Source organism: Molothrus ater, chromosome 6, assembly GCF_012460135.2.
Source record: "Molothrus ater isolate BHLD 08-10-18 breed brown headed cowbird chromosome 6, BPBGC_Mater_1.1, whole genome shotgun sequence".
In the NCBI taxonomy this organism is placed as follows: Eukaryota; Metazoa; Chordata; class Aves; order Passeriformes; family Icteridae; genus Molothrus; species Molothrus ater.
The window spans coordinates 53180485-53324663 of NC_050483.2; the positions used below are offsets into that span (position 1 = coordinate 53180485).

A 144179-nucleotide genomic window follows, 5' to 3' on the forward strand; every position below is an offset into this window, starting at 1 on the left:
GCAGTCTGCAAGGGCTGAAGTTTCCCTTGATGGTCTCGGCTGCCCGTCCCGCGGATCAATTAAACCCAGAGCCGGCCTGATCAACATAAAGGGGAGGCCACACCAGCAAACAAACAAACCAACCCAAAACAAACGGGCGCCCCCGCGGCTCCCAGGGCCCCCCCCGGGCAGCCCGCGGTGGAGAGCGTCGGGAACGCCCCGAAACCTGCAGCGCCCCGCGGGGAAACAGCTCCCCTTTAGCCGCAGGGAGCGGGTCCGGACACCCCCGGCTGCCCCCCGGGATCCCCGAGACGGACGGGGCCGGGGGAAGCCGCCTCCGGGGCGGAGGGGAAGGGGGTCCCCGAGGGGTCCTGCTGCCCCCTCCAAATTCCCGCTTGGTTTGCCTCGGGGCCGGCTTTGAATCGGGCTGTGCCCGCCTCCCCTGGCCACCGTCCCAGCCCGCTTCGCCATCGCTCTCTTTAAAGAACCACTCATTTATCGCGTTTTCCTAATTATGTTTTATTTAGCTATTCATGAGCTATTTGGTGTTACACTGACTAGGGTTATTCCTGCTCTGCTTTCCTTTCTCTCCCTCCTCCTCTTCCCTCGCTTTGATGTCCTCTTGCATATTATACAAACAAGATCAAAAGGTACTTTTACCACCTCCGCCCACCTCATACAATATTTGTTACGGGAGAAAGTGTGTTTCGGGTCAGAACGCTGGCTTGCTAGAGAGAGGTACTACCCGGCTGAAACCCGGGGAGGGAGGGGAGAACGGGAAGGGGGGGGCCAAAACATCAAGTACATGAACTTTAAAGTGAGCCCTATTACCACGTTATTTAAAGGTCTGATCGTGTCAGGTATAATACTGAAGAAAAATGTTATGTTGGACAAAATGCTCATATTTTCCTGCTGTATTAATGAGAAGCTTGCCCTGGGCTATTTCCCCATCTCAGAGGGCAGCAGATGCAGAAAGTCCTTGGGGAGTAGATCTTTGAAATTTCATCAGCATTCATGGGTGACCTAGCCTTTTCAAGCACAATGATAGACATGATAAATCATCTTTGCAAGGAATTCTAATTATCCTTTATATGGCCAGGTTGCCTCTCAAAAAGCAGATCTCTAACATTTTTCCATATTGCTTCCAGATTTCAGTGAGGGTGTCAAAAGTCTTGTGCCATCCTTCTCCCCTGCTGCTGACCATGTTATGTGACATCAGCCCTAAACCCCAGAGTGTGCTGGAGTCAAACTACTCTATTAAGTTACACGCTTGCCTGTATTGAACTAAATTTAATTCCTTTCCTCTCTTACCCAATGAAATTATGTGGTGCAGTGTAAGATAGGATTAGAAGTATATCATTATAGCAATTAATACTATAATGCCTCCATGATTAGTGTGCTACATTGAATTTCATGGATTTTTGCTCACTCTTGCCTAGATTTCCCTTGGGTCCTCTAGCCCAAACCATTGTATTCTTAGTAAATTAAATGTGAAATCACAGCAATATACTTAATAAATCCACTATCACCTGTATGGTGTATTAATAAAGGGCTCCAGTGCAACCTGTACAGCATCACCTTGCAGCCTGGGATGCACACACTGGGAAGGCAGTTTCCCTGGAGATGGGAGCTGCCTGCCACATCCCTCCTCTCCTGCCCAGCTTTCTCTCTGCTTGCAGAGCAGGCCCAGGGGAGCAGAACTGTGGGAGCCCAGCACTGCTCACCCCAAAGCAGGGCACAAGGCAGATGGATTTAGGCTCGTGGCTAACAGGCAGAATGCCTTGCTCCATGGTTATTTGTGGAAGGGAATGCATTGCAATGCAGTAACCCCACACTGTGCTTGGGGACTTGGATGAAATTCCCCACCCAGGGAGGTTCAAGCCTTTTCCCACCTCCCCTGGGGGAAAAGGAGGGGGTCTTTAAAGAGAAGCCTGTTTGAAGTGGCCCTGATGGAAATGGGGTTATTTCAGAGGTACAGTAATGGCTGTCTGGTTATCTGCAGCCAGGGCTCTGTGGCAGGGAGATAAGATATTTATTAAGAGACCCGTTTTAATGCTCAGGGATCGCTTTCAGAGGGCCCAAGAAAAATGGACTTTATCTAGTATATTATTATGTACAGTCACCCTGTTGATGTTTTACTTTAGTTTAGACACCATGAATAAAAGGTAATAACTTTCCCTTCAGCTTGTTTATCGGCAAGACACCTGAGGGCAGTGAGGTGGGCAGATATTTGCTTTAATAGGGGTGATTAAAGGGAGACTCTCCAGGATTAGGGGAGAGGTTGGGGTTGCACAGGGACCCTCAGTGCCTGACATTCAGGGCATGTTTTAGACCCAGACCTTCCTAGGAACTTTGCCAAGAATCAGGGAAGAGGGATAAACTGTGTTGGGGAAGGAAGTCATGGTGGGCTGTAGGTGGCATGAGGACAGGGAAGGCCTGGGCTGCCTTTGAGCATGGTGTGAGTGCTTAAATTTGGTTGGTCTGAAAACATGGGGGATGGAGACAGTTACCTCAGGCCTTCACCAGAGCAGGCAACAAGCCTTCCTGACCTGAGTTTTTCTCTGCTGTTGAATGTTTCCAAGCCAAGGTGGGAAAGACTCCAGTGACTGGGAAATGACATTTCATGGTTCTGGGGATGGGCACTGTTCTACCTCATGCTGAACACCTGCACTGAGTGCCTGGGTGGGGACACTTTTTACCTGGGCTGTTGATGTCCATACCACCATTTTGCTTGAATAGTTTTTTCCTCCTGGACTGCTCTGCACCCACTTATTCCTACTCCCTTGGCAATATGAGACCTTCCACTTGTGCAGGGGAGGGAGTGGAAGACTGAATGCATAGTGGTGCACAGCAAGACAGGAGGCTGAGACAGAGGGTGAGAGGATGAGTCTGGGCAAGGTGGCCCAGGGATTGAGTCCCTGCGGACACCATTCCCAGATGGATTCAGGCTCCAGCTAACACATTGGCATGAGTCTGGTCTGATAGCTGGATATCAGGAAGGAATGCAGTGAGGAGTCAAACAAATCCTTGCACCTTTCCTGTAAGCATCTCACCACCCCCACCCTCCTTTCTCCCTCCCAGCACTGCTTTAGTGCCTGCCTGTTACATCTGTACACCTCCATCCTACAGAGACACCCATTAACCCACTTTCTTCATCTAACACACAGAATCATCATGAGCTGGGAAGCCCAGAACAGACAACTGAGCAAATTCAGAATAAACTACGGTGTCCTTTCATGGCCATAGAGACTTAAGACTTCTCTCTTTTGTCTCTTCTCTTCCTCTATTTCCTCATTCTCCCTCCCTCCCCCCCTCCTCCCTTCCCTTTCTTAATTTCTATCCCTCCCTTCCTCCTTCCCTCCTCGCTCCCCAGCAGCCGCCACGTCCCGTAGCTCCCTCCCGCCGTGCGGGGCTCCGGCCGGGGCCAGGTTGCGGGGCAGGAGCTCAGCCCTGCCCCGGCCGGAGCCGCGGTGGGAGCCGGGCCCGGCTGCCCCCCGCCCCCGCGCAGCAGCAGCCGGTGTCCGGGCGGGGCGGGCGGCGCGGAGCCGGGATAAATGGATTATTCACCTCCCTTTCACTGCAGGCATATGAAGCGGGATAATGCTTTTGTCAGGGGGGGATTATTTGTTTAGCGGGAAAGTACGCGGGAAGGGATTAGCGCTTTGCCCGGAGCCCCCTCCCCGCTTCCATCCATCCATCCATCCCGCCCGCCCGCCGGGATGGGCCGCGCCTCGGCGGGGACCCCCGAGCCCTGCCCGGCCCCCAGGCTGGGAGAGGCGGCCTGCAGGGAGGGCTGCCCGATCCGGGAGCAGCCATCGGGCACCTGTGTTCGGCCCCTCGATGAGGAGGAGCTCGCTCCCCCCTGCCGTCCGCACCCACCGCAAATACAATTAAGCAGCGGGGAGAAGAGGGGGAAGCTTTTTGGAGGAAAGACCGCGTCCCTTCTGCAAAGTGCTTTACTCTGCTCCCTCAGGCTTTCTTTTTTTACCTTTCCTTATTTTTTTCCTTTATTTTTGTGCGTGTCTTTCTTCCCTCCTAAACTGACTTTCACTGGCAGCTTTTCCCTCCTTGCGCTCACCCCGGAGGAGGAGGAGGAGAAGGAGGAGGGAAAAAACAACCCACCAACCCAGCCACTAAACCCACCCAGCAGTGGATGGGGGGAGGCAGGAGGCCCGCAGCGCGGGTTCCTGGCCAGCGGGCGGTGGGAGCCCCCTCGCTGGGCGAGCTGATGGCCGGCGGCGGGGGAGCAGCGCGCTGCCGGCCCCGCGCACCCCGCGCACCCCGCGCAGCGGCGGCCCCGGCCGCGGCCCCGGCGCCTGCGGGGCGCTGAGGGCTCCGCGCCCGCGCTCGCTCGTCAGGCAAGGTGCGCTGAGAGGGGGATAAGACGGGAGGAGGGAGAGCGGCGGAGAGCAGCAGAGCGGCAGGGAGAGTGGCGGGTCTGCCCGGCTGCTGGCTACCGGCTACCTCACCCCGGCGGCGCATCCTGGCAGATGACGGAGTAACTCATCCGCGCCTGGCTTTTTTTTTCTTTTTTTTTTCCTTTTTTTTTTTTTAAAGGGGTGGGAGGTGTTTGCTATTTTATCCTTTTTTTTTTTTCTTTCCCTCTGTGTGCGTGTGTGTATACAAATACATCGCCTCCGCTCAGGGAGCAGGAATATTTCAAACCCCAAACTATGGCTTTTCAAAAATCGCCCGATGCCTCCAACGCCACGAGGAAAAATCCCAGCCTCTTGGAGATAGGAGCCTTGTGCTTGGACTCGGAGATCATCTTCGGCTTCACCAGCCACCTCCTGCGGAGGAAAGCCAGGGTAAGGGCATCTTGCCGCGGTCCGGGGCAGCTGGGGCCCGGGAGGGGGTCGAGGGCCGGCTCACGGGAAGGGGGTGTCAAACTTGGCGGTGCGAAGTTGCGGGCGGCGGTGTCGGGCAGGTTTCAGCACCACGAACAGTCCTGGCGGCTCCGCGGAGCGGCGCGGAGGGGCGCGGGGGAACCGCGCTGCCGGACCCCTCCCTGGGCTTCCCCGTGGGGACCGCGGCACCTTATGTGACCCCGGTTTCAGATGGCGAGTGGTGGCACCGCGTCCCGCTATTTTTGGGAGGGTTTTGTACTTACTAAGAAAAGGAAATTGCTCAGCCCCGTAGCGCGGCTCAGCCCAGCGTCGGCCGGGGAGCCCACCCCTTTACCCCCCGCCCCGTCCAACCCGAGCCTTGGAGCCGCGGGAGGGTTTTGCAGACGTTGTTTGGGCACAGGAAATTTCGGAGCAACTTCCCGGAGAGCAGCAGCATTACCCCGAGCAGGCGGGAGAAGGGAGCTGGGGCGCGGCGCCCTGGTGCGTGTGTCTGTGCCAGCCCCAGGTCCCCGCCAGCCCCAAGAGGGGCACACGGCAGCCCCCGGGCACCAGCCCGTGTCCCCCGTGTCTCCGCTTTACTCCCGCACCCCAACTTTTCCCGGGCTGCCGGCGGGCGGTCCGGGCGGGCGGGGGCAGCGATCACAGTGCAGGGGGCTCTCTCTGCCCGCGGTGCGGGGCTGTGCTTGTCGCCCACGGCCCCAGGGCATGCACCCTTACGGGTGGGGCCGGTGGGGCGCTTCACACGCCTGCCGGGAGAAGCCAGAAAAGTTTAAGCGGCGGCGGAAAGATGCCTCCTGGGGCGGGATTATTTTTCCCCCCCCCATGTATTTGTTTCCCCACTCTTTGTGCTCGGCGATGCCCACTTCACCACAGACCCCACCCCACGCGCCACCAGCACCCACTCGGGCGGTGGCGGGGAAGGGGCCCAGGAGCCGCGTTGGCATCTCCGGGGAAGCGGCGGCCGTCACCCGGCGCGGCCCCGCGGGGCTCGGGCTCGGCTCGGGCCGCTCCGTCCCGGCGGGACCGCGGCGCCGGCAGGGGGCGCTCTGGTCACAGGGACGGCGGCGGCGCCGAGCCCGGGCCCGGCCCGGCCCGCGCGGGCCCGGCCCCTGACAGAGAGCGGGGCGCACTCCGCTCTCGGGGGGGAAAACTAAAAAAAGGAGAAAAGTGCTAAATATACGAGCCGGAGCGGCAGCTAAGTAGACAATTAGCTGCGAACGTTAATTTCTCCATCTGCCAGGTCAATTTTCGCGTGTAGGAGCATCCCGTCGCGCCCGCCGAGCGGCGGGAGACTCGGCCCCGGGGGCCCGTGCCCCGCGGCACCGCGCATCTGCCCGCGGAGCGGGGGCACCGCATCCCAGCCCGCGCAGGAGAGCGGAGCCGCGGGGCGGAGCGAGGGGAGCGGACCCGGCCGGACCCCTGAGCCCCGCTGGCAGCTGATCCGCAGCCCCAGCGCCGCTCCTCTGACTCCGCGCCCTGCGGCGGGACCGCACCCCGCGCCCAGCCCTTTTTTCCCGACTCCCGAGGAACTTGGGTCTTAGAGTGTGAAGGAAGCAACGACTTAAGTCACACTGATTTTGGCACTGTCCCGTAGGGTCACTATAAAATGGCATGTTTCTTCCCCCGCCGCTATCCCAAATCTAAACCCGAACCCCAGCCCGCTCCGGCCGAGGCTCCCCCGCCCCGCTTACCCCACCCCACCCGCCCCCAGCCCAGCCCAGCCCAGCCCAGTCCCTCCTCCCCTGCCCTCAGAGCACTTTTCCAGCTTTTTTTGCCGGCGTGCTCCCGTGCTCTGGGTCCTTCCCCGTGCCGCCGTGGGGAGCTCACTCCTCCCTCTCCCATCCCAAACTTCGTTCCCGTCTCAATATGGGAGGCAACATCACCTAGCGCGGCAGCCCGGGCGGCGGGGACCCGGCGCGATCACTGTTGGCACCGCTGACCCCCGCCCCGCGATGGGCGCCCCGGGCCGGCCGCGCCGCCGGGCCCCGCGCCGCCCGCACTAACGGAGCGGGGCAGGGGAGCATCCCCCGCTACCATGATCGCGGCCGCCGGCAGGAAGGCTCTGGGACTTGATCCCCGGGAGCCGGGGGTAAGTTCCTACAACACTCACTCACACTCATCTCCTCCCCGCGGTTGAGCTTTTCCTTAGTTTTTCCCTTGGTTTTTTTTTTTTTTTTTTTAAACCTCCACTGTTTTTGTTTTTTTTTTTCCTCGCGAGGAGGGTGGGAGCAGCGTTGCCTCCGCGTCCTCCCGCGTTGCTGAGCTGTGCTGTCTCCGCAGGTGGCGGAGGGGAGCGGGGTGCGGGAGCTCTCCCCGCGGAAGAGGCCGCCGGCCGCCGCCGAGGAGGAGCGCTGCGCCAGCCGCCCGCCGCCCGAGGGAGCGGGAGCCGCCGCGGGGGCCGAGCCGCGGCCGCTGGAGCGGGCGGCGGCCGGGGGCTGGTGCCGGAGCTGCCAGGCGCAGCTGGCCGAGCTGAGGAGGCAGGCGGCCCGGCTGGCTGCCGGCGGCTGCCCGCCCAACGCCCCGCCGGTAAGTGCCGGTGCAGCGCCCAGCACCGCCGGGGGGCCGGGGGGAGAGGGCGGGGGGCTGCTGGAGCCTGGCCCCGGCCCGCGCGGGGTCACAGGTACATCCCCGAAGGATTTGGGAGGGGAGCGTGACGGCAAAGCCGGAGATTTCCAACCCGGGAGGGTTCTTCAAAAGTTCAAGGATTTTCCGTCCCGGACTTTTTATCAAAAAGCGAAACTGTGCGGCTGGACGGTCACCCGCTGCTACAGCCACCAGGAACAGTGAAAAATGAAATAGGGACTTTGGGAAGAGGAGGTTCTTCTTTCGGAAGAGGCGGCTGTGCAGGTGCCGTCCGGTTCGCACCCAGAGCCGGGTGCCGGGGGCGCTCCCCGTGTCGGTCCGCAGGACCCGCGGCAGCCCAGCCCTGCTGACACCGCCCCGGGGATGCCGGCTCGCTGTTGCGGCTGGGATTTGGCTCCATCCTTAGTAAGAGAAGCTGCCGGTGGCAGGCGTTCAGCTCCTCCTTCCGAGAAGCCCACAAAGTGCAGCTGAGAATCAAACAGTTGTGTCTGTGGCGCTGGAGCAAACTTTGAGTGGGATGGATGATTTTTGAGTGGGCTGTGCTTTTGCCCTCTGGGTGCCTGAAAGTGCCTGCCTGGCTGATGGGCTTACTCCTGTCCTTAATGTCCCCCGGGCAAGCACCGGCTGTGTCATTTTCCTCCAGTTTGTGCTGCACGATGGCACTTAATGCCTGGTAGGGAATGGAGAAAGTGCATGAGGATGCCAAGAGTTTCCCTCTTACACAGGTACAGCTTTATTAGCATGTATTGTAATTGTCTGCACGGTTTTTCCTTTCTGTGTTTGTTTTTTTTTCTTTTCTATCAAAGGCCTTTATTACCCTTGTTGCTTTTCCTTTGTCAGAGCAGGCAGACCAAAGATTTTGAAAGGTGAAAACAGACAGTCTTGATACAGACATCTGAAGAGATCCTGAGAATTAGCTGATAGGGCAAAATGCAACAGAAAGCCCTGAGATTCTGTTTCAGGACACACAAAACCTGTGTTGGGGTTTTGATAACATTTGGAAGTAATGTATTGTTTTCTAAACAATGCTTATCTGGATGTTTGCAAGAATGGGGGGGAGGGTCTGAAGAGGAAGCCAAACCCTACTGACCTTCGTTTTCATTCAAAGAGTTCCTGTATGATCTACAGAATTCCCATTGAATCTAAATATAGTTTTGTTTGGAAGTGCATTGTGGAGCAGTGTCCAAATGTACAGTGAGGTTTGCATTTTCAGGCCAGATCCAAAGCCTTTTGAAATCGACAGGAGTCTCTCTGTTGGCTTGCTGGGCTATAGGAGTAGGCTCTTATTTCTGTGGTGTAAAAGGTCACATATCTTATCTCATTGGATTCAGGACTGTTGGACCTTTTGTTTTCTGGATTGCTGCAGATGGTAGAAAGAAGTTGAATTTCCCTTGTGAAGTGCCTGAGATAGGTTGTTTCAGTGAGGGGCACAGAAACCCCTGTTCCTGTCTTGGGGTGGGCCTCTGCCATAAAGAATTGGGTCCTATCTGTGAGCGGACCTCTGCCATGGGAAAAAAAAATTCCCAGTGTAGGAGAGTGAGGGGCCTCAGCCAGGTGTTCAGGTGAGGAGAGCTGTGAGCAAAGGCCTGTTTGTGTGGTCTCCTTCCTGCAGGTCTCAGGGGACTTCCTTGATAAGCACTTGATGATGGCTAAATGAATCCTCCTTTTCTGCAGGGTTTCAAAGCATGCCCAGGAACGTAATAAAATAGGAATCATCACAGTGGCAGACCCTCAGCAGACCTGAGCACAGTTACAGATACCTGGAGTTTACTCACTGTGCAGCATGCAGTAAGGCTTGGTGGTTGAAATCTCTTAAAAAACTGCATTCTCTGGCACTTGTGAGACCTGGAGCCTAATTGCGAGCTCAGATTGCCTCTAATGCTGGTGTGGTGAGCAGCTCCTCAGGAAGGAAGATGCAATAAACAGTTGTCCTTACTGCCTTGTGAGTGTGAAGTAGCTTAGGGGGAGATAATAGGCAGGGGTTCGGCTACTCAGCTGCTGTGAATTGGCCTTGCAGTGGGAATCTGATGCAATATGCTGGCAGGGTGAGCACTGTGTAATGTTTGTGCCAAAAAGGCAGCTTGCTCGATCCCCCCCCTCCCCCTTCTTGTTTAATTATACAACAAGACATCTGAAAAAGCAGCTCCTCTCTGTAAGAGTTTCATGCCCATACAATGCAAGTCCCAAAGTTTCCTACAGGCTCTTCTAATGCACTGTCAAACTAAGCAACTAGTGGATGAGTAAACAGCAGAAGGCTACTGCTTGGAGCATGCTGTTCTCAAAGGATTTGCCTCCTTTGCCATAATAATTAGGAGATCTTTCAGCACAGATTCAGAAAGGCTTCCACACCTGGTTGAAAACCCTTTGGAAAGGTGGGTGGGTGCCTCTGAGATGAAAGAAGGGCTAGTTTCCTCCTGTTGATATCTTTCCTGATGAAAGAGTGGAGGTGTATTCTCATGCGTGGGGCAGCTGACAAGGGATTGAATTCACATTAGAATAGAAAACCAACGTACTGTTTGCAGTCTGCAGGGATAACAAATCTAATTACTTGAGAGGGCTATGATTCATACAGTTTGTGTTGCTATCCTTTCAATTAGACGTATTTAAAATAAATAAATAATTTAAAGTTTCAGTGCTCAGATGATGTGCATTGATTACAGAATACTGTTAGTTGTTTGTGTCTCTTCAAAGTCCTCCACATCTCTGTGGACAGCTGATAAAAAGATACACCTCTTTGCTTATGTTAAAACTCTTGAAACAGTCTCCCAAGCAAAAGATTTACTGCGTCCTACACTCTCAATTCCCTTCAGTTTACTGCTGCTGCCTTTACAGCTTTCTGCCACAGTGAGGCCTGTGTGTGAATCAAAATGTGATTTTCATTAAGTGTGGATGGGGCCAAGTGAAGTTTAATTTGAAATTATCCCAGATTAACATTTTGGTATTGCAGTGTTGGCATCAGTTACTGGGTCATGTACTGAACTAATGTAGGAGGGAAAAACAAGGTGTCTTGGTTTATCCCTAATTGAAAGTTTTGCAGGCTGTGCCCTTGGAGACTTGGTAATGGGATACAGCATCTCCTGCTGCCAGAGTTCTGGCTGGAGTGGAGAGCAGGTTGCTGTGCCTGGAAGTTGTTGCTGTTGGCAGCTGTGGGACAATCCATGGGAAATGAGTTGGTGGTCTGTGTTTCACTCCCAGTTGGCAAATAGCCTTGTCACAAACCACAATTACCACTAATTGGCATAATTGTTGGCAGTTTCAGGGAGACACTGAGGGCTGAATGGGATGTAAATTAAATTAGTAATAATATTTCTTAGCACCTAAATTCTTCAGTTGTGTTTCACAAATGCTAATTAATCAATTTGTGTGATTGCCCCTGTTAGGTAAAAGCCAGACATGCTGTCATTTCTGCAGAGGTGTATGTCAGACTGAGGTGTGTGTCTCCACAAGGAAGTGGAGAGGCAGGGACTGTTCAATATGAGAGATGTGCTCCTGTAGCTGCATTTCTGGAGGTAAACTCTTTATGCCTCTGGCACAGGCAATAGCCTTAAGGATATACAGCTACTGTAAAATGGTTTTAGCTAATCCCTTATGAGTAGAGGAAAAAAGCTCTCCTGGTGTTAGGAATACACACATGGATGCAACTACACCCACAGAAGGGATTTATACTGGTGTAAATATTTTGGTTGTAGAAAAGTAATGCTTGTGCCCAGGTATACTGTATTGGAATAATTTTTTATTGGTATTGAAAGGAGGCCAAGACCAGCAGAAGTTCACTTTGAAAGGGGTTGGCTTTGATCATGTTTCTCCCAGCTCAGGGATTCAGACACCACATTTCACTTGTCCCCATCCACTCCCACCCCCAGTCTGAGCAGTTTATGCTGTACCTACTGCTAGGGCAGGCAGGTGCTTCTAGAGGCAACATTAAACAGGGCAGAAACATTAATTTTGTGTTATAGCTTGAGTTCAGGAAGTTCTTGCTGTCTTAGTTTTTAGGAGCTTCTTTTCTTCCCTGTTCTATTTTGTTTTAAATTTTTACCCCCACTGCATTATCTGCACTGTGTGTTATGTGGGGCACACCAGTGAACAGCTTCCAAGGGCCTGAAGGACAAAGAAGAGAGAGTGTGGCTCTATTTGTGGCTCTATTGCTGGTGGAATTGGCAATTTTTTGCTCCTCAATACCTCAAAAGTCCTGTATTCCCAGCTGCCCAGGTAAATGCAGTTGGGTACAAAGGATCTGCCAGCTCTGGTGTGCAGGGAGCCTCAGTGACCAGGACAGGTTATGCCTTTGTTGCTGATGAACCATGAATCATTGGAGGGAGCTAAGCAAGTCCTAGCCTGCTGTATCCATGTCAGGGCTCAGTGTTACACCAGCCAGAGTTGGAGGAAGAGCTTTTCCAAGAGCTGGGGTTCTTGGAAAAAAGGGAAGATGGCAGTGGCTTTAGACATGCTGTTTGCATGGATGTGTGCAAATGTGTGCAGGCTGCTGGACTCAACTCCCATCACTCCTTCTGTCAAAGTGATGGTCTCTTGGTGGCACACCTGTGTGTGCTGCTGATTGCCTCACATGAAGGGGGGATGAAGAACAGAGTTTTGGGATGGGCAGGCTCTTTGTTATGGGTTTCTCCTGTGTGCTAAATAACTCCCCCCTGTTCCCACCAGCAGCAGAATAGGGAAGGAGGGTGTGGTAGGATGATGTTGACTGTATTTGTTCTCCCCATCCTTCTGCATTAATCCCAGCTGTTCCCTCCTTGTCCCAGCTGACTCCATAAGAGGCAGCATCTTCTCTGTAGCTGCACACACTGTTTGGTTGGCAGTAAGCTGGTGCTTGGACATCTGGCTTCTGCCAAGCTACCAATAACACATGGATACTGCCCAATTTCTCTCATAGTTTGTGGAAGTTGTAGGAACTTGTTCTGAGCCTTCTACCTCAACTTTAGATCATTTGACAGGTTCAAAAGCTGTTAAGAAAGGCTGTAAGTAAGAAGGATGGAAAGAAGGACTGTGCAGTAGTTCTTAGTGCTTTGGAAAACCAGGCTGAGAGGACAGGCATGGGATTGAGGGCTGTAGTCTTGATGTGTGTCAGGGATGCTTTGTAATTCCACCATGGCCACTCTGATGGCCTGCTACCAGCAGGAATTGAGGCAAGGAGAGCTCATGTGATCCCTGGCTGCTCCTCACTGTGCAAGGTTGGCTGCTCCAGGAGCCTGTGCTGCATGTGGAAGACCCTGGGAGAGGGCTCTGTGTCCTCAGTGTTTGCCTGCAGGGTTGTGCTTCCCTGAAAGAACAAGGATTCAGAGCATATGGGGGCTTCTTGCAACACTTGAGGTACATGTGGAATTGGTCTAAGCTTTTAGGAGCTTTCCCTGCTGAGTTTTCCTGCCTGTGCCCATTGTTTTCTGTTAGTGTGTCAACCCTTACTACTGTTACTACTGGGGTAGCCCTTACTGCCTGCAATTTGGGAGTCACAATGGTGACACAGCTGAGTCTTGGCTAAATTTGGGGTCCTCTGTTACTTAGGGGCTCTTTTATTTTCATGAGGACGTCTCTCTCCACCTGGGTTAGGTATGGATAAGGGGAATTGAGTGGGAGAGCTGTCTTTTAAAGATTGCTCTCTAGAGGAATCCACTTTTCATGGCTCTTCACGAGCACTAAATGCGCCTTAAAATGTTCTATATTTAACATTTCAAAAATGTGGAAGTGGAAGAGCGATGTCTTAGCTAATAAATATGAAACTATGGGGCATTTTTTTAAGATGCACATTTAATATTTAATTTTGTGCGAGAGACTCTTGCAGAGACTTGGCCGTGGAGTGCTCCAGGCAATGAGCTCAGATGTGGATTTCAGGTAGGTGTGCAGTCTAATAACAGGGTTAGTGACAGCCCTGTGTCAGATGTGTTGACACGAGCAGTTCCCTCTCTGGCTGGGCGCAGGCGCTCCCGGTGTGACAGCACAGGCTGAGGAAACCAATTGCAATCAGTTTGCTTTAGACACTTAGGATTTTCAAGCATGCCCTTTTAAAATACAGGTGAGAGGGATTATCTTGCAGTTTGGATGCTGGAGGCAAGAGACCTTCTCTCTGGGGGATCTGAAGTGGGGGAGTGGGGATTGCACAATTAGCTGAGGGTGCTGTGGTCTCCCCGGGAGCTGAGGGTAATTAGTGTTTCTCTGGCTCTCTCTCTGGCTAATTCCTTCAGCACCCTGCCCTATTAGGGGAAAGGGAGGAAATACATAAACCATTTCAAAATCCCAGGGGGTGGAAAAGAGCATCTGCTGCTAACATCTGAGGTTACTTTGAACCTGTTGAAATATGTAGTAGCTGCTTTATTGTTTTTGCCAAGAGTTTCCACCTACAGTGATCCCAACCTCTGACTTGTTAACAATGAGGTTGTTGGAGGCAGTAGTCATCCTCCTCCTCATCCCTGGCTCACAGCAGCTGATAGTGGCTGCTGCTGTGGACCTGGCACTGCAGGGTGTAGGAGTGGGGATGACTGAAACCACCAGGATTTTCTTTCTTTTTTTCTCCCTCCATGACCAGGATTACCCACAATGTTCACAGCTGCTGCATGTGTCTCCTGCTGCTCAGGTGCCCCAAAATAGGTGCACCCTTTGGGCCTGAGTTGTCCTTGCCACAGTGAAGATGCTGATGTAGGGAACAGCCAGTTAGTCCCTGGGTTTTCAGGTGGCAGATGAACATTTTGTCATGAAAAGTGAGCAGAGATTTTGCTTCACCTTGCTTAGACAGGGAGAACCTCTCTGAAAGCATCTGCATGTCTTATGGAATATTTTTCCATGCCAATGCTGTTTCCTTTCTCAGCATTGGATTACCTTCAGGAACTAGATATATTTGGATATTGGTCACACTGAGTACAGACAGCTGTCCAGTTGGAAGTACTGTATCTGCTCTTTATTATTTACTGGAAATCAGTGGAATTTAACTTGTCTGGATTTGCCTCCTTGTCCTCTGCCCGCAAACCTGCAGCATTGGAATAGTTATTTTGTATTTACGTGTCCAGTCCATCCCCAAGGGGAAGGCATCATTGGGAAGTGGAAATCTTGTCTATTGCTGGCTGTGCTTGTGACTGGGACCTGCCTGGCTTCTTTTACAAGTGTCTACTAATTTTCTATAGTGGCTTATGGGAGAAAACTTGGGCCTTATTTCAAGGAGAATCATACCTGCTGCTGCCTCTGTTAACAGGAATTGTCCCACTGCAGGGATGCAAAATCTGAATTAATCCCTGGATCTGTCACTGAGTTTGTGAATTTGGGCAAGCAGTTTAAGGGGCTTAATTTCTCCTTTGCTCAGCAATGAGAAAATACTTCCATCTTTTGTTCATTTGCAGTAAAAACTTTTTTGTGGTGGGGACTCTCTCTTGCTTGTATGGCATTAAGTATCATCAACTGCTGTTAGTAGAGCTGACTGCTCCTGTAATGTACATAATAAGAATATAGAGCACAGGGACACAGAAAATAGTGGACTCTGTGGCTTCCAACTGAACTTTGAGGTCAGGTGTCAGGGAAGGGTTTCTGGAATTGGGGTCACTGCAACAGCAGAAAGAGCTAAAAAATCTGGGGACTTCAGGTAAACTGTAAAGGCAGTAACAGGTAGTCCTGAAAATCTGCTAGTTCACCAGGAGGGGAGTGGTGAGGCTGTGGAAGGAGACTGAAGGTCTGTGATGTGTGTTCAGTTCAAGTGGAGCTTCAGTAAGGAGCAGGTGTCAGATCAGCTCAGGGAGCAGGGGTAAGAGCTGTGCTGATAGTACCTCAAAAGGTTTTTTTCTGCATGATGCCTCCCTGTGATGGAACTGGAAAGCTGCCTTGAGGAAATGTGATGTGGCCTTGTAAACTGGGGGCTCTCAGTGGCTTCAGTCCCTCCTACTGCTGTTGAAGTTTATGCCAAGGTGTATTAATTATTAGTTTTTCATTAAATATGTTTTATTTTAAATGGAAAAAAAAGCTAAATTTTATAGAGGAACTTAAGAGCAAAGCTTCAAATTATTATTGCTCTCATTTGGAATATGGTGGGAATATGTCACTTAGCAGGAGTAATGTATTCTTCTCTAGGATAGGCTAAAGGGAATGTACATCTTTGGCATATAGCTCTTTGGACTGACTTTGCTTTGAAGCTGCTTGAGCCTTTAAGACATAGCTGGCAGATGTTCATTCTCATGTTGGACAAAAAATGTTTAGTATAAATATATCCACCTATTTTAGGCAGCATAATGCCATTGTTGTGCACCAAGAGTTTGAGTGCTGTATAGTGAATCAGATAAGTCTCAGCTCTTGCTCACAAAAAGAAGCTTAGGTGAGTACAACCTCCTTCTTTGAGTCAAGCCTTACAATTTGTCCTTGGTCAGCATTCCTGGAGCTTGCAAGCTGCTCAGAGTTTTGGCTGAGGCTGGGCTGCTCTTACCAAACATCAATACCTGGGCAGGATTGACTGGAACACTGGACAGCTGTGGGAAGATGATAAATTTCCATTTTGCTCTTAGCAAATCTTCCCCCTGATGTTGCTGAGGGATTTTAGAATGCTGGGTGAATGGGATAGGAGGCCTTCTGTGCAAAACTGAAATGTGATACTTCTGGCTAGGCTGGGCATTGAGTTGGCTTTCAGCATGAAAGGTGAAAGAGAAGCATTAGTCCTGGTTCTCACAGCATTCAAAAGGTTATGTTTAAATGTGTTTCCTGTTTTATTGCAACACATAATTTGTTACAATGCAGTTTGTGTTGCTGTCTGTGTGTATAAATTGATCAGTGCTGATTGTACTGTAAGCAGGCAGCGTTTGGCTTTGTGTTTGAACTCATTTGGGATGTTAAATCTACTCAGTTTGTATTGTATTCTGGTTTTATTGCCTTATGTTGTTCTCACTGTATTGTATGTTGTAGCATGCATTTACTCCTTTTGGCATTGCTGCTTTTCTCCTAGGTCCCAGACTGGAGCAGTTTCCTACAGCTTGCATATGGCTTTATCAAGTAAAAATTTTGTTTTAGGGGTTGCCTGTTGCTTTTGCATGGCTTTTATGTGGCTCCTGAGGAGTTCAGGAATGGTGTCTATGCCCAGGGTACATCACATGGCCTTAAGCAGAGTGCTGCTGAGTGTTTTGGAGGAGGTGACACTGCTGAGTGTTTTGGAGGAGGTGACACTGCTGAAGTGGTTGAGATCAATGGCACTATGCCAGCCTGGTGGCACATGTCCAATTCCCACCCCAAAACAGGGCAGCAGGAGCTGTCTCCAGAGACTCTGTAATGTGACAGTCTCTACAGTTGTCAGGAACTTGAGGACTAACACGTGGCTTGTAGGATCAGGAAATGTGGCCATCCTTGTTTCAATCACTCTGCTCCTTTTGGTCACCCATGGTGTTCCCATAGTGCTGCCCTGGGAAACCTGGTTCCAAGGAAACTCATTAAATACAAGAGACAAATTTGCTCTACAAAATTTGGCCTTTGAAGGATGGAGGTGAGGGAAAAATGTCTTTGCCACTGTCATTTCTGGGCAATACTTCGTGCTGCTTCTCTGGTCAGTGAGCAGAAGATGGAAGGGCTGGTTTGTCCCAAATACCCTTTCTAGAAGATGTTCCTTAGACCTAGTATGATCTGCAGGCACTGCAGAGCTTTTCTAAGATATCTTGAAAACTGTGCTGTGGGCCAAACATGGGGCAGGATTTGACCTATAACTATTTTGCCTGTAGCTTGAAATTCAAAGTTGAACCCAGAATCTGCAGTTAAAATGTTCAGGTGTTAGTGTAACTTGTGTAACTGCAAGCTGTGAACTATTTGTCTTTCTCTGAAGATTTTGTTGCAAAGGCAGGCAAATACATTTGACATTCCTCCAACAAGCTCTCACAAGGGTAATTTTGTGTGGATGATTAAGTGGCATGGAAACAGTGTAAGATACCATCCTTTTGTGGATTTTGTAAAGAGGAGATACAGCTGAAATAATTCATAATATGCACAGAATCTGAGCAGACTGCTGAGAGAGCTTCTTTCAGCAATTACCTGTAAGAATAAAGTAAAAAACATTTATTATTGATACTCGCTTTTTACATATTAAGAAATATTTCTTCTGATACTTTTAATTTTTTATTTGTAGGCTCCAAATGAGTATAGAATAAGACAAATGTGTTCAAGGAAGAAAAATATATGAGTTAATACATTAAGTTTACATATTTTTTGTTTGATGGATTTATGGTTTTTAATTACATCTTCATGTCTTGCATTGGGATCCCTGGGGGCCCTTTCTGAATTTCATACTTGTGCTCTTGTACACATGAGATGCTTTAAACCTTCCACCTCGTGCAGCCCTACTGCTGCTTGACTGACCTCTGCTGAAGTGGCTTGTTATTCAAGTTTAAAATCTGAGACATCCACAAAGAGCTAAATGATTAGAAGAATAATTTGTGTGCTGGAGAGAGTTTCTCATGCTGACATGTTGTGAAACACAGGCTGTGAATGGGTTTCTCTGATTTTTGTGTGGAAGGTGGAGTTTGTGCTCAGCATTTGCTCAGTTGGTCATGAGGAGCAACACCCTGGCTGAGTCTCACTGGCTTCCTGAGGGCAGTTTGGCAGTGGGAAGTAGTCATGTCTTTGGTAACAACCCTTTGGGGAGCCATAGCTGGTTTTAGGGAAGAGTATTTCCAGCAATACATCATCCTGAATGTACATCTCCCTACTTCTGTCTCTGGTTGCGTGCGACACTGGATTTTCATTTCATAGCAGTTTGCATCGTGGTTCTTTTATTGACAGTGGAATCAATAACCTGTGTTAACAGGTGGAAAATGAAGCCTGTTTTCTCTGTGCAGTTCCAGTTGATTTAGATGGGTGAATTGCAGAGGAAGCCAGACTGCAGAACTGGTCAATGCCTGTGTTCCAAATCCATCTCTCTGTGTTGGTATCATTACCTCCGTCTGCTTTCCTCCAGCACGTCCCCTTCATTTTTCTGTTCAGTGGGAACATAATTACCTGTTTATGTGTATGTGTGTGGAAGTAGTGCCAGGATCTATTTGTTGTAACTAAGATATAGCTTACTGAAGAGGCAAAAAACCCTGGCTGACAATATTCAGGCTTTCCAAAAGAAACTTGCTTTTGGGACTGACAGGGAGTGTGAACATTCAGGCACAACTTGAACTCCTGTTCTCAGATTTGTGCTGTGTGTTCTTTTATTATTCTGGTCATGGCTGATCATAAGCACATGCAGCTCAAAAGCAAAATAGCTCTGTTTGTGCTGTAAGAATTTAGTTGGGTTTAAGCTTCTTATTGCCAAGTCTTTTGATGACATGGAAGATGTGTTATATACAGGGTTGGCTTTCCTGACTCACCCTGAGTTCTTCACTCAGTGTTTTATTCCTTTGGGAGGGTTTGGCTCTTGGAGGATTGGGTGAGAAGTGTGGAGTAGATAGTTAAAGAACTGAAATGCAGAACACTTAACCCTGGGAAGTGAACACAAGTGAGAACACAAAGACATTGTCCTCTGAGGTGATTCATTGGAAGTCTCTACTTTTTTGTTTTATTTTTACAATTTTTATTTTAATTTCTCTTGCTAGGATCATAGAATATCCTGAGTTGGAAAGGACCCACAAGTCCCAACTCCTGGCCCTGGACAGGACCATTCCAAGAATCATACCACACTGGTCTAGGCTCAATCTGATTTTACCTTCTTGTGACTGGAGCAACAGTCCTGTTTTCTAGTGTTAAAAAATTGTCCATGGCATTCTGTCCTTCCAAGAGGTTGTGCTTGTGCTTTCTTTGGGAAAGCTGTGTCACTGAGCATAATGGTAAGAAATGGTCCCCCTGCTGCTAAGGAAGTGAGCTGAAAAATGTCTGGTTATTCAACAAGAAAAAACACAGATTCACTGAGTGCAAAACATACTTAACATACTTCTTTCTGTACCTGAAGAGGATTTCTGAAGTCTGTGCAACAACTGGGAGTTAAGGTAATCCTGATCTTACAGAGCGAGTTAACCCAGGAGTGATTCTTGGAGTGGTCAGTCCAGTGAGTTAACCCAGGAGTTTTGTAGCTCAGCTGAGTACAATGCAGGAGTGACATCAGTGAGGGATTAGAATAAGCTTTGTTATCTTCAAAGGCTGTTTACTCAGTGGCTGGGGAATCGCTGTGTTTGTAGGCAGAGGTAGGGAATGTCCTGGGGCAGGTGGGAGCTGACAGCATTGCAGAGAGCCGGTGGTGTTTCTCCTCCTGCATCCCTGCATTGCCTCCTAACCTGCTGGCTGCCACTGCTTCTGTGTGCTCCATCCACACAGAGGCTTTTAAGAGATTGCCAAGGTTATTTTGGGTGCTAAACACTGAACCCAAGCAGTATCCTTAATTTCTATGAATCCTGGAACAGTATCGTTTGTATTTTTCTTACACGTATACCTCTCTAAGTTTTCCTTAAAATAATGGTTATAGTTATGTTAAAAACCTCAGAGTTGAGTTCTGAGGATAGTTACCTACCCTTAGGTATTTCAGCTATTGCTTGTTATCATATGGAAGACAATTTGGATTTGGGGTTTTGGAGGATTCTTGTGCAGCTCTTGGGTCTTTTCTGCAGAATTCCTTTCAACAGCAGTTAAATTACATCTGATCTCCAGAAAGAGGACAACCTGATTTGCAGATTTATGTATAAAAACTGCTATAAACTTAATTTGGAGCCCACTGGGATACACGTCCCACATGCAAGTGTTCTGCAAGTCCTTTTTTTCTCAGGAAGACGTCCCTGTAAAAGTGGTCTTGAAAGCGAATTTTCGCCTCATTGGCATTTTTCAAAAGACAAAACACACATGCAGTGTTCCAGGCAGATATATTTTTGTTCCCAGCTGTTTTCAATGCTCATTTGATGTTAAGTCTTTGTTCAATCCAGTCCTATGTCATTAATGACTCTGGAGTAAGTAGGTATGCAGAGCTGGAGGAAATCCTGTTTTATGCGTTCCTATTCTAGGAGAGCCCCAGAAAGACTAACAATAATGCAGCTCAGTGAGGTCATGGGTAAACATAGCAAGAAATAAAACGTGCTTGTTCCTTACTGAAGCAGAAAAATAGCTTATGAAGCATAATGCTGTCTTTGATAAGTGTAGATAATGTGACCTGCCTCAGTCTGTGGATTAAGACATTAACTGGGGAAGGTGAAATGGCTCCTCATAAAGAACCTGTCCCTCTGGTTGTGAAGGAGGTGTCAGCAAATGTTCAGGAGGAATAAGAAGGAGCAGGAGCTCAGTCATGACCCAGCAGAGTCACAGGAAAGGCTCGCCCTGCCCTTGGTGGTCAGTGGGCTCCTACCCGAGGTCGAGGTTGTGTTGTGCATTCAGCCTTACCCTGACTCCCAGGTGGGCTCTGCTTCCAGGCAAGGGGTGAGTGGTGCAGAGCAGAGATCTGGTGGAACTTGGGTCTGTAGGTGTCCTCTTCATGGTCCTCCTAAGATGCTGTGGGAAGGAGAAACCATCCCCCAGCATCTCCCAGCTTTTCCTTCCCTTTGCTGAGTGAAGTTTAGGAGAAATGTTTGTTTTCAAGAGGAACCAGGGTTCTTATAGGAATTTCTTCATCAAGTTCTTGAGGAAGTTAAGGCTGGATTTAGAGCTTCTGATCCTGGTCAGTGGATGGATGCAGGTTTTAAAAAAACAGGATGAAATTTTGCGGACTGGGTTTTTTTGAGAAGAAAATGTGAAATTGTGTCATTTTTCTATCATCCAGCTTCCACAGGAGCATGTGTGAATACAGCAAAACATCTGAGCTCCAGCCCACTCACACTGTGCTGCAAGCCTCCCTAGGGGCCCAGGGCAATTCAGCTAGCATAACATTTTTAGATAAGCTTACCCCATTTAGCACATGCATTTTGATCAGCCTGAGATTACAGACTGGTGGCTTGCATGCATTTGTACCAGAGCCCTGGTGTTGGTGTTCCTTAGACATGCACTGGTTTTATTAGCATTAATCTGGTGTGTGCACTTCAAGCCTATTTTGAGTCCCTCTCTATCTTTATCTTTTTGGCTGCAAAACAGCAGAGATCCCTTTTCTTTGAGTGAGTAGGCAGAATCATACTTGTGACATATTTTAAGACTGCTTAGAAGATATAAACTTATTTAAGTGCTTGTGATTTATCTGGTTTCGCTTTAGTTGATTCCTTAAATGTCAGCCACTCTGAACAGTTCTAGGATTTTCCCCCTTTATTTGGGAAGTGTCAGTTGATGAGAAGGCAGCTGATGTGCTGAAAGCATCACTCCCTTAGGAATTTGGTGTGTGAAGTGTTTAGCTGGGAAGAAAGCCCTGTGACAATTACCCTTTTGTTTTTGTTTTCTTTGCTTTCCCCCAACCCCTAAAAAGCTTCGGTTTTGCCCTGCTGGTTTAATGGTTAAAGAATGCTGCAACTCAGCTGTGCAGTGCCTTTCAGGTAGTGAGAGGTATCTGAGGAATGAGAGGGATCCCATGGGAATGCCTGACTGGCTTTGGTTGACCTAATCTGGTCTATACATAGCCCCAGTTCCTGCCAAGGGAGCATCTGGTGCAGCAGCAGGAGCAGCTGCTGGGGGTGTGACCCCTTCTGCTGCGTGGGCATGAGCTCCCTACCTGCCTGGTGGGTGAGGCTGCCTCCAGCACTTCTGCTCTCCTCTGCTCCTGGAGAAGGCAGCTCCTTCAGGACACCTTGGCCTAGGTGGAAGGAGCTGCTGGAGCCCCGATGGCAGGAGGGAACTGGGGTACCTGAGCCCATCTTCTGTAGGGGAGCAGCTGCTCTGGCTCCCTTATGCACACAGTGCTCCTGTGCAGTGTTTAGGGGAAGGGAGGGAAGAAGGGCTGGGAATGCATTTGGCTCTCAGGACTCTGGTTGGTCAGAGTGAGCCTGAGATAAGTTAGAAAGTCTCTTTTCCCAGCCCGGCGCTTGAAGAAGGAGTCAGAGCTCTTCATTTCTTGGTCTCAAGGTTGTTTATTGTATCTTATCTATAAAATTTTTTCTCCTGGCCTGCCAAGGTCTGCTCAGCACGACAGTCGGAGCCAGAGGCACTCTGGCCACCCCCAGGGAAGTGTTATCTTTTTATACTAAAAACTACGTGTACAATATTTACAGTTACTTCCCAATACTAATCACCTATGTTAGACAGTGAGCTTCTACTCTAAACCAATCTAAAAGTGCCAACATCACAGCAGAAGATGGAAGCCAAAAAGAGGAAGGAGAAAGGCTGGACATGCCCAGATTCCTCTATTTAGCCCCCTGAACCCCTTTCTAAAAACCCCAAAAATCTATTTTTCATATAAGGTTGGTAATTTGCTCCATGGGTCATAATCAAAACCACAGGTGTCTTGGGCTCTGTGCCAGGGTCTCTGAGCCCCCTGGCAGGAGTCCTGGCAATCCAGGACAGCCAGAGGGTTGTCCTGAATTCTGACATTTGGCATCATGAGCTTGGTGGAAATGCCTGGTGGAATGCGGGAGGGGGCTTGAAGCATCTCCCTCTCCTAGACCCCACTGGCTGTGGACTGGCTCCAAGAGGGGCTACAGGAAGGATGGAAACCATCCAACTGCTGCTGCTTTCCAGAAACACTCGAGATCAGAGTCTTCTGAGTGTGTATCACCTCTCATGTATCTTGCTTGTTTCAGGTTATGTTGTGATGGCAGTCCTGATCATTATCTCATTTTAATTTTCAAGAGCATGATGTATGTGGATACACCTACTGTGCTCAGAGATTTCGCTGTGAGATTAGAGACATGTTTAGGAAATTAGTAATGAGAGAAAAACACGTAATTAAAAATGATATCAGTTTGGAAGCTCATCCATCTTCAGCCAGCTTGCTGGAAGAGAAAGGAGTCTTACACAATACCTAGTGGTGGGAAAATGCATTTGGCTCTCAACATTTTAAACAGGAAGGAACTATTTAAGTGACAGACTTACAATAGTAATTGGGGCATTTACTTGAGAACACTGGATAACATATTGTAGCTGAATAATATTGCAGTAATTCTGTATAAAGTTAAAGTAGCTCTTGTTATATTTGTTTACATTGAATGATGCCTCCACACAATTTTTTAAAACTTATTTGGAGCCTTTCTAAAACAATTGGATAATTGTACTGAAAATAGTGTTCATATTTTGAGGTAGTCATATTTGCATATGCCAAATATTGTCTGCAACATTATGAGGATGCACACTTAACAATTAATTTGTTTCCTGAGATATGCAATTTTATGTGAAATGTCTTAAATTCAAAATCTGCAACAGAATTCTAGCTCTTCATCCCCGATGAGCATTATAAAGTTGCCATATGTCTTAAAATGTGCTCAGCACAACTGCAATTGTTCAGACTGTGAATTTCCTCTCATTTTATGATGAAAGCCTTAGTTTAGAATAATTTTATTCTTTAGTAGGAGAAACACCATTTGGTCATATATGGTTCATTATAAAATGTGGTAACTTTTGAGCACTTCAAACACTACATGTGCTTCATTTGAGTTTTTTATGCCATTTTTCATGAACAATTAGCAGTACCTTGTTGTCATTTTTGTCATGAAATGCCCATAAACTCAATTATCTTCCTGTTTGGTCCCACTTACAAACACACAGAAAACCTAAGCAGATGTCAGAGCAATAACCAGGTGTACGTTGTAGTACTTTGCAAACTTTTAATTGCTGCAGGGATGTTTCCTAGTTAATGGCTGTGTTTATTAAGTGCTCCTATCTGTTGTGCCTTGTTCAGGAGTGTACCTTACATGTGGTGTGCTCAGGCTGGTTTATCCAGTGACAGCCTTGGAGTAACCTTGCAGAGGGATGTGCTTTTTCAGTTGTGTTGTTTGTAGTGTAGTTAGCAAAAGTGCTGAATTGCTGGTGGTGTAGAATCCTGTGTAATCAGGTACTCTGTGATCTCTGGGTGGGTGCTGGTGGTGGCTGATGAGTGTCCACCTCTCCAGAGGTGGTGAGTGTTATCTGGGAGGACGGACAAGGAGGATGAGGATGGTGTGGTCAAAATGACTCACCAAAGGTCAGCAGTTCTTGATGGTTCTTGGAGCAGAGAGCCCTTAGTTGGTGGCTGAGGGACCCTTTGGGTCTCAGAGCTGGAGGTCAGCAACTGACCTGAAACAGCCACCACTAGCACCCACCCAAAGATCACAGAGTACTTGATTACACAGGACCCTACACCAGCAACTGTGGTGGAGAGGGTGGGCAGCTCCTTGGCGTTCCCTGTTGTGCTTACCCATGGAGAACTGGCCTTGCTGGAGGGCTGTGAGGGGAAGCAGAGTCTTTCTTTCTTTACAGCCTCCTTGGGGTCTGTGCTGTTGTGCATGAATGGGGAGATAGAGATTTGGAATGAGGATATCTCCAGTTGCTCTGTGTTCACTGCCCAGAAGCAATGGCAGTGCAGGAAAAGGAGACCCTTGATTCATGACCCTGTGCAGTCCTGCAGATTTGTACCCAGACCAGGCCAGAGTGCCAGGATTGGTTCAGAGGTATATTATGTATTGATGAAAGAATGAGAGAGATCATCTTTTCCCAGGAATTAAATAATTGCTTCCTGGATGAAAGGACCCAACATCTGGCTCTTGGGTTTCATGTATTTGATCATGTAGATGTAACTGTTTGCTTTGTTCCTGCAGTAATGTTAACCTACTAATGTATGAAGCTGTTTCAGGTCAGTGAAAACCTGCATATAAATCTTTATTACATGTACTTGATTGTCTTTAACTCTTTATAAGATATAATTAGCACCCAGTAATCATATTGTGGTGCTGTTTCTGTGATAACCCTGGCAGTTAGTGTGCAGTGCAATCCTGGTTTTATAGACTGGAGCTAATGCTAACTTGATTGGAATAAAGGACAAACAGAGGCCTGTGTGGTTGGCCAGGTAGTTTTCTCACCTTTCTGCTGCCCAGTTCCATTGCCTCCTGCAGTTCTGAGATGTGGCTTCTGACTCAAAAGCTGTGATCTTCAAAATGTGGTGCTTTAGGTTGAAGTGAGGCCACTTTCAGCAGTGGTGTCTGTGATGGAAGGGAGGAGGAGGAGGATTGTGGCAGGTCTTCAAGGCTGGTAACTTGGCAAAGCGCTAGTGCCTAGAAATGTTTTGATCCTATTGTAATGAGTAGCTGCTAGTTCCTGTTGTTGTTTCTGTTTTGATTGAGTGCCCAGCTGGTGTGTGGTGCAGATAGGATGTTGGGGCAGGGAAAGGAAGTAACTGTCAAAAGTGCATCTCCCTCAGGAAAGCAAGAATGTGGAGGCATGGTAGAATTGGGGTTTAAATAGCACTTATTTTTCCTTGGTTTTCATAGTGCACTGACCATATGCAATTTTCCACATGCTGGGTAATGGAAAATTGGCCCCAGAGGAAGTCACTTTGTAAGTCAAGTTTGGGATTATAAAATCAATCACTCTTGGGTCACTAATTGATGTGGAAGATAGGAATTTCCTATACAGTATGACAAGTTCATTGGTTCTCTGGCAGGGTGTGTACAGTGCACTGTTTAGCCAACGATATTCTTTCCTGATTCTGTTGTTAACTCAGGAAAAGCATCAGGTCATTTACAGCTACACCCAAATTGTGGGTTTGTTTCTGAGTAGTAAGGGGAGGGTGGAGGGAGTTTCTCATGTAGGATCTACATGTGCTTTATGAAGTTTGTTTTCATCTCTTTGTGGCATAATAGCAAAGCTTGGGAGCTGTGTGGGAATTATCAAGATTGATTGCTCTTGGTGTTAAGCATCTCGTATCTCTGAGTTTATATCAACACTACCCCTCTTCCAGCAGCAGCAGCAGCATCTGGCTCATTGGCAAGCTCTGTGGACAGTTGTTTTGACCACTCTGGAGATGCCTCTGGCTGTTGTGTGGCTGCTGTCTTGGCTGAGCTGCTTTGTTATTCTAGCTGGTCCCATTTTCATTTATTTGGTTTTTGGCTTACCTTCGATTCTGATCAACTGCTCCGGAGACTGTAGTCTTGAATAAATCTTGCCTAACACTCTCGTGCAGGTACTTCTATGAGATGCTGATGTTAATTTATTTCAGTGACTGTTTGCTGATGGAGCTTGGAGCAGTAACATCCCAGCCTGTGCCTTCTGTGCAGGTTTTCCCTGTGAATCACAGCATCAGGCATGTGGAGTAAAATACACATCTTTGAGCATATCCTGCATAATGGCTTTCTCTGAGACTGGAGCTGAAAGCATACATCAAATATTAACAGTGCACAGGCGGTGCCTGGAATAGTGCTGAGGGTCCTGGAATCAGCCACTTGGATTTTTCAAGTTGACCATTGGGAGCAGGGTTTCTGGCCTGGCTGATATAAACTGTCACAGGAGCAAAGAGTAGTGTGTGTCAGTTCTGGATTTATATCCTCAATTGCTGTTCCCACCTGCTTGATTGTGTTTTTTATTCATATACCATGTACTTTAAAAACATTATTTTTTTTCAGAAGTACTGTGGGTCTGGAAGACACATGGGTTTAAATAAAAGTGAATGTTTCTTAAAATATTAAAGCATCTATTTTCATTAAAGAAGCCTGTCAGGTTCACTGCTTCTCATGATGGAAATTAGCAGAGCTGTGATGGGCAGGAGGTGGGACAAGGTACTCTTCTTCACTGCCCTTTAACTCTGATGATCTCTAGAACTGCTTCAGTGCTGTCCACAATGGGGGCTATTTGACAAACTGTAAGATCTTATAAGGATGTTAGCAAGGATTACACAACTGGTTTTAAATGCGTCTTTACATCTGTAATGATAATACTAAGGCAACTTGGGTGGCAGAGTTTTTTTTAATGATTCATTGCAAATTTGCCACATAATGCTGGAAATCCTTGTTTTAAAAAGAATGGGGGAGTTTTCACACCAAGATTTAACTGAAGTCATCACCCATCAACTATAAACATGTATTTCATGGGCATTTTATGAAATAGAGATGCAAAATGGTGAAAGAGTTTGCTGCTAATTTGAAATTAGGAACAGGAATGTTTCAATTTAGAGGGGGATTTAATGACTTTGCATTCAGTATGAATGTTGCCATGGTTTTCTTTAGGGCTCAGGTCTCACTCTGGGGCTGTAATTTCTATTCTTAAAAGAACCCTTTCTTCCTCTGTACTTGGCCTTTTCCAGCAGGTGATGAGGCAGCTCCTTTTCCAAGGTCCCAGAACACAAATTAAAATAAAAACATCCTTTTATGTTGTACCTTCAATTGAACGGAAACATAAATGTATCCTATGATGTTAGGCATTGTCTGCAGTTGTGGAATTTCTATAGAGGTAATGTAAGATACAGTAAATGTTTAAGAGCCTTGTTAAGTGTGACTGGTAGGAGAGCTAGAGCCTTTCATCTCTTAGCTGCTAGTTTTAATAGGATCTGGCTTGAAGGGTTTTGAAAGTTGTTGCCAGGTATTTGATTGCTTTTGTGTCTCAGGAGACAAGGCTTGTTTTGTGTGTGTGTGTGAGGAGCCTGAGAGAGTTTGCAGAGGTATTTTTGCCAATCATCTGTGGGCATGTCTACGTGTGCATGTGTTATAGGCAGACATAAGCTCACTTTGCCCTTGGGTTTAATATGTTTATATCCCGTGCCTTAGCAGAGTTTATAAATGGGCAGAGTGGGTTTTTGTCTGCCTGCAGGCGTAGCCCCATGGATTTATGTTTGTAGAATACAGACCTTGGGCAAAGGGAGCTGCTCCTCTTTGATTACACCAGTCCTTTGTATGGTGAGAGGTTGCACATCTTGCAGTTTTCACAGGACCACTGCAGGTTTTCCTAACAAGAGGGTTACAGGTGGATATTGATCACCTGACTGTTGTCATTCCACTCACGTGAGTGTGATTTTTTGGGCTGGTAAAGGCAATTCTTACCCAAGCCCTTCTGAGAGCTGCTCTCAGTCTGTTCATCCCCAGCCTGGATTGGTACTGGGGCTTGTCCTGACCCAGGTGCAGCACCAGCACTTGGTCTTGTAAAATCTCATGAGATTCACATTGAATTGAGCTTGTCCAGCTCTCTCTAGATGGCATCCCATCCTTCAGATGTGTCAGCTGCACCACTCAGCTTGATGTCATCTGCAAATATGCTGAGGCTGCCCTCCACCAGCCGTAATGAAGATGTTAAATAACACTGGTCCCAATACAGACCCTGAGGGGCACCACTTGTACCTGGTGTCCATTGAGATGGACAGATGGGAGTAGCTGGACTTGAACCTTCTAATTTAGGCATCTCATTTGGATTCCTGAAGAGCTGGTCCCTGAAATTTTAGGGAACAAAATGTAGCAATTCTATACATTGTATCTGTAAAGAAAGATTGAAAGTTGGATATAAAATGTAGCCTAACTAATGATAAAAGATAGTTTTGGGTATGGTGTATTCGACAGAAGTATTTTTCAAAGTGTATAGAGGGTCACAACTAGGACAAGAGGTATGAAATTAATGTAGGAATGATGCAAATTGGAAAACTTGCTGTGAGCAAGATACACTGTAGGTTACTAATAGTAACTAGTAGTCATCTAAGTAGAGCAGTAGTGTGAAGTCTGTGGCACTTGGACCCAAGCAGGAAATCTGTGCACAGATATGTTACCCATCTTTCCAAAACTAGTGTCATAGGGCTGGGGAATGATCTTCAGATCTTTAAAAAGTAATCCAGCTTTCTCCACTGGAATGGGCTCATCTATCTCTTGATCACCTCCCACAGATGTTTTTCACCTGCTCTTCAGAAATTCGCAGAAGAAGAAGCTTTCTCAACACCATTCTGTAGCAATTGCCAGTGCTCACTCACCTTTGATAATTTTTGAGTTACCTTTGCTTAAAAGTAGAATGATTTCCTGTTTTCCTTACCCAAGTGGATCTAGAAGGCAATTTTTTACCAATGAAGCTGGATGAACAGCTTGGACAGGGAGTGGGTGTCTCATCCATGCTACCTAGTAAGCAAAGGAACTGAAGCAGACTCTTCAGGCAGAGTGTGGCAGCTTGTGGTTGAGGAGTTACAGATGCTCTTCTTCATTCCTTGACTATTCATCCCTGTTAGGTTTTTTTTTCCTTTTTTTTTCCCTTGCTTAATTCCAGTCAAGGAGAAAAAGTTAAAACCCAACTCCATTACAGTACTTCCTAAATTCAGATGTAAACCCAAAATTTTTCAGCCAACAAGATTTTTTTTTGTGAAGCAAACTGAGGCAGTGAAACTTAATTAAGATGAAGAATAAGTGCAATCCACTTTTGTAATAATAAAAACTGCCTGGTGTGCTAACTGTGCACTGTATGCAGTAATTTGTAGCTTGCAAGGAGTACACAATGGGGCAGCCTTTTGGTTGTGAAGGCTAAATCGTTTCTGTATGGTCTTCAAGTATTCATTTACCAAATAATTGATAAAATGAGCAAGTGAATGAGACACTAAGAGAGTGTGATCCAATGCCAAGTGCTGGTTTCCATAGTTGATTTTAAATCTACATTATGCTAATGATGTTCATTTGGAAAATGTGTCCACTCCCTAACTTCTGCCGCTCAGTGCTCTGTTAATTGGATTCAGATGGTTGGGCTGAAGCAGTGGTAGGGTTCGTACACAGAGGGGTGTTCCAAGCAATTTTTTTTCTTTTTCCTATGCAGTCTTTCTAAGTTAGAGTTGCTTTCACTGTGGCTGGTGTCCAGCTGTTTTTGACCTCCCTCCTCAGAGGTCTGTCTGATACAAATGGGCACGGTTCTTCTGGGACAAATGAAGTTATGATCATTTAGAGATGCTGAAGATCTCATCTGGGGCGTGACTCCTCTCCCAATGCATTGGGCTGGCTGGACTGGGTTGCTGGTCAGAGTTCATCAGTGAGGGAGTCCTTTTCACCAGGCACACAGTGCAATTTGTAATTCTGGAAATACAGAATGTGTTGACTGAATTCTAACAGTAGGAAGAGCCTTTTGTTTCCCATAAAATGATATTAAGAGGTGGTGTTTCTGAGGCATTTTGACAAGGCAGCATGTTTCTGTGAAGTGGTGCTCTGCTCTGATTTTCATCCTTATGCTGAAATTCAGAGCTATTCTATTATCTGGGCAGCCTCACTGAGCTCAAACTGTATGTGGGGTTGGTGGCATTCAGTGTGATGAAATCAGCATCAATTTCCCAAATAGCTGTTCTAACCCATGAGCCCTTGGTTGCTTTGAAGAGGAAAGAGAAATTGTGACTTTTTATGCAGTTGTGACTCTAACAGGCAGAGTTTTTATAATCTGGTTTACTGTGCTCATAGGCTAACGAAAATTTATTCCCTGGTTTCAAAGAAAAAATAATTAGGGATGGAAACCTCTATCTTTTAAACAAAAGTGTCTAATTTCTGTAAGAGGATTTTGTCTGAATTTCTGAAAGTCAGCTTCATCCAAGTGGTTATTTCTGAAAGTAGAATCAAACAAAGGCCTTTAGACACCAAGTATTGTGTGGTGATAGATATGCAACTGTTTCTACACATACTTGCTGCTGTTCCAAGTGATAATACTTTTCTGAAGGTTTATAAAAGAAATAAGAGGGAAATTAAAAAAGACACAACGTGTGCTGGAAGATGGTGTTTTCACATGAACAAAATTAGTACTGAATTTACATTGTGAAGTTATAGTAAGCCTCAGAGCCAAGAGGGAAAATTAAAAGATTACTTAAAACCAACAATAAACATGCAAATTAAAAGTCATAAATTTTAAATGAAGTCATACACTATTAAAAATAAGCATAAAATTGCATACTAGTTTGGATGTGTAGTTTATAGAACACACCAAATGTTAAAATTGGATGAAATTAAGAAAAACATTTTGCAAAGGCAAGTAAAATATCTGTTTAATTAGATTGTAAAGAAAGAAGATTAAAAGTAATATTTTGTGAAGAAGTAATTACTGTTTTTCAGAAGTAGTCAGGTTCCTGTGTGTTGATCTGAATTTACCGGTGATAGCAGATCTCTTTGGGGTCTTTTGTTTTGCTTGTGTCTTTTAATTAATTTAAATGGCAACCACTACCTTTATGTTGTTTTCTTTGCACTGAACACACTGCATGGCTGTTTGCTCCACTACTCTGCCAGCTCATGAAAGCAAATCTGGTAGATCAGCTCATCCCCTCTGGTTCTGAGAGGTTAAAAGCCAACTCATTGCAGGGGACTATACAGCAAGATAACAGGAAAGGCAGCTGAGGCCATTGGGAGGTGGGCTGAGGTGCTGATGGGAGCCTGAGATGTAAATAAACCAGATTGCTCTCATTTCCTCTTTCCACTGTATTATGCATTCCAATAGCACCATTCATCTTTATGACAGACACCTATTGCTTTAACTTTACTGCAGGCCACTGAAGTACATTAAAGTGGGCAGGAAATGGAAATAAATAGAGTTCAGTGGAGCTGCCCAATAACTGAACACGGCGCAGTCGTTTTTAGTGCGGGGTCACGCGGTTCTGAGCAGATTTATCCTATTGCCTGGCTTTTGTTAGAAAGATGGGCCCTGTTTAAAAGAGATACCCTGTGATTTTTTTATATAAGTAAGAAGATGTGCTTGGATTTTTATTTTTTTTTCCAAACTCTTTGGGATGCCAGAGATGAAAAGAAATTGGGTTGAGTCTCAGCTGGGTAGAGTCAGGGGGATATGTCTGTGTGCACTACCTCAGGTTGTGGCTGGAAACAGAATAATGGGATTGAGATTTAAAGAAATCCTGCTAGGAGATAGAATGGGAGGATGGCCACAGCCCACTGGCTTAAATTAACCTTCCACCTAAAGGTAGTGAGACATTTCTGTAAGGAGGCTGAATGGAATTAGGCCTTAAATGTATCTACTTTTTTCCTAATTCCTGCACATATTGCTCACTTTGGAAATGTGGATTGCTTTCCTGCTTGTTCAGAGGAATGTTTTCAAGGACAGTGAAGTTACACTGCAGGTTCCAGATACCCTTAACTCCCAGGAGTTGGGACTTCAGGTGAATTCTGTTTTTGTGAAAGCTTCATGTGTTTGTTTTTCCTTGGTTGTTTATATTCTGATAAGATGAGGTCAGTGACTGAATGAATTAACAACACGGGTTATTTGAAGACTTAAAGCTCATATTTTCACTCCCTTGAGATTAGTCAGATAGTTGGAAACTTCTCTAAAAAAAATCATTAGAATTGTTTTTTTTCCCCCTTGATTGCATTGAACACTCTCCGGGTTTGCTGAATGTAGTGCTTGCTTTTTTTGTTTGTTTGTTTTCACAATGACTGCTATATAGTTGAAAGCAGGCATCAGCCTTCAAGGTATTTGTCAATATAGAAGATACAAGGGAATATTTCACAATGTCTTGTAAGATAAAAACTAATTTGTAAGCAGCATGGCAGAGATCTGGAAGGACAATTAAGACAAAAAATCATTAACATTGATTCTTGTGCACTGGGATAGTACATTCCTTTCTCCAAAAGCATCTTTTTAAAATGTTTTTCACCTCAATCTGTATTTAATTATATATTTCAATATGACATTCAATGATTCTTCTTTCTCTTAAATTATATTTATATCAAGACTTTAATTCTATTCAGAATACTGCTCTGGATACACTCTCACTGCAGAAAGCAGTGCCAGGCAAAATTGTGGGTAATTACTGAGGATGGTTGTTGGCAATTTGACTTTTCATCATTTGTTCGTCATCGTTTGTTCACACTCTGTGCATAGTTCCTCTCTGAAAGGATTAGGTTACAGATGGGTGGGTATTACTTCAGGGACTTCTTAAGTGAGAATCCAGATGCTGTGCTGCCTCCTCTTCTCTTGCTTAGTTGGGGAGTTAGAAGTCAGTAGCTGCAGGTAAGATTCAAAGCTTGTATCTTTGTTTCTCTTTTTCAGTGGGAAAAACCTCTCCATTCTTGTTAGTTGAACAGAAAATGTAACTGCTAACTCTAAGTACATGGGAAATTACAGATTGAACTACGATTTCAAAGTAATTTAAGTGCAGTTTTCACTTACAAACTGCTTCAAGTTCTCAGAATAGTTCAGGTCCAGGAAGGTTATTTGATGTTTCGTACTTTGAAAACCTGGCTGTGACTTTGGTGTCTAAGCTGTAGCAGGGATTTTTGGTGATATTGGCCTCTGGCCACGTCCCAGTTGCTGTGAGTTATGTCTGTAGTTTCAAGGGCAGTGGTCTGGGCATGTGGTATTTTGCAGTTGTGAAATGTGGGTTTTGTTTGTGTGCCCCACATGCTTCCCGTGGTGTTACCCCACAGCTGAGACCCTGCTGGGTCCTCCTTGCTTTCATGTGGAGGCAGCAGAGCTGAGCTCTTACATCAGAGAGGGAAACCTCCATCACAGAGACTGTTTCCTTCTCGCTGTTGCAAGTAGCAGCTTCTGATGTGCTTTCAAGTCTGTGCTCCTTTTCCCTTCTCCTGGTTTCAGAGTAAAGCCCGAAGGCAGGCTTTGGGCTAAATGCTCCAGTGCTGAAGGAAATGAGTATTTTGCCAGTGTTCTAGTGGGAGCATAGTCCTGGTTTTCCAAGTTTGCCATGCTGAACTTGCAGACCATTTCTGTGAGCCCCTCTCCTGTGGGCAGTTTGCATGTGTGTCTCTAAGCTCCCTGCAGCAGTTGGCAGCTGGCTTGTGTCTGTAAGAACTGCTTGCTGAAAAGCAGTGGTAAATTCAAGCATTCAGGAAATTTGTCCTCATATAAGGACATGCAATTATCTCATGCCCTGACCTTGCTGGGGGCTGCTGGGCTCCTCAGTTCCTAGTGGGACCATTTATTTTACTATTCTAACAGTCTGATGTTTGAATATCTAAAATTTGTAGGCAAAAGTTAAAAGCTGAGTCTGAAATTAGGGTTTTGGTTTCTGCAGTGGGAGGGGAAGCTGTGAATGTTACAGCATCACAGTATTCTGCTTATCCTGCTTGTTCAGGAGGAAAGAAGGGCATTTGGAAAGTAGGTGTGACAAAGACAGCATAGTTTATTTATGCTGTGGAGGAACAAAAGAGTCATGTTCTTTGTAGCACAGCAGACTAAAGAGGTTTTGGAGCAGTGTTTGGAACAGAGGCTTGTGTTTTGTATGTTTAATTTTTGTGCCATTGCCCTCAGCAATTTGCACGCCCCCTTTGTTTGGCTGGCCTGTCTGCTGGTGGAGCTGTAGCAAGGATGCCTTTGGCTGCTTCACCCCTCCCACGTGTGTGTCACACATTTGGTCACTCAGGTTTTATTTCTTCCCTCTGTTAAACATGAGAGTGTAACTCCCAGCCCAGCCTTGTTAGGGTGTGAGCTGCTGAAGCAGGGGCTCCCCAGCACCAGGCATTGTCACTGGGCAGGAAAACCTCTTTAATGGGGCTGGCTAAACTTTTAAGTTATGGTTAATGTTTTTAACAGTAACTTGTGTTTCCTCTGGCCTTCACGCCCAACCATTAGCCAGGTGTTTTTGTCTCTCAGAGTGGAAAAATAAAAGTAATCTAACTATCCAGCTGGGCCCTTACTGAGGTGGAGAAGGTTCTCCACAACTGGAGAAGGTTGGCCACAATGCCAGCTGCGGGTCACAGAGGCTGGATGTGTGGGTTAAGAGGCTCCTTGTAAAGCTTGGCAAAACATAAGCATTGGAAATGAGATGCCTTTTTCTTTTACTATAAATAACCTATGAGGTTTAAATTTGGCATGCTCTGTGCCTATAAGCTTTGCTCTGTGCAATTTTCTAAATATATATATTTTTAAAATTTATTTTTGTTCCCCCCTTTAATATGACATCAACTTGATTTCTTTGTAACTGCGAGACAGGCCCGACTCTGATCTGCCTTATGCTGTAAACTGTGTTTATGGAGCTAGAATTGGGGTCATTAATTTTCTTTACATCAAAAGAAGTAATTTCTTTTAAATGAGAAGCCTGTTTCACCTAGTAATTCGCTTTAATTGCTTATTTGAAACTTTTGACATTTGATAGCAATTTAAACATTGCCAGATGAGGCTCATGCAGTGGGGACGTGCAGGTGCTTCCTTGTGTGCCCAGCTTGGTTCAAAGGAGCGAGCCCAGGGATGTGCCTGGTGCAGATGGGGCACCCAGTGCTGGAAGGTGTTGTATTTTGGGGCTCTGTGAATAGAAGCTGTGTGTCAGCCTCAGCAAGTATTTGCTCAGAGGGCTCTCTTCCCTTGGAGAAGTTTCTGAGGAGCACTGAGCACGGTGCTGTTTGTTTTTCTTGGGAGATAGACTGCATGGCCTTTGTTTTACCCGAGGCTAAATAAAGCTTGCAGAACTGAGTCTCTGTGGTTTTTTTTTTTTAAGTCTAACCAATAGCACTTTCTGCTGAAAGGATAGAAAAAAGTTTCTAAAATATTAATTACTTTTTTTTTCATGACTAATATCTCTTAATTTAGTATTACCATCTTCTGGGAGGTTTGGTGGGAAAGAATTTTCTTCCTCATGAGGGTAAGCAAATGGTGCAACTTCAAAGGCATTTTTAGCAGGATCTAAACCTCAATAAAGAGAAGAGACAAAAATGAAACAGTGTCTTTCACTTAACTTTTTATGCTGATTCACTATTGTGAATCAATTTATTGTTCAGCCACTGCCAGGAGAAGCTTTTCTTAGCCTCAGAATTATTTTTAATTTTAAGTCAATAAAAATAATTTAGATTATTGCAGAAAGACCAACTTTGATTAATGGCTTTTGGCTGTGGAATAATGTGACGCTAGATATACTTACAGTGGTTTCTATCCACACTGTACTGTGTCTCGTGAGATCATTGAAACTATTGCAGGAGTAGTCCAACAGCTGAACATGAGATAAATTCTGTGCTGCTGCTGCAGAAGTTAAGCAGTGTTTTAGTACTTTCTGAATTCAGAGCAAAGCCAAAGTACCAGTGCCAAGACTTCTTTAAAGAGTTTTATTGATGTGCATTGTAATTAAAACCAGAATGAGTTTTCTAATAGCACATTCATTTCCTAGAGAGCAATTGCAGCTTGGCATAAAGTAATACATTTTTAAAAACAAGTGCCAATCTGGGGATATCCCCAGCATATGTTGGATGGCTGATTTACCAGCTATGTGTGTCCTACTTATTAACAAGAAAATTAAATATTTTCATTTAAAATAATTATACAAATAAACCTTTGGCTGTGCTGTGATTTCATTAAAACCTTAATTGTTTAGAGAGCTCTATGAGGGTGTGTGAAGTTGGGTCAGTTTTACTGCCTGGTGTTAGGCTCGATAGCAGATTTACGACAGGGCTGGATTTAATCTCTTGGCTAATCTTTTCAGTAGCAGGCCTGGGATGGGAGGGCGTTTGTGTGTTGCAGGAGATAGGTAACTCTATCTCTGAAGTGGAAACACAGTGCTGGGTTTTAAAATGTCTTGCAGCCTTAAAATGAACTAGCCAAGAGCTGGTGGGGAATTGCTCTGTGGAAACAAAATAGGTGTTGCTTTTAAATCAGCGTCTTAGTGTGCACATTGTCACACCTTCACACATGGCTGTAGGCTCAAATCTATTTCTCATTAAAGCAACTGTAGCAGAAGGGAATATTGCAACGATCTGGGTTGCAAAGATCAGAAGTAACAGTCCTGTGGGCAGCACCATGTAAACTGGCTCTTATGCCCCTTGATTCATCATTTCTGAGGGTAAGGGCAGCACGACATTTACCAAGTCATGAATTAATTTTTCAAAATACTTTCAGTCTAATTTTCCTTGGTTTCTGATGGTGGTATGCCTTTGAATCAAGTTATGATATTTGTAGGTTCAGCATCTCAACTAACATTGCTCCTGAGCATGGGAAACACGGGTGCTGTAGATGTCTCCAAAGGAGAGTTAATTAGAAGAATGAGCAGTTATCAAGAACACCACAGCTCCACTGTTTAATTCTGATGATAATTTTCATGCTGGGTCTAATACAAATGAATTCACTTTTGGTTTATTAATCCACTGTGGGCCTGTTAGGGTATTCATCAGGAAAAATGCTGAGAGTTACAGAACAGATTTAAAGTACTTCCGTGAGTGGAGAGCAAATCAGAGAACTTTCTTTTTTCCTCTTGTTTTTATCTTTCTGCATCACTTTAACTGACTATGTTTTCCCCCTTTCTCCCCTTCTTTAGGACCCACGATTATCAGCTTTAATTTTTGACAAGCTTCAAGTGCCTGACTACTTACAGAAAAACAGGAATGAAGGAGAGAGCAGATGTGAAACCTGTGCCACTCACTTGAATCAGCTGAAGCAGGAAGCCATTCAGATGATGCACACCCTCAGCCAAACCAGCTACCCAGAGATGCCTGACCTCCCGCCCGGCGCCGGGGCAGTGACCAGCATGGTACCCAGGATGGTCACTGTCTCTTCCCAGAGGGACCTGCCCCTCCTTGCTGGGCAGGTGGGCAGGCAGCCTGGGAAGTCTCCCAATCTCTTCTCTGCGGCAGAGAAGAAGAAAGGACTGGGATGGTCTCAAGGCGTGGGCGGTTTTCCCAACTCCAGCGTTCAAGTGACGGTGGCCCCCAGCGGCCTCAGTGGTGCCCTGAGCTCTGTCACCATCCAAGCTCAGCAGTACCTCGAGGGCATGTGGAGTATCTCCAGAGTGAACAGCTTCCTGCCTCAGGCTTGTCTAGTAAGTAGTGATAATTCAGCTGCCTTGGTTTTGTTTGCATGTGTGTGGACATACAGAGGGATACAGATAAAATTTGAGATCTATACATGTTTATCTTTGTGGGGATCAGCTAATGGTATTCTAAGCCATGTTTCAAGAGCTGAAGAGTTAAAGAGCTTTGGAAGATGTTCTATCAGATGTCATGAGGAATTTGCTTTCTTATCTCACATGGTGAAATCCTTTCCTCAGATGTTTTTGCACCTATTTTAGCTTCATGTATGCAGGTGATGCTATTTGTCTGTCACATACCTGGTAACTCCTTTAGAAAAACACAAAAGGCCAAGTTTGTCACGCATGAAGCTCTGGGAGTTTCATGGGATTATATCAAAGGTGAACTTGACCCTCAAGTCTAGTGCAGAGCTTCCAACACTGTGTGCAGTTCAGCAGTTGCTGTTGATGGACTGTGATGCACAGCATTAATCTGCAGCTTAGATGTGTTGCAGAACAGTTTGCTGCTGAGGAAGGGGCTCAGGAGGTTGCTTCAGAGCCACATGCCTGTAAATGTCACTGCACTTGGATTTTCAGCCTTGATGTTGTTTCCCTGTATTCTCTGCGCATTGTAAGAACTCTTGTGGGAAATGGGAAAGCTTTGTAGAGGTGCACATTACCTTTAGAAGCAAATTCATGATGTGCCTATCTATGGGACTGTGCTAAGAAGTAGGATACAGTACATGGCTGGTTTTGACTGAGATTTATTCCTGACGAGTTTTCAGGTAGTGAATGGGGGAGTGTGTCTAATAATGAAATGTGTACAATTTGAAGTAAAGGTTTTCACTTAAAGATGACCTAACAGATCTTGTGAGATCAGATATTTTGGTGCCAAGCAGCTTTAAATTTTACATGATGCCTTATGTGCTGTTGTATGTAAACACTACCTAATATTGCTTGGTAGCTTCAGCTGGTTGAGCTCCAAGATCATCAGAGATAAATATTTGAGTGCTGCTGTATAACAACATTACTTTTTCAGGCTGACTTGTGCTTCCTTCCAGAAAAGGCTTGGAGACTTGATTCCTGCCTCCCATACTTTTCTCTCTTAAGGAAACGTGTGAATTCACATAAATTCCACCTCTGAGGGATTTAAATCCAGTGAATCTCTACTGACATCAGGTCACTCACTAAGAAAAGGGAAAATGGCCCGTTCAGCTCTTCATGGTTTATAAGGAACTTCTGCTATAAGAGCTTTTCTCTAAAATGCTGCTCCATGCATTAGGGATCAATTTGGCCATGTATGGTATCTGATGTTACCTTTAAATTGCCTTCTAAGTTCATTGTATATCACAGAAATAGAGAAGGAAAAATGGGAAAGCTGCTAGGCTAAGAAGCCTGCACTCTGAAAGCAGAAGTATTTCCATTTGTCTGCTCATTCTTTGTCTGCCCTTATTCTTGTCCTAAATAATTCAGTAACAGCCAGCTACAGATTTCTTCCTGCTTAACCATGCTGACTGATAGATGTGGTCTTCCCTAACCACTATGCTATTCTAAGATAAAACTGTTGCCTCATTTAACCCCTGTGAAGGAAAAATGTGTATAATGCAGCAGAGCTTAAGTGTGATTTAGAAATGTGCAAAGAAACTCAGTAGCCTGGAAAACAGTGACCTTTAACGAAAGGACAAACACTGTGAGTGTTGGAGGCAGCTTGGATGTGATCCAGTCATCTGCAAGGATCATTTAGATTTATAAGCAGTTTTTGGATAGAAGCTAGTCTTCAGTTGTTTTATCTCTCCTCTCTCTTTATTTATTTTATCCATTTAAACCCAAATGTAGTTACTGAAGACTGTGAGTGCATCTCATTCCAGATGGTGCTTCTTGTGTCTGTCGGAATTCTTCCACTGCCTTGTGTATTGTTAAGAGCCTGGTGTCTGATGAAGTTGTTTGGGTGGGTGAGGCAGAAAGTGCTTCCCCTACGCTCTTCCCCTGAGAAATCACAGGTGTTGAAGGAAACGGGACTGGAGAGATTTCAGGAAACAGCTAGTCTGGCCCTTGTCTAGGATAGTATCCACTGCAGGACATTCTTGTCCAACGCTTATCTTACATAATTTCGCAATTTTTCAAAGACTGGGATTTTCCCAGTTCTATTAATTCTCACATCTGAACTTCCTTCCCTATTAGAAAAGTTTATTTGGTTTATTTACTTTTTTTTTTTTTTTACTGGTTAGAGAGATAATTTTGTCTTTTCTTTTCTGAAGTTAGAGACAGAGTTTGGGTTTCAGATTAACCCAGAAGAGAACTGTTCTTATACATACTTTTAGTGATGTCTGTCTTTAGTAATGCTTCCTGTCTTGTGGGGCAAAGCTGGTCTGGCTAGAGAAATTCTGGAGCAGGACTACTGCAGTAGAAAGAACAGCACTGAATGTACTATTTATTAAGTGTGACTGGATTTTGAAGACTTCAGCCCCCATTTAGGCAACATACTGCACAAATGCAGAAGTAAAAGATGGCTCTTTTCTCGGGGAGTTTCCACTCTTGGTTGGGACACCAGTAATTTTGACCACCCTGTAAATACTCCATGGGAATCTGTATTTACTTACACCTTTTTTCCTTACCAAAGGGTACTTGAAACAACAGGTGCTGAACTCCCTGGTGGGAGGCTTCTACCCAATGCCCGTCCTCCCTGTGATTTAATTCACTGCTGCATATGAAGTGGGCATGATTAATTTTGCAAATCTGGGAAGACAAAAGTAAAGGCTTGAGTTCATCTCAAGTATTTTTAATTGTCAAAACCCCAGGTATTTATTATAACATAATTACTGAGGCTTCCTTTGGGGCTGTGGAAGACCAACAGGCACTTCAAAGAGATGCTTTGTCCTTCTCTTCTTGGATGTCTCTCTTGGCCTGCCTTGTCCACCAAGGGCTCCTGTGGCTTCCAGGTGGTGCTGGTGGAGCCCAGGTAGGTCATGTGGAGTGAATCCTATTTTGGATGCAGCCTACTGTGTGCCCAGTGCCTTCTAGGTGTGAAAATACACCCCAGTGTACATCTGCCAAACCTCAGGGGACCTTGCAGCCGCACACATTTCTCCAGGATCTGTATTTTTTATTCATGGTTAGTTCTAATAGTGGCAGTAGGGAAATTGTCTGTGGAGAGAAAAAAAAAGATTTTATTTCTGCTCCTCTCATCTCCCTCCCCAAACTCGCATGTATTACCTTGTTATGTCACTTACAGTTGTGAAAACACTTCTGGGCTGAACGTTGGGGGTCAGAAGTGCAGGACATCGTAAATTTTTAATATGTGTTTGGAGTTCAAGTGTGAAAAATCCATTATATAGATTATAAATTTTTTGAACAGGAACGTGTGTTTGAAGCGTAGTGTGGGTGCTGCTCAAATGAAAATAATAACCATGGGCTTTGGGAGCTGTAAAGAGGAACAGTAATTAAGGATCTGGAGGAAGGTTCAGGGAGGGGAAGACTAGGATTGCAACCAAGGTGCAAAAGGTGAAGATGTAATCAGCTGCTTTACCCAAGTGGCCCGTTGTGAAAAATTACAAAAAATAATCACCAGTAGCAGTGATAAGTTGTCTGAGCAGACAGTGAACACAGTGGAGGGGAGGGAGCTGGTGTAACTCTGGGTAAAGCAGCTGATTTGTGCTGGACGCCTGACAACTGTAATTAATAAATAGTTTGTATTGATGTTTTCAGTTCTTGACCTGACAAGCAACTGTAAGGTTACTACTCAAATCAAAAAAACCCATTAGCAGTGCTAAGCACTGACACCCAGTTTAATGCAAAAGGAGAGGACTGAGGGGAGTTTGAGCTTCCCAGAAAGCCCAAACTGTTGTTGGGCTTCAACTGTTGTTGAAATTTGGCTGAGAGGTAGAACATTAAAACCACTGAAAATACCTTGTACGCTTATTAGAAATATCTGCATTTATTGGGTATTGTAGAAAGAAAGAGGTCTTACTGTACATTTTAAATTGAGTGTGTTATTATTATGCAGTGTTATATGCTGCATAAAAGTGCTAAAGTAGCCATGCCATGTGCTATAAAGACTTCTCAGTGAAATAGGGCTTATTTGCAAATTGCATTTTCTTTCATCTTACACAAAATGAGATCCTCGTCATACTGTATTTCTTACTTGAATATGTACAGTTGGCACTGGTTATAAGGCAAAGCATTGTGGCTCCTTGAACACTTAACAATTTGTAAGTGGATTTAAAAATATATTAAAAACGCACTATTAAGAAATTGAAAAAGTTGGAGCACTAAAAAATTTGAAGAGCCTTAAGTAAAACTTCTAAAGCCTATATATGCAAAATTGTAAAATTATCAAATGTATGTTCCTGAGAGTATTCACAAATTTAAATTTAGGTATGAGCTTATTGCTTGGGTCTGTGAAGTTCAGAGAGGGAGGATTCACCCACAGCACAGCACATGTAAATGGGTGCACAGACTCTGAAGTTAAAGAAGTTGTGTTTATTTGTCTTATGTGAAAAACCTCCGAGTTATTTTAGTCACAATTCAAACTTCCCTGTAGTTTGAGTAAGTCTTCTGCTTACCCTAATCTAAACCAGATGGTTTTGTCTGAGAGTAGTTCAGCCTCTGTTGACTTTCCTTAAAGCCTCTTTGTTTGTTTATAGCAAGGGTGACTTACATTTTGTTTAAAAGATGCAATAAAAAGCTGACTGTGGAAAACAGAACAATGACAAGATTTACTTTCCAGCATTTACTTTTTTTACTTTGATAAATGTCATGCCAAATGGATTTTTAAATTAATTTTTAAAACCCTACTTGATAGCTTTCTCAGTGACCTTTTATTAATACAATGTGGGAAATATATTTTGTAATGAAACAATTAAAATACAGTGCATTGACCATAAATCTTGTCCGTGAGACATATGGATGTCTTTGAGCTTTGGGACATTCCTCGGACTCCACGTATAACATCTTGATCCTCAAGAAGTCAATGTTAGACAGATGGTGAGGCAGGGACTGCACAGAGGCTCTTCTGTTTTCTCTTTAGCTCCAGTAGTGTTGGTGTCACTGCTTTTGTAGAGGAAGTAAATAAATAAAGGAAAAGGGGGTGGCAAAAAATACTACCTTTCAAAGTTAGTGTTGGTCACTCTCCATAACAAGTCTCAGCAGCAGAAGGAAACCTTTCGGTCCAGGTTACTAAATGCTTTCTCATACTAACCCAATTTATGTTCCCATGGAAAAGACCTTTGCTGTGGCTGCTGCATGTCAGCTGGGCAGTCATGCCTTGCCTTGGGCTTTGCTGCCTTGGCACATGCAGAGGAGGGAGGGGTGTGATGTGGGATTACAACACTGCCACTGCCAGTGAGACCCTGCCCCAGCGGCCAGGGAGCAGACTGCCTTGGGAACAGTGGGTTGGGAATTCAGCCTTAAACGTGCAGCGGGAAGCATAACCCTCTGCTTTGTGTAGTTATTGGGACCTTTGTGCTCTCCCATTCTAGACTGTCCCCAGTGTAGAGTGATAAGGTGAAAATGAGGTTACTTTTTAACGTATTTCCAGGTATCAGAGTGATACAGGAAAAATACTAAGAGTTAACAGAAAGGCTCATTTCCACCTTGTAGCCAATAACCTTTCTTGGGTGAGGGTGTGGATTGCATTTCTTTTTATTGTGTTTGACACTTCCACCATAGTGTTGGTTTTACAGTTGTGGGACAGGGTAGCTATTTGAGGACTCAGACCCTCTTGTGGCTCACATTACCACCTGAAAGCAGTTCTTTTGATCTTTCACCCCTCCAGGTGAAGCAGTTGTTATTACAACTCTCATGAGGAAACAAGTCCATACTTGCCTCAGTTGACAACTGAAGTCAGCAGGCAATAATAAGGAATGTTTGCCCAGACTTCACCTGTAACTCTTCAGAGATAGATTTAAGACAAGCAGATTTTAGAGATTATGTGGAAATGATAATCCACTGGATTTACCTTTGGCCCACAGTGCATTCTCTCATCTGGCAAATGTATCATAAGCTACACTAAATACCCCAAATACTTAAATTTTCTACTCTTGCCTTTCAACTTGTTTCTTTGGCCTTTTCTGTTTACTTTGCTCCCTTCAGCTTCTCTTGCCTCATTCTAGTCCATTTATGCTCTAAATTTGCTCCACTATAAATTCTCTGGTGAACTGATAATCAGTGCATCCCATGCCACCCCAGCACTAGAAGTTGCCATGCAGGGAAGGTTCATGCTTTTTGGCCGAAGCTCGGAAGTGGTGTCATCCAAGATTTCAGAAAGAACAGCTTGAACAGCTTTTACAAGGCTACTGTTGCATGGGCTACATGGGTTAAGGGTGGGCTGCAGATGAATAATGCCCTCTGGCTTCAGAAGTTAATGCAGCAGAGAAACCAAATAAATTCAGGCTGAGCTCAGACCTTAGTTGTGTGCAGGGGGGGTGGAGGGGAAAGTCTTGCAGTGGTGTCTCTATAGTACATGAAAGGAGCTGATTTGTACGGATGAATGCAGGTAGGATTGCCCAGTTGTCCTGCTTGTGTAGAATAGTATTTGAACATCATCTATTTTTTTGTTTTTGGAAAGTGCTTTGAATTTGACCTTTTCTCAGCAGGCTGTTTACTGGAATGATGGCATGTTGAGGGTGTGGGCCTTCAGATGGTTGAGAGATGTGCACAGTACAAGCTTTGGTGAAAGCATCTCCTGTTGTTTTGTGGCTGAGCGTGGGGCAAAAATTGGTGCTCTTTGTTACTTGCAGCTAGAGTCACTGAAGGGCCCTGCCTGGCAGCTTCTGACAGGAGGTTTGAAAAGCATAAATAGAAAATGATGTATCTATTTTTGTGTTTCAGCACTTAGGAGAGAATTTATGATGTATGGATAGAGTTCATAGATATTTCAGGCATTTCATATGTGTGTGTTTAATGGAATGGATTGCCACTTTAGTGAACATAGCATCAAATCAGCTCTGTTAATTGAAAAAGATTTTTCACATTATTGCTAATGATGTGACACAGTTTTGTTAGAGATGGTGCATAAAATAGCACTACTTCAAGTGACATTAATGTATGCATTTAAATTCCTTTTTTCCCATTTACGTGCATTATTGATTTTATTTCATTGTTGAGCAGCTAATGGATTTATAATTTGAATACAGTCACTGTAATCAATGATGGGATTACTAGACTTATAAATAGAACTTTAAAACTACGATGAGATAATTTCACAGTGACATTATAGAGAGTGAGCTGCCCAACCAGGAAGTCTGAGTGGGTGAGGTCCTCCAAAGACAGGCAGGAACAACCTCATGTTCAGAAGTCCTGGTCCTTGTGAGGGACAACACAGCAGGGCATAAGCAATGTAGGAGGTTCCTGGAATGTGTTAATGATAATTTTCTTCTCCAAATGACAGAAGAGCCAATGAGGAGAGGTGCTGTGCTGGGCCTTGGTTGTAATCAGTGATGCAGAGTACCTGGAACCCTGGAGCCAGTGGTGTTCCCCAGGGATCTGTGCTGATTCCAGTTTATTTCATCATATTCATCAATGCCCTGGATGGAGGGACAGTGCTCAGCCTTGGGAAGCTTGCTGAGGAGGAATGGCTGCTACCACAAAGTGCCAGCTGTGCCATCCAGCAAGACCTGGACAGGCTGGAAATGTGGATAGAGAGGAACATAATGAAACTCAACCAAAGCAAGTGCAGGGTTCTGCAGCTGGGGAGGTTTCACCCCATGTACCAGTACAGACTGGAGGCTGACCCACAGAAAGCAGCTCTGGGAGTCCTGGTAGACAACAAGCTAACCACGAGCCAGCACTGCCCTTGTGAACAAGAAGGCCAATGGTATTGAGGACTGCATCAGGAGGAGCATTGCCAGCAGATCAAGGGGGGTGACCTCTGCTCAGCCCTGGGTGAGACCACATCTGGAGTGCTGTGTCCAGTTCTGGGCTCCTCTGTTCCAGAAAGACACAGTGCTCCTGGAGAGGGTCCCATGGAGGGGCTGTGAAGATGGTGAGGGGATTGGAGCATCTCTCTTAAGAGACAAGGCTGAGGGAGCTGGGCCTGTTAGCCTGGAAAAGAGACAACTGAGTTAACTCCTCTGAATTTGCATGGCTGCTTCTATTTCAAATCTGGATGAGTTTGTTCTTTTGTGATACCTTATGCAAAGGAAGAATTTGAAAGATGCTATAGGCATGAGTCTGTTGCTGTGGTTTTTGGTGTTGTTAGATAATGGATCTGCCATTCAGAACTGTCTCTTGTGTTTCTTAAAAAAGAAGGTGATGAAGTTGTACAAGGTGAAGAAGTTGTACAAGGCTGTTTTAGGTGTCAGGTGGCAGTGGAAGGATAAAGAAGGGGAGAGTGGCCCTTTAGATGCCTTGAGAAAGGTCTAGGTTTAGGTTGTTAATGCAAGGTGCTGTATGGACATCCCCTTGAGGCCTGTCAGCCTCTCCCTATGACTCTGAAGTACTGATAGGGGATGTGGGAATAGCACAACCTCCTGTTGCTAGTTATGCTAAGATTCTCTTGAAAAGATTGAATGGGAATGATAAGAACATTAGTAATATCCTGCTGGGTCTCAGCTGCAGCCTGTCTAGCCCAGGGCTGTCTCCAGCAGTGAAGCTGGAAATGGTATTTAGGGAGAGCTGTGGAGCCTTGGCTGCTTTCTGCAGTCTGCTCACACTCCCCAGCATGCCCAGTTGGAGAATTCACAGGGACACATACCTGTCTGATCTGTTTAGGGACCTGCTGTTCAGGAATTTATCCAAACCCTCTCTGACCCTGAAACACCCTCTAGCTCCACAGCCTTCTGTATGCCAGCAGGTTCCATGGGTTCACTACCCCAGTACAGAGTATTTGCTTTCATTCCATTTATTCAGTACCTCCAAGACTTTGTAAACCTCAGTCAGGCTGTCCTCAATCTTCCCTTCTCCAAGCAAGAGAAGGCTCCCAGCCTCTTTTATCTCTCCTCTTGGGACAGCTGCTTTGCACAGTCACACTTGGGAATTTCTTCTGGAATTCCTTCTTATTGGCATTTTGTTACTTGAAAGAGCTCTGGGACATCTGCAGGCTTGCAGATTTCGCTCTAGTCGTGGTGAATCATGTCTGGGTTACATGGCCCCAACACTGGGAGCAAACAGTGGGGTCAGCAGAAACAGCCACATGGAGAGTGTCATCTGCACAGCTCTATCCCTAATTTGGGACCTTGGTGTCCTTCAACAATGATCCCAATGATCACAGCTGTCCTTGTCTTTGCAAACTTAATGCTGCTTCATGAGCTTGCCTGTAACTGAGCCTTGGTCTCTAAATATGGGTGTAATTAAGAGCCAGTTTTCCCTTCAGATAATGAGGGCTTGTACCTCTTCAAGAGAGCTGCAAGTCAGTGGGTGCCTTCCATGTGGTAGCTGTCAGGCAAATTGATCCCAAGGGATGTTCTTTTTAAAGCAGCTACATCTAAAATATAAGCAGCTCAACTGTGATTGAGATAGAAATTACGTATGACAATCTCCGTCCACCTTTGCTTTATTTGATGACATTGTATGTCAATCATTATAACAATACAGTGATTTTAATGAAATTGGGAACATGGTAATTTCTTTTGCTGAATAGAGAGTGATCAAGATATGGTGACATTTTTGTTGAGTTGCCCAGATCATTGAGAAATGCTGTTGTGGAGTCAGGAAGGTGAAACAAGTTCTCCCATTTCAAAGCTCTGCATGTCTCCTGTGTTTAGTGGCTGTTAGAAACACATCTGGCCCATGGAAGTCAGTCCTAATGGAAAAGCCTTTGTCTTGTTGTAGGCAACCCAATCATAAAATGACAGAAATTTGCATTATTATGAACCTGTTAATGAATTCTTTTGCTTGCTCTTATCAACCTTTGACAAAAAGCAGAGATTTTAACTGTATATCTGTCCATTTGAAATAATACTCGGGAAGTACACAGCTAGATTTTTTGGCTTTGGAGGCTGTAGCTATTGTAATAGAAGTCAACAGGGAGGGCTCTGGGCAGCACTTTCTGATGCTTGCCTAGAGGCATTAGAAGAAACAGTTCCCTCTAGCCTGGCTGTTTTAAATGCACTGCACGTGAAAAGTCCTGATTTGAGAGTGTTAATATGCAGCAGGATCCATGTCCTTGTTGGTAGCTCATTTCATGCCCTCCTGACTTTGCAGGCAGTGGGTTTACATGTGCAGATAGGAGGATGTTGTTCATGTGACTGGTGGTCAGGTTGCTGTGAAAAGGGAAAGAAAAAAGAGCATTTCTTGCTGTGTCTTTGGTATGGGTATCCTGAATGGCTGCAATGTGAAGGAATTGGTCTGTCACTGCCTCCTGACATCTTTGCACTACCAGAGCCCTGCCTGCAGGGATTGCCCACATTCTCAATCTGAAGGAAGGAAAGAAAGAATTGCGTTTCATTTTGTAGATTGAGGCCCGCCCAGAACCCCAATCCATTTTTCAAGGACCAAGTAGCATAGTTTAGGAGAGATCTGGGTCAGATTGAAATCAAAAGCCATTTGTCAGAAGGGAGAAGCTGCTGATTCTCCATCCTGGTACCGCCAAGGACGCCCATGCTGGATGTAGCTGGGTGTGTGCCCTGCCCAAAAGGTTGAGGTCCTTTCTGCATGGAGCACAGACTGCTACTGATTTTTGGTGGTAAAGATCCAAACCTTAAACCTGCTTTAATCATTTCAAAAAGCAAGTGCTCTGAGGTTTCCTTTGGATTGCGTATATTACTTTCCAGTCTGTGACAGCAGATGGGCCTCCTCTTTCTATTTAATTCTACTTCTCTTTAATTTTTCTCCTTCTGCCTCATCTTCCGAGATTGATCATAAGCCAGGCATTAGCAACTCTTGTAGCTGAAAAACCTTCTTTGAGAGAAGGGACATCATGCTCTGCAGTTGATTTACTTTGAACACGAGATGCATATAAAAGTCTGAAACTACAGGTTTAGGCATTCCTGTTGCCACATCCCAGCTGCAGGTTATAAATGACTACAGCAGTGTATTGTAGTTATAAAATGCTCTGCTTATTTTATAATGAGCCCTGGCAGAAACAATGCCAAGTGGCAGTAAAAAGTTTATCCAGAACACGTTTCAGTTCAGCCTGGCATATGCTGCCCTGTTAACTTTATGGGGTGCTCGTCAGTCAGGAGGAGACTTTTCTCACAGGAGATGCATGCAGGACTTGCCCACGCTTATGGGAAAGAAGGGTTTATAATGTGAGCATTATCCAGCTCCAGATTTACGTCACATTTGTTCCAGTCAGTGCTAGTAGGTCATAAGAGCCTTTTTTTGCATGAATCATTTAGGTGGAAAATTATTGTTTTATCATATATAAACAGTAGGTTTAATATTTTGCAAAATCGTTGCATGAAGCAGTTTTTACAGTTTAATTGACTGTGACGTTCTAGTCAGAAAGGGGAAAATAGAAAGTTAGAGCAAATTCTCAAAATCCTCTGTCTGCCTGCTAGTCAGAAAGGGGTAAAAAAAGTTAGAAAAAATTAGTTAGGGGGAAAAAAATCACCAGTACAGACTCAGGCTGTCCCAGGGCACTTAGTGCTTCACCTGCACTACCCTGTTAAGTGCTTTCATTATGGGACCAATTTTTTGAATTAAAATAAATTACATTCAGTTGTGATTCTGATCAACAGATGTGTGTCAGATTCATAGAGGCTCTTGTAATTTTCTTCATTCCCTCATTAGTGATTCTGTTCTCAATACTCTTTTGCAGCTCTATCCAACCTTCTGGTTTTCTTCAGCCATGACAGTATTATCCTGGGACTGATCTATTTTTATAGGTTTTTATAGTCCTGTGTTTTTATTTCCTGTCACCAGACACATATTTTGCATGCATTTCAGAGACCTCGTTTGGCTTTTTTGGATTCCTGGACATTCTCTGAACAAAGGTCAATGTCCAGAGAATGGAAATATTCAGAAAACTGGAAACAGTATGGCTTAGTTTCTGGCTCTGCACTTCAAATGTGTAAAGAGCTTGTTAGAATTGTAATTGTCCTTTGGATGGTAATGGCCAGACAAAGTCCTGTGGATCTGGAAATTTCATCTAGGGCCAACTTCTTTATAGTGTAATTTTGGACTAGTCTGACTTGCTTAAGCCTGGGCAGATGTTTCCTGCCATCTAGTCACAACAGTGAGCTCGTGTGCTGGGATTCAGGGATGGGACAGGGGGTGCCCTGTTCTGCCCAGGACACTTCCACCTCCTCAGCCTGAGGATTTCAGGTCACCTCCATCTATCCTGCCCTTGCCCCCAGCCTTTGGCCCTCCCAGCTGGGAACAACTCCTGCTGTAACTGCTTCTTGTGGCCCTGCCAGCTTCAGCTGTGTGTGTGGATGCTGCCAGCTGGGCATGCAATGTGGCTGACTTGCCCCCACGTCCTCAGGATGGGTCCTGGGACCTGGTCCCAAAGCCCTCCTGTCCATGGCACAGCAGTGACATGAAGCACCAAGACATTGCTCGTTCCTGCACGTGCAAAATGCCTGGTGTGACATTTTCAAATGTCATCCTTGCTGTGCTCTTACTGGTGCCAGTTTTCATGTGGCTTTGGAGAGAGTAGAGGGAAGGGGTCCTATAGAGCAGTTTTGGAAAGCCTTCCTTTGAGGTTTAGCATCTTTCCAAAGGGTTTTTGGTTTTTTCCAATGGCTTTTGTCCAGCAAATATTTTCTTAGAAAATTGAAACAAACATCGCTCTTGGATGTGGAGCCCTATGACATTTTAAATATTCAGTGCAGTCAGTAACATTTTATAGTGACAAGGTTGTACTTTCTGCATTTGATCATCAATGATTTATGAAAATTCATTAAATGGAGAAGCACAGTTCCCTCTCAGCTGCCGTCTGGAGCCTTCTCTCTGTGCTGACTTGAATACTTGGGAAAGCCAAAGTTGCTCAAATTCCTCTAAAAAATTCTGTTTTCCACACACAGTCCTCAGAAAAATATTTGTTGAGATGAGGGAGGTGCATTTAGTTTAAAAAAAAATGCACCTTTCTTTTTTTTGTGGTGAGGCACACTGGAGTGTCCAGGCCCAGGAGGGTCCCATTACTTGCCTTTAGTTTTCTTGCCTCAGGGTAAATGACCTGGACCTGACAAATTTCCTCATACCTGAGCCTTCCTCATCACCTGAGAGATGTAACTTCTAAGGGAGAACTGCATGTGGCTGTGCTGGAAAATCCTGTCACCTTTGGATGGTGCAAACAGTCCTTGAAACGAATCCTAAACTTGGAAGAACTTTTGATGTTTTTCAGCTTCTCATCCTGCAGCAAAACTGAGTTTGCTGTTACCTCTGAGTTTAATATTAATTGGGTAGTTGAAAACCATAAATATTAAATGGGTTGTCTTCTGCAGTAGTCTCCTGATGATTTTATCTTGTATATCTTCACTTCTTGTTCCTTTACAAGAATCAATGCCATCTTATTGGCTTCCCCTCATCCTCTTTTTATGTTCACACAAAACTGAGAATAAAACTTACAGAAAAAGAAATTACAGTTTGAGTTTTCAAATGTGTTTAATGTGGGAATAGCAATTTATCCAACTTAGATACATTGATTTGGAAAGCATATTAACCATCTGCCATCTGAAATATCAGGTTTGATTTGGCTATTTCAAGTTACATGCCTGATATGTCCATAATCATCAGTCTCTTAGAAATGTAGGCTTTTAACTTCTCATAGAAATAAAAAGTGGTGTAAAAGGAATGTGTGTTACACATGGCTTATATTTTTAAATGTGAATAGCTTTTACAGGAATTGATCTATTAACAGATTCCAGTCAGTTCCTACAAGTCTGTTACACTTTGCTGTAAAATGCAATGAAGTTTTGTGCTAACTCTAAAGATTTCATATTTGGATTTAGATCCTGCCATCATTTAGATTATACATTAGTTAGTGTGATTGGTTAGAAACATGTTGCTGTTCCTGTCTTTTTTTCAAAATGTTACTTGAACCCAATTTTCTTTATATCAAGGTCTCTTGTCTAGTATAGCCCCTGTTCAAAGTGAATGAAAAAATTTGTCTTGGGAATTTGACTTGAGCCTGTAATTTTGAATCTGAGACAGCACCTTCTGTGGCAGAGGGTTATGGTTGTCTCCCTGACTTTTCAGACACAGATGTTATCCTGCAGGGGTTGCAGTTTGGGTCCTCCTCTTGCTGGCCACCATGCCACTGCTGCTGAGCTTGGCAGTCCCTGCTGTGCCACTCTCTGGGCTCCATGTGCTGCCTCCAGAGGTTGTGGTGTAGATTTTTTTAGTTTGCAAATTGCTGAATCCATATAAGCTCGTCTTGCTGTCAGCACTTGGTGTCAGTTCACGTAACTCTGAATTTCAGATGTCACGCTGGATTTTACCCACCTGCATGTTGTTCCACGTGCCATATTCTTTCTGTGACTGGTACGGGTCAAGACCACACATTTGTTGCTTCAGTGCATTAATGATCAAATACCTTCTTTATTGACCCCCTCAAGGTTCATTACTCCATCACTTAGTTATAAGCAATTAACCACATGAGTGGATCTGATCCTTTTCCAAGCTTCTCTGTTCCTGGCTGTCATTGCCAGTAGATCATGGATAGGATGGACAGACAAACTCCCTTTTTAAAATAATTTTTCCTTCCACATAATTTCTTTTGTGCCTGTCTTGATCTCTAGCAGTGCTTGGTCTTTCTGTTTTCATCACAGAGAAATCTGATCTTGTGAGATTCCTGTATTACAAAGTGAAGGGTTTTGCAGAGGGCTGTTCAAAGTTTCCAGGTTGGCTTCTAGCATGAGTAGCTTCACTAGGATTAAGTTAATCTGCATGAATGAATTTTGTGTCTCAGCCTCAGATCTCTTTGGTCAGCTCTATAAAAGTACTTTTTTTGTGTGGCACTCTATGCTAAAGCATTACTCAGCCACTCCATAATACTGATAATAGTACTAATCTTGAAAGAACAGACCTTCAAAAGAGCTGGGTGCACTTTTTTCTTGTTGACTTTGTTGGGAACTGGCAATACAGCACTCAGCCTATAGGAATGAGTCCAGATGAAACTCCAGACATGCACCAGTTGAGCACTACTTGGTTGGCAAAGTTTTTTTCCTTGGTACCTAATAACTGGGTTGCCTCAGTTCTCATGAGAAAATCTCTATTTGTATTGTCAGTGTATGAGAAAATTGAGGGTGTGTATGTAACTGGGAGTGCCCTATTGCCATGTCTGCATATCTATAGTTGTAAAACATGATCTATGGCAGCTCAAAATTTAAAATTTGGTGGCATCCTAGGAAGTACCTAATTGTGCTTGCGCTTCATTACAAGGCTGTCTCCTTTCCTGGAATCTATTTTAGCTAATTAGCTGGAAATGTCAAAGTAGTATTTCAGATGACAGAAACATCATATATTATCATACATGAAGCAATTAACTCTTTTGACAAATATTTATTGTGGTGTCATCTTTAATTAAATCTTCAGGACTTGCAGACAGAGAGCAGGTTCTTCCGAAAAGGAGCCTTCCCAGCACTGTCAATGAGCATTTGACTGATGGGGCTTAATTGAACTCAGTACTTGAAAGAGTTGGAGGCCTAAACATAAAGATATAAACCTGACCAATTTCACAATACAGATGTCTGAAATTTTGGCAAAATCTCAAAACAATTACCTCCTTCCAAACTGTGTCTCAGACACTGCAAATCCTCTATGGTGGAGAAGATGCATCTCCAGTCTCTCCTGTTCTTCCACTGGAATGGTTTGCAGGAGAAAAGTGCTGTACACTTGTGTTGCTAAGAAAAATAATACCGAAAAAGAGGACTGTATATATTTTTCTAAAAAAATCAATTTTCTTTTATTTAGTTCTTGGGGTTATTCATGTGGAAACATATTACAAGTGTGACTGTTTGGTTAGTTCCTCTTAAACAGATAGGTCTTGTAGGTGATGTGCCGCTGAGAAATAATTCTTGACAGTCATAACTGAACCAGATAAACAGTTCTGCTAGCTCCCAAATAGCACTGTAAAACAAAAGGGTTCTGCTTATCGTTTTCCATTTCTTCATGCCTGTCAAACTGTTTAACTGTGCATTACTCCTCACAAAGGTTCTCTGTGTTTTTCTGCTCCTCCTCTGTGGTCATGGTTTTTACTTTCTCTGTTGCTGAACCTCCTGTAGTACACTTGTGCACCTGTATCACTCCTCACCTGCTGCTGATCTTCACCTTCACCCTTGCAAAGAGTCGCTTTGGAAGTGCTGTGTGAAATTTTTCCCTGTCATGGCCATGGATTAAAGTGTACTAACCTGTACATATGTTTTTATTTTTATCAGGGAGAAGCAGCAGCAGAAAGTGGCCGAGATGTTCCCAGTGCTCAGCTCAGCCCAGGGCAGCCCAGCTCCGACCCCGTGGGCGCAGCAGCGCCCCAGAGCGCGGTGGCTCCGGCCGGGGTCTCGGCAGGTACCTCGGCTGCTGCTTCCTTCTTCATAAGGTAGTTCCTCTTTTCCTGCTTTCCATAACTGCCCGTGGGTCTTCAGACAGCTGGGAAATGTTATTCAGTCTTTGCCAAGGTGCTGGTTGCTGAGGGGTGGAGTTGGTCCCCTGGTCATGGCTGTGGCTTTCTACTGCCGCCGGAGAGCAGAGATGGGATGGGGATGCCCCGATTCTCTCTCTGGGGACCTGGAACCAAAACCCAAAAAGTCACTTGACCAAAAACCCAGGGAAACCTTTGTTGGGCTTTGTCCAGTCCTCAATGGCCATCTTCACCACAAGTCTGCTATTCTATAGGTTTCCTTGGAGCAAAAGCTGAAGTAACAAGTCTTTTTCTCTCAGATCTAGATTAAGAAAAGGTATTTATTATGCAGTAGTATGGCCTATGTGTCCAAATAAGTTTTTCCACGGTTGGTAGAAACAGTTAAAACAGTTTGACATTCTTCTTTTAGCAATAGCCCACAACAATCTTTTTTTTTTTCTGTTCTGGTGTCTTATAACAAAAATATGTTAGTTTTGTTTGGATGTTTGTTGTAATTAGCAATGTTGATTAAATGTAATACACTGTCAAGCAGATGGTACTTAAAACAACAAAACTCAGGGCTTTGTACTTGCATTCCAACTCCTTTTTTAATTCTGAGCTGAACATATTTTGAGACAATATTGAAAAGCGTATGCCTGTGAATGGCACTAAAGTAAAATTTATGCACTGGGAATCCCTTGCAGAATGTAATCACAATGGTAATTGTGTTGTTTCCTTTTCATTGGTCTTTAAGATGTTTTATACCATTAAATAAATGATGTTTACTATAAATTGCAATCTGACCTCAGAAAGAGCTTGACTTTCCAAGTTCTGCTTTTTTAAAAGAACATGGTACAATGATTTGAAATGTCAAATGCCTGAGTGTCACAGTCTGTCTGTACACTGGAGGTTGGGAAATGACTGCCCCAAGAGCACTGTGTGTAAGTTAGGGGATTGTCTCTGTGCTGAGGGTTTAAATCAACACAGAGGAATGGTGGCCTGCAGAGGATGATTTGTTTCATTCAAAGATAGGTATCTGAAATAATCAGTGGGAATGGATAAGAAAGGTACAGGGAGAAGCTCAGACATCTCTTTTCTTGTTTAGTTACCTAAGCAAGGACAGATGCATCCTTTCCAAGTATTTAGATGGGATGCAGCACAGCTTTTGTTACTGCATTTCATATTGTGGGTATGATTTTAGCTTAATCTACTTTTGGATTTATTTCAGTGTTAATTTGTATGTCATAAGAAAATGCAAAGATTTTTCCCTTTCACTGGGGAAGCCAGAAAATAAAATACCTTCCTTGAAACTGAGAGAAAGAAATCAGTGCCTAATAGTACAAAAGAAGACCCAAAATATTTTCTCTCAGTGATGCTTTTGTCACTGGTCAGCAAAACTCAGTTCTGTTTTTATTCTGAAGTGAGTGTCATTGACTTAATTCAAAGATTCTTGAAGTCAGCAGCAAGACTGCAAATGACATCATTGTATGTTGGATCAGGCCCTAATTGCTTTTCATGAATCTGTCTGTGCCTTGAGTGAATCAGAATTTTATAGCTTTAGCAGCTCTGTGCTAGCTAAAACATTTTAAAACCCCATTAGTACGTTGCTTATTCCCTACCCATGTTTCCTGTATTCAAAATTGATTCTCTTGAATTTTTTAACTGATGGACAGAGCTGATGGAAATTTTTGTGCACAAAGCACTTTTGTTTCTTATTCTGTTGTTGTTGAAATACAAGAAAAAGAATATCTCACAATGATTTTGTGGGGGAGAGAGATCCATCATTGATCTCTGGCATTTGTAAATAGGTTGAGCAGATTCTCAGAAGGGTGCACAGGGCATGGCCAGGCTGCTCCCCCAGCTTTGGCAATAACCTCAGGAGACGTTCCCATTGCTCCTTCTTTTTTGACTCTTCTGCCATTGGGACCTTAATGGATTAAAGTCTCCATGCTGAGTCCTCCACCCTCAAGCCATGCAGTCCTCTCAGCAGGAGGGGAAAGGAAGAGGTGGAAATCCTTAAGGATGAGTGAGAGATGACACAGATACTGGCAGAAATGCCTTATCCAGGAACCACAGATGCTAGGATATCCCACTTTGGGGGGTTTTGTTCAGTAAATGGGCTCTCAGGCTTCTTTGCTTCAACCCTCCCACTCCTGTCTCCTTCCCCTTGCACCATCCAGCCTTGAACTTGCTGAGGAAGAAGATCATCCCTGCCTTGACTCTTTTGCAGCAGCATTCACTTGTCTCTCCTTCATCTCTGTTCAGCTAATCCTCTCTCAAGAAGCACCTGGAGATGAAAGAAGAGTCATGGCTGTAGTGTCATGCTGTAGTCCCCATTCATTGTATTTGATGGGGTTTTTTTGCCGTACTGAAACTCCTCAGCCACTTGAAATCTGAACTTCATAGCAAGGCCAGTGTGTTACTCACATTATGCAGAGCCTGGCAGATTTTGTTCTTGTTCTCTACTGGAATAAATGCAGTTAATATATTGACAATCACACAGACACACATATATTTAATTTTTGGAAATCATTGGCCTCTCTTTGACCAAGTCTTCTGAGGATCTTCAACTGTTTGTAAGAGGAGCTGTGGTTGAAACTTTGGCTTGTTAAAAGGGCTGATTTGCCTTGGGAATAAAGTCTCTAGGCAAAAATATGCTTATATTTTAATGTTCAGTGTATTTGGTGCAGGGTAAGATACTTAGGAAGACAAAGACTTCATAGGCTGCTTGTGGAAACTGCATCTGTGATTTCCTGGGCCCCAGCAACACTAGAAACGGGTTTTTTTTCCACATGAATAAAGTATTCCAATCTTACTTTTCATAAAACAGCATTCACTGTGTTTGTACAGGTCTTAGCACATCTAGCTTTTGGGTTGTGACATGGTTTCCTGGCCACATATAAATGCCTTTTTCACATTAAAACTGGAGTTTCTGTTTGCTGAAATAACACCCTTACACTCTGGCTTGTGGACTGTTTTGTGCCTGGGAAGGGAGATCCATGCTGGATTTTTTTTTTGTTAGTTCTTTTTTCTTTTACTTCAGTTTGTTCCTTGATGAGAATCAGTTTTGTGTTTGCAAGGTCACAAACTCTGAAGACAGGACATGAGAGTTCATGTCCTCACCTGGAAAACAACAGCTAAGAGATGCAAGAAAAAGGATACCTGGTCATAAGAGGTCCCCATGGTTAAAATGAGTATCTTTAAGATATTCTTTGCAGGGAATGCACTGATTTTTTTAAGCATGTGTGCAGCCCAAATCTACATATTCATCCAAAGCTCTTTCTCATTTGAATGTCATATTTAATTTCTTCAAGCTTAATTATGTTCTGCTTTAAAAAAAAAAGTATTTTATTCATTACCAAGAAATGCAGAGAATCACTAAGTATTCGAAATCAAAGCCAAATATTAAAGACAGCAGACAGAAGCGTATTAAGAAATTAAATCAGTTTTAAGCTTTTTTCCTCACTGTGATCTGTCACAGAAGGAGGAAAGCTTTGATTAACATCTGACTCTGTCACGTAAGCAAATTGCCAGACATTACTCAGTGGTTGTGTTACCAGAGGATTTAGCAGAAAATGGAGCTTCTCAGTAGGTCACTGGCAGAACGAGAAAGCCAGGGCAAAAAGCACAGCTTATATTCATGGATGGCTGTGAAGAAACTCCCAGTTCACCCTTACATTTAAAAAAAAAGTTTATTCTTGCATTCTTCAGATTTAAGAAGAATGCAGCTGGCTTTGTCCCTTGGTGGGGCATGAACTGTACCTTGCCTAGTGCTCCACACTTTACACCTGTTTCCAGGTGGGTTTTTTGTATAAGGAACCTGAACAAACTTTATATTACTAAGGGAAAATATGTGAGATAGTTGTAGGACCCTTCTGTGGGCTATGCTTGCAGCTAAGTAAATATTGGCATATTTTGTTATAAAGCTGTAATAAGCTTTATAGCAAAGTTGGGTTTTCTTGTCACGCGAACAGTGGGGGAAGACAGGAAATGGTGTAAAAGATCAGGCAGGAGAAGGGCAGCAAGGAGGAGAATGGGCATGCACTTGGGAAGAGGTTAATGGGCTCTCTGACAAAAAAGAAAATACCACTCCCTTGGGAGAAGAATCCAGACCCCCAATAAATCGAAGCTGTCACCATTAACGTGCCATTTCCGTGCTGGTGGCCGGTGACAGCAGTGGCTGTGCAGCTGGGTGGGGTGTGGTGTTTGTGGTGTTTTTACCTGCCCTCAGTGCACAAGCTGCAAGGAAGATTTGAGCAGTGACAGGACAGCGAGGAGGAATCAAAACTGGTTAGAAGAAAATAAGTATCTAACCTAGCAACCCAGAGCAGCACTGAGCAGAAGACAAACTGCATTAAGTCCCTCTTCGAAAATTCTCACCTTGTTTGATGTTGATCTTTTCAAACTGGTTTGCTGACAGGGTTGCATTTGCTGCTGTGGGACTGCTGCCTTTGAAGTGGGGAAATAACTGTATAGTTACGACTCCTTTCCCTTGTATCCACCTGCTTTGGTTTGAAAAATTAATCTTCCAAACATAGCACTCACTGGTTTTCAGGTTTCTAAATTATTTGTGATGTTGCTGGGCTTTGCAGAATTAGAACCATTTAAGATAATAAATCAGAGAAGCACAGTGGTGAATCACACCCATTATCTTTCCTCTCGTCATCCTCCTGCATGTTTGGGAAAGCTGTGTCAATTTAGGCATGATATAAAACATTGCACATGATATGCTTTTTGAGAGCAGATTTTCTTAACAAAATATACAATCTCTGAGTAATGTAATTGAACATCTGAAGAGTTAAAATAAGCGTAGTTGTCTTTTACTGGAGTCAGGATATTCCATCATATTTTAATGCCTGTGAATTTGGATTAAAGAATCTAATTATTCACTAATGAGCAGTAATGGTACATATAAACTAAGGGTCACTATCCTATTACAGGCACCTGATGGTTCACTGATAAGCATTTGGTCATTAGATTGACCATAAAATACAGTCAATAATTGAGGTTACTCATAGAGCAGACACCTTATCAGCTTTAGGCATGGTGGGACAGCTTGTCAGTACTCAGTGTCCTGATTGTGCTGTGACTGAGCATATGATTAGGGTATTGAAGCAGTTTGTATCTAATGAAACTGCAGGAAAGGCACAGCAATATTAGCACAACCACTAAATGACTAATGTATTTTTGTTCCAAGCCTTAGACACGTCAATTAGTTCCAATAAACTCTGATCTAGTGTAGTGGTAGGCAGAGAATTCAGATATTTTATGTACAAGCTTTCATTATAATAGTCAAAATTTGTAACATTTAGGGGACAGATGAAATCTGTGTGGCTTTGAATAAGAAATGGTGGAAATAATAAAGCTTGTCATTACTGGTTTTACTTCATTTTTTTCAGTTTTATTTTTGCATCTTTTAAATGTAGTATACTGAGACAATGTCTCAGTGCCTGATTTAAAAGATGAAGCTGCTGGCAGCAAATCAGATGTCCACATTTTGCTTTGAAGTCCATTCGTGCAGTTCATGTAGGCTTTTGCCTATAGATCTAAACTTAGAATGTGTTCTTTAGCATTTTGTACCATATGGAACATTAGTCAAATAGTCCCATCTTGAAAGCTTTTGTAGAGATATTGATTTTGCTGTGCTTCAAACTGTTGCAAAGAAAATAACCTCAGAACCTATTCTTTTATGATTTTTTTTTCCTTGAGGATGCCTTAACTTTCATAAATTATTTAATATGGGGAAAGATGCAAAATGCCTTTTGTCTTTCTGAGCTGCTGTTCAGGCTTCTCTGATGCGACCTTGGAAAGTAACCATAGAAACATGTTAAAAGCATCAACTGAAAATCAGTAGTTCAGTTTGACAGTGATGCAAATTCTGTGAAAGAAGATTATGATGTATTAGGAACATTTGAGGCATATATTACTGCTAACCTGTTAAACCTGATTATTCCATGACTATCAGTACTTTCAGAATTTAATGCAGGGGAAAAAAGCAAAAAAAAGATGAACATTTTTTTTTTAATAAGTTGCCATGTTTAAGGTGTTTCTAGGTAAATCACTTCAGCCTGTCATTCTCTGTCCTGTTAAAAGCAAGAATTATATTTCTTCTAAGCTCATAATGTAGTTCACAATTCCCTGGATTTAATAGCTGTATACTTCTGCTCAGTACCCTGCTGGGGTGTACAGGTATGCTGGCTTTGTGCAGAGCTGGCACAAATTAAACCTCTTTGACAGATAATATGAATAACTGGGTTATGAATAAGTAGTAGTTCATCAAAAGGTGAAGAAAATCTGTGATTCATTGGATCCTGAGTTAGAGATTTTTGTGCTGACCTGTGGTAGTTAAGCTAGTCTGTGAGGCTGAAACAGGAATCCCTGCTGTAGTTGCAGGTAACCACAGTAAATTCTTGATGAATCATGGGTCAAAGAAGAAGCAGAGTTACTTCTTAAAGCTGCCTCAATAACCATAACCCCCGCCCAAGAAATCCTGTGTTGATGTGATGTGGGAAAATTTAATTTGAACTAGTGACCTTAGAAAGTGGGGTACAAGCCCTTCCTGATGAGGGCTGCTTTGCTGGCAGATTCACTCACACCTTGTGCATGGTTTGTCCCTGTTTCACAGTGCCATAGCAGTATGGTGGGAGCTGCAGGGCTCCTCAGGGATGTGATGGCATTAATGCAGCCCAGCAGCCCCTCAGTGCACCATCCCTTCCTTGTGCCCCAAAAGCCCCACTTTCTCTTGCTACCATTTGGTCACTGCTCAGGAATGGTGGCTGAGAAATTTGCAGCTTGAGGGAGAGCTGTAGATGTGCAGATGAAGTGGAGCATCCAGATGTTTCAGGGGCAGCCAGATACATAATTAATGTTTCCTTCTTAATGAGTCCTTACTCTGGATTTAGAGTGGAGGACTGGAGCAGCCTGATCCCTGCAGGGGGATATGTGGGGCTGGAGAGGCAATGCCCTCCTGTCCCCCTTTTCCTCTCTGCATGGAGCCAGGGAGAGCAAGATGTGCAGATGGAGAGGGAGCAGGTGTCACAGGGGCTGGCCTTGTCTCGCCTGTGCCGTGCCACGCTGCTGGAATGTGGCTGCTCCCTGTCCCCAGAGAGCAAATGTGACCCACAGGTCTCACAGTGTGCTGTGGGGACAGGGGATGGGGCAGGGTGTGAGGCTTTGTGCAGTATCTTGTATCACTTAGGGCAGCTTAAGCTTTCCTAGTTGCTGTGGCAGCATAATACTGCCTATAATTAAGGACAAACAAAGAGTGTGTGCTTTAGGTATATCCCATTTCACGTTAGCCCGTGAGGAGGATAAATTAGGAGATAAGCCTGAATTTATTAGGCTTTGTTCTTGGAAGCACAAATGACTCTCAGGACAGCGTGTTTAACAGCAGAACATCATTACTGGTATCACTGCTAATGCAGCATCATGCATTTACACACTGCACTGTTGGTGTGTGGTGAGCCAGGCTCCCTGCTAGAAACAGCTCATCTGTGATACTGTGAGCTGAGACACTGAGCTGGGCTTCAGCAAAGGGACAGGTGAGGAACCTGGAGTAGCTGAGAGAAGAGGGAAAGTGGAGTTTGGACATGGTGAGTTAGAACGCTGTGCAAAGCATGAAAAGGTCCCCAAGGCCAGCAGATCTGGGGTCAGGGTATCCCTGTTGGTTTAGAGAGGGGAGGCACTGAAGATCAGCCAAGGTGGAGAGCCCAGGGTGAGGGTTTGAGAGAGTCTCAGAGGGAACTGGATGGTGAAGCAGGACTGGGCATCTGTGAGTCATTGCCTTGGAAGACAAAGCTCCTGTATGGAGTGTTAGAGATCATGGTATGGGAGAGATATGCAAGACAGCAGTGTTAAGGAGATGTTTGGAAGGAGAAGCCTCTGTTGGATGGCACAGGCTCTAGGACTTGTGTGGGAGCAGGGTTGGACTGTGCAGGAGGTGGCAGAATAAAGCAAGGAGGGAACCTGGTGCCAACCAGATTGGCAAGAAATATGAAAAGGAAGAAGCAGAAAAGAGGGGGAAAAGAAGAGAAAAGAGAGGGAAAAATGGATCTAGTAATGTGGGGATCATGTAACGAGGTCAGGATTTTGGAGAGGATGTTCTAGGTCTTAACTTCAGCTTGAGAGCAGAAGCAGAATTGGGGCACAGCAAAGCACTTCCAGTGTTTTCTGCTGACCAAATACCTTAAAGATCTTTATAATTTGAGGCCACACCTAAGGAAGCCTGATTTTTGTCAGCCCTGAGTGCCTTGATGAATGACAATACAAGAGGTTCTGGAGCAGTAGAGGCAGCCCTCCCAGGAGATGTGGTGACTTTTTGAGCTGCTGTAGATGGTTCAGTGCAGACAGTGGTTGCAGTGGTTGGGTCTTAGATTAACTCTATATACTGAGGCATTCTTGATGCCCATGAGGAAGAGAAAAGAAGAATAATTTAAAACAGATGTGCCCACAAGTAGGGGAGAATCTATGCCTTTAGAGCTACCAAGGTTTACATTTATTTATGAGCATAAATGGTGGTCAGTGGATTTTGAACTAGGAAAAGATCTGAAGTACTTGACTGGAGTCATACAGATATTTCTTCTTATTTTGTCCTCTCTTGGATCTTCTGCTCATCTTGCTCATCTAATATTTTCTCCCTTAATTTTAGTTGGTTTTTTTTTTTTCCATTTTTTTTCTATATGACCCTTTATTTTCTCCTTCCTCCCTAGCTGAATGCACTTGATTATTCTGTTTTCCTGAGTGTATGGAATCTCACCGCTGCCTAGCTACCAGCATCTCTCTTTCCCCTTGGATTTTTTCCTTTCTTTCTGCCCTTCCTAGCTTGTCAAGAGGAGCACTTCTCCTGCCTCCCCCTCAGCCCAGCCCTCCCAGTCTGCCTGCTTTTTTGGCTCCTGGACTCCTGACCAGCAGCGCTTGCTCTGACTCCGTTATTTGGGGCTCCTCAGCCTGGCAGCAGTGGCAGCTGCACTGGTGGTTTTTCTGCAGTGGGAACGGAGCATTCCATAGGTAAAATGATAATGGTGACTTTCCTGTGGGGATGTAATTTGACAGTTTGCACCTGTTTTTACAACTTTATTAGTGACTTTCAGACTCTTCCAATAGCATATTTAACTATTTTAATACCATTGTTAAGACAGGGAGACTTAGCAGGTGAAATAGTTTTAAATCAGACTGATAGTTAATTGTATATTTCGTTTTTGTGGCTAACTTGGAGTCACTCTAACATTCAGTTTATGGTGTGCAGGATGTGGTTTGCAGGGCAGATGGACTTTGAAGTGTCACTGTCTCTTTTCAGAGCTAAACTGCTTTGCCTGCTTGTGCTTGTCGCAAATCAAGACATCCCACATTATCATTTATTACAAAAATAAAATGTCAAGCCAAAACAATGCACCAGCACTATAGCTGCAGTGCTTGATCAACTGCAGGATTACTCTGATGCTACTTTGTAATTCTCTATGAAATACTAAATTTTGGCTTTCTAAAACTCCCTTCATCCTTCCTGCTGGAGTATGGAAGATATTTTTTTTGGCAGAACATTTTAAAAAGCTTAGCCGGTGTCTCGCTCATCATTAGTTAGTGCTGCTATTGTGTTTGCTTTCTGCTTTGTTTGGCTTTTTGTGTCCTCAGTGTTGGAGCTCACTTATTAAGAAACACTTGGCCTCTGGAGGAAAGGACTCAGTGGATGTTAATCAGCATATAATAAATCTAATCTAAATGTTATTAGTGAAGCTTTCTGGACTTCCGGGCAAGCTTCAGAATATCATTTGATAATGTGTCTCAAGCAGGTCTTCAGGAGTTGCTCATTTTTACTGAAATTTGAAGTTACCATCTTTGGGTCAGAAATATTCAGATCTCTCCATCTGCAGTGATGGAAAAATATGCATCTCAAATTTTCCTGCTAAGTGCTATTTTAAAGGGCACTGCAGTATCAGCCTGTTACACCTCTGAGAAGTATCACTTCAGAACTGATGTCAGTTAAATAAATCATAGTAACCCTGGGTTTAGAAGCCCATGTGTCCCTCCTCTGTTTAAAAATACTCATTGTGTAGGCATACCACTTCTGTACTTGGATGATTTCCACTGCATCATTTAGTGCTGTCAGTGACCATTTAACTCACTAAGAGTAGGAATAAGTAAATGCCCCCCTGAGAAGTTATTTGCTTGGCAGTATAGGTGTCAAGCCTTTGACTAAGCATCTGAAATAAAACCCAGCTGAAGTGGGAATGGATCCTCTGTGGATTTTTTAGATGTGCAGTAAAATATGGAACTGAGGGATCTGGAATTGATGAGAAGGGTATATCTGTGGGGATGGTGTGTTGGGTCAAAGGAAGGTAACAGGAAAATGGAACCCACCTCAGAGGTTTTATTGTAAAGAAGGCATTGTATTCACAGATGGTAACTTGTATTCAGACTGCCATATGCAATCAGGAACATGGAGATACTGAATTTCCCCTCTTTTGGTTCTCCTCTTTCCTGTCAGATATTTGTCTGAATCTGGTGTTTCAGATGAGCCCTTGTTAGCCATGTCATGTATTTAATCTCTCATCTTTTCCACTTGCAAATACATCTACCTCTTCCCTGGAGCAGCCTGAATGAGCAGAATGATTTTTGTACACCAGGAGCTGATACTGCAAAGCAAAATTTTAAGTAATCGATTTCAGTGTTATTTCAGTAGTTAACACCATTGTTTCAGGTGCATTACTTTGTAGTTTTAAAAATGTCTTTCTTACTTTTTCTTGACAGAATACAAATGAGACTAGAATTCTATTTTACTCAACCTGACTATTTCATGCATCTGTGTCTTGCTGGCAAATAAGTCCAACTTTTTTTTTTTTTTGCCTAAGGAGTGAGCTTAGATTGATGTGGCTCTGCCTGCTTTAGCTCAGTTAGCTCACGAAACAGAGTGGGGAAATATTGCTGACATTCAGGTAGTTGTATTTTCAGTGCACAGCTATCCATGCAGTGTGCAGCCCAGGAACCGACATATTTCTGTATTAAGTGTTGACAGTCTTGCTTACTTAAAGATTAACCTCCCCAGGTTTTCAGCAGTCTGTCATATGGTACAGTTGTAAACAGCAAGTGTGGAAGTGCAGCAATATGTTCATCTGCTCTTGCTTTGTTTAACATCCTTAGTGAACAGAGCTGGAAATGGTATGTGGCAGGCTGCTGTGACTAGCTGTTATTCTGATATATCTAGATACATATATATATATATATAAGTCAGTTCCTGAACACTGATTCTGGCTGCTGAAGCAATGTTCTTTGGCCAGAAAAATGTCTTAAATCTACAAGCTGAAGTGACAATTTCGTAGCAGCAACTTCAGAAGCCACTGGTTTGGGAGAGCAGGCAAAATGGTTGGAGTGCAATTGTCAGTGCTTGTGAAGATCTGCCCTTTGGTGTTTCTTAAACTTGGGGGAAAATTACAGAGAAGTGTGGTGAAAATTTCTTCTTGGATACCTGTATGCAAATTGCTTGAATGCTTGAAGATGGGCTAGATTAGCTGCTTCTGTTAAATTAAAAAACAGCTGAGTGGAGGGAGCACCTCTTGGGTCTCTACAGCATGAGGGAGCTCTTCTGATGTCAGGAATACCTTGCAGATTTGTTTTAGCTTCTCATCTTCTGGAGATTTTGAGTTTATCCCCAGGTGGCTTTGCTTGGTCTGTATTGTGCCTGAACTCAGGTGAGCCTTGATTATTGCTCACTGATGCACAATTAGTGCTCAATTTATTCCATACTTCATGAAGTTGTGAATAGAGCTGGGGAGAGGCAACAAGGATGGTCAGAAATCAAGGAAACCTGACCTGTGAGGAGAGGTTGGAAGGACTGGGACTTCTTAATTTGAAAAGAGAAGACTAACTATGGTGTGGTGGTGGTTTTCATCCAGGTAACAGCTGCTGCAGGAGATGGAAATAAGCTCTTCTACATGCCTGCTGGTGAGGTGGAGGGGGAAATAAGAATTGAGAGACACAAGATGTGAATTTTCTAAGAGTAAGAGTAGTTAAAAACTGTCTAGTAAAAAACTGTGAGACGGTGATGTTCCTAATATGTCAACACTGCTGATTTCTATTTCTGCCTTGCTGATTTTAATAAGAGATAGTAAGAGAAAATTGCAAGGTCAAAGTGAGAGGCTGAAATTCAAGTCTGAATTGCAAGATTATGCTATGTGCATGAGGCAAGGCATGAACTTTGTCTCGAATTGGAGATACTTGCTCTCACAGTGTTGGTGAGGTAACATCCTCGAAATATTAAATATGGTTTGACATTTTGGAATGTTTCAGAATAATGGGTTTCTATTGAAATTTTATTACCCTCACCCATTATAAAAATGCCATTGTTTGAGGCTGTGCATTGTGATCCAGATGAACTAATTATTTATTGAGGAAGTCAAAACACAGAAATAAGGAATATTAATTGTTTGTTCTTCCTGGCAGTGCTTCTCAGCAACATTGCTGGGACAGCTAAGCAAACAAAGGTTTGGTGCAGAACTTGTGTAATGGTATGGAGTGGGGAAAGTGTTATGTCCTCCAGAAATTGGACAACCATCACAGGAACCTGGTAAGCTTGGGGGAGGAAGAGACCATACCCTCAAAGTTTATCATATCCTTTATAAATGGCTTCTTGGACAAAATTTACTCTAGAAATACAGATGGTGCCTGTCCTTCCCAAACCTTCATGATGTATTTAGACATTCCTGGTTTTCTCTTTAAAATTATGTTTTTTAGCTCTCATTATGTTTTCCAAGGTGAATGCTGTTAGTGGAAACAGATACCTTGTTGGCTTTTTTTAATTTTGCTTGTGGGTTTGGGTAGCAACTGCATTTTTTTTTTTCATTGTGCTATCTTTCTAATTTCTGAACTGCAAATCAAAGAGCAATAGCAATAATAAAAATAATAATACCAACCAAGTTTATCCTGTGAGTTGTGGAAGGCTTGGGACAGGGTGCTGGAGGATGTATTGTAGGACATCCGTCTATTTGTTGCCTGTTTTGATGAGTGATAAGGAAACAATAACTGGAACTGCAGATAGGATGACAGGCTGTGACTTTCCCACTGCTTCCTTTGGAGCTGGTTGGCAGCAGGAAAAGATTGGGATATGGGTTATGTGGGGGGATTTATGCCTTGTTGAGCTGAGAACTGGGAAAGTTCGGGAAAGATTTGCTTTAAAGTCGGCTGGTTCTCAGCCTGCATCCATAATTTTCCAAACTTAGGAGATGGCTCAGAATCAGGATAAAAATCACTTCCATGATGTCTGTCAAGGTCAAACCAAAAGTCTTGAGTAAGCATACTCTTGTGTAAAGTCCAGAGTTCAGGATATTTAAGGCTTGGACTTTGCACTTGTTTGGCCTTGACCCTTTCAGTGAAGCCCTTCAGCATTTTCACAATGTGAATAATGATAGTGATCTCTGAAAGATAAGACTGGCCAAGAACACTAAAACTGTTAATATTTAATGAGTCATGTTGAAATGAATGTGTAGAAGTTTTCTTTTATTATTCTTGTCAGTGGAGCTTAATAATGGGAAGCAGGAGTGGCAGTTCTATTTCTGACTTGTGGCAGTTTGTCCATAAATGCACTGTGTCCATAAAGTCCTCAGCCTTTATCTCAATTGACTGATTTGTAGTATGTCCCAAAGTATATTTCATAGCTCTGTTCCTTCTGAAGGTTAATAAAATTCACAAAGTTTGAAGAAAAAAAAATTATAACTTTGCATAGTTATAAAATTTTCAAATCTAATTTTCTTTTTTTTTTTTTTTTGTGGAGAAATTATGCTAGAAGGAGCGCTTTAGGGATTTAAATTTTGCTGTTTACTTTCACAGCTATAATGTGCAGAATGTGTGCAGGGAGTGTAAGCTAGAAGCAGCTTTCTGTACATCAGAATATCTGAAATGTCATGCTAAGAACAGAGGCAGAATTTAAAATTAAAAATGGCATGGCTCTTTCAACAAGCAGGCTTTGTAGCTACTGTTGTTGCACAGCCTTGTTCCCTAGGTGCTGAGCATTATGTAATTGATCTGGCTGTGGTTTTCCTCACTGGTCTCATCCATGCATGGCAGAAAACCTAGTAATCTGTAAATCGTGTGGGGGAAAGAGCAGGTTAGAGACTGTCCCTTGTCATTTGATATTTGAGTGCCCCTGCATGTGCCATATATTAGTTTTATTTTCTACCATGACGCCTAGCTATGAGGAAAGAACTCTCCAGAGTGTCTTAAAAGACATCTTCTATTAAAGAGGGAAAGAGTTAAGCAAAATGCAGACTGTAGATCTCACAGCTGGAGGCAAAAGCAATATCCATGGATGTCTCTCATGCTTTAATTGGAAGAAAAACATGAGAGTATGGGGTTTGGTTTCCCTTGTAAGAGTGTTTTGTAGAAGAGTGGTTGTGAAGGCTGAATGGGGAGAGAGAAGATAGGTGGAAAGTGTAAAACTCTTAACAGAGCTATGACAAATGTTTGGCACATGCCCGGAGAAACAAATGACTGTAATGCATATGTTTTGTGCAGAATTCCCTAAAGGTCATAATTTTCCCTGACGAAACAGAAGTTGATAGTGAACAAGGTCAGGCAGCCCATTGTGGTGCTGAAAGTGTGTGTGAGGGCCTCCTGTGCAAGATTAAATTTGAGAAAAAGAAGGTCAGGCAATGGACATGGCACCAAATTAGGCTCCCTACAGAAAGTGATCTGGTATGAGCTTGAGTTCTTTCTGGTGCTAGGCAAAAAGGGCCCAGTTTAGGAGAGCTTTTACAGCCTCTCCATGGAACAAATTCCCCCTGAGAAAAGGAATTCTGGAGAAAAGACACAACTGAAAACTTAAGTGTAAATTCAGAAATGTGTTGTTGGATAAGGACTGCAGAAGGTCTGGCACTCTGGAGTGTCTCAGGACTGGCTCCATGTAAATGCATCCTCTCATGAATTTTACTGAAGTAAAGTGGTTTCTGAATTTTGCTTGATTTATTTGGGCCCATGTCCAGACCAGCTTGGCCTATATTTTGGCCTAATGAGTAAGGTGGCTGGCATGCCACCAAGTGTATTGTTTGTTCTGCAAGAGGCACGTAGGGATTGATGAGTGTTTCTGTTGTGCTCTTTGCCTGGACCTGTCCAGGAGCCCAAGCAGAGCATGTGAAAGGGGCTGCCCAACTGGCTTTCTGTAAAGAACTGACTGTGCTTTTTATAGGAGCTGAGGATGACTATTACTTGAATTCATATTCATAGTCGACAGTTTGATAGCGATGTTTTGTTTTCCTAAATTGCTCTATGCTTTCAATTAGATCCTTACCCTTTCCCTTTTAGAAAAAAACCCTAAACAACAAACAAAATCAAACCCAGCAAGCTGTTTGCTACTGCATTTGCAAGTTGTCTGTGGTGTTCCAACTCCAGAAATAACCTTGTTTTAATGTCAGGCAAAGCCATTCTTGCATTCAAGCACAGAGAGGTTGTAATTAAGCTTTGTGCACTGTTACCTGACAAGAGATGCTTTTTAAGTGTGAACCACACACATCATTATTAGTGCAGTTGGGTGGTTGCCCATCAAAGCACTGATTATTTTCTACAACAGCTACTCCAGTTCCTCTGCTTTCAGTTTCCTGTTATCTCACACGGACATCAACAGTCCCTTTGCCAAATTTCTTAGTAGAATCATCGCCCTCCAGACTCACAGGAAGAGGATTTATCAGCACTACAGCAGTTAATTGCTTTAGGTAGCATATGCCACTGTCCTTTGAACAGTGGAGGTGCAGTAAGGTTGCACACACTGTCAAAGTGAACCAGTTTGAAAGTGGCTCTGTCTTGGTGCAGAAGTTAAGGCAATTAGTAACAGATTCAGTATCTTGGATCTGTTTATCAAAATGTTCCACAAATGTGCTACTGAGGTATTTTGAGAAATGCTATACTTCTAAAAAGTGGCATTTTCTGTTCATTTTTTATATGCCTTGCTTAGCTTGGCCTTTTTGGGTGCAGTTACTCATTGAGTGTAGTGCTCAACAGCAGTTAGCTGCTTGAACACACAATTCCTGAGTAAATTTGTCCTTTGTATCTCATTCTCTTTCATGTATGTTTCCCACAGGAGCTCCTTCAGCCAGATCTGTTGCAGGAGTAATTATTTCATCAGGATTTAATGTATATCTTGATTGCACTTTGAAGACATTCTCTTGAGGAGTTTTTATAATTTCAACAAGGGATCATAGCATGTAAACAAGAAAATAAACATTATCTTTCATATTAATCAACAAGACAATTAAATAATAAGCAGGATTGTTAATTGGTACTTGGAGATAGATGCTAATGACTGTCTTGAGTTCCACAATGACAGTGCCAACAGGTAGAGACTCTTTTCTGCACAGTAAAGCTGCCTATAATTTAGGAGGCATTACAGCTTTAATGTGCAGCTGCAACCACAGTGAAGCTGTGCAACTGTGTTCCTGGTGTCCTCTTTCAGCATATGTTTTCCGACTGAATGAAGTATTAGCAAGGGGATTTGAGATTTAAGCACTTAAATCAGTTCTCATTGCCACCAAACTCTTGAGGTTCTGTATAAACCCATGCTTGTGGTGTTTTCCTTCACTGTGGGATGCAGTTCCTGCTGGTTTCAGGATGCAGTGGGAGTCAAAAGCTGCTTCTTTCCTCAAACGCAAAAGTCCAACTTGTTCCTCAAAAGCCAGTGGCTTTGGGCTCCCTCTGAGTTTGGAACTAGAGCCTCATTTTTTCATCACATGAATCTTTGTCTTTTTCTAAATAGTGTAGTGTTTATATAGGGAGAAGGAAGCATGTAGGGGGGTCTGCATCTGCAGAAGTTGAAATACAAAGGTTCAGGAGTTTAACACACACACAGGTTTTGGAATATAGAGAAAAGGACTGGGAATTTTGGAGACCTGTATTGAGGGTCCTGCTGTTGTAACTAGCTGTGTAATTTTAACTCAAGGACTCAAGTGTCCAGTTTTGCTCCTCAGACACAGCCAGTTTTTTGTACTGTTCCTCACTTGAAGCCAATAGTGCATCTGGAAGAAACTGTGCAGCCCTTCTGTTCTTGGTATTAATATTTTCATTTAATCTTGGTATTAATTTCTCACCTACAATGAATACAAGCAAAGGAGCAGTTTCCCTCTCTGATCAGTTTACTAAGCTGACTAAGCCTGAGGCTGCCTGACAATGATGACAAGATGCATGGCAAGGTTGGGATTCTAGATTTATCCTTAATTCATTATGACAGCAAAACACTGCCTTGGTTTCTCCATGGGTCTGTGCTTAGAATACTTCACAGATGCTAGTGCCAGTTTGATCTCACTGAAAAGTACTTGGAGATCCTGGGCTGAAAGACCTGATGAAAATATAAAGTAGTCATTTTATCAAGATACTTACTAATTTGTTCAAAGTGACAAGCCCTTACACTGCAAGTATGGAGCAGAATAGTGGTTTGTCCCCAAAAGACCTGCTGGCATCAGCAGTGTGGTCTCAGCAGGTCCCCAGATGCTGGCAGTGGGACACCCTGTGCTTTTGCTGCCCTAACAGTCATTCAAAGTAATGGTATAAGGTAACAATTTGGATGCTTTTATGATATTTCTCTGTGGAGGGACTGTCTACTGACAGTCTCAGGGTCAGATCACAAGTGTCTTTTCAGGTGGTAAAGCTCTCCTTGATTTTGAGAGAACTGAGATTTCACCCTCATTGCCATCCCCAGCTGCCCAGCATGTGCTTGCCAACATATATATTTTATTCTGCTTAAAATAATCACTCTGCAGGGTGAATTTTATTTTCTCATGTGGGTTTTGATGTAGGGAAGAGTTTCTGTTTTGGTTTCTTGCTGTATTGTTTGGTGCTGCTGATGGGGAATAGCAGAAAAAACAGATTATGTTCCTATTTTTACTCACAAGGAAGAATATTACAATTTTAATTGTATGTTCTAATTTTTGCTCCTTCTTCATCTTTTATGTTTTGAAATTCTACATTTCAAAAGCAGGATCATTATCATTCAGCACATTAAAGCGTGTCTTTTTAATAGCTTTCCATTTTAATGCAAAAGAATGGAATTGGGGAGGCAAAACCAATCTGTCTTGAAGGAAATTTCCTGTTATCCAAGGATTTTCTGTGCAGCCAACAGGAGAGGATCTTGAGCTTGACTGATTTGGAGTGCTATCCTCTGCCTTGAGTAACTTGTAGAGTACAAAGAACCACTTTCATAATGTTATTACCAGCAAAGTCCATCTGGTTCTGCCAGTGACAAGGGGATTTTTTCAGTTTTTTATTACATCAGTGAGATGTTAGATTTTTTAGGATTCAGATGTCAGGCTGTTGCGGGAAAGAAAGACAAGTTAGATTATAATTGACATTTTTTTGGTGGAGAAATTAACTGAATATTTTGCCAGTAATTTTTCTACCCATATTTCCTTTATTAGTGTCCTGATGGCTTGTCCTTCTGAAATCAGATTAGAATGCAATGACTTGATTTGTTAAGCAGACAGTGATGACAATGAGCATCTGTTTGTCTGGTTCAGTTTGCTGTTAACACCTAAGTAACACTGTCCTTTCTTGCTATTACTTTTATACAGAGCAGCACAGAAGCTCAACCTGTCTTCGAAGAGAAAGAAATACCATCCACCCCTGCCACACACACACGACTTCTCTATTTATGCTACTAACTTTAGTGGCATCCTGCAGCTCTGTCCTCCCCCAGCACCACCTTGCCTTCTGAGAGCTGTGTCCAAAATCAAGGACAACCCTGGCATTGGAAAGGTAACTTTGGATTTCAGTATTTTAAAATATTTATCTGGAAAAATTTTAACTGGGGTGGAAGCTTCCAGCCCAGAACAGAGCTGGATCGACTCAAGAAAAGGGTCTTGTGATAGAGAGACAATGTGCTGAGTGCTGTTACCTCCTGTGGACTTTGAAAGAGTAAGAGACAAAATTTCCTTTGGCATCCAAAGCCAGTGGTCTGAATCCACTGGGTGCCCACACAGGCTTCAGCTGTGGAAGAAGTCTCTGTGTTGCCATCAGGACTCAGGCACTGGTGCTGTCTCTCTGCTGAAGTTAAGGGGATATGCTAAGAGGGCTTTGTTTCCCTCTGCTTCACATGTCATTGTAAGAGTATGGAAATGGAGTAGCAGTCTCACCAACTTAGGAAATGCAGCACCTTTGAAATGAAAAATTTGGGCTAAGTTTATCTAAAATTAATTAAAATACAACCCAATTACTTGGAGCTTTATTCATATTTATAGCTGTTTAATCACTCACACAACAGAGTCCGAATACTTATTTACATAGGGTACAAGAGATTAGTGTTTGAAGATAGAATTGAAGTATGTAGTGTGCACAGGAGAGCTAAAATATGCACCTAGAGTGACTATACAAATCAGCATTAACATAAAGAGTTTGTCAGCTTAAATACCTGGAGCTGACACCTGCTCACAGAGAATACTCTGTATTTCCTAACTGAATTTGTGCTTAATGGAAAATAAAGGAGAAATCTGGGCTATTTTAAGAGGTGAAAACTCACAGAGGAAAATGGATTGGTTTTTTTTTTCTCCTGCTTTTCCAGTGTCTTAGAAAAGAGAATGTAATGATGGAATACAGTAAACCTGGCATAGTAATTTAGACATGCCCACGTAGAGGAGGGTTTTGCAAAGGAATGTCCTTTCTATGTATGAGTTTCAACAAAATCCATTTTTTGTCCCTGTTTTTTTTTATTTTTATTCTGTGTGACTCAGTACTTGGCACCAGGAATAACAGGGAGCATTGGCATTTCTGAGGGACTTTGCCTTAGGAAGACCTTTAAAGTATGATTGTATTTCCTTGTGCCTACAGGTCAATAAAACTGTCTCTGCACTTGTGTGCCTGCAGCTGTGTGAAGCCAAGAGACCACAGCCTTTTTCCTGTGCTTTGAGGGCAACTGGGGGAACTTCCCAGCATGACTTGTACCTCATGGAAAGCACTGGTTTATCTGGTGTCTTCAAACAGATTAACAAAGTCTGTGATCAAGTGCCTGATTCCAGAGGACAGGAGATGATATGCCTTGGGTCATGTGCTCTGCCTACTGTTTTCATTAGTGAGTAGAGTGGAGAACTTTCCAAGGGAAAAGCTCCATCAGAATTCCAAGGATATGGCAGGAGCCTGATCAGCTCAGCTGTGGGAGCTTCTCCTCCAGCACAGGATGTGTCTGTCTGTTACCCTCAAAATGTGTTATTTAGCTCTTGGCTGAAAACATGAAAAACACAGAATCACAGAATATCCTGAGTTGGAAGGAACCTACAAGGATCATAGAGTATTGAAGATTCTGTTTGTTGTGATTCTTGGGGATGGTCCCCTGCCGGGCCAGCAGCTGGACTCAATGATCCTTGTGGGTCCCTTCCAACTCAGCATAATCTGTGAGGGTTCCAGCTGGTCCTTCTCATCAAGTACTTGTTGACCACAATTTGGAAGAATCCTGTGCTTTGCTGGAGAGGATAAGAGCTCTCTGTTAATTGAATTAGCCCTTTTGCTCTTGAGTTGAGATTTAGAGCATCCAAATGGTGATGGGGTATGCCAGTTACCAGTTTTAAGGCTCCTCAAAACCCAAAGTAGCCATCTCTGAAACACAGTGTAGTGCTAAATGTCTCTTAAACCATTCCTCTTTTACAACTTTATAAATATCAGTGTATGCCTTAAAAAACCCTCCAGCAATACAGCTTTTTCTAAAAATTGAGTCAGCACAGATGAAATTTCATGTGTCTTGTCAATTCTTAGAACTTGTGATCCAAGAAGTGTCACTCCTCTATAGGTGTTCTTTAGTACTAAAAATTCACAGTTTCACTTTTTCTGAGCAATGCCAAACAGTTTTTGGTGGCATTTAGCTCACTATGCATTAGCACTCTCCATTATTTTCTACTCATTGGCTTCTGCTGATCAAGATTTACTCAGCTGGTGTCTCATGATGAGGGGTGACAGGAATAAAGCAATTACTTTTCTTCTTCACTGCTTTAAGTATCACAGCAATGGAGAGGACAATCAGTAAACACTGGCAGTTGTGCTGTGGTCCTCTGTTAACATCAGTCTCTCTTCTAACAGCTTTTTACTTTAAATTCCTCCTGGTTGTCATTTTCCTCACCTTCTTCCTGCAGCCTGTCCAATAATGAATATAAGATACACATATGGAACAGAATCAGTGATGAATTCTGGAGTCACTTTTTCCTACCCCAGCATCTGTGGCTGTGGTTGGTACTCTGTTGTGGTTTGGGTGATCATTCCCCTGTCAGCAATGTCCCTCACTATCACTGTGTGGTTACAGTGGGTTAAACAGCTGGTGGGGCAGCCTTTTCCTCCCTCACCTCTGAGGAGAAGTTGTTGTGTGAGAATGAAAAATACAAGCAACAAACCCTTGCAGTGTTCAGGATGTTTCAATGAGAGGAATGTGCCTCCCCTTATGAAAAAAATGAGGAGATGAATGATATGCCAACTGTGCCAAAATACTATTTATTCTACATAAGTAGTGCCTGAATACTACAGTGACTAATTATTGTTTGTACTGACACATTCTGTGCAGTCCCATTTCTCATATATACACTGGAAGCTTAGAGTAAAATACATGTTGAAGCATTTACAATGGCAAATATGACTGGCTTTCTGTATTGTCTCTGCAATGGTAATTCTTAACATTTTTTCCATTCAGCGATACTCAGGGTTGGTTCAATACATTTCAAGAGATGCAGAAACAACGTGGAAAATGTGATATAATTTTTGGGGCCAACAGAGAATTAAAAGTTATTCTGAAGTGGGTGATGGGACAGTTGAATCTAAGGAACTGATTGAAAGTAGCATCTGGACTGTCTTGTGTTCTGCTGTGGTGTCAAGAACTGAACAGGTCTTGCCAATGGTTGTGAGACTTTGTCTTGAACCTCTGAGCACACATCTGGGGAAAGGAAGAGGCTTGAGCTCTTGCTTTTCATAAGCCTCATGGCTGCAGCAAGTGCAGTTACTGTGCATTGTGAGTGCTGCTGGGCGAGGCAGGAATGTGGAGAGATTGTGATGGCCAGTTCTTGCACTTGCACTCAGTTATTGATTATTTGAGCCCAAGATCTAAATTTATTCTTAATTTCCCATCATCATCTCCATGCTTATCATCCAGTTCTTCTGTGGTGAAATTGCTATACAGCTTTTATGGTTGAATACATTTGTTATTAGAGACTTACTGCAGCAGAGAGCCCTTAAATATCTTTTGCAATTTGTATTTATAATTTCTTACTGTTTCAAGTAGTCTTCTGGATGGTGGAAAATAAATGTCTTATTAATTTCTTTTACATTTCAGAAATACCAATTTTTCTGCTTATAATAATTTCAGCAGCAGTGTGTGGACTTGTCCTGTGATACAAATCTTTAATTAAGCCTTTTGCTTAATTTTCTTTAGTAGGATTGCAAAATGTTATACACTCTCACAGGTGCTTGCTGGGGTTGTCAACACACAGGAATACCAAGCAGGGAAAAGTTGAAAAAAAGCAACAATTTAGAACAGCAGGTCTGCCTTGGACCTGTGTTTCATATAATCAACAGTAATCAAACTCCTTCACAAAGGAAGATCCCACTATCAATTCAAACTGGATACTGAAAGGAATTTTGCACACTGGCTGATAAATGTTACGTAGCAAAATTCATACCTTTCTCTTGAATGTGCCAAAAGCATCAGAGTCCAAACCATTTAGTTGAATCCTACTTAAAAGGCAATGATCCAGTGCACTATGATTCTTGTAACTGAATCATTTTTGTGGTCTCTCTGGGTGTTATTAAATTTAATGTCAGAATAGTAGGAAAGACGTCTGAAAGCCATTTAATATTGTCACTGGAAAGAAGTTAGATTATACTCAATTTCTGACATTAATGTGCTACTTAAGATAATTTATCATATTGTGGTATTAAGAAAGACATCCTTTTTACAGTGGCTGCTGTATAGCATTCTAATGGGCTATTTTTCTTTAGCATGGTGGGAAGCCTTTTTCATGCAAAATGTTATTTTCTGGGGTTCTATTCAGCTCATGCTTTATAATACTGCATCACTTACAACAGCAACTTTAAGTGCTTGTCTCTTCCAAGGATTCTGTCAATTTTTTTAATGTTAGAATGACAGAATGCTCCTATGTGAGACAATTGAAGCGGAGCATTTAAAGAGAGCCTGAATTGTCAGACATGTTTCTTGGACAGGTATATGCATACTGCTCTCCATTTATGAGTTTTAGACATTTACTTCCATTTATGCTTTACTAAGCCATAGCTAAGGTACTGCTAATATGATTTACTGATCGTGCAGGGTTGTCTTAAACGCGCTGTGTGTCCCATTCACTGGTTCTAACAGTGGTTTGATGATGGATAACAAATAGGTACTTAATTTTGTCATCTTTACTGCTCCTTGTTCCCTAATGACTGAAGCATTATTTCTGATATAAGCCATGGATCACAGTAAGCACTTGCTTATCCATGTAGGTACCCCACTGCATCATCCAAGGTACTTGCATCCCTGCCAAAACACATTGAACTGCTTAAACAAAAATGTGGAAAAGTGAGATAGAAATGCATAAGTTCTTGTACTTTGTTTTCACCTTGAAAAAAAATGAAATAGTTTTCCTTCATGTTTCCTAAAAGTACAGAATCAATTCTTTTTTGGCAGAGTACTATATAGAAGTGATTTTTTAAAAAAAATTGTTTAGGTTCTCCCAGGGGAGCTAGATGGTCTATTCTAGTGTGGCAATTTCACCTATAAATTTGCCATCCATTGGTAGTGGCAGTATATGAAAGGCTTGTAAGAACCACCCACAGTAAAGCAATTTAGCAAGGGTTATATATCTGTCAGTTACAATTAAATCCATGCAAAATATTGGCTCTGAACTAGGACTTTTGTAATTTGATTTACACTGTAGTTGAAAAATAAGTGATTTCATTGGAAAATGGTCTTTATTCAACAGAATCTGAATTCTTTTTAATTTCTTGGTGAGAAATCTTAATTCAGAGTGGTGGGTGTCTAATGTAGTTATTTAATTAACCTGCTGTTATACCCCATTTTGTGAACATTGGACAAAATTAACTTCCTGGCTCCACAATGCCTGTCAAGGATACATGTTTCTAGGGAATATTTAGTGTCCATGCAAATTTGTTATAATGACATTTATTGCTAAAGACCAAATTGCTTGTTCATTTAGGGATTATGATACCGCTGTAATGTAGAATTTGACCAGCATTTTTAAAATGGATTCCAGTATAGTGCCAGCACCTTCCCAAAATACAGACAGAGTTGATTCTAGTAAAAAAGGCTTGAGCACATGTATTTTAAAATTTTACATGTTTTTTAATCCATTCCTTTTCATTTTTCCTTCTCATTATGTCTAATATGAAACTTGACAACTCTATAAGCATCAGATGCTAACAAAGCATCACTACAAAAACATAAACACTGCACATCCATTGATTTTGAAGGAGGTACCATATGTTACAGTTATGTCTGTACTAACATACTTGGCTGGGTCAGGACCCTAATTTCCTCAACATTCAAAATGCCATGGAATCTAGTCATTACCTAGTGAATTAGTGGAGTCTTCTCTGTCTACTGGGCTCTCCCTAATGAAACTGTGTAGAGTGTTTGGCACTCTCCACTGAAAGATGAATGACCAATTTTGTAAGATATATATATATATATATATATATATATATATATATATATATATATATATATATATATATAATTTTTTTTTGTATTTGTTGCCTAAAACATGTAGTAGAGGTTCCATGATGGTCTTAGGAACAGAATTCAAATCTTCAAATCATTTGGCTCTTTAAGTGTGAGATGGTCCTTCCCCTTTCTCTGATCTCAGAGTTTAAAGCCTTTCCGTCTCACTTACTTACGGGTTAATAATCTATGAGAACCTGATTGTCAATCTCCTGGCTGTTTCTATCTAGAATTATGTAGGATTGTATCATTCTCTCTGTTGATCATTGGCTCGTTTCTCTGCAAATTCAGGCTTGGACATGATTTCTTCTGGGACACCACATGCCTCACTGGTCTTGGAGTTTTGTATTTTTTGATGTGATGGCTTTGCAATGCCTTGGTTCAGTTTGGATCCAAAATATATGGGCCTCACTAGATAAAATTGCCAGCTTGCCTCTGACCATCCATCTCACCTTCAGCTATCAGTTGCATCAAATTTTGGGTTTCACAGGTTTTTGGTCTGTCTCTTCCTTTTTCCAGACCTGCTTTCTGGCACTGACGTACTCCTGATGCTCTGCACTGTCTTGGAGAGTCCTGAAGCCAGCCCCTTGTTTTGTTTGGTGTGACTCCTCTGTCCTGTTCTCCTCCACTACAGCTGGTTCAGGGTGTTGGGCAGATCTGGAAATTATGAGCCCACACCAATGGGTCACGTGGCAATGCTGGAGAAGATCACAGCATGGGAACTGTGACTCCACATGACAGTGGGGCAGAAAGTCTCTCCTTGTCACCCTTTGGTGTGAAATGGAGTGGCCAGTATCAAAGGAGGAGGAGTGCTGTAAGGGGAGGAAAGGCTGGTGCCAGCCAGGATGTACATCCCTCAGTTTCTGAGATATTTTGATGTTCAGGTGAAAACTGTTAAATATCCGTCTAGATCTGACTTTCATAAAGGTTAAAGATCTCTAGAGTTTTGTCTCTGGACTCCAACAGGTTACTGATATTTGCGTGGATCTATGATTCTCTAGTGATCTCATCATCTAAAACTTTATGGAGTTTTGCCCCAGAGCCCTCCACATAGCCTTGTCTTCCACACAGAAGACTTTTCTTTCTTCCCCCCCCTTTTTTTTTTTTTTTAATTCCCACTTTTGCCGATTTATCTCCTTAAAATCCCATATGTTTGCATAAAACTGGTGATTTTTGCTTTTATGCTTCAGCATCCATCCCTTAGGTTTACCCTTGCATAGCTGGAGCAAATGAATTTTAGTAGCTGCTTTCTTTTGTCACCTTTCTTTGCCCTGGCTTCCACTGTAGGCTGACAGATAAACTTTAAAAAAAATAAAATTCTTTGATTGCTTGGAAACTCTCTCTCACCCTTGGCAGTGAAGATTAAAATAACACCAATTGTTGGGCTGGGTGAGGAGTCTCTGAACTTATGCCACCCATTTCTAGAGCTTTTCCAAATTAGATGCTAGTTTATTTATTTTTTTGAATTCTTTATCTCATAATGACATATTCAAGATATATTTACCATCTTCTTTTCCCAAGTACTTTTGATTTTAATAGGATTTCCTTCAGCAATTCTGCTGACCTCCTGGTTTCTGCATATACAGGAATTTGGAAAAGTTCAGTAATGGAGTGTGAACCCTCAGTGTGCAAACCCCACCAGATTAGAGTTAGTTAATTAATGAGATACTTCAGTTGTTTCCATGACTTAGGCTGTCTTCAGGCACTGAGAAAAATGTTAATAATATGCAAATATTGTGATATTTATGTTTCTTTTATTTTTATTTACAGAAATTGAATTCAAATAAAAACCTACCCTCTTTTTCCATCAACATCCTCATTAAAATAAAGCCTCTATCCAGTATTCAATGCCTGCATGAATGCCTATGTACAAAGTCTTACATACTTCATATTTATAAACTTTCACTTGTAATTATTTTTTACTTTGTGTCGTTCTCTGCGTTGAAGAAGAAACAACAAAAGGGGGAAAAAAGGTAGTAATAATACTGACTTTTAGCAAAAAGGGTCATTCCCATCACAGGATGGATGTCTGTGTTAGGTCCCCTTTAAGGAGAGCTAAAGTTGTGGGGTGCCTTGTGCCACCTGAGATGACTTTTTTGAAACCAAATTTGTATTGTCTTTTCCTTTATTGTGTTCTCTCTCTCTCTCCCTTCACCCCCAATCCTTTTGGCTCTCTTTGATTCCCACCCCCCTGACCTGTTCTTTTTCCTTTAGACCTGTCTTATTCTTCCATTTCTTGATTCATTCTCCTCTAAATTTCTTTTCTTGTGTTTCCTTGCTTTGTACAAATGTAAACAGTAGCTGGTACCACTGCAGTTGGAGTTGACCCTAGAAACCTGGAAATATTGTCAAATAATTGCCCAAAAAAGGTGTGATCTTGAGTGGGCCTGAAATTAATTTTACTTAATTCTAATAATTCATTTTCATAAGCAAATAAAAGCATTAGGGTGCAGTCATTGCTGATTTGCTCCCTAGTTATGGGCGAAAGTTACTTTCAAGTTTATAGGCCCTGTGTTATCCTGAATCCTCCCCTCCCTGCAAGCTCTTGTTTCTGGATGATTTCCTGCACCACATTTTGCTGTCTCTACAGGTGAGCATGCCTTTTGTATGAGGAGTAGATAAAGAGACCCAGGAGAAGCTGCAGTTAAATTGCTGCTCCAGGCTGGCTCTCTGGTACTCACACTGTACTGTTTTCCTGCAGTATTGACTCCAGAAGAATACTGGGATGAACTTCGGAGCTGAGAATTTAAACCTGTCACTTAAGATTGGGCCTCAACCACAGGCATGCAGGAAGTGTGAGAAGAATAAACAGTATTACACCAAACCTTTTCTTTATAGACACAGAAGCATGTGCATGCACCCAGGATCTGCCTGCTCTCAGTTTTTGCTCTTGTGAGGGGATATGTTTGAGTAATCTTTGTGCTTGATGGCTCTTCCATGAGCATTTCTGCTTTATTTCTGAGTGAAATGAGCCTGGCTCAGCATCATGAATGAGTGTGGCACATTATAACTCTGCAATTACTGATAGATATCACATACAGATATATTTAGTGGGCAGGAAAACTAAATGTGAAATCTGTTTTTCTACTCTGCAAACCAGCTTTTATGCACAAAACACTAAAGGGGGAAGTCCATCAAGCTGCTTTTCTCTTCCCCCTCACATTTGTCGTGAAAGCTCACTTCCATTGTAAACATGAAGATGACCCTTGAGTCCTGCCAAGTTTGGGATCTGGTCCATTATGGGATCTGATCCATTATGAGAAGCTATTTTAGTATCTTTCTGATTCAGAGAGATGGTCTTAAAAAGCTAATTTGTCACACAAGGATTTTCTGTGGGTGAAGCCATCATTGTGTTTAGGGGTAGCAATGCTCTGATGGAGGTTACTTGCTGTTTAGGTCAGGAGCAAGCCAATTTTCCTCTTATCCAAGCTCTGGCTGCTATAATCTAATAATAGATGGAAGAGAGAACAGAAAGGACTGTTTAGATAAGTGCTTTGAAAACAGCATATATTTTAAAATTCATTTTAATCAAGTGACCCTGAAGTGGGCATTTATACTTACATATATTTATATATTTAAGGTTTGTTTCATTTTTTTTTTTGCCCTGAGGGAGGTTATTTTTTATGAGCACCTTGGTAGCATGTCAAGGTTGAGTTAACAGGCTAATACACAAAGCTGGCTTCATGCAGCTTTTATGGGGAAACAGCCTTGAGTGTGTCACCTCTGATGCACTTAGCTTTTGAGGCAGCTGTTTCATTTATTCTAAGGTTTGCTTGTTTTCTGGGACTGTATTTTCATATTTGTATTACTGTGAAAGGTGAAAGAAAAGAAAGTGTTGAATCAGGGGACAGCTTAGTCAATAGGTAGAAGAATTTGCTGCTATGTTTGATGGAGCCTCCTGCAGTGTTTATGGGAAGGGTTGGTTGTTTCTTAACCTCTTTGTTTAGAAGAAATGTTGGGGAAAAGCTTTTAGAGCTGCTTTGTCGAAAATATTTCCTTTGAGGGTGCTTGAGGAATTGTGTAGGGATGCCTGTGTGCAGCTTAGCCCCCATAGAGAAAAGAGATGGAAGAATGGGACAGTTGAGAACTTAAGTATTTGAATTACCTCCCTCCTCAGCTGGTAAAGGCAGGGACAGTTCAGCATGGTGCTTCCTGCTGCTCCCACATCTGCTGTGGATCATCCTGGCTTGGCCACTGCATTTCACTGCACACACTGGGTGCAGATGTGTCTGCTGTCACCTTTTCATCTTGTCTGGTACGAATGTCCCTCAGTCCCTGAGGGTGGCTCAGCCTGCTCTGGTCTCTGCTTGTTGCCTGCATTTCACATGCTGTGCTTTGCTGAAGTAGATTTTCAGCTTTGGTTCTTCCTTTGCCAGTATCTCTGTGGACACAGAAGTGAAGGGGAAGTGCTGACTGTAAAGTCCATTTTTTGGTAAAGACACAAAGAATGTGTTCATGGAGTAAGTGCACACCATTTTAATGGCATAATGTTCTTGAAACGAAGTAAGTAGGAGTCAAATTGTTCTGGCACATTTAAGGTTACATTTAGCAAAATTCTTACTGAAATGGAGAATCATTTTTCATGAGAGACAAGTGCTTTTGAAACCAGCTTCTACATGCAATATCCAGCTGAGAGCTGAAAGTGAGCCTGACTCATAGAACGACAGAATTGTCTAGGTTGGAAGGGATCTTCAAGATCAAGTCTAGCTCTTAGCCCAGCACAGCCAGGCCCACCCCTAACCCATGTTCTTTAACAGGAGTGGCTGTCCCTGGCTCAGTAGCGGTGTTGCAGAAGATGGAGGTGCTGATGGGTGCTGTGGACAGTGCATATGTGAATTGCTCCAGCTGTGGTATATTGCAGCCATGAAGGCTCTTCAATCACCTGGTTAACTCTGGTGCTGTGAGAGTTGCTGGTAGTTGAATAAGGAGATTGTACTGTTGTTCAGCTTGTTACCAAAATGTTTCATACACCATGGAAAAAGTAATTCTCACTGAACATTGCTTTTCTCTGAAGTCTGATCTGTGGGACAGTTCAGAGTTGAAGTTGTACCTGTAATAGTAATTTGCTTCAGTGCAAGGTATATAAAATATGCTGGTTCTGACATGGGAGCATTTAATAAGGCTAGATGGTTGTAAGTGGGTGTGAAGCAGTATTTCACAGGTTTTTAAAGTAAGAGTATGATTTCCAGGAAGCTTAAAAGAAGCAGGTGTGCAGATGTTGCTGAATTTTCCTGAGCCCCAGTCTTGGCTCTCTTAAGGTACTTTGGAAATCACAGCCAACAAGTTGGAGCTTTCTAAAGATACTGTCTTAAAAACCTCTGTGTAGGATATCATAATTTGTAGCGCTGCAATAGAAGTGTACCTTTGTGAGAGGTTTCTTTTCAAGCTTCTTAACCTTTTAGTGGTTTTTGGTTTGATTTCTTTTCCCTTCTTTTTTTGCCCCCATTAAATCTGCAACTAAGCACTGAAGAGCTTAGCAATGACAGCATAAAGGCAACTGCCTGGGACAGTTGTAAGAGAGACACCTTTTTATTAGAATAATATGAATGAGAAATTGAAAGTTTCTAGACTTATTTCAAATGCAGTGGCTGTCTGAGCCTTGTGTTATTCAGACTGGTTTTCAAAGTGTCCCTTCGGTCACATTGAATACTTGAAAGGCAGGAGAATAGAATTTTCTTTTCTTTGGCATCTTGTTACACCTATAGTGGATCATACTTGCAGATCAGACATTTATAAATTGAATTGGTAAAACTGGAACAGCGTCAACTAAGAGACAAAGTGCACCTTTGAAACCTAATTAGTTCAGTGAAGACCCCAGGCTGGAAAATCTGGCTCTATTTTTGTCTCACAGTTGTTCCAACACACCTAAACATGACGAACAAACACATCATGGGAAGGGCAGTGGGTTTGGGAGGAATGCTTTGGGTATGTTTATCTGTAGCTGGGAACTCAAGTTGTTGCTTTCTTCTGAATCCTTGCAGGTGAAAGTGATGGTGAGGATTTGTTCCTCTCAAGGGACACATGAAACGTCTGAATCCATGTCCTTCCTAAAGGTAGACCCACGAAAAAAGCAAATCACATTTTATGATCCAGCAGCCACTGGGCCTTCCAATGCAGGTCACAGAAGAGGTGTTGTTGCTGTCCCAAAGATGTTTGCCTTTGATGCAGTTTTCCCCCAGGATGCTTCACAGGTACTGGAGTCACTCACATAAACCTCTTGAGTCTTCTCTTGGCCACTGCATTTGATTGCCTGAGGAGCTCCTTCTGTTTCTGGGGAATTTTATTTGAATGAGTTGCCTTAATGCCTGGAAAAAACATGGTAATTAATGGACAAGTGGGTAAATTCTTACATCTTCTGTTTAGTTGAGATGTAAAATTAAGGAATAGTAGCTGGGGAGATAGATTTGCTGCCAAAATTACCTTCTTGTGGATTCTCTTGTTAGAGAAAGGCACACATCCAGCTTGAAATCCAGTTTCCATCCAGCTAGGTTTTAACCCATTTGATGGGACTGAAATAAACTCCTCCCCCACAGCTTTCAATGGAAAATAAACATGTGCTTAATGTTAAACTAAATACTGTTAGGAGGAAAGATAAAGCTAACCCCTTGGGATTGTTATACTGGAACAGGGAGCTTTAATATTATCTGCACCTTTTCCAGTTTATTTATACTGTGGTTTTGGCTGATTATTTTATGTTGATGGTTGTGCTGATGGAGGTGCATGTCTTTCTTTTGGCCTGCAAAAGGGAGCATTTATTCAGTAGTAGCCTCAGACCTGAAATCTGCTACATAGACAGGATGGCTGGTCTTTGAGAGGATTGGGGTTTTTGCTGTATATTCAGTGAGGTTGCACTCATGGACATCTGATCAGTCCTTCTGTGAAAAATCTTTAGTTCAGAAAATAAAATCCTAGAACAGCTTTAAAAAGAACTAATACAACAGCATTGGAAGAACTATACCAAGTCTGAACTGCTGGAAAAAAAATAGGGTGAAAAATATAGTGTAAGGTGAAAAAAGTCTATTAATGTTGACAAAGTATGACAAGGTCTAGTTCATCATCCCCTCCTCAGATCTTCTCCTAGGGTTTTGTTTAATTTTTTGGGTCCCAGACTGTAGATAAGAAAATATCTATTGAGTCTAAATTCTAGACAAGCACCAAAGATGGGGAATAGCTTCCCCCGTACATCAGTGCCCAAAGCACAGGTGGCCACATCCAAAAGCTGTTTTTAGATCCTGCATAAGTTCAAGCAGGGTCTTTTTGCAGAAGTATGCAACAGTGACCTCAACACGAGTCCAGAACTGAGATTTCCTTACTTGTGCTGCCCCCACTGCTGCAAGGTGGCTGGTCACAGCCTGCATGTCTGCTGGTTTTGGCACCAGTCCTTCAGGCTGTTTAGCCCTGGTTTGGGTTGGCTTTTCAGTTCCTTGTGGCAGGCCTGTTGGGTGGCCTGTTGTGATGTTTTTGGGTGATGTTGGCCACTGCAGCCCTTTCTGTGGAGGTGTTATTGCTGAAGGCAAGGATGCTGCCATGCACCTGCAAACAGAGCCTTATCATTTCACTGTAGTTACATATTTACAGCAGCCCCCTCCCCTGCCCCCAGTTGCTGTACTTAATAGATCATCTTATTGTGTATTTGAAACCTTCCCTGACATGGATAAACTGGTTTTAGCACAATCAAGTATTTTAGCAAATTTTCTTTATTGATGATGATGTTTCCACTGGAAGAGGAAAATGTGATACTATGAAATCTTATTCAGGGATCTTAATGCATTTTCTCCAGTATGGATGTCTTTTTAATTCCTCTGAGCACTCCTGAGTAGCTTAATTTCAGTGAGGTTGCTACTATTACTGAATAGCCTTGGCTAAGCTATTATACCAGCAGGAAGCCTGTTGGATAGCATTCAGTTTGCTGCATTAGTCATAGAATCAATATTCCAAGAGAATAGGTTCAATAGAGTTGAAAACTATTTTAGGCTGTAGTAGCATATTTTATTATTTTTTGAGATAGCATAGTTACTAAAATAATAGGACTGATGCCATAAAAATGGGGAGAATATTGCACCTCAAAAATATTGAGTCATTCATTACAGAAGAACAGTAAAATACACAGCAGTATATGCTCTTTCACTTATTTGTCTCTCATTTTTCTTTCAGGCTGAGGTATGCTCTGGAACAGTGGCAGAAGTAATCCAGTCTGTTGTGAATGGTGCAGATGGTTGCATATTTTGCTTTGGTCATGTCAAGCTTGGTGAGCTCCCAAATTCGTTACAGTTAATTACTATGTCAGTCTGGTAATTACATGCTGTCAGCTCCTGGAACAATAAACCTGGAGTATATGAATAGATTAGAATTTCTTTTTAATTAGCTTTGCAAACTTATCACGGTTTATTTCTACACTGTGATTGTAAGTTTTAATTTGAAAAGGTAAAATGTAGCATCAGATTAGCTTATTGAAGAGCAAGTTTATGTAGGTGCATTGTGATGGAAATCAAAAGATCAGAGATGTTTTTAACATTAATTTGCTGTGGGTCTGGCTTGCAAAACTTGCAAACCTAATTGAATAAATAGTAATGGATTATTAATGAAATACTTTGAATTTTTTCATCTGTTCTTTCCCTTATCTGTGCAGCACATGGCACATGTAATGTACCATGATGATGATATCAGGTGGCAATATGAAGACATACTGCCTTGTACAAGAAAGGTTAATTGTGTTTATGTTTGTCTTTTCATTCTAGGAAAATCTTTTACCATGATTGGGAAAGATAACTCCACTCAAAGCCTTGGTATCATCCCCTGTGCAATTTCTTGGCTCTTCAAATTGATCAATGAACGTAAAGAAAAAACTGGAACTCGTTTCTCTATTAGAGTATCTGCTGTAGAGATCAGTGGCAAAGATGAAAACCTTAAGGATTTGTTAGCTGAAGTAGCCACTGGCAGCCTTCAGGATGGCCAGTCTCCTGGGGTTTATCTGAGAGAAGATCCAATATGTGGAACCCAGGTATAATGAATAGCACAACATAGATTTTTCTGAGCCTGACTTTCTTCTACTTTTTATTTCCTTTTATCTGACAACAATTATGACAACTTTTAAGCCAGTAAAAAAAATTTATTGCTTTTAATTTATAAGCTCATCTCCCATGGTGTACATATTTGTTTCTCTTAGTGCCCTGGAGATTTAGCATGTTCAGCAAAAAAATAATAAAAAAATGCCCCTGTGCTAATTAGTCATTTTCTTGTTTATATTCAAGCTTCAAAACCAAAGCGAGCTAAGGGCCCCAACAGCAGAGAAAGCTGCCTTTTTCCTTGATGCTGCAATTGCTGCCAGGAGCACCAGCAAGCCTGAATGTGAGGAGGAAGATAGGAGGAATTCACACATGCTCTTTACTCTTCACATATACCAGTATCGCATGGAGAAGAGTGGCAAAGGAGGAAGTATGAATGTTCTTACCTTATTGTTTAATTCTAAATGATGTGGTCTTGCATTAGTTTTAATAATAATTTGCAGTTTAAGTTAAAAAGAAAAACATGAACTCTCAAGCCAGTTGAGTCACCTTTAACTTTTGTAGCTGTGACTAATATCTGGTTTCCTTACAATTAAATATTAATTTAGCCATTATCCATGCTGTATTCATTATTCTCCTCATTTGAATGGATTTTGAATACCAGGTTTGGCTTGAGTCCATGCAAGAACGTGATGTACAACTGTTTTTCCCCTTTTTGTTTTAGTGTCTGGAGGACGCAGTCGTTTGCATCTCATTGATCTGGGGAGCTGTGAAAAAGTGCTGAGCAAGAGCCGAGATGGAGGAGGCTCTCTGTGTCTGTCTCTCTCTGCCCTGGGCAACGTAATTTTGGCCTTAATTAATGGTGCTAAGCATGTGCCATATAAGTAAGTGGATTCTAAGTCTGCATTATCTTAAATTTGTGGCTGGTGTTACCTGAGAAATGGATTGCATCAACAATTTACTGTTCACCTAATATGAAGTTGAAGGAAATGCTGTCAGAGAGGCGTCTGCCTTCTTTTAAGGCCACTCCTACAGATGTACATATCTTTTGTCTACTTGTCCATATTAACATACACACAGGTTTTCAAATGTTCAAATAATGTGAAATTCTTAGTTAGGTGGCCAAAAATGGTATATTGGTCTACTGAATTTGGGTGAAGTGTTGGGGAGGGTTTGATTGTTGAAAAAAAAGTGAGGGGAAAATGGCTAATGTTTTCTTTCCTTCTCTCTCTTTGTTTCCTGAGTCTGGAATTTCTGACTGATCTCAGCCAGCTGGACTTAGTGAATAATTGAAACGAAATTTCATAGGATTTTTTTCTTCTTTTTGAAATTGTAAAAATTGTACTTAAATTTTGGAAAATAATTGAGTATTGCTCAAGTATGGTCATCAAAGGTCGTTATTTCAGTGTGTCTTTTTGGATGATGCATTTTTTAAATTAAAAAAAAAAGACCACCATGTTGCACATTAGTTTAGCAGAAGTGAATGTTTAGGTCTGTTCCTTTGTGGAGTGTCTGTGACAACAATTTTGTGTCAAACACACCTGTGGGGAGCCCAGCTTAAAGACAACAGCCACATTGTAAGCACCCTTACCAGAACTTGGCCTTCAGTCCTTAAATTTAATTGCTGCTTGTCTTAACAACAGCACAAAGTTATAATGCATTATCAATCATGTCATTTCACATATTTATCAAGTGATGCATCTCAAACAGGTGTTTTTTTTCTTTCTGTATTAGGCAGAGAGATATTTTCCTCAGGCTACTTGCTAGGTTTGTGTTTGGAGTAGAGGATGGATGGGTTAGAACAGGGAAGGGCAGATCCTCAACTTGGTCACCTGCTGTGGTTTAGTGACCAGACATGACAGGAGTTACCTCAGGTTGGAACTGCTCAGGGAGCAGGGAGCTTCCTACTCCAAGGAGCTGTGGGGAAAGATGTCTTGGAGACCAGTGGAGGACAAAATGTCACTTGTCTTTGTCAGCTTTGCTGTCCACAGTGGAGGCTTTACATCACCAGGAAAGCCAGAGATAAGTTCTGCTTCCCTTTTGCTATGTCAGAGCAGACCACAGGTGGCAGAATGGAAAGTAGATTAGTTGGGGTGACACTTGAATTTCTGATATCCAACACTGTTATGTCCAGTTAGAAATTTCTTACAATTTCTGTTGACTTCTTTTATTTCCTATTGTTAAAAGTGTTTGCATAGAGCTCACAGAGTGTAACTATCCAGGTTCTAAGTCTGTTCAGCTGAAAATACAGCAGTCATGAGCTCTTTGGGTAGTATGACCTAAACCTGAGAAAGCTAGTTATCAGTCAATTGGTTTACAACTTTCTAAGCAACAAAATGACTTACCATACTGTAAATACACAGGCAGATAAATTAAAATATTGGTACCTTGGTATGTGTACATTTAGACACATTTTAAATGTGGTCAATAACAGGAGCATATTTCTTATCTACATGTATCATCAGTGCATGAGAGTGAAAGCACAGCTTGTGGTGTAAAATTCTGCAAAAAAAAAAGTGGTGGCTTCTTTAAATAATCCTAGTGTTTTCATTTTTTCTTTTTTTTTTTTTTGCACAGGGACAACAAGTTGACAATGTTGTTGAGGGAATCACTTGGGAATATCAACTGCAGGACTACTATGATTGCACACATTTCTGACTCCCCAGCCAATTATGCAGAGACTCTCACAACTGTTCAGCTCGCATCACGAATCCACCGCATGAGAAAGAAGAAATCCAAGGTTGGTTCACAAACAAGCAGAAATTAATTCATTTGAAAATGAGTTTTCCTAACCTCTCAGTAGGGGAACATGGGATTTCTCGATGGTAGGAAGTAATACAAAATGCATAAAATCTCAAGAGAGGAACTGACAAATGACTTGGCACTGAGCCATCATCCTGCCCCCTATCCTTAATCCTGAAATTCCCTTCTTTTTGTTTCAAACACGTATTCTTTCTTTGCTTACGTGTAGAACTATCTCAAAAGCTTCTATCAATATTAATTAAAAATCAATAGAGGAGGAACAGAAAACTATTGAGGAGAAAGATAATGCATAATATTTAATGGAAATTATCTGAAAAAGTGTGATTGTTATATTATTACTAATACAGTAAAATCTATGTAGCATGTTACTTTAATTTATCCTCCCCTCTGATATTTTCCCACTAGATGTAGCTGTGATAGTATACACAAAGCACAGATTATATTGCAACCTGACCTTTTAATCAATTTCTATACATGTATATGCTTATTTATGAGTGGCTACTAATAAATTTACTGTTACTTGTCATTTGCAGTATGCATCCAGCTCGTCTGGAGGAGAGAGTTCGTGTGAAGAAGGACATGTCCGGAGACCGCCCCATTTGCGACCATTCCACCCACGAACTGTTGCCCTTGACCCTGACCTTCCTGTCCTGAATATATCCAGTGATCCTGATTATTCCTCCAGCAGTGAACAGTCTTGTGATACTGTCATCTATGTTGGTCCCAACGGTGCAGCTTTGTCCGACAGGGAATTGACAGATAACGAAGGTCCACCAGAGTTTGTTCCTATTATCCCGTCCCTAAATAAGAAGAGAAACAAAGACAATTCTGCTATTAGTAGGAGTTCTGACAAGGACCATTTCAAATGCAACACTTTTGCTGAACTGCAGGAAAGGTTAGAGTGCATTGATGGAAGTGAGGAACCCATGAAATTTGCTTGTGGAGAAATCTCTGTTGGGTCCAATTGTAGTCCTGTTCCTGGAAGTACAGAGAATGCGCAGTCTAAGTTGATAAAGGAAAAAGTATCCTCTCCTTCTGGGGGATTTAAGAAACAGATTCCACAAGAAACTGCATCTCCCAAAAAAGGATATAACCTTCCTTTCCAGGCTGTTACACCAAGGGGTGGCAATGGCAACTGTCAAGAAAATAGCACACCTCACTTGAAAGCAGAGATTTCCAAGCTGCAGAGCAGAGCTGACAACAAAATAATAGACTCCATCCTAGAGGGGGAGAGGGAGACAATCACTGATTCCCTGCAGACTTCAAGGTGTAACCCCTTGAGGAATCCAGAGCAGAATAAGGCCACAGCTGAATGTGTCACTAAGGAAAAGTCCTTGTATGTGAAGAGACCCTTGCCAAGCCCAGCACCTCCCCCTCCACAGCAGAGAGAACACTCCCCAAGCTCCAAAGCTGAGAATTTGGAGCCAGACAATAGCAATGCAGTTCGGACTCCTCCTGTGGGAATGAGCAAACAGATGGGAAACAAACCTGAGCAAAACCCTTTAGGAAGCACATTCCTTGTTGGCAGCAACACCCAGAGTCAGTCAGGTGCGATAGAGGTACACAGCTTCAGGTCAGCTTTCAGAGGGAAATGTTTTGATCGGGATATACTGACCACCACAGTGACTTTGCAGCAGCCTGTTGAGCTGAATGGAGAGGATGAACTTGTTTTCACAGTGGTGGAAGAGCTCTCTATTAGTGGAATTATGGATAATGGGAGACCTTCCAGTATCATTAGCTTTAACAGTGACTGCTCCCTTCAGGCCCTTGCATCGGGTTCGAGGCCGGTCAGTATTATCAGCAGCATAAATGATGAGTTTGATGCTTATACCTCACAGGAGACTTCTACTGGTGTAAATATTGATATTGTTGTGCCCTTTGCTAAGGATCCCTTTACCAGCAGCAGACGTTCCTCCATCAGTTCATGGCTTAGTGAAGTCAGCATTTGTACAATTGAAAGTGATGGAGCCCAGTCTAGTGACAGTTTTGTCGCGCAGTCATCTTACAACTGTAATAAGTCCGAGGAACCCTTCAACTTGGACTCATCCCATTTATGTGTCCCCCTGAAAAGTGCTCTGAATGACAGTGGATTTTGCTTCTCTGAGCTGGAGAGTGAGAGCTTGAGTTCGAGCAAGCTTTCCTCAGGCATCAGTAAAAGCCCTCAAACCTCTGAAACTACCAAAGCATCTCAGATAAAAAGTGCTTTTTGTGTCACTGATCAGCCAGTAAAAATCAAATTTAGTAATTCTCGTGATGCGCCTGTGATAGAAACAATACACTCTAGTCTTCCTAGGAAAACAAAAACTACCTCTTCTCCAATCCACAATAATACTGTCCTCAGCTATAAAGAGCTGCAGAATCCACATGGTATATTTGAAGATCCTTGGCTGTTACGCACCGATTATCACTTGGAAGCAAAACCTGCAGAGTCGCTGCTGTCTGCAAAACCTCACACGTTTGGTACTGAGAAGCAGCCAGAAAAAGCTGCCCAGGGTTTTGGCACAGCGTCCAGGCCAACAAAGTCACAGACTATGCTCGCCTGCTCACAGAGGGTTGTGGATGGTTGTGAAATGGCCTGCAAATCCTCCAGCGGAGCTGCCAAGAAGTCAGAAATTGCCATGAAGATGCCACAGCTGAAGAGAGGAGCCACCACACTGGGAGTGACGCCAGTGTCACATGCTAACAGTACTTTGCCAGATTGTGTGACCCGAGGGAATTCGGATGCTCCCCTGGCCACTGGTAGCTTGAAATCATCCCTGGGAAAGAAGAACGCACCACAGAAATCAACCATGTTGCCCAGACCAAGTGGGCCAACACCTCCAACACCTCCTGTGCGTAAATCGAGCCTGGAGCAGAAACCTGTTGGTCTGGGTAGTGGTGGGGGGAAAGCTTCCGGCCTGGACTTTGCCAGAGCTGCCACACCAAAGGCTGAAGACGAAGCAGATTTGCGGTTGAAAGCTGGCTCTTACTTTAGTGAAAGCACCAGCTGCAAAATGAACTTTAAGGGTGACCACTCTTTGCCCAAGATGACGTCCAGCTTAAAGGTGAAGGCGTCAAAGAGTGAAACTGTGCACCGATACGGGAGCCACATGTCTCTGGAGAGGTGTGACAGCCTGACATCAGTTGGATCCAAAGCAAGCATGGTGAGGGACAGCGGGAGCACTGGCAGCAGCCGTGCAGGGCGCTCTGTCCCCAGGCTGGGGGTCCCTCCTGTTGCTTCCAGTATGGGTTTACCACTGCCCTTCCCCGCCCCTGCACCTGGTAAAAACAACCAGGCCAAACCTACAGCTAACCAGAAGGTGCAAGCCAATGGGAATAAAACCCGGGGCCTCTCTGCCAGTGGGTCAAAGTCTCTCAGCTCCTCTGTGAAGTCCCTGGCACAGCCTGCGGGGAAGGGCTCTGGCCTGGCCCCTGGTGGGAAGGCAGCCCCCCGTTCTGTGCAGCCCGTCAGCGGCAAGCCCGGCCGTGGCACCATCATGGGCACCAAGCAGGCCATGAGGGCCGCCAACAGCCGCGTGAACGAGCTGGTGTCGGGCGGCTCTGCCAAGGCAGGACACTTCCGAGGTTCCACCGACTCTGACAGTGGCAATGACAGCGGCATCAACCTCAGCGACGAGAAGTCGCAGATGCCGGTGCTGCCGTCCCCCTACAGCAAGATCACGGCACCGCGGCGGCCGCAGCGCTACAGCAGCGGGCACGGCAGCGACAACAGCAGCGTGCTGAGCGGGGAGCTGCCGCCAGCCATGGGGAGGACGGCTCTCTTCTACCACAGCGGGGGCAGCAGCGGCTATGAGAGCATGATCCGGGACAGCGAGGCCACCGGCAGCGCCTCCTCGGCACACGACTCCATGAGCGAGAGCGGGATGTCCTCCCCAGGCCGGATGAGGAGCCTTAAATCCCCCAAGAAACGGTCAACAGGTGAGACATGAAGGTTTTTGCTGGTGCCAGGTGTTCGCTGGTGCTGCACTGCATCCCGAGGATGGAGGCGTTTTGTGGCATCTCTGACAGAGAGGAGAGGAGGCTTGGAGGAAGCTCAAAGCAGGGAGGTGGACTGGCTGCATGCGCTTGTGTGTGCATGTGTATTGCTGTGACAGCAGCTACTTGTCATTTATTTTACTTCAAAGCTGCAGGTGTGACACAGGTGCTGTGGTGGAGAGGGCAGGAGAGGTGTGGGTGCCCCGGGGTGCCGGCAGCCTCCCTGCGAGGGAGGAGGCAGCGGGTGGCTGCCGGCAGGTGGGGGACATTCCTTCCTCCCTCAGCAGGGCCAGGGCCAGGGTGGCCCAAACAGGAGGGTGTTACGGGTGGGTTGGGAAAAGTGAGGTGCTGGCTGAGCGCTGATGAGTTCCTGTGAGGATCGAGTGAGTGATCCTGGAAAACTGGTGAGAGAAGGGCAGTGAGGAGAGGAGCTCTGCTGCTAGGTGTCTGTGAGGGAATGCCAGAGACAGGCTAGGACTGTAATTTAGAAACAAAGGAATAGGCCAGGAGGGGAGAAGAGTGTTTGTGAATTAATGAGGATTGCTAAATGTGCGTTAGATTACACAAAGGTAAGGCTTAGAGCAGTAGGGTGTATGTGTAAGATGCAGTGACTCTTAGGTTAATGCTACTAGCTAATCACAACACTATTAAATTGCACTCTAATAGTATAGATGAAGAAATTTAGGCTGTGTGTGTGGATACTATACACAGTAGGAAACTGACTGGGAGAGTTGCTTAGAAGAGGCAACTTTGGCTTACTGTGTCTGACCACACCAAGTAAAGATGGGCATATGGGGGCCAGGTCCCCTTTCCTTCCCTCTCATGCCTTTTCTTACTGCTCTCACTGCTGGTGCTCATGTAAGGGCAGCTGCAGTCCAAGTGTATTTGCAGTCAGCTTCAAAATCTGGCTCATGTGCTTGGTGTTACAGTGTTCATTTCTCAGATCTAGGTTGAGATCCTCTGGTGTTGTAATGAACCAGTGGCAACCAGTGCCATGTAGATCATGACCAGCAGCCTCCTTCAGCAGCCTGGGCATACTGGCTGCTGGGAATATGGGAGGAACTCATATCAGCAATGTGCTGGGTCTGAACTTCTGATTGGAACATGGCAATTACTGCAATCCCTGTAGATACCAATGATGCTCAGTTCTGGCAGTAAAACCAAATGAATGAAGTTGATCTCGTGGGGCTTTCTGGTCAAGGAAACTGAGTTGCTTCAGCAAGTGATAAATCATTTTGGAAACTTAGTGTAACATTTGCTGCTCTTCTCTTTCTATAGCATATCTGCCTCTTAAACCTTTCCCACAAATCAATATTAACAGCTGTGTAAGTTGCACACATATTGAGAAGGCATTACCCACTGATGGATTTGTATTTGTTTTTGCCCCAGGAAGTACTTATAAAGTCTTTAAAAATGACAAACTATTTCTTTTTCCAGTTGTAATTGCTCTACATCAGTAAATTATGTATTACTTTTTTGGAGTGCTGTAGACTTTGAGAAAATAATGTGTTTTATGCATGAAATGCAGTTTGCCAGGAAGTGCATCAAATATTTCTTACAAGAAATGTTTGCTTCAGACCTATTATTGTTCTAAAAAAATTGTAATCTTTTCACATTATTAGATATTCTTGGAGTGACTTATGTAACACCAGACTATGTTGGAGTCTCTGTATTTAAGGACACATCCTACTCCTATGTATGTCACTGTAAACTTGTCTCCTTATCCTGTAATGGAGAAATGATGTTGGCCCTGGCTTGTACAGTGGAAGGAGATGAAGTTTGCTTGCTTATTGCATGTGTTTGACCACATCTGTTTGGTGTCCTCCTCAGAGGGATCTCCTGTCAGCAGTTACAGGGTCAGGGTTACAGTGTGTGCCTTTGTCCCACAGGACAGTAGTGGTGATTCAGGCTGAATGCATTGGGGTTGTGGGAATGGTTTTGTAGAAGTGGAATCAAGTCTTCCCCTTTTGAAAACATTCCTGTTTTGTTCTTGTTACTTAGAAATCAGCAAGGATGCAATTAAGAATGAGAGATGTTTTTCTTAAGAATATGTAAAGCAAGTGACTTTTGGGATATCAGTGGAGGTGTTTTGCTTTGGGGGTGCCTGCTGGGATTTTGTCTTCATTTGATTTCATGTTGGAGTTCATGACAGGGCCTATCTGACAGCCTTGACTTGTGCTCACATCTCCTGTAGAGGTGTTAACCCAGAAGTTATTTTGGCAGCATTGTCCTTTGTGCAGAGCTGCCTTGTCTGTTTGATGTGCTCCCTCTGGTAAGAGCAGAAGAAACGAGAATCTTAACCTCCCAGTTATTTTTTAATAAGAGGAGGCAATTAACTACTAAATTTATTGTCACCAGTCACCTAAAGCCAGCTTAAATTTACTGCTGCTTTGTGTCATTCCAGCTTGTTGCTGGTGGCCCTCAGCCCTCCTCTTAAGGATTGGGCTGCAGGCTTGTTAATGTTGCCTGAGCAGCTCTCTGCATGTACTCATGCTTGAGTCATGTACTGTAAAGGTCAGATTTTTGGAGAATGGTGAGAGAATAATCACCAAAAAAATGCTGGGCACCAGAGTGCCAACTCTTGCAATCAAAAGCATCAGCATTTCTGAAGGATATAAGCCAGTCTCTGCTTCATGAAACTGGAACCCTAGCAGAAGGATAATAGAGCAGTATAATTTTCTTGGAAAATCTGGGAGCGCTCTTGAAGGCTTCCAGAACTGGTGAGGTTTGTTATGCACTGAGCTTCTGGGTGCTGGTGCGAAGGTGTGAGATGTCTTAACATTGGAGTGCTCAAGTTGCAGCTTGGTTGATGCCTTCTGAATGCCTCTCAATCCCACAAAATCACTGAAAACTGATGGTATTTAGCACCCTAAAATAGCAGCAGTAGTTTTGGAGGGAACTGTTTGAGCTTTGCAAAGATGTAGTGCAGTGACAGGGATCTTAGATAGCCTTGCTTGGCTTTAACTGGGGGAGCAGAAGATTTCCAGATAAGTAAGTCATTATCAGTATTAGTTTTAAATTATTCACTATTTCACTGCCTTTGCAAGGTAATGAATACCATTGTAGTCCACCAAAGAAAAATAAATGCAGGAAAAATATTTCTGCAAGGACAGAATAAAGAACTGATGTTCAGACATCTGCTTTGGGAGAGGAACTGCTGTTGCTTCCATCTGGGAACCAAGTGAAACCTACTTTGTCAAGGCAGTAATTCAATTAGCAGCCTGAGGGTATTTTACTAAAAGGAAAAGATCAAGAAAAGCATTTCTTCCTAAGCATACTGAGAACCTAGATCTTTCTTTAATTCACTGCAGTATGTTCTGCAGTGTGTTAGTCTCCTAGAGCCTGAGGAATGTTTGTTTTTGTGTTTTAGGTCTCCAGCGTCGCAGACTGATTCCTGCTCCATTGCCAGATGCTGCCTCCTTAGGAAGAAAACCCAGTGTCACTGGCCAATGGGTTGATCTACCACCTTTGCCAGGCACTTTGAAAGAGCCATTTGAAATTAAAGTTTATGAGATTGATGATGTGGAACGATTACAGCGACACAGACAAGAGGAAACTGAGGTCAGCACATATTTTACAACTGTAGACAACTTAAATTACAATATACAGACAAACTCCTTGCTTGAATGCCAGAATGGTGTTCAGGAAATTGAGTGCAATTAAAGTACTATAATTATTAATTTTACAATTCATATGTTGGGGTACCCTTAACACAGAAAATGAAAATGATTCCTGTCTAAAATTAATTGTGTCTAACATGACTGATGGTGTAAATGGAAGTTACCGATGAATACATTATGAGAAGACTTCATAATCCTAGCCTGGCTGGTGGAACCTTACAGTCTCCCTCAACCATAGGGTCATTAACTCTTTATGTAAATGATAGGATTCTATTAAATCAGGGATATACTGAATTTGACTTGTAATTGGAAAACACTTCAGCTAATTCTATTTTAGGGACCAGAATTCTATGTTCTACTGATGCCTTTTTCCCCTTTCTTTTGTAATAGCCTTTCCAGGATGTTGAGAAGGTAGGAATGCTTTTTAGAAAATAAGAATTCATGTTTTAGTATTAACTATAACTCTGACATTATCATTAGGCTGTGTTTATCATTTTCACTACTCAAAAAAAGAATTATCTACAAACAATAGTAACTTCAGAATGTTTTAAGAGATTTTTGCTAATTCAGAGAAGTGCAACAAATGCTCAAGTGATGTAGCTTGCAGTTCCTCTAGATTAGAATCCATTAATGTAAACTTCAAATAAAAAGATCCCCCAAAAACCCATAAAAACCCCACCCACCCCACAATCAAATAAAACTACCCACCTGCTCACTCTTACAAGTAGTGAACTGGGAGCAATTTTTGTCAGGCTGTTACAGGCTGGCTCACAACAGGAAAATTCATGGAATGGTCTTTCTGTGTCTTAAAAGGGTCTGATGTATTTCCATACCAAGCTGAAGATACTGGAGAGGCGCCAGCAGAGAATCAGAGAAATAAAGGCAAAGCACGAATTTTTGAAGGAAGAGTTGGAAGAGACAAAGTGCAGGTTGATGATGGATCCAAATAAGTGGAAAGAAGACTGTAAGTATTTTGCAAAAACAGCAATATGATCAGTCTCTAACAGATTTTCAGCATGTCAGCAATCCCACTGAAAAAACTTAATCACTTGCTAAGGTATTTTGCTGAATTGAGTCCTAAAATACTCTGTGACTCAATCTATGTTTCTGTAATATGCTATTTGAGCAAAAAAACCCCATCCAAACAAACCAGAAGAGAACATTAAAATTGGGCTGTTGATATTAAATGTAATTTTTATTATTCTTTTATTATTCTTTCCAAAGAAGGAAAAAAATCTTTCCATATATCCATATTATAGCTGGGAAATTGAGGCATGAGTTTTGTTCCCAGACTTAGTGTTGTGCATAACTGAAGCCTCATGGTAGAGTTTCATATCTGCTGAAAAAAGGGGGGAAAAAAGTCTTAGTTCAAGAGAAACTAAATTTTACCATGTTGGCTGCTTTGTGATAGAATAATGTTATTTATTGTAAGCTGTTTCTCTTACTCAGTACTTTTTTTGTCTGACAGTTGAAGTGGATCCTGATCTTGATAAGGAGTCACAGGAGTACCTAGAGGCACTGGAACAAGTGACAGAAGAGCTGGAGCAGTGTGTTAACCTGTGCAAGTCACACATCATGATAGTGACGTGTTTCGACATCGGGATAAGCGATGCGCAGGATGCGGTGCGGGAGGTGGAGGTTTGAGGAGAGGTTTCTCAAGGGACTGAAGGAAGTGAGGCTGGGACGTCTGACATGAAGAAGTAAATGGATAAAGTAGCTGGGAAGTGAAGGAGGAAAGGTGAAGACTAAAAAGCAACAATGAATGTTGTAAGAGAAAGAAACAGCTGAGGAGTGGGAATGTTAATAAATCATTTGGTGCCTCAACGTGACCTGAGCTGTACAAAGGTAAAAGTAGGAACAAGAATTGCTTCTACCAGAGGGAAGTGAAGAAATTTAGTACAAACCCTGGTTTTAATTAACAAACAAACAAACATGAAATGGAAGTGCCTTTAAAGTTCATTTGATTTTCATTTTTGTATTTGGTGCTAGAATTAAAGCCAGCAAACCTAAGCAGACCACAAAATGTATTCCTACGAAATATTTTATACTGTATAGTGTATTTATGACTATATGTAAAAACAAACAACATTGTAGCAAAAGCAATAAGTAAATTATGTTTTCATACCTGAACTTGCCTTCTTGTTTCATAGAAAAGCTGTTTTATGTAGCAGAATTAAAATTGTATTATAATTGTTTTCTTGGTTAGGGTTCAAGATATTTTTATGAACATTTATCTATTGAGAAGGAGTATTATGGCATTTTGAAATGATTGTTTTACCTTCAGGTTTTGTATTATTACTTTTCCAGATCAAAATAAATGTTTGTTTTCCATTTTATATATACATATATAGATATATATTAACTGCTTACCTACTTCCTTGGTTACTAACCTCACTTTTCACAGACCTGGTCTTTTTTGGAGTCGTAAACTTAATGTGAGGAAGTCTACAAAGGGCACTGTGGTTTGTTTTGGTTTTCTTTTTTCCTCTCTGACTGCAGGAATTGAGAATTATGTTTATTACCAAAACCATAAAACAAGCAAAAAAAAAAAAGGAGCAAAAAGTTTTTGTAAATGTTAAGTTAGGTCCATATTTTTATATAGTTTTGACTATAAATATAGCATTTGCATTTTGAACTTTTAAGACAAATAGTATATCTTTTTACAGTTTTTCTAAGGAAGGCAAACCCTCAGGATCAAGTTTATACATGCTGCATGAGATTTGTGCTTTTTTGAAGGAGGCCACTTAAGTGTGGAAACTATTGATAAATTGTTGCCAAACAAATACTTTTGAAAAGGTTTAATAGTGTATGTAATACCACATTTCATAATGAATCATATTTTCTAATCATCTTCCTTTTTATGGTTTTTTCAAATCCTTTGTATAAATATGTATTATAACAGCTTGCTTCAGTTTTTATCTGTGAATAAAAGATACATCTATTGTTACGAGTGCTTTTTGCTGTGCATGTGATTTTAGTATTCAGAAGAGGGAGGATGGTCTCTGGTACACCGTGTTAAATGTCACATTGCATTGTCCCTTTGCCCAAGAGGTGTGTAACTGGGAACAGAGCTCTGACATTTGTAAACCAATCAGGAAAGAGAGACAAAACACCAAAGGGTGAAATAAATAGCAGTGATAATACTTATACTCTCTTAGCACTTGATAGTTTACAGAACAAAGACATGCAGTTCACATACTTGTTTTCCCTGATGAGAAAAAGCAATTAAAGATGGGTCTGAAACCACAAGGATATTAGGAAGTGGAATCAAGCCCTGGGCCCCACAGGTCCATCATGGCAACCTGCTACCATCATTTCTTTGTGGCACTTCTGTGTTTGCTCCCTGGCTGGACAGCAGCTGTGCCTGGTCCTCAGCTCCTGGTGCTGGCTGGAGCCTCCAGGCAGGGTTAATGTAAAGCTTGTGCTTCTGGTGACACCATCTCTGTTTTCCAGCCATTTGGCCAAAAGGCAGATCTGTGGGAAGTTTTCCCCTCCTCTTTTTCTCTCCTTAGGTAGCCCTAACAGCATGGCATCCATGCACGGTTTGCTTACCCTCACAAGAGGCCTGTGAGGTGGGGTAAATTCCTTCCTCCTCATTCTGCAGCTGGAGAAGTGGGAGAGTCAGAGCAGGAGTCTGATGCTTAAATAGCTTTTTGACTGCATGGGTTAAAAAGAGTGCCCTTCTCTATCCCTCTGATTTATCCCTGGAAAAGAGTGCACCATGTTTCTTTACTGATATTTTGCACTGTGTCTGGTTGTATGCAAGGGAATATGGCATCTAGAATTTCTGGAGGATCCCTTTGCTGATACGCTTGAATACCAGCTATATTTACTAACTTGTAAATTCCATCTAAATTTAATTTCTGTGGGCAGAAAGTCACAGTTCTTCAAATATAGAATCAAAACCATGTAGTGATTCAATACATTGTGGGCTTTTCAGAGCAAGGATTAGATAAATAAAAGCAACCAAAATGAAAAAAAAAAAAAAAGAGCAGCATGCTGAGGAACAAATATTTATAAGCAAAAGGGAAAACCTCTACAAACATGATGGCAAAAAGAGAATGTATTGATGAGGAGCTCTGCACTTGGCATTTGGTTCTGCACTGGTGCCATTGCTCTGTCCTCTGGAGATGCACATCTCAGTGGGGCTGTGGCAGGATGAGGTGACCTGTGGGACCTCTGAGCCCTGGGCACAGCAAGGCTGGGCACACACTCTTCTTCAAGGTAGCCTCTAACACCATCTTAAATGGACCCAAGGAGTTTTGTTTCTTCTATTTATTTGCCAGCCACCTCATCCTCTCCTTGGAGGTCTTCATTGTTTCTCCCCCATCCTGGCAATATTACCATCTTCTGAAATAAAAATCAAGCTGCTAATCATCCATCCCAGTTTTAATAAACCTGATAATTTGTTTAAATATTCCCCTGTATAGTGTTTGCTGATCAGACTTCCATCCTTTGCTATTTTCTCCTTTTCTAACTATGGTTATGTTTGCCACAAAGAAACAAATGAGACATTTCAGGGCTACTGAGTTCCATGTCAACATGGCAATAATATGCATATTGAATGCATTTAGCCTCTGGCTTGGTGGCACAAAGCAAGCCTGAGATGCAAAATAAGGTGAGGCACTGATGGATGAAATACAGTTTTCCCTATGCAAATACAATTCTTTATTGGTAGTTGGAGGTAGCAAATTTTCTTTCAAATCTCAAGACCTGAGATAATCTTTTACCTTACTGTTTCAGCTGTTGCACTTCTGTCCAGCTAAAACTTACATGTATATACGCTTGGTTCGTTATTTGAGTCTATTTTACAAAGACTTAATTAGCACAGATTACAGATAATAATTTCAAAATTAAACTGGGTGCGTTATTTCATTCCTTGTCTATTTAAATTTGATGGTTTCAAATAGCTATTAACTTGCACACTTAAACACCTGATTGTGTTGAACTTGTTATGGTATCAAATAAAACTTTATAAACCCACTGGCTTTGGAGAGCAACCTGAATAACTTTTGGCAGGGATAGTTCACACTGGAATTCTTTCTCCTTTGCCTGCAGTTCTTCCCATGAAATCCCTCACCTTCTCTTTTCTGGGGCAACACTTTCTAGGTTCCTTGATGGCCCAGTTTATCAAGCAGCTCACATCACACATATTTCTCAACAAAAGGGAAAAAATAGTATTAACAGCTGCTGGGTTTTTTGGAACCAGTGCAATGGTGATTCAAAGCTTAAAGATTAAACTTCAGGGATACAAATTCCCTTTTCCTCAAACTTCATATCTCGCTAGGTTTCACAAGGAGGCCAGAGGTGAGCATACCTCTGTGTGAGGGACAAGGAGAGGAGATGTCCCCACATGGTCAGGCCTGTTTCAGGAGAGATGAAGTATGGACAGGGATAGAAATCAAGTGAGAAGGCAGGACTCTCATCTGGTGACCGGGACTGGAGAAAGCGAGGAGGAACTTGTGTTCTGCACATGGACTCCTAGCTTACCTTTGCCTTTTTCCATTCAATGATCATGGCTCAATACATAAAACTATTCCTGGGAGATGGGATTTCAGGTGGGGACATTGTTTTAAGTGTTTGGAATTGCAGTTAGTGCAAACATAGATTCCCTATAGAGAAATAAGATGCTCTGTAGACAAAAACTTGTTTAATGTATGTGTAAACCCTTTTCCCATGCAGTGCTTCTGGTCTAACCAGTTCCAGCTAAGGCACTTCTAGGACACTGTAACTGTTGAAAAGTTGAAACATCATTACTAAAAGAGAATGCAGTAGAAAGATTGCGAGTTCTTTTCTCAGCACGCAGAAAATGTTACATTTATTTCTATTTCAAGGTACCCTTGTATTCTCTTTCTAGTTATAAACCCACGTTTTCCAGTCACTTGCATTTTATTTTTAAAGTTATGTGTGGAACATAACTCCACAGGCAGCTGTTCTATAGTGTGGCTATAGGCAGGGTTTAAGACAAAAATGTTAGCTATAAGATGACCTCTGTATCAGATGTCCAAGCTGGCAGAAGTGGACATAAATAAAAAATGCTTTCATATTTGGGACCCAGTTCACTAGAGCACTTAGGCACCTGTTTAAGCAAGCAAGTAAATCTGGTCTGCATCCAGCAAAACACTCCAGTTTTGGCTTACGTCCCATTGACTTGGATATTTTTTTTTGCTCCAGGGCTTCAGATGGTGTAAATTCCTTTAGCAGTGGTTCAGCAGAGCTACCCTGACTTTCACCAGATGAAAATCCTACTAAAACCATTTTATTTATCAGTGGTGTTTAGGAGAAAGGAAGGATATTGATGTGCAATGATATCCCAAGTGCAAATTAGAAAGCAGAAACTGCCTTCCAGGCTGTTCCTGTATGCAGCACCTCATGGCTTCATGCAGAATTTGACTTGCAGAAATATGCTTGTGGAATACACAGAATAAGACATAACCCTTGACAGTGTAAATGCTCAGAGATTTATGATCACACCTGAGGGGAGCTGCTGGATGATGGGTGTGTTAGGCATGAGGGTGATCTCAGAGTAGCTTCCAGGGAAGCCAATGGCTTCACTCCTTGTTTCCCTTCCCAAGAGCCTCCCCACAAGGAGAGGGTGGGTGGGACAGCTGCAGCGTGGAGCCAAGGGCAACCCACACAGGGACTCCAGGTGATGCACTCCTTTAACCTTGTTTATATGTCTTTTGCTTCTGAATTTAGATTGAGACAGGTCATTCCTGGTTTTAGTATTTTCCTAGGACTCCCATATGAGACAGAAGGGCAGGTATCACTGGACTGCATCTCACTGTGGGGTGGAGAGTAAAGGGGTGCTCTTACAGCAGACACAAATAACATTTCTGCCATCTCTCCACTGCATCAGCACTTATTCAGAGGCATAATTCACTTGCTGCACTTTTATATTAATATTCTCTCTTGAGACTAGGACCTTTCAAATCTTGATTGTAAGATCTCTCTGAGAAAGGTTTTGTTTGTTTGCTTTGTCTTCCAAGTGGACAGATCAGGCCCTGGCATGAACCATTACAACTTCACTCTGCCAAGGTTTTGCTTCATTTATTTCTTTAATGTAAACATTTTTTCAGGAGCTTCCTATCAGGTCTGGAAAAGGACAGCAGCAGCTCCTTTTCTGCTTGTCTTGCTGGGACAGCTAAAAGAGCTTGCCCTCACTTTTGAAAGACTAGGTTTTAGGTTTTGGAGATCTGCTGCTGACTTCAGTAGGAAAAGAACCAGGTCGCTAGTTAACTCCTAGCATCTCTGGTGTTAAAGCAATATTAGATGACCAGAGGGAGCAAGGCCTTCATTCCCAGGGTAGGGAAAAAGCAGGTCCTGCCTCCTTGTTATCTGGCTTTCCTACTTGAGGTCAGCAGATTGTCTCAGACTCTGCCCTTCAGGGTGTCAGGGATCTAATGAGGCTGTGGAGTTCCTGCACATGGCTCACATGACTCTATTTAAAGCACATTTTAATTGAGCTGACCTTGTATAGGAAATACCTTTGGAGTCCTCGTGTGCTGCTCTCTGGGATGCAGGCACAGTGCTTCAGGGCATAGGCAGTAGAGAAATAAGCAGACATTTTAGAGTTTGGTCTTTGACTGGAAAAACTGACTTTTAAATATTGTCTCACTGAGACCTTTCCCTTTGCCTCCAACCATGACCCTCCATTTGTCAGCGCCTGGCAGAGATACACTTACAAATGCTGCTTGTTTTGAAGAGTGCCACTCATTTTGCTGTATATTACCATTTAAATGAGTTACATTTGTACCTAAAGGCTTCAGTCTCATGGGGCTAAGTGCTGTACAAACACAATTTTTTAGCCTAAATAGACAGGGAACGAGAGGGAAGGACAAAGTAGACTACTGTGTTTGCCTTCAAATTGAGCTCATAAAAGTTTTTAAAAATATGTCTCTTCCAATGTCCTTTGCTGAATACAGAGAAAAACATTCAGCTGTGGCAGCTGAAACCCTACAGACAGGCTCCAATGGGCTGCCACTTTCAAACTGCTCAGTTTTCAAATTGAGGATAATGTTAGTTACTTATGCAACAGGAAATGAGGGAGAGCTTTGATTTGGCTTTTGGGGAGAGAAACGGAGGAAAATGTAATGATGTATACAAATACATCCATAAAGGAAGAAAATGCCAGTACATGGATTATGCCCTTCTTTGCAAAGCTGTTCATTCTGGGCAAGCACAAAGGAGGGGAGTGGAGTCCCCTGTTTATATCCTTGGTCACATTTCTGCTCAGCCCATACCAACTAGATTATTTGCAAACCCCCCATATATAGCTTTGATGTAGAAATTTTTTAAACACTTTTGCAAACACCATATTTCCCTGTTTTCTCCTTTTCCCAGTTTTTAAGTGTTCGAGTGTCAGTTCTTGGTTTCCTCTTTGGATGCCTCACTTGGTCTCTGATTTGCTCTTTAGTATCTGAAGTCTCTCTCCCTTTTCTTCCTGCTCTTCTTTACTAATAATCCTGTTGTAAATGCAGTGTACTATTAGGTGTTGTGCAATGGTAGGTGACCCAACACAAAGCAAGATTTGAAACAGCATTAAAGCATTAAACTTCAATGACATGTCTCTCTTATTTTTCCTCCAAAATGAGAACTAGGAAATCTATCCAGGTCTAAGTAAGGAAGGCCTTCCAATATACTGACAACACACTGACCAGCTTACCATAGCAACTAAAGATCCCTTTTGAGGTGTGTAAATTGTTAATATAGGATTGAATATTTTTGTAAAATTAACCCCTCCACAGTGTGCATGTGCTGTTTGAATCACTGATGTTATAAAATCCATTAATGTAGTAGGTAGGTCTGTATATGTTGGGAATATGGCCAGGAATCTTGGCTCTGTGTGCACCAGGCATGCAGCTCTACAGTCCTTGTCCTCCAATGCCTCTCCCCATTAGCAGTGTTAATAATCAGGCTGGAAAGGAGCACAGCAGGCTGAGAGCACTGTGTGCAAACTAACTGGGACCCTTGGAAGCACTAGGGCCCTGCCTCCCTCTCCCTGGCAAAAGCCTCTCTGTGCTCTTTTCACGGATGCAGCTGGTTAATAGTTCTCCAGCTGATGGTAGCTGAGGTGCAAGGCTGCTGGCAGCACTCGAGGACCAGTGCAAGTTGTTGCATGCATTTCAAGTGGCTGTCGCTTGTGTTGCTGCTTACACCGAGCCCCCAGTGCTTTGCAGGGGGTGGTTTAGCTGCAGCCTACCCCCAGCAACACGCTGCTGTTTGCATGCAGGTTTGAAATGTGGCAATGCTTCAAGAAAGCCAGCATGGCACTGTGTTTACAAAGGTGTTGCATCAGCCTTGCCTTTGCTGTGCTATCATCTTATCAGAGTGAATGAGTGATGAGTTTTGCCAGCCTGCAGCGCACTGGCACGAACTCTTCCAAGGAACCTGCTGCTCCTTTTCCTTTCTGAAGTGCACCCACGTAGGCTGGGGAGGGTCAGTGCATGACTGAGCAGCTCCACTGGTTGGCAGAAATGTCTGTGGCAACCAGACCATAACTCAAGCGCTCTTGCTAGTTCCTGGTCTTTGGGAAGTCCCGGGGCTAGTTTAGCAATGTCACAGATGTCAGTGCCAGCATGGCAGAACCCTGTAGGCCACCTGAAACCTGCCAGTTTTTTGTCATTACTACGCTGCATTTGCCATTTTATAGGTTTTAAGCCATTTAATGTCAAGATGGGAGCTTTGTTAGCATTTACATGCATCAGATGATGAGCACTCCCATTGCCCGGGGGATGCGAGACTGATGAAGAAATAACAGATTTCCCTGTGCATTTGGAAAAAGGAGTGAAAAGGCTGTAGTCTTTATTTGCACGCAGAGAGGGAGTGGTGACCATGTGGAAGGACTCAGCTTTGTACTTCAGCCAGCTAAAGTGACAACTTGACAGCCCTGGCAATGTGCTGGTGACTCACCACACCTATCAATCCAACAAGAGCTGGAGATTTGCTCTGTATAAAAAGAAACTGCTCTTTTTATTTGCTTTATGTTGATTTTTGCCTCCTCTAAGATGCGTGATGAACCAAGGATGGTGGTAAGATGTTTCATACCTTAGCAAACAGGCGCCCATTTTGTCCAAACCTGAACTTGTCCAGCAGACTTTGAATAGAAACACAGTTTGCTTTTTATATTGGGTGTTTCAGACATGTTCTGACTGCATCATGAAATGACAGTAGAAAAACTGCAGAACAGTAGAGCAGAAGAGACTCTGTGCCTATTAGTAACTCTCTCTGAGTTGACTGTTCTGCACTAGACCAGCACCATTCCCACACACCAGTAATAGTCTCAATATTAATATTAAAGCAAGAGAGCTTTGTCCTATGGCTTGCACTTCAGGCTGTGCATGGTATCTGGCAGGAGGAGCAGATGTAGCATGAATAGCATGGTTTCTTATGGACTAAAAACCCCCTCCCACTAAAGTTGATCTCCTGACATGCTCCCAGTGCCAGTCCCAGCAGACAAAAGGTAACGTGTGCCTTGGCTAGTGCAGAGCAAATTGTGTGCTGGCTGCCTGGCCAATTTGCTGCCACAGGGACAGCGAGATGCCTGACTTGCCTCCCCTTGGTGGAGGAGTTAATTTTCTTCTCTATCTCACTGCCAGTTTTCATGAAACCCTGTGGGAATGTAATTATCACTAAGATTTCTGTCCTTGATCAGATTTGTTTGATGTTGGCCAACCCTTCTCCCAGTTACTGCAGAAAGAGGCAGAGTGGTGAGATGTACAGTGCTATTGAATAATAGGGATCAGCAGTTAGATGCATTTTTATGTGCAGTATTTTTCTAAATAATTTGCTTTCAGAGCTGAGCATGGTATTAGAACAGAAAAATACACAATGAAGCTACACAGTCCTGAGTGATTCAGTGACATCTTTCCTAAACCTGAGGTCATCTGCCTATAATGAGATCTGCCTATAATGAGATACATCTGGAATAGGGTTTTGCTATTCTCAGTAAATAACACCTTTCTCTGCTTTATTCCCAGGAATGATTGTAAGTAGCTGAGAAGAGAGAATATCAGTGCAGCCAGTCGTTTTGTGCTCTGTGGGATTAGAAAAGCTGAAACCAGCACTGTCCTGGCATTTGCTTACAAGGATTTCTGACAGCTCCAGATTCTGGTTACAGATTATACTGGCACAGGTTTACCTGAGAGTACACTCAGGTAAATGTTTGAAACTACATCAGTATTGATGAAAAGGGGATTTGGTCCTCACTTCTTCATTCAGGAAATCACATGTGTTTCAGAAAGGATGCTCACACACTGTCTTAGCTCCCTGCCATGCTCCAGGAGGCACTTCTCTAATTTACGGGCTTCGTGCACATTATTGAATGGTACCGAATTAACTGGAGGTGAAAACAATTCTAGCACATTTCTTCAGCTGCTGGCAATACATGTAACTCCATTGTCTTTAATAACAAGTGCTAATTTTACACCTGTTAAGGACTTGATAAAGAGCAGCTTGGCAGTGCTGTGCCTTCTGGGGTAGATAATGAGCCATTTTGTATCTCTCAGTCCTGGCTTTCTCACTTGCTTCTGCTGGCTGGAGTGCTAGGAGGGTGAGATGTGGATTTTATTTGCTGCCAAGGCTCTTATGTTATTATTCAGCCTCTCCCTTGCTGCTAGTAGCCAGATGGGTGACTCTTCTGACGTGTGGGCACTGTGTTTTGACTTACAACCCTTTGTGAATGGTTTTCTTGACCTGCGTGATAAATCTTAATATGAGGAGAACACTTGAAAAAAGTCTTGACTTGCACATACCTTTGTCTCAAAAAGTGAAGGGAGCCTTGGAGGAGTTCTAGTGAGAATTTTTTGAAGTCAGTAATTGTATGGGCCATCTGCTGTGAGGGGGAGAGCTGAAAAATGGTAGGTATTGTCTTAAGTGTGCGTAATCCAATTTTTTTTTGTGAATGCAGCCTTTAATCACCGCTCTTGCAAAGTGAGGCATCTGCTTCTGAATTTAAGTAGCTGAGACTAATCAGACTAATTCAAGCCTTTCTGCAATAGGCCTAATTGATCAACCTAATATCTTTGCAAAAAAAAAAAAAGGAATAATTGTTTGTTTATGTTACTCTTTACAATAACAAAGATGAATATTTTAACCACTTTTGCAGGATAGTCTTGAAAGTTGATATAGAAATTTGTTTACAAAATACACCTGCTCTTATTTGTTGCTATTTCAAAGCCTGCGCTGTGCTTAAAGGGAGAAGAAAGTGCTGATGCGTGTACTTCCTACTGGAGTCCACTTATTCTCGTCATAGTGCTAAAAGTTATGTTAGTTTGGAATACAACTTAGCCTGAAGTGTGTGTGAAGTATTCTAATGCAAATTGCTAATTTGAACTGAAGCATTTAGTCTGAGGAGAAGTTTTCAGTTAAGCCTTTTCTCGTGTATGTCAAGCCTGCTGGCATGCATTCAGTATGTTTTGCAAATATTAAGGCAAGCTATTATTAGGAGAGTACTATTGAGGGTAAACTGAGGAAAAGCAAAGGCATACCAGTTAGTTGGGCAAGTATATCTTGTCTCCTTGTTCCTCATTCTGGCTGTTGGAAGATACAGCATTTCCCACAGCTTCCAGTCTAATATTGCCTGGACCTGCCCAGATGTTTTTGAATCAAATACAGAAATGTTATTTACAGGACAAAAATGTGCTTCTGAGAAAAGGGTGCTTATCACTGAAACACTAACAAATCTGAATTCTCCTCAACTTGCCTCAGGTAGGAATTCACTGATATTTTTACAATTGGATATTGTCACATTCCTGAAGAAAGTTGATATGGACAAAATGATTAATTTTATTATACATATATAGACACACATTTACTCAGAAAATTGTGGTAAAAACAAGATTGCATTGCTCTGCTTTGTGATCTTGTTAAAATAAGGTGTTTTATTTGCTGGTGTTGAAAGCTGGGACAGACCCCCCCGTCTTATAGCTTCAGATAAATCCTGACATTTCACACAGATCCAAACCCTGGGCAGATTATTAACCCTTGAGTGAAGTATAATGCGCAGTGAAAGTTATTCATATACCTAAGTCTTTATCTTAATTATTGTTTGCCTGCTGTATTAGGGAATGGCTTAATGTGCCAAGTGCAAAATGCATTTCAATTCAGCAAGTGCCCATGGCACCAGAACTTCATTTTAAATATAGAGAGAATAGCTCTCCTCCCACTATCCTTGTGATGGTAACATAAAAAGAGAGGAAACCATAGTACTGAACATAGAAATGAAATCATTCCTATTGGTTTGTAAGACTGTAGTGGAGAATAATCAAGGGAAATAGCAAGAGTAAGCCAGTGAGAGTTAACTTAGAAAAACCTGGCATTATACAATTCAGAAACATATGAAAGCTTCCAGCTCACTTTAGTTAATGTTTTGCAGAGTGTTCTCATGTGTGGTGCTGATCTGAACTAAGATCTAGTCCATGGAAGCCTTTCATAAGGTAAATAAACCAACATCCTCCAAAGAATATTTAAGCATAGATAATAATCTTGGCTTAATATGTCATGAACATTTGTTACAAGTGTTCTCATCCTTTCCCCTCCTAGCTTTTGCAGAGACAGCCTAATAACATTTATATGTTGTATGATGTATCTGGAATATTTCTTAACTCCAAGAAGTTGTAGCAAAAATATTTTTTTTACTAACTGATGTTACTTGAGCACTATTTTTGACGACTTCTTTTCTTTGATGTATCCAGGAAGCACATTGCTGTCCCTGCAGTAGTAGAAAGGGATACCTTGGTCTCACAGGTGTTGCACAGCCCAAGATGTATTTTATCACTTTGAAAAATTAAGTCCTGGGACAGTCTTGGTCACAGTCATGGTGCTTTCATGTGGTTTGCTATTCTATTGGTGGTGTTGTTGGAAGTCTATTAATGCTAAAATGAATTTTTGCTCTCAAGTGTCTCATCTATTAGTAAGTAGAGATCCAGTTCTCTTTAACATTTTATCAATGTTCAGGATGAGGGGATTGAGGGCATCATCAGTCAGTTTGTTGATGACACCCAGTTGGGTGGGAGTGTTGATCTGCTGGAGGGTAGGGAGGCTCTGCAGAGGGCTCTGGACAGGCTGGATTGATGGGCCCAAGGCCAGATGTGTGAGGTGCCAGGTCCTGTCTTTGGGTCACAGCAACCCCTGCAGTGCTACAGGCTGGGGACAAGAGTGGCTGGAAGATGGATCTGGGGTGCTGTTGGCATGAGCCAGCAGTGTGTGCAGAGAGCCAAAGAGGCCAGTGGCATCCTGGCCTGTACTGGGAAGAGTGTGGCCACAGAACCAGCTCAGTGATTGTCCCCCTGTACTCGGCACTGGTGAGGCCACACCCCAAGTTCTGTGTCCAGTTCTGGGCTCCTTATTTCAATGAAGACATTGAGATGTTGGAACAAGTCCAGAGAAGGGCAGTGGAGCTAGACAAGGGTCTGGAGTACCATTGTAATGAGGAGCAGCTGAGGGTGTTTATCCTGGAGAAAAGGAGGCTCAGGGAGGACCTTATCACCCTCTACAACTGCCTGAAAGGAGGATGTAGCGATGTGGCCTCTTCTCCCAACCAGCAAGCAATAGGATAAGAGGAGACTGCCACAAGTTATGCCAGGGAAGGTTAAGACTGGATATTAGGAAATATTTCTTCATGGAAAGGGTTGTCAAGCATTGGAAGAGGCTACTGAGGGAAATGGTGGAGTAACCACCCCTGGAGGTATTTAGAAGATGTGTGGATGTTGTGCTTAAGGACATGGCTTGGCAATGGTGGGTAATGGCTGGACTGAATGATCTTAAAGGTCTTTTCCAATCTAAATGATTTTATGATCTAGAGGAATCTGTTAAATGAAATGTCTGTGGTGTTGTTACCAGAGACTGCTTGGGCACTGAGCTGAGTTGGAATCAATGATACTGATGGGTGCCTTCCCACTCAGCATATTCTATGATTCCAGGGGGTGTTTAAGCTCAGAGGGGCTCTTCTGAAAAACACAGGGCCTGGACAGCCAGTGAGTTTTGCTTTCTTTTGCATATGCAGTGGCAGAAAGGTAAGGAAACTGTTGTGAAAGGGAAGGAAACAGGAGAATTTGGAGAGATAAAGTGAGAATGGCACAGTCCTGCTTAGTTCACCTAAGCTGTTACTGTCAAGTAGTGGGGTTGAATGGATAGCAACTAATGGGAGCACTATCTGTCTTGCTATTTGCTTGCAGTCCCTGCCATGGTACAATTTAAAAAAATTTTTCACTGGAGTGTGGCTAGGAACCGGATTGTTTAGTGTGTGAGGAGTCTCTTCCCACCCTCAGTCTGATGTTACCATCCTTTCTGAAGAGGAGATCATTGTACTCTACTCATCTCAGCAGTCTGCAACAGCAGGAGGTAAGAAGGTGTTTTCATTCTGAATAAATGATGATGTGGTTTGAAAGTCAGCTCTGACTAAACTTACAATTTCCTATCTTCTGCTGTGCAGCCACTTCCTGCAAACAAACAGCATTTGAGAGACAAAAGCTATGAGACTTGTTAGCAAGAATGTGCAGTATAGTCCTCTTCTACTTTAATACTTGTTTAATAATCTTTCAAGGCCCAGTTATGAACTCTGACCCAGCACTGCCAAGATTAGACTAATACTGGTGTTTTGAGAATAGAAGCAGTTTTATACTTATAATTCTTCTCCTCCAGGCATTTTTACTGTCTCCCTTAAAGTGATTTAAGGTTGCTATGTGTCTCTAGAATAAGTGATCTTCAATTTAAAATGAAGTTAAGTTGTGATTTTTGTAAAATAAGTAGGCTCGTGTGGTTGATTCAGTCTTATTCATCTGCAAACACCTGAAGTGATATAACTTTACAGGAAAAATGATATATTTACTCTGTATCCTGTGTTGTGAAGAGATGTGATTAATTTAAGGGTCTTTTTCTCCCTGCTCCACACTTCAAGCTGAGGTCTACCTGAATAAAGCCTAACAGATTTGAAAGTAGCATTTCAAACCCTGCTCTACTAAATTCCTTTGTGAAGAAGCTCTAATCTGAGCATTGCTTCATAAACATGGTACTGTCTGCAAGAGTTCATGAGGTTCTTCTTGCATATAATTTTGCTCATGAATCACAAATTCAAACCCTGGCATTTAGTTAGGGTGTTGCAAACAAAACCTGCTCACCTGCATGGTGGTTTAAAAGAGGCTGCATAATCCAGTCACTTTTGTCCACATCTTGTGATTTTCCCAGCTGGTTAAATCCATTCTCTGTTCTAGTAGTTCAAGCCTACAAAGGGTATGGTAGTTCATGTGTGCTTAAAGCCAAGGTTGCTTCTTTCACATTCTATCCAGGTTAATCTATTTCAGCCAAATTTGTTACTTGAGGCATTTAGAATCCTTCCCTTATAGGGCATCATTTGATTCTGCAAATGCCTTTGTAGGGATTGTGACAGATGAGGATCTGGTTAAGGGATAAAGGGAAATCAAGATGTCCTTAAACATGTTTTAGGTATTCTTTATGTTGGAATAGTTTTGGTGTTGAAAAGCTTTGAGAGCTTTAGACCAAATGGGGAAGAACTGGGATATGAGGACACATAATTATGGTTGTTTTGTTGGTTTGTGGGTTTTTTTTTTTTTGAACACAGATACTTTCTGAGATTTCCCATTATGGGAGAAATGTAGATACTTAGGCTGTATCCTTTTTGATGGTAAAGCAGTGTGGTTTTACTGAAGTTAGACTGATAGAAGTTAGACTGCTTCTGTATGAGCTGTCTTTTAACTTGAAGTCTTTTTAATCAGTTTGCAGAGAAAAACAAGTGTTCTTCTAAAAGACCTTGTGTTCTCTGTGGAGCTTCAGTGCTGAGCAAAGAGAAGTCTTTCAATTTAAATAACTATAATTTATATTGATGATAATATGCTGAATTCTGTAACCCCTTCCATCTCTTGGAAGGATCTAATACATCCTTGAGTTTTGGGACACTGTTTTATCTGGATGTAGTAGATGGATGCAGATGTCATGGGGTCTTTAATTTTGACTCTTTAGATTCATTCCCCCTTTCTGATTAATTTCTCTATGGGGTGTCTGCCTTTTACATCACAGCAAATGGAGTGCCAGGGGGAGGGAGATGTAATGTTTCATCAGCAGCCTCTGTTTAATGTAACTGTGCTAGTCCTGTGAACTAAATATGCTATCAAATGTAATTCCCCTGGGATGAACAGAATTAGTGATACTGGGAGAGCTGCAGAAGAACATATACAGGAAGGCCTGAAAAGCCAAATCTTTCCTGTACCTTTTTCCTAAGCCTGATGCAGGGATCTTTTTTATTAATCTTAAATTTTACTTGTAGAGAGGGAAAGGTATTTCAATGTCTGGTATGTATTTGACAGCTGATTGAAGGAAAATGTGTTATATATGCTGCAGCAGCCCTGGGAAGGTATCAAAGACAGGCTGAAACCAAAACAGTGCATTAGGAACCCACATGCATGAGGTGTGTTCTCTATTTAGCAAGTTTTTTGAATAAGTCTATTGATAGCACAAAACTGAAGGAATTGTGGAGTCAAAGCCAAGGTCCCTCTGTTATGTCTCTTCTTTCACATCTTTAATTCAATAAGACTAAATAAGATCCATATTTCTGCTTCTGTAGTTTCTTTCCCCCTTTAGTGTGAGGTGGGCTGGTGGCACTGCTGCTGAAGCACACAGGAATGAACATTTATCCTAAAGCTTCTCCCTGCTGGCAGGGGTCAGCTGAGTCCCACCAGCATTTACCAAATCTTCCTGCAGAGCCTTCTGTGTATTTCCCTGTGTGTCCCAATGCCTCTGCTGCTGAGGCACTGCACACTCACCAAGGGGTGTAGGACAGTCCACATGGCACTGAGAGGCACAAGCAGCAAGTCATGATGTGAAGTTGCAGTGCACTAGCACAAACTTGCCCACATTCGTGGGGCTCCCACACTGCCTTGATGTGAAGTCATTTTGTGCTGTGAAAGGTGAGGTGGAATAAGCTGCTTTGTGTACCTGCACTGGGGGTGGTGTGTAATCTCCTTGGATTAACCTGTGCTTTAGTTCCTATTGTCTAGGACTAAGCAGTTGGCAATTAAAAGAGGAATTTTTTTTCCCTTCTTATATATGAAAAACAACATTACTGCACAAACAGTACTGGCTTGGCTGTGTGTGGCTGGGTCTCTTTGACTCTTTCTATATTTATCTAACTCCTGTTTAATTAGTTTCACCCACTTGTACTAAGGATGAACCTGGAGATATTTGGAAGCATGCCAGACACAAAACAAAAGGTGTATGGGAAAGAAGTGACTTCAGATCTCCCAAGTATCAATCTGGTGCTTAGCTATTAAACTGCCTTCCTTTACTTTGCTATAAAGAACACTTTGAATCTGCCACAGACTATTTAAAGGATCTGAGGGCAAGATACTTGGTTTCTCAATCTCTGTTTACTTCTGCTACAGTAATAGTAACTGGAATATTATGAAGCTTGTGGTGATTAATCAGCCTCCTTGAGAAACCCAGTTGCAATATAGCATAGCAATGATGTAATAATGGTATCTCTACTGATCAAAAGGTGATAAATTTTAATTTATTATAACTAGACTCTGAATTTTTGTAGGCAGTTGCAGCAGAGTTCATGGCCCAGAAACTTTCCTGCTCTATAAACCAACAGTTTGGATGCTACGGTGACAAGCCAAACTTATATTAACTTGAAGTATAGTCAAGAACTTAACACATCCCTAGGCATGTGTAAAGAAGTGTTTTTAAAAGAAGGTAACATTCTATGAGGAGCTAGGAGTTTTTCTAGTATCTCTTTTCCAGTTGGAAGAGGAAAGTCATGCATACAGCTGCAACTTCCAACTGAAGTCTTGAAATTTAGTTTCTGTATGTGATGTTGGAGCTGAACAAGTGACCTTCTGATGCATACCTACCCTACCCTGCTTCCATCAGTGATTTAACACCATGGCTCCCATTGATCTCTGATTTCCTGAACCACCTGCTGTGATGGTATTGTGGTCAGCAGGGAAACAATTCACTGATCAGAACAGTTCTCTCACAAAAAGGCCTGATCCTTGAAAGGCATTTTGCTGGGATTGTTACAGCCACTCTGCAGGAGAGCTGCTGTCATGCAGAGTCCTCTGTGGTCCCTGACACTTCCACTCAGTTTTTGCACTGTATCTGGTTTCATTCTTGTAATTTTTGTCTGCACTCACTGTCTCAGCCTTTAAAGCAAAAAAGCAGGAAAAACTTGGAAAGAATTGTTCTTTTCTCTCACATGCTGGGATTTCTTTCTCAATGGGTGGTGTTTCTTAGGCCCTCATAGATCCACTCAAGTGTTCACAGAGCCCACTTCTGATTTATTATTGATGTTCCTCTTGGAAAGGAAGAGGGGACTTCTGATGTTTGATTTCTGATATCTTTAGAGTTGAAGAAACGAGTGCAACCTTCTCCTGGAGCCAAACTGCTGTTTTGTTGTCTTGGGGGCAAGGCAATTGATCCTCTCAGTAGCTTTGCCTGTGGCAAAAGGTTGGGCATAAATCTGGACTCATGTTTAGTAACTGTGCTTTGCAATAGCTCCTCCTGACACACCATACAGGGAGTGCTTGTTTCACATGGGAATGTCCACCCTGTAGCATTCACATTCTCTGAAAAAATTCCTTCGTCCAGGATTTTTCTCCTGGGAAGTGAGAAGCCTCGGTGAAAAGGAAAACAATTCTTATCTCATTTGCTTCTCCTGTGTTGTGCTCACCTGGAATGTGTTTGGAGATTGTTTACCCACAGGTGATTGTTTAATTGGATTCTGGTGTGAGTTGTTTTGACTCTCTGGCTAAGCTGTGTCGAGACTCTTTCCAGAGTCAAGTTTTCATTATTAACTTTTTAGCATTGAGGAAATATCCTTTCTGTATTCTTTAGTATAGTATGGTGTTCTTTAATATAATATAGCATTATAAAGTAATAAATTAGCCTTCTGAGAACATGGAGTCAGATTCATCACTCCTCCCTGCCATGGGGGTCCCTGCAAATACAGTACTCCCCTGTTTGGGGGAATTGGACCCTTAGTTCTTGCACATCCCCCCTTAAAGCCACGAAATCATGCACTGCTTTTTTTCCCTGTTGTGACAATGTAAGGCACACAAATCAGCAGGTTTAAACAGTGGGGATTTGCAGTGGTGACCTGTTTGAGTGGGTCATGAATTGTTCTGAGATGGTGGCCTCTGCTGCCATTCACCTCTGTGGCACCTGAAAACAGCTGACAAAGTGGGCACTCATTATGGGCCAAAACCTCAGCCACTCAGTATGTGTGGTTTTCCTGCTCAGAGGTATTTAAACAAAAAATATTTCTTAATGAAAGACTGATGGTGCTCCCTAGACCTTCTGTGCTACCTCACTGGGCTAATTTTGACTGAAAATAATGCAGGTTGAGACTGGAGACTGGACACAATATGTGCTTTATTTAAGAAAAAAGTCAAACCACAAAGCAAAAACCCCACTACATTGTTTGTGTATACACGTCCTTTTTCTTGATGCCCAAATTAGTGTTCAGAAATGTGTATCATTTAGTAAGGAAATGAAATAAAATTTGCCTGACTTGTGAGGGTTTCTGATGACAGGCAGAAAGGTTAAAGCTGGTAAACTTGTTTTAAAAGCATGCTCCCAGATCACAAGCCTCTGAAAATGAGTGTTGGGTGCTTAGAGGAGCTTTATGAGCATGCTTTTGTTAAATAGCTGCTCTGATCTTGCTTATTCAGTCTTTAAATTAATGTGTAAAGGATGCCCATAAGCAACCAGCAGCTGAATTGACTGTGATTAGATGGATTATTACTATTACTCAGCCCAACAAGTTGCTATATGTTTCGTGTACTCAACCAAATTTTGCTGTGGAGGCAAGTGGAATGATACGCACATGGGCTATCATAAAATCCCTCAAAATATCCCAGGATTAGACAAACAGATTTATGGAGCTGAAATAGAAAGGAATTGCCTGTGTTTCTAAATTAGGCTTTCTGGCAGTTACGAACACAAATAGCTTCTATCTCAAAATACTTTGTTTCAAGCAAGCACCAAGTCAGTTGCTCCTTTTTTCCCCCTGCTAGGAAATAAGAGTCAATTTATCAGAGCATCATACTGATTAAAAAGGCATTATCTGCTGTAGGGGCTCATTTAAAGAGGTCTGGAGCTTCCACTGGGTTGCAGTGTTTGGTTGAATTAATTTCATGCAGTAAAACTCTAATCTCTTGGCTTTAAAATGCTTTAACTCTTTCTTTTGAGGTGAAATAACTAAGAAGTTGTAAAAGTTTAGAAGCCATGCAAATTGCAGGGTGTCTTGTGGTGATAAAGCAGCCCTGGAGGGTTTGCATTATATGATGAGGAAAAAACTTGGCAATATGGACTTTGAGCCAGGGTCCCATAACCAGGCACTTCTTCCTGTGGCTGAGTGATCCAGACTCTGAGATTCCTCTGACCTGCCTGCTTTAGGCACCACTCAGGGGATGGTCATGGGGTTAAGGTGGAAAACCTTCCTTAGTTCTGTAATTCCTGGAGAGCTCTGGAGCTCCAGCTGAGGTCGGAGCTGAGCACTTTGAGAATGGCAGGCAACTCTGGCTTTGAAAAACAGATGTGTGGGTTTGCCAGCTGGGATACTGTGATAGCATTACCAAGCAGGGAATCAGAGGAATAAGGCCAGGAACACACTGGGAATGAGGGGAACTGACAGGCCCTGTGGACTTCATGTCCAGCTCCTTTCCAGACCTTGGGGTTGGAATGAAATGCCTAGATACACAATATTCTTATATACAGAATGTGTTTTTAATAGCTGACTGGATTGTTTAGATACCAATTTATCATGTGTTTTTGAGAGAAACTTGCCTTGCTGCAAGACTGGAAATGGCCATTTAGACAAATTCTTATTTCATAATTTCCAGGTGTTCTTTGGGGAAACTCCATATGGCAGGGAATTCAATCCATGAGTCAAATAGTTATAACACAAACAATATTTATTTAACCAAGGAAGCTTTTTCTGAAATAAACTATGAAAACAGAGGAGAATATTTTATTTCTTCTTTAAGCTTATGTTCAGGAAAGCATTTGATAATTTTAGGGCTCAGTGATTGCAATGTGTCTTACACATATGTTAAAGTGTTTTCTTGACCAGAGGCAAATTCAGAGTGAGAGGTGGGCACTGATGGACTATGTGCCTTGCTCCACAGGCCTCCTATTTGGTCTGAATCTGTATTTGCTGCTGCAGTACAGTGATTTTTTTATACTTTTTTCGTTGGTCTGTTGGAGCCTGATGGGCTGCTGCTGGGTTTAGGAAGAGAAGGAAATTATTGTAGCCTACACTTTCCCTAATCTCTCTGAGTCTGGGAGAATGTATTTGCTGATGGTAGTTTGGGTAGGTGATAGCTGGGGATCAAGAAGGCATGAATTTTGTGAGAACACAAATGCACTGAAATGCTGTGGGTTTTTTTCATACAATTTTATAGCAAGGCTGGATCACATTGTCATTAAAGTAGCATCTGCTGGTTCTGGAGGGAAGGGCACCAGTGTAATGGTGATTTTTGTCCTTTGCAGTGATTTCTGACCAACAGCTTACAGAGAAAATACTTTCTATGTATTTTTCTAGTCCTGTAAATCCCCTGCAGAGCTATTTGTTTTCACTTCATGCTGCCCTTGGGAAGGCCCTTGGGAGCTGAGACCTCCCTGGTCTGTCGTGAGGAGCCCCAAATAAGTTTTTATAATCAAAGAAGAGCAGGCAGAGAAATTGTGGGAGATGAAAGACATGGAACAACAAATTCAGAAAGGCAAATCATCTCTGACTCTTCTTGCAGCACACACCTGAGTGTCTCCTGCACAAGCTCTTTCCTGGCTATTTCAAAAGCACATTCCACTGTATGCTGCATAAATGTGAAACCAAAGTCTAGGCAAAAGCTTCTCACTTGGCCCTGAAGAGAGTGTGGCAAGCTGAAAGTGGGACTTTCTTGCTTGACATTTTTATCCTTTAACACCCTTTTGTGGTTTGCCATGTTGATAAAGGTACTAAGGTAAAAAAAAGTCAAGAAAGTGCACTTGTGTAGCCTGAAGAATATCCACTCAGTTGGTAAAATCTAGCTAAGTGGGTCCAATGTCTAAGTGAATCTTCAGTCATCTTTTTAAGCTTGGAGATCAATGTGTTTTAATCAGTCAAGTGTAAAAGCAAACTTCCTTTCTAAAAGATTAATTTACTTCATTTGCAAAAAACCATGCACTTAATGTTCAGGAATTTTGATTTTTTTGAGTGCTCTTTGAATGTTAATTGAAGTAAGATTTCTATTTATGTTTTCCATTTATATTTTATTAGAGTTGACAGAGGGGGGAAAATGAATAGCCATCTGCTAATCAGTTTATTTCCCATAATGAAAACAAATGTGCAGTTTCCCTAATCTGAAGGGCATAGAGCACTAACTTTACAGGGAGCCAGTTACTCCCTGTCCAGGGAGGCTGCTTTCATCTTACAGGAATAGCTGTTTGTGCAGGACCTTGATTGTGAAATGCTGCTGCTAAAATCACCATGATTCTTGTCTGAAGTCAGAAGAGGCCTTGGTGGATGTTGCAGTGTGCAGGGCCTATAAAGCAGATATCAATTAGCATTGTCACAAGCAGAAGGCTCTGGACCTGTGTCTGCAGCCTAAAAGTCACTCAGTTGTTACTGAAAATAACCCAACAAACCCTACTGTGAAGAAATGTACAGCATACTAAGGGATGTGATAATGTGACTGTGGAGATTTGGAAGCTGTGGCTTGTCTAATGTTACAGGAAACGTGGACTACAAACTAGAAGCTGTATCTGCTGTGCCAGGTGATGTCTGAGTAGTGAGAGAGGAAGCTCTTACAAATCCTCCTTTATTTCAAGTACATTGTAAAGTGGAGGTTGTTTTTCTCTGATCTAGTGGCTTGTAGCATGTTAGCAGCAAAGCTCAGAATGTTCTTGCTTCAAAATTGAGTTTGGGATCTGGATTAAGCAGGAAAGTTAATCTGAACAGACAGGATGTCAGTGACAGACCCTGTACAAAATTAATCTCTCTGCACAAGCACAAAACAAAATGTAGCTATCTCCTAACCTCATGGTAGAACAGCTCATATACCTAAGAATTTGTCTCTATAAGGGTGATAGTGAGAGAGGAAAAAATTCATGTATTGAAAGTAATTCTTATTGATGTTTAATGCAGTCAGTGAAGATGATATTGGAAGATTTCAGTGTTACTGTCAGGCAAATAAAAAAAAAGGGCAGCTTTAGGATGCTTGTGGCTTGTGTTAGTCTGGCCAGCATCCTGTTGTAGGGAGAATTTCCAATATGAAAGTGTTGGTGTGACAAGGGGGGAAAAAAAGAAAAAAAATTCCTTGCCAACATGTTGGTAGAAGGAACAATTTTCCTTGCCAGCATCCTGGAGCAAGGATTTTTTGTTTTCTATCTGTACTCGTTCTTGCAAAACCTATTTCAGCATATAAAAAGTGCATCCTGAACAGTGGTAGTTGTGACCCTTTTTGCTGCTGCTCTTCTCCTCAAGCAGAATCAGGTGAGGCCCTGGCAAGGTATTCTCAGATGAACCAGTCCATGAGTTGTGGCTCAGATGCTGAAAAGCAGCAGTAAAACTTGGTCCGTGTGGAAGTGCTGCTCCTGAGAGCTGTGCTGGTGCAGGGTAAACTTCCAGGCTTGAGCAGATGGAAGGGAATGGAGGCCCAGGAGCCCACAGAGAGCTTGGAGAGGGGAGCACTGTAGCAGCTGGGAGAGAGGTCACATGAGACAACTCTTTCCATAAAATGTTGGGTGCAGGAGTTACATGCTGCTGTGGAATTGTATGTTGTGCTGCTTCCTGCTTTTGAATCTTCCTGCTATGGGAATAAATCAGTTTTCTGTCAATTTAGCATGATGACTGTGATTGTATCAAATGAATGCTTGAGTGATGAATACTGAGGAGTGAAAAATAAAACCCTTCCAAGCAGATTGGAGCCCTGTTATTTTTCCCCTGGCTGCTCTGGTAGAGGGGAAGTCTGTGGAACAGGGACAGTAACTCATGTCAGACTTGGTAGCTTTGTGCATCAAGCCTGTGTGAGCTCAGCAGTGCCATTTGGACTGGCCTGCTGGCCTGGATGAGGATTGTCTTTTGGCACAAACTGAGAAAAGAACCATCAAATTGGAATAGAAATATGAAAGCTCATTTCTGTGTTGAAAGCTTTTGGAAGCTGCAGCTTTGTGACATGCCTCCTTCACAGCTTTGTGCTGTGTTGGTGGTGTTTCCTACATGGAACCTGCAGTGAGGAAACAAGGAAACACATTTATCACTATGAGCACAGAGGTGTTCACAGTGACTTGTTAAGGAAAATTTGTAGCTAAGTGGAAGGCTGTGGGCTTGGGAAAATATTTTATAGACTATGGCTTTTGAGTATGGAGCATCAAAGACACTCCTGAGTCCATGGAAGGATATGGCTTTATCAGAGATCTTTTAGAAAGATAGTAGTAGTATATTTTCATATTTGACATCTCCATGTTAATGTGGAGTTTACCTGGACTGATCAACAATGACATTACCTTAAAATCATAGTGCTTGTATAGCTTTTGAAATGTTTGCTTCCTTTTGAAGTAACTTCTCAGACTTCAATTCCTCTAGGAAAAAAAAAAAAGTAACTTTTCATTCATAGTTCACATTAGCAGCTTTAGTTTGGAAGGGTGTAGATGAATATTTGAAAGTGAATGTAGAACATTGTCTCAAATGTGCCAGGGTTTGTTCAGCCTTTCAACATCAGTGTATTTTTATATGAACTCTGCTTTAAGTGCTACATAAGCAGAAAAATGAGTTTTGTGTCAGTTCATCTAGGAAGAAAACTGGCCAGGACATCCTGAACTAAAATAATGGTACCAGGGATTCATGCTTTAGCCTGTCTGGACTGGAGTGCTTTCTAGTTTTTCTCCTTTGATACCTAATTTTAAGTCTTCTCTCGTGGCTGTCCTGGTGTAACATGAATGAAACCATTCTTGTGATCCCTGTCAGCTCCCCAGGGGTTTCTCTCCCTTTCCTGTACTTTAGCAAAGTGCTGATGAAGGAGCTATCACAGAAAAGAGATTCTCTGTTAAGTACTTATTGGGAGAGACACTAAATCAGATTCTCTACATAACTCTGATTTTTAGAGAGAAATCTTGCAGAAAACCTGAAATGCATGGCTGTTTTCCCCAGAGTGAATGAACCAAGTGCTAAATTCATGTGCAGTCTAAATTTGCCTGTAGCTTTTGATTTGAACTACTCAGCTGATGCCTGTTGCTGACATTTGATTTGCCTCCAGCCTGTAACACACTGATACTCAGGTATCTGTGCTTCACCAGGAAGCTCAAGGGCAAGGACACAGATGGATGCAGTAAACCTTTCCACAGAGGGACAGACCAGCAGTTACTGCCTGAGAAGTGACCCATGGAGGTTGTTTGCATAGGCATGAATTCAAAGTTCTGCATGCAATTCTGGCTCAAGCACATGCTCTGTGTCCATGTGCTTAGTGTGAGTATTTTTAAAGGTTGATTTTGGCCCAGGTTTATCAACTCTGTGTTGAATAAGCTGGTAGGTGAAGTTTTGGAGGTCTTTGAAATTGCAGCTCCAAGAGATTTCATTTTTACATCAATTAAGTTCTGGTAATATCTTTAGCTTGTAAAAAGGAACCTTGTAAGGAGAGGAGTGCATCAGTTTAATGTTCATGTGGTAATTACCTATTTTGGGGTGACATTTAGTAGACTGAAGTTCACTGCTCTTCATTTTATCCTTTTGTATGAGGATTGCAGGAAAAGAACGTGTACTTAACATTTTGGGATGTGACAAAGGAGGAGAAAATTATACCCCTTGGCTTTGCTCTTTTGATCTTGTATTTTTACCAAGGTGAAAATGTAGTGTGAGTCAGATGTTAGCTACAAAGCACATCCAGGATATTTTTGGGTGGGACTTGCAGAGAAACTGGTCATTCAGATAGCAAAAGCATTTCTTTCATGGAGGAGAACTTTTTTCAGCACCTATCAGTCCTTTGAACATTGTAGTTACTCAGATTATGCAGCTGCTTTGCAGCAGCCAGGAACTCAGTTAAGTTTGGTGAAATTGGAAATAGAGTGAAGATATTAAATCAGTGTTGTCTGATTATAGCTGAATGTCAATTTCATCTTTTCAGCAAAATAAAGGACCTGTGACTTGTTTTCTTTTACTGTTTCACGTGAAAGCCACATCAACACATGCGTGACTTCTAAATGCAAATAATTAACATGTGTCCAAAGAATTATAACAGGGGTACAAACCTCAGTTTCAACCAGGAAAAACTAAAACCAGTAGTATTTGCCTCCATTTTAGTATTTGAGATTGAGTACTTGAGATGGAGCAATTGGATATTTGAGAATGAGTGATTTTTAATAACAACCAAAGTTAAGTTTTCTGGCACGCTGGGAGGATATGGTGTGTTTGAAACAGACTAAATGTCTCTCAAGGCTTCATGGGGGACTACCAGAACTACACCAGATGATCATAGCTATTTCTTTTAAAATAAGTATTGTATACTTGTCTACAAAATATGTTTTCTGAACTAATCTTAAAAGCAAAGCTTCCTGCTCAATTGAAGTGCCAGAATCTGTCTAGAGAAGTTATTTTAGATTATACCAGCTTGAGGATCTGTTTCAATTTTTATTGTTCTGATAGAGGCTTTGTCTGAAAAGAGAGGCCAGCACAATTGGCTGTTTAATTGCAATTTAAAGGAAATTTAAATTTAAACACAATTGCAGTTTAAAGGAAATTTTTATGCAAATTTTTATTAAGTGAACTGATTTGCTTTAAAAAAATCAAATCTATTGGAAAGCCAACCGAAATTAACCAAAACTGTAAAAAAAATTGGATTATAGCTGGTGATTTCATCTAGCTGAGAATTTTTACATTTAGGGATTTTTCTGATTTATCTAAAATGGTTGTAATTGGTGTAAAAATTAACAACAATAACAAAGAGAAGCTTCACAGGTTTACATCCAAATTCAAGTAGAAAGGTTCACTATAAAATTGAACCAGAACTACTTTAAAAACTTGTACTTCCTCTAATGTTATTGGATAGTTTGTGTTGAGTTAATTTGAGGATCTGCTTTGATTTTTTTTTTTCATTATGAAAGTGAGAACCAATTGCTCACTACATTTAGCACATCTGTCACAGTAACTTCAGATGCAGTTCCTTTCAGACTCTGAAGCACCCCTATTAACTAAGGAGTGTAATATAATGTAGAGATATATGCTGAATAGAAATGTACCACAGTTTCATCTCTAAAAAACCTACTGTACCAGAAGGGGAGGATCAGACTCTTTCTTATTCTCTAAGAAGAGGAGTTTTATTATTAAAATGCTTCTTCAGTGTGACTTGCAGTGTCAGAAATCAAAGGTCATGAAGGTAGAAGGCAGACTTTATTTATTTCTATCCTGCTGCTCTAATTAAAGGGTCAGAAGCAACCAGTCTCACTTCCTTTTGGTTCTCAGTAAGCCTCTACAATTTATTCTGGAATGGGTGGAGAGAAGGGAGGATAAAACAGACATGTCCTTCCAGCTGCTGATCTTTTAAAGTCTTTGATCATTGTCTGCTTAATTTTTGTCTCCTTTGCAAGAGGAAGGAACAGTACATTAAATAAATGAATTTAAATAATCATCCATCTTATGCAGAGAGGAGTTCTTGAAGAGGAAGGAAAGAGTGCTGCTGCTATGAGTTGCAGAAAGAACCATGTAACAGTTTCAGCTTGTAATTGTCTGTCTGATCTTGCTTTAATGTTTGTCTTTAACATTAATCAAATGTATGCAAGCTTTTAAATTTCTTTGTTCTTGTTTTTCTGTCTAAAAAATGTGCTGGAGAAATAAACTCAGCAGGTGGCTGAGGCAGTGAGTGTAACTGCAGCTGCCCTCTGGGCTGTGCATGGAAGCAGGTGAATCTCAGGGTCTGAAGGGAGTGTTTATGGACCAGAACGTGGTGTGTGCTCTGCACCAAGGCATTTGACCCAGGATGTCACCCCAGGCTCTCAGGGTGCCCTTACAGGCTGGTGTGCTGCAGGAATCCTGGGGCTGTCCTAATGTGCAGCAGGACTGTGCCCACTCTCCTTTCCTTGCACTGAGTGCTTGGAATTTTTTGCTTGTGATGGAGGCTGTGCTATTGGATTTCTGTGTATATACATGAACATCTTCATGTGCACGTAAGCTTGATTGACTTTGCTAGATAATTCATTTACCTCACTCATTAATTTGCAGAACCCATTGGCATGAGGACTGAGGCTGAGGGCTTAGACATTGCTGAAACAATTACACTGTCATGGCTAAATCTCAGCTGTGTGCGGGCTGAGGTTGGAGAAGAAGCAGGACTTCTCTCAGTTAATTGTGCTCTGCTTCCTGGCTGCCACCTGGGCTGTTGGGTTACTCTGTTTTGTGCTTGCCATAAGTACCTGGGTGAATTGCTTGAAATGAAGGGTAGAGAGGCAATTGATAGTTGAAGATTTGCTTCCTAATCCCATCTTCAGAGCATCAGGTTGCAAACACTACTTTTTGACTGCAGAACTGGTAACATGAGTTATGTCTCAGTGGAGTCAGCTCTCTTGCTCTTACAAGGAAGCGCTGGTGTTTTCAGTTTTTCAGCTTTCATCGTGGAGCTTAATACCTGATGCTAATCTTAAAGGCCTGTCAGCCTTATTTCAAGCTACTATTGAGATCCTTGGTAAAGCTTTTCGGTAACAAATTTGAAAAAGCGGTTCAATTACTCTAATAATGTCTCCAAACACATGGGAACAATGATGGCATTTCTAACTGCTCTCTGAGTGTTGGAAACATGGCTCATTAGGGTCTGGTTTTTTTGAAAGTAGATGACATTAACTGTGCCAGCTGTGGAAGACCTGGCATTCAGCCTTTAGTTGATCTGTAAAGATTGTCTTAAATTTTATTTTCTTTTAAAAAATATTTCAAATTAGTATGTGGTCTGTGTCTGCAGACCACATACTAATTTGAAATATTATTTCTATTGTTTATCAAAGTTCCTTTTGAATAGAGTAAGCACAAAATTATACATTAAATTAAGCTCTTTACAGTTACCAACACTGTCAAACCTCTGAAACCATTATCTGGGGAAGGAAGAAGATAGTATTGATTGGGAAAAAGTTTTTTGGGAAAAAAATTGAGCAGATCTGAGGTAGAGGGTAACTTTAATGGCGGACTGAAGGCCTGAACATGATGAAGATGATTACTGTAGGAAGTGATGATAAATGATGCTACGCAATGCACAACAAATATTTATGGCCAGGCGCGTGGCTGATCACAGCCTCCTGGAAGCATTAGAGAATTCATCTTTTAATCTTCTCTAGAGGAACCATTTTGGACAGAATCACTTGGGGACAGTGACTGCAGCACCATGGAAGCTGTTGGAGTGCAGTCAGTCCATGGCCAGGTAGCTGGTGTAGACATTTCATTATATCACCAACTATTTTAATTTGTGCAGAAATTATATAGAAATGCCAGGTCCCCCAACCAGCAGTGCTGAAAAACATGAGCTTTGTGTTTGGTATGGGGCTGTAAGTGGCATATTACAGAAGGGTAAATGGAACTTCTCTCCTAAGCAGTTTTTCTAAACCTTGTTAAATGCTGATGTTCCATCCTTTTAATTACAACAAGCTGGCATTCATGGTAGTGTGTAATCAAGAAATGGAAGATTTTACAACACCTTTTATCCCCTGACATGTGGTGAGGGAAAATACCAGTCTCTTTTTATCCATGTGCTTCATCTGTCATAGGGCAAGGTTTGTCCAGTTTTCCCATGCACGTAGGTTTTCATTGCTGGTGCAGTTTCTGTGAACATCCACATTGCCCATCTGTTTTTGTTTCTGAAGTGAACCTAATTGTACATTATTAGGTGATGTGTACTAATCTACTGGCCTGTGCATAATAAAACAACTGTGCATGCATTGTAATGGCATATTTAGCTGAGTGGTGTTGCTTGTTTTGTTGTGCTTCTGTTGTTGCCAGTAGTTTTGGGATGCTATTAAAATGTATGTGAATCATTCCTGTTCCCAGGCCCCCATCCCTACTGCCAGACTTTGTGTGGGGCTGGGGTGACACGATCTGGTGCTTTATGCATGATTAATTACTCTAAATAGTTTTCATTCCTATTTAATGTCTATTCTAGAATGGTCTTTTCCTCAGTTTTTTGTGTCCCCTTTGCAATACACCTTAATCCCCTCCCCTTCATTTATAATCTTTGTAAATGATCAACTGTAGCCCCCCTGAAATGCTCAAGATTCTGTGCTCTTTGTATTCAAGGATTTCCAAGCTGAAAAATCAAAACGTTTCTTGGTTTTGGGCCAGGGAAGAGTTTCAATGTCACAGAAGTGGTATGTTCAGACTTTAAGGGTAAAACTGGTCCACTACTGCTTGTACATATTCAGTGCTGGTTGTGAATGAACTGTTAACAGGTCTGCTTTTTGACTAAAACAAGAATGAAAAAGTAAAGAAAAAGGAGACCAGTTAAAAGCACAACAGGTAAAATGTGTTCTCAGTAACTTGTATAGTGTAGGTTTTAACCTGTACTCTTAGATGCAAGAGACTTGTGTTCCTTACACTATAAGGATAAAGCTGCTGTGGCTGTATTCAAAGCAGAATCAATTAATTTTTATTAGGTAGAAAAGGTAGATACTCTAGACATCCAGTCATCCCATTTTTATATTTACCAGATTGACTGAAGAGCTATTTGGTTTTGTTTTTAGGCTGGGATGGGCAAATGCAGATGCCTGCCTGAAATTTCACTGGTTGCTGCTGCCCAAGAGCTTCCCTTGCTTTTTTGTAGTCAAAAGCTGTTAAAAACACATAAATCTGCATGAAGGAACATTTTATTGGGTAAACTAGAATTAAGTTACCAATAACCCCCCTTAGGATCCAGTTCCCAAAACTCCTCTAAGAACAAAACCTATGGATCCTCTAGGGATCTCATGCCTAAATTTACAGTAATTCTTTTCAGAGGTGTGCCCATAAAACTTTGGGGTGAGATGTCTGTAGATGTGGGTCTCTAGACATCTGACCATGTCTTCAGGTGAGATGGACTCTAACAGGCTTAACATGGTGTTTTCCCCTTTCCATGACAGCTGTTTTCAGGAACAATGCTACAAGGAGAGGAGTCAGTCATTGCTGGGGCTGAAAGTCTTGTAAAGGGTGAGGAATGCATCATTCTCAGATAATGGGAATGAACCATAACCATCCTGTACATTTTGGCTACCAAAGGTTTGGTTGTTTGTAGAGGCATCAATTAAAGGGACCCAAGAGCTGTGACTGCTGTTTACACAGAGTTGTAAGTGAATGCACCATGTGAAAACCCTTGATTAATTTTACATTTAAGTGATTCTACTTGCTGGGTTTTGAACACCTTCTACTGAGATCTGCAGATTTCCACACTGGGGAAAATCTTCCCTGTTTTGCCAAGGCTTTTTAAATTATAGCTTCTGATTTCTGCACACATCCTTTTATTTGGCCTTGAAACTACACAATGCTATTTTGCTTTCTTTGGGCAAGAATTATTTTCTGTTTATTCTCACACAAAAGAAAGAGAATGTAGTGATAAAATATAGTCAGTTCCTCAGCTGGCATAAATCAGCATAGTTCCACTGGTTGCCCTAATTTAAATCCAAATTTTATCAAATTGTTTCAAATAAGCTTGCAGAATGAATTAAATTGATAGGAAAAAAATCCTTAGGTGCTTAAAACCCAAGTCTAATTTTCCAGTAGAAGGGCATCAGCTGCTGCCTTGTGCATTCACAACCTTGTGTTGGCTGCTTCTGGCTCAGTAACTGATACTGGCTGTGAAGGAGGCACTTGGCTGCTCCTTTGGCCAGTGGAGAAGAAATGTTGGCTCCTGGCTCTTGTGAAAGAGCAGAGCTATAAAATGAGGAAATAATAAAACATGATGAGTAGGTTGGGGTCACAAAATATTGTAAATAGAAGCATATTGGCCTCTCTGCTCTTTTAAAAGTACTTTGCATGTTGGCCTGGCAGCTTCCTGGATGTCTGCCTCACTTTAACCCTTTGGTTGTCTAAAGGGGCCATTGGTAATCAGTGACATATTGGGGGGGAATAAACTGCTGGTGATCTTTTGTGTAAATTAAGGTTGAAACAACTGTTTTCTTGGAATAGTTTCCTTTCAGACCTTTATCTTACTTTGGCAATGATGCCTCCTCTATCCAGCTCTCATGCCCAGAAGTCTTGGTAGTGTATAGGGCAGTACAGATGAATTACAGTGACCAGTACTTCTATTAACATGTTTAGACTGGAACTTTCAACGTAGCTAATTTTGTGCAATTTCTGGTTTACCTGAGAATTACAGGAAAGCAAATATGAAAGAATAGTGTAGCTTGTCAGAGGCTGCTGTGCCAGGAAATGTGAGCAGTTGCCAGCAGGGATGCACAGCCATGGCTTGGTGTTTACATGTGAGCTTTTTGCTTCACAGGGGTAAGCTGGCCTGGCTTTTAGACACCCTGAGCAGTCAGAAGATATGGAGTCAGCAGGAGTTCTGTTACCAATAGTTTTGAATATGAGATTGTGTGAGCACTGAGCAATGCTGGGTGTTCCAGGGTGAGGGAAAAGGAAGAATAAATGTAAAACTGCAAGTCAGGCCCATTGCACTGTATCTGCAATATCTATGTGGATTTCGTAGGAAAGTTGAACAAGAAAGTGTAGGGCCTTTACTGCTGAGTCTTATATGGATGACCTTGTACTGTGTGAAGGATTTGATTTCAAGCAAAAGCTGGGAGTGTTATGTTATCACTATCCTTTCTGCCCCAAAGCTCAATATTGTAGATTCCACATTGATTTTTGTGGATTTTCCTGAGCTTTTACAAGCTAGTGTTTTGTAATTTTTTGGGGGTAAAAATAATTTTTTTTTTTTTCCGCCCATTTTGCTGCTGCATGCAAATACCAGGGTAATTATGGGATGGCACAGACAGTTGTAACATGAAGACATATTTGGTACAGTTAGCTAGAAGGACTAAGTGGCTTTTGAGCTTGGTGCTCAACACCAGTCAGTGTCCATCCAGGTGAGTTGGAGAGATGGGTAAAACCCCTTCTGTGGACACAGACTGAGGGAACATTCTGTGTGAAAACTCAGGAGCCTGTTATTAGGGCACAATAGCTTTATGAGCCATGAGAAGCTCTTTTGCCCATTCCCACCCAGGAATGTCCACCTGTGTGCAATTCCACCAGGTCTGCAGCTTAACAGATGGTCCGGACTAATGAAAAGAGTCATTTTAATTAGTCCATCTAAAGACATTTATTCAAACTGGTGGGCTCTCCCAATAAAGTTTCAGTGACTAGGATCTGTGTTGCTGGCTTCCAGCAGTCACCATCTGTTTGGTGGCAGAAACTGGCTGTGGTATCACTGCACGTATTTCCCACTCCAGTGGGCTGGAAACAGGTTTAAAGCGTGGGGAAGGAGGGGAAAGGTCTCCTGGTTGCTGCCTACAGCAGTTTGAAAGATGTGGTATCCCTGCTTCCAGACCTAGGATTACAACAGCTTATCCTGCTATCTCTAGCAGCAGTTTCAGAAAGCAGCTTTGGAAATCATGCTCATTTCCTCTGGCAGCAGTTTTTAAATATTTGAGAATACCTTAGGTGTATTTGCTAAGGCTCTTTCTTAGGCTGTTGGCCTATTTCTTAATTGAATATAGAAAATCCCTCTATTTTTCATGACTGTTAGAAAAGAATCTAAAATAATTAGAATTAGAAATGTCATGCAAGTAATGCTTATTCTGGGAGTACAGTAGTTTGCATGTTAAAGGAACCTCACTGGCTGCATATTAAAGTGAACCATTTAATGGCAACCATTCAATTAAAAATTGGAGGGATGGTAGGGAGTTTGGAGCAGTACAATAGAAGATTTGCAAGGCTTTATTGCCCATGACTAGTTTATTTGTGTCCTCTGCATATTGACAAACTAGTTTAGTTAAAGGGATAATTATGCCAGGGGGAAATTACAAAATTTCTTTGAGAAGGAACACAACCTCTGGATGAGACAGGAATTGTGGGAGTTAAGAATCCTTTAGGATAATTCTGACAGTAAGTGCTGTTTACATATTTGATCTACTTACAGCCCTTCCCTGGATGACTCCTAGATCCTCCTCATTCCCAAACCCTACACAAACTCTGTTTTATTCAAGCTTTAATTTTCAGGTCTGTTTTAATGAAAGCTTTTTACAGGAACAGAACAAGGGTTATATTAGATTTAATAAAGGCTTCTGGGTAAGGTTTGATCAGGCAAAGTCAGAAGTTTGAGAGACCTTCCAAATCATTGTGCCTGATGTCTCCAAGTAAATAAAGGCATATTCAAGTTATTTTCTGATTTATGTGGTTTGATCTCCATGTTTTTCAGCTTTTGGTGAAATTATTTTTCTATGTAAAAGCTAAGACACTGATGCCAAAACCATTTTCTAGGAAGTATCACTTAAATAATCACCCAAACCATGAAACATACTAAAATAACAAGGTTTGACATTATTTTTATATTAGTCAAAAGCAAAGATCCGGTAGAAAGAGTGATGCCCCTTTTGGATTAGTACATTTATTTTGATATCCCCTCCCTCCCCTGTGTTAATGTGATCAGATTTTTTGTTGTTAAATCACCTGCCATTCTCAAATGCCCTGAAGGGCAGCCTTGAGGTCATATTCACTCCAGCTGTCAGTATTACTTGTGGAACTCCTCCTCCTTCAGACTACATTTGCCTGTTGTTGTGTGGGTAGTTGCCATTTTGTTGACACTGAGAGACTGACTTTTGGCAGATGAATGTGGCTGACCTTTCCTAGGAAGGACCCAGAGATTTTTTTCCTCGGAGACAAATTGTTTTAAAAGGCAGACTCATGCCAGGATGTGTGCAAATCACTTTGCAGATGATGTTTCCCACTCCCAAACCCCTACAGCTTGGCTACCCAATTTGTAATTTTTTTGTTGCTGTACTGTCTAATCATGGGACAGTATTCTCCTGTTTGCCGAACACCGGTCCAGCGTGTCCTCACCCTAATGTCTCTGTGAAGAACAAGATGTCAACAGACTGGCAAACAATGTGATGTAGCTCTGGGCAGACCAGATGTAGCTGCAGGCCACTGCCAAGCACCACACACAGTCATGGTCACAAAAATGAAAGGATGTGCTCATTTGCCATGGGGAGTCTCATAAGGGAAAGCAGAAGGATATATGGGAGAGTTCAGTTATGAGTGTTAGATTGGCCTGTGGGCTGATTGCAGGTAGCACCCAGGTGAGAAATGACATGTAAGAGCTTCAGAAAAATAGCATTTATGTAAATTAATGGGATAATATCTGATAGGAACTCTTAAATAAGAAAAGAAACCTCTGGTTCAGGAAGCAGAACAGTAAAACTGGAGACATTTGACTATAGATTTACTCAGTTCTAATATGTTTCCTGTGATATCCAGTGCTAGCCAATCACCTGAGATAAATTTACTTGGCCTGGTTTGTTTCTTGAGTAATCTTGATTTTATATTTATATGAAGATAAGTCTGCTTAAGATGCTACATTGGAGCAAGGGCCAGACATGCTCTATTGTTCATGCCCAGAAGACTGGGACATTTGAAGGTGACACTTTTAATGGATAAAAGGAGGACTCATCAGAGAGTGGTATCTGTCTTGGGCTACCTCTGCCACTCTTACAGAGCCCACCAAAGCCAGTCCCATGGTTCCCACACAGTGAAGAAATTCCAGAAGCTAGTATGGGGAGTGACTGGAAAGGAGAATGCAAGCATAATTTGGTCACAGTCAAAGGTACTTTGTGAACCAGATAAATGGGGGGAATGTTAGGCTTGATGGTTGTCTTCAGGCAAGCTTTAGTTAAGAATTACTGGGAGACCCTTTGGGATGGAGAAGAACTGTAGGGGGCAATTCAGGTTAAAGCAGATAAATGGTTTTTAGACAAGTTTTCTGTTGAAACTCTACCTGTTTGAGGCCATATTCATCTGAGTGAAGCATTTATGGAAGGTTTTTCCCCAGTTCAATATTACTTTTTGGGAGAAAGGAAGTAAAGTGGTGCTGGGTTCCTATTTTAGCCCTGAGCACAATATGAAAATCATTAATCTGGATGATCCTTTGAAAAATTCTCATGCTAATTAGGTAGACTGAGATTTTCCCATATGAGTACCTTTGCAAGGCTTATTGCCTAGTCTGAGATAGATATCTGTGTCTCTGATTTTAATAAAAATATCAAAAGATGTCAGTTTTATTTCATTGTAGAACAGCAAAAAAGAAGGCAATTAAAGCTCAGGATCTTTCATGGCATGGGAAAACTGATTTACATCCAGTTCTACTTCAGGCAGACTAGACAGCACAGTTCATGTTTTGAGATTAAAAACAATATAATGAAAAGAGTTGGTAGCTGGATAATAAACTGGACTGAAGGGTGGATTTTTTAAAGGCTTAAATCTTAAAATACCTGTGACTTGGGAAAGAAGATCCTTATAGGGAGAAACATTCATAAGAAGAGGAAAAATGAGGTGAAAATAGACATGAGGGAGATGGGAGTTTACTGAGGAAGTAATGGGCTGAAAATTAGGAAGCCAAGAGAGATGTGTGTGATGAGAGAAGTAGTGGAAGGTGAGCTGCAGGTGGGACAGATTTCAACAAGATCCTGTGAGAAAGGAGGTGTGATGGCAGGAGGAGGAGAGGCACAGCAGAAGAGATCCCTGGCTTGAAGATCTGTCAGTCCAAACACTGGATCCAAAGGTCATCATAGTGAGAATTTTCACATAGGCTTTGTCTCACGCCTTTAGGCTTCTGAGGTCTCATCTAAACCAGATTGATTATTTATTTATTTAAAGGCAATGCAGTTACACCTGTCATCAGTTGCTTTTCATGGTATTTAAGTGGTTAATATTCTTGCTGTTGCTGCTATGTTGTTGTTGCATTTCTTGTACCAAATGTCCTCATTGGGACGTCCAGCTTGTATGCACACCCTTGAATTCCTTTAATAACCTATGTTGCCTCAAGTGCAAAGACTGAGTTCAAGTGAAGCTGCTGCTTTCTTTCCTGATCACATTGATGGTTTAGATTAACCAAAGGTCCTCACCTATGGCTTGGATTGGTCTCCCAGACTTGAAGCTCCCTTTACAAATTCCCTGCTGAGGAGAGTTTGTTTCTAAGTCTTTTACAAGGCAAATCCTGTGTTGTTAAAGGAGAATTTCATTTCAATCTTTATAGTAACTGACAACAGTGAGGATTCTGTTTTTCCAAAGGACAGGTGTAGCACTAACCCTGACCTTCACCTATGCTCCCTCTGATATGCTGGAATAAGTTTGCAGCTTTTCTCCCACAGTAAATTCCTTCCAGTGCCTTTGGCCACAGAGCTTCTTTCTATCGAAAGGATGCCTGGAAAACCAGACTGAGATAATGCTCTTGTTGCATATGTTTGGGTTTTCTCTGTCTCTATCACTATTTGAGCTCTGAAGATTATAGCAATTTGGGGAGGTTTTAGTTGAAAAAGCCTAAAATTGAGGATGATCTGAGGACATGAAGATCAGAAAATCTTCTCAATAGATCTTTATGAGAAATGCAGCAATGCACATTTGTTGAAGTTCTTGGAATATCAGACAAGAGTTCAACTCTGTTCCTTTAACTGTTTCAAATAATAGAAGATGTAATCTCTGGTGCTTTTAGCTCAAGCTGTAGGCATTTATGTTAGTGATATCTGAGCAATTTGTCAAAGTAATAAAGGTTTCTGAATTTTCTTCTGCATTTCACTGAATTCCTGTCACGCTCAAGTACCCAACTGTCTGCATTTCAAAAACCTGATTCTTGGTCTGATAGAGACAGGTCTTGGTCAGAGAACACATTCTGATGTTTTAAAGTTTATTTTACTTTATAGCAGAGCAAAATGTTTCTTTTTCTTGTGTGAATTGAAGCTGGATTGAAGCGTTATATTCTAGAAAAAGCCCTACTCTGAAAATGAGAGAAAATTTCATCATGGACCTTGCCAATTCTATGATCAAAAATGTCATTAAAATCAGTAACATTCTATGCAACATCTTTTAAGAGAAATTGCATGGTCAGAGCTTCTTTGAGCAGGAGCTATTCATTATTATTCCAGCTTGTGTACTTCATTTTTTAGAGTTTTTGTGATTTTAAGTTTTCCAAATGATTAAGTTCCTCTCTGAAGGAGCATAAATCAGCAATATGCAGAACAAAAAGAGGAGGGAGAGAGAATGTGAAAATGGGTTGCTGAGAGAAATGGAAAAAAAATCCCCCATCATAATTACAATGCAAATTGAAAACCAGTGCAAGGATATATTTTTCTCTTTTTTTTAGCTGTCTTCATCTGGGTTATCCTTCCCTTTTCTTTCATGCACGTTGTCTGAGCTTCAGTTATAAAGCATGAGCAACAGAAGTTAATTTTAGCTTTTTTGAGTTATGGTTGTGCTTTCATTTTCCTGCAGGTGTTCTGCACAGCAAGACAGGTTTGTTTGGTCTGTTGCACACTGCCCACAGAACATTACTAACATGCAGCTGTGCAGGAACATCTGGACAGCTTGACTTGAAAGCACTCTGAATGTGTGCATGTGGATTTTTCCTCTAGTCATGTAGTCATGCAGTGTGTTCCATGGGCCATTGCTTCTCTAGCCTCAGCAGTGGAGGACTTTGATGTCTTCTTGTTTCTGCTTTTTTATTTTTGTCTCTTGCAAAAAAATTTTTAAATACTTCCTGCCTCTTCCAGTAAGGCTGGAGCACACATGAGCTTTATATCTGGGATGGAGAAATGGGAAGCTGCTTGTTCCCAGCTGTCTTTAAGCTTTTCTGTAATTAGAGAAAACTTTTTTGAGAATTCAGCAGTTCCTGAAGCTGCTCTAGGTAATATCAAAATTAAAGGTATAATTTTTTTAATTGCCTTTCCTGCTTGGATCTACAACCAAACCTCACATACCTGTGTTTTGGACCTAGAGGTTTGAATCAACCCTCAATCCTCTTGTCCAATATCTTGGAGGAGAGTGTTTGAAGTTATAGATCATTAATAATAGATTGCTTATTGTTCTTTGAGAGTGGGCTATCAGTTATAAGGAAAGTTTATGCACATGGACAGTCCCTGGAGAGGCAGATCTGGGTTAGAAAAGTTTTGCAAATGCTTAATGTAAGATAAACTTTTGATGGTTTGAAAGCAACTTGATGGTTGGCAGTACAATGTACATGAATTATTTCTGTGAGCTCCTGTTGAAGGACAAAGCATTGTTATCCACTCTGGATTTCTGTGCCCTTTTATGCAAAGACACTTTTTAAAGCCCAAGAATGGTGTCCTTCTGTCTTATTAATGGAACAGAGTTTAAATCCTGCTTGACCTGTGAAAATCTGAAGACAGTCTTAGTGACTGTGTTAGTGACATCCAGATTGAATTAGTGTAAGTCTTTGTTTGTAGTTCTGCCAGCATCATCATTCGGAAATTACTGCTCAAAACACAGTAACTAGAATGATCTCTGGATCTGCAGAAATAAGCAAGCTAAACAATCCAGACTTCTCTCTTCAGAGGCTCCCAGCTCTGACAAAAATGGCTGGAACATCTGTTTTCTGTCTTAAACTCTTTAATGATTTGGTTCCTAATTGTTTGACTGGGTGTCTGTGTAAGCACAGACCTAGGCATTCTTGAGTTAATGCTGGACTTCTGACACTAAAAAGCAATACTGAATAGATAAAATACAATCAATTCATATGAAGCACTTTTAAAATAATGCCTTAAAATATTTTCTGGGAGAGTTTTTGTTAAATTGGTTTCTTGTTAGTTGTAGCCTGTATGGTTACTCAGCTATGTTGCAGATTTTAGGATTAGTATTTTAAAGAGCTGCAGCCCTGCTTTGGGATACCTCCTAGAGTTATTTGGTATATAGAATCAGTTGTCATAGATGGAATAGTTTTCTGTTCCTTACTTAGAACACATGAAGACAAAAGAGTGTCTGTTCATTGCTTTGTAGTTGGGGAAAGAACAAAAGCAAATGCTTAACTTCAACCACATGTTCTGCTAGAACGTGAGAAAGTGTTCAAGTGCTTTCCTGTGCACTTCTGCATTTAGGTTGTACTGAAGTTATGCTTTGCCAACCTAAATGGGATTTCTGCATATTTCTTTGTGCAGTTCCCTCCTAATGAGAGCTTGGTCCAAAGGAATGTTTCCTACTCTTTCTCTCAGCCATTGTATCTTTTCAGGTGAAGACTAATCTATAAATCTCCTTTTCTGAACTGAAATGTGGAAAAATCACCCACCAAGGAGAATATATAGCATGTGTTTCTAGTTTGTGTTGGCTCCACCCACAAAAACCTAACTTTTTCTGTGACTCTTTTTTTTAAACAACTGATACCAGAGGGTAGATCAAGAGTAAGCTCAGGGAAAACCTCATTTAGTTTTGATAATATCATTTCTGGTTTTGTTATCAATATAATTCTGTTTATAAATGTCATACAGTGAAATTGGCCAGCAGAAGGTTTTTAACCCTCCTGGATTTAAAGTTGTGGATATTCTGAGCAGGAATAACATGCCCTGTTTAATCTCAGTAAAAAGGCAACAGAGACATGGGAAGCTTCCAATGGGTTATTTATTCCCTCTCATTTCAGGTGTATCAGGCCACCAGTATGGTGGCAGCTACTTGTGTAAGTATACTCCTACTTTCCTGTTTCCAAACTATTCCCACAGCAGTGAAACTGGAGGATTTTAAGGCTGCCTGTGTGCTGTTACTTTTGGTGTTGCTTCTGTAATATCCATTTTTTTGAAGATTCTACCAAATACAAATACTCTTCTTTGTACATCAATCTTCTGCTGTCTTGTTTCATCTCATTCATAGATTAGTACTTAAGTTTTTTCTGTAGCTTTTCTGTGTGAGTCCAAAAATACGCATTTTTGTCAAACATGTTTTTAAAATTAATTCTGATATTCTAATAATGCATGTGCTTTGCACAGAAAGAAAACATTATAGGAAATCTGAGTAGAGAGAACAAAAGAATATTTCTTCTAAAAAATATGCCTTACTTATGTAATTTCTGCAGTATTATCATGCTTTTAATTCAGTGTGCTACACTTCTGAATAGAAAAGCTAAGTGTTTCTGTAAAATGTTTAATTTGTAGTTACAGAAGAAACTTTTTAAAGTGTCTGAAACATTTTGCCTTTAGGTGTGTTTAGAAATTTTAGGTAAAGTGTTCTGTTTCAAAAGTGTGAATCCATTGAAATAATCCATGTATAAGTTCCCAGAACAGACCAACTTCAGGGAAAGTTTCCTTAGTTTAGGTTTTGAGAGAACTGGAAAGAGCGTGAGCCACCCCAAAATGTCCTGGCATCCAGGAGAGTCAAGTTTAGCAATTTCAGGGAAGGGACTAGAGCCACAACATCATTATCATAAACTGTGACTAATTTAGAGCAGTCCCTACTGTCTGTTTGCCGTGTACAGCAGATCTGAGAAAATTTGAATTTGTTTAAGGTTGAGACCACAGATATTTATAATAATCTGATAGCTGGCTGTTTATGTGGTTTGGGGAAGATTGAGGACAGAGACAAAAGCAGGTTACTTAGCATGCACCAGGCCACATTAACTGCTTTTAACACATCACAGGACTCAGAAAAGCATGAATGAATTCAAAACAAATGCTGCTGGACCAAATTCTGCTCTCCACAAGAGTTTCCTCCAAAGCATTATTTCCAGAAGGGAACTCTGCCCTTGACATCTGATCTGGTGCCCAGTGCAGGTGCCTGCTGGTCTCTGATTTTCCCCATCTCTTTTGCCAATGTGAGACACACTGAGTGGATGAGATACATGAAATTAAGACTTGTGACAATCTTATGAGATCTTATCTGAGGTGAGACCTTGCTGTGATGCCTTTTGAAGGCTGACCTAGAACAGAGACTAGAAAGAGCTAAAGAATAAAGCAGGTATTTATTAGAAGGCCTCAATAGATCCACCTTGGGCAGCACAAGAGCCCAGCCAAGGCTACACCCCAGGTGAACCCAAAATGGTCACAAAATGGACAACTGGTCACTGGGTCTCTCACTTTTACAGGTTTTGGTCCATTTTCATATTGGTGTTAATTGTCCAAGTACAGCTCCAGCCCATGCAGTCCCATCCTTCTTGTTTTTCTCTCTTCAGTCCATGTTGTTTTTACTCTTGGGCCTGAGATCTGGATCATTTGTCCTTGGTCCCCAGCTAGAGAAGGAATTGTTTTGTCTCCCTACTCTGTGAAGAGAGCTCACCATCCCCTCATATGAAGCCCTGACCAACACACTAAAGCAGCACAGAATCTGAAAAATATAAAAGATAAAACCTGAGGCATCAGCTGAATCACAAACCTGAGATTTCTCATGGTGGTACAACATTATTCTGTCTCCCAGCAGAGTGAAATTCTGTGAGTAAACTAGCTTAGAAAAAACATGAGTGGCTGTGTGTGGATGTGGCTTCCTCACACATTTTAAGCTCTTCATTTTGTCTCGGATTTCCTTTAAACATGTGATACACATTGACAGCCTTTACTTAAAATTCTATTCCCCCAAATGATGTTAATATGTTGCAAACTATTCAGCTGGGAAATGTGCAGCACAATTTCATTCCTTTTAAGGGTTGAGAGGTCTTTACCTAATGTTTCCAGCAGTTCATCTGTGAGGTTCTCACTACCTCAGACTGTGCCTTTTATTTCAAAAGAAATTGCAGGAGATTTAATGAAGGGAACATTTTGAAACCAATTTCCAGTATTCTTTTCCTAAAGGGATTAAAGTACTAATGTAAATGTTCACAATAAAGCAATACTCACACTTATGATGAAATCTGAGATCCAATCATTCTCTGGCATTCACACACTTGGAAAGACTTGATTGAAATTAGTGCACCCTTCATGTGCCCCTGCCTTTTCCCTCGATTTTTCTCACTACTGAGTGATTCAAATAGAAATTCCATTGGATTTTAACTGGTTTAACCCCTGCAGTAGGCAGGTTAAAATTAACCTCAGTTTGGGGGATGTGATGGAGATCATACTGTAGACCAACATCAAAGTACAGAACTGAATGACAGGGTGTATTTTTATGGTATAGTGTTCTAGAAACACATAGTAAAAGCAGCATTTCTCCAAGTGAGGAGATGGAATTTTTCTCTTAAGTTAGTGGCTGAGAGACCAGAGATTTTCTTCCTGTTAGAATTGTGAATTTATGCAAGTAAGGAATTGAAATACCAGACTCCCGATTAGAGTCAGAGTTAGACATCTTTTTGGTGGGGAAAAGGCAATTTATTTCCAGAATGAAAATGTTCTGTAATATTTAATACAGCACTGGCTTTTGTTTGTGGATTTTGATATTTCAAAGGAACTTGTCTCCCACGTGATTTTGAATGAACTATCATTTTCAAGGGTGTGATATCAAGCCAAACATCAAGCCAGGAAAGCTCTAGAGCTTTGAGATTTAGAAAACAAAACTGACTCTAGCAAGAATTAATATGGAAGGATGGCAAAGCATTTCCCAAGGGATGTGTGATATGTCCCATAAACCAGAGGCAGTATGGAAAGAAGTTGATGAAAAGGCAAGTTGTTGCTATAGACCCTGAGGGTGGTTCAAAAAATATTGGTGTAATGTTTGTATCTATATGAAAAGTACCTTAAAGAAGCCTTGGGGATTGATCATGAGGGATTTGAATTGCTCCAATATTGATTGCAATAATAACCATGCAAAATCCAAGGAAAGCAGGCTTTTAGAGCTACTCTGCTGTAGTGCTGCTTTCATAATGCAATTTGTTGAATGGTCAATATAGCCAGAGGATATTTTGGACCTAATCCCTGGAAATGAATCAAGTGCTTTATGATTTAATAAGGCTGGAAAATGGGTACTACTTGTATCTGAGTAAAACCTTCTAGAGCTATCATCCAATTTGAAATACTTGTTAAGAGAGGGCAGTAGATGAAGCAACACAAAAGTGACTTTGAGAGACTGTAAAATGCCCTGAGATATCTTGATTAGAATTCATCAGTTTACAGCACAAGAGTGGAGGGGTGGTCAGAGGATTGCAGCTGATGTTGACCCCAGTTGTAGGGAATAAGTGTGTGGGCAAAGGGGCAGCAGAAGCCTTTGTGGGAAAAACAGCTCCAGGCAGGATGCAAGCAACAACTGTGCAGCTTCCAACACACAGCTGGCTGTATAAACAAATCTGTTTTAAAAGACAGTTGGGAGTAAATATGAATACTGAGCATGGAGAGCTGTGCAGTACATTCTAACCTGAGGTCAAGGGTTTTCCAAATATACTGACAGTGGTGTGTAGGTATGCAGGGGCTGGTTCCCTGCTGAGCTGGGACAGAGCTGGAGCTGGAGAATGAGGAAACAGCTGATACTTGTTTTATTTGGAAAAGCAAAATAAAGCTTGCTTATTTATTGTTGGATTTTTTATTTTGGTCTTTAGAGAGACAGAAGAGGTGAAATGTGTCTCTGTCAAAAACAGGGGTAAAATTTGCTAAAATTTGAGGCAGCAAACCAAGATTGAGTAGCAGGGACATGTTCATCAAAACCTAGGCATAATTAAGAGGGAGAGAAGAACTGTATCAGTATTAAAGGAAGAAAAGGCTTCACATAAAGAATAATATGTTTCTATTTTCTGAAATTAGAGAAGCACCAAACCCACTGAATTTTAATGTCACACAGAAATGGATTTTTTTATCCCATGAGGAACAGAGCATATTATACCCCTTTTTGAGGAAAAAATTTCATATCTTTCTCTTGGAAATTTCCCAAGCCTTTGTCCATATTGGCAAAAGAATCTGTTTGTTTCTCTTTATTTTAGGGATAAAGCTTTTTCCAGTCCTTTTGCTTTTCTCTCATGTGATTAAGGAAATAATACAGTGTGGGATGATGTTTATTGTATGTGTAAACCCCCATGGCACAAGCAGCCTGATTTTGGTCTAAGAGTATTTGTAATTCTTTGTGTGAATGTACAGAAACA

General features: G+C 42.2%; 1 protein-coding gene across 1 annotated transcript; it reads left to right on the plus strand.

Annotated features, from left to right (window-relative positions):
- Positions 1-4570: 4570 nt before the first annotated feature.
- KIF26A (kinesin family member 26A) lies at positions 4571-101218 on the plus strand. The gene is made up of 16 exons (XM_054515274.1): positions 4571-4787; positions 7107-7352; positions 37336-37836; positions 54063-54220; positions 72778-72961; positions 84890-85099; positions 87063-87156; positions 87647-87909; positions 88160-88343; positions 88638-88797; positions 90491-90653; positions 91210-94594; positions 98022-98212; positions 98662-98682; positions 99085-99235; positions 99740-101218. Exons 1-16 carry the CDS (start codon positions 4653-4655, stop codon positions 99913-99915), a joined length of 6222 nt encoding a protein of 2073 aa, XP_054371249.1. The 5' UTR covers positions 4571-4652; the 3' UTR covers positions 99916-101218.
- The last annotated feature ends 42961 nt before the right edge of the window (positions 101219-144179 follow it).

Bases quoted from the DNA above. Each gene is read 5' to 3' on its own strand.
- KIF26A (XM_054515274.1), top strand. From the start codon at position 4,653: ATGGCTTTTCAAAAATCGCCCGATGCCTCCAACGCCACGAGGAAAAAT. The intron at 7,353-37,335 runs GTAAGTGCCGGT...CCCCTTCTTTAG, and splicing joins GCCCGCCCAACGCCCCGCCG to GACCCACGATTATCAGCTTT. The intron at 88,798-90,490 runs GTAAGTGGATTC...TTTTTTGCACAG, and splicing joins GCTAAGCATGTGCCATATAA to GGACAACAAGTTGACAATGT.